The sequence below is a fragment of the Ambystoma mexicanum genome, chromosome 8 (assembly GCF_040938575.1).
Source record: "Ambystoma mexicanum isolate Mex_15411 chromosome 8, UKY_AmexF1_1, whole genome shotgun sequence".
Taxonomy (NCBI): domain Eukaryota; kingdom Metazoa; phylum Chordata; class Amphibia; order Caudata; family Ambystomatidae; genus Ambystoma; species Ambystoma mexicanum.
The window spans coordinates 903,171,822-903,316,000 of NC_090929.1; the positions used below are offsets into that span (position 1 = coordinate 903,171,822).

The following is a 144,179-nucleotide window of genomic DNA, read 5'->3' on the forward strand; positions in this document are numbered from 1 at the left end:
AAGAATAGCCTCAATAAAAATGGTAGTTCTCCACAAGTTATTAAATCTCTTTAAAGCGCTGCCTGTCAAGATCCCACATACATTCTTTAAGGCCCTGATTAGAATGATTTCAAAGTACATATGGCAGAGGAAAGCCCCGAGAATGTCAATGGCCACCTTGAGGGCGCCTAGAAGGAAAGGGGGGTTTGACTTACCGAACTTCGAAAACTACTATGCAGCGGCCCAGTTGAGGATCTTAAGGGAATGGTTCACGAAGGAGGACATCAAGCCATGGGTTAGAATGGACCAGGTGTTAGCAGGGATACCTCTAGATGGGCTGTTGTGGTTGGACAAGGCAGATAGGCCTTAAAACGTGGGTTTGAGAAGTATATTGATGGTAGTGTGTGACATCTGGGATAAGATGATTAAGAAAGGGCACCTCTGTACGACTCCATCACTGTTCACCCCTTTATTCAATAACCCACAATTATCTCCGGGAATGAACAACTCCTTCACAACCTGGAAAGTGGCAGGATGTGAAAAAGTGGGAGATATGATGCTACAAGGGGAAATCAGATCTTTCGAGGAATGTAAAAAACAACTGGGGGTTTCAGAGAAAGAAAAAATGGAGTACTACCAATTAAGACATTGGCTAAAACACCCTACCATGAGGCAGACAACACAAAGGGAGCTCACAAAGTTTGAGAAGTTTATAACGCACACAGGGGATAAACACCTAGTGTCAAATGTATGCACAATTATACAAGGGGAAAGTCTAGATTAGATCTGGCCTACATGGTGAAATGGCAGACCACCCTAGGCGAAGACATACCACTACAGTATTGGGAATGTCTGTGGGAACAGATCCGAAATGTACCAGCTCCATACAGGTCCGGAAAGCATGGTACAACCAGAAAGTCTCTATGTCATGTATGCAGGTGTGTCTCAGGAGTGCTGAAGGGGGTGCTCAGGGAAGGGGGATTGGAGACATGTATGGTATGCTATGATAAGGCATTCATAACGCGCCTATACACAAGTGTTTCAAGGCGCAACTCGGCAAGGGAGGGGGAACAAAGGGAAGACAAAGACAACAATCCTACTAGGCCAGGTGTGATTCAGCTCATGCAAGTGCATGGCAAGGGGGAAGGGCAACATGCAGGGTGGAAGAGGGAGGGGCAGTTCAGTACAAGGGATAATAGAATAAATAACAATAAGTAAAAGTACAGCCCACTGGTGGCAAGTGCAAGGGTAAGTGCATCGGGTGTCAAGTGCTGGTAGTGGGACTGAAGGGATACAGAAGACCCCAGGTGCGGGGGTTGCCCGGAAGGCAGTGCAGGTGTGTGACTGGCGAGGGAAGGGACGTGGGAACAAGATCAGAGGGTGGCCAGGTAACCAGTGCAGTTTCAGTTGCAGCCAGGAATTCAGCAGGGAAGAGGAGGAGAAAAAGCAGAAGCAAAGAAAAAGGTTTTGAGGTGCTTTCAGGGAGGACAGGAGGCTGTTCCAGAGGGAGGCCCCACCCGAAGAAAGAGATCTACCAGCAACTAATTGCTTGGAGAAGCGACTGACCCTGAGGGAGTTGGCAGCGGATAACGAAGAGATTGAGATGGAAGATATTTAGGAAGAATGAGTTGAAGGTATTAAGGCCCCAGACCCCAGAAGGCCTTGTGGACAATGCAGAGAGTTTTGAATTTAATCCTTGCAGCCACTGGGAGCCAGTGCAGAGATTTCAGAGATTTCAGTCCTGGAGAGATACGATCCCTGGGCATGAGCCAAGGACAAGTCTTGCAGTCCTGTCCTGGATGAGTTGCAGAGGGCGGAGAGTAGAAGCAGGCAGATTTAGAAAGAGGCTGTTGCAATAGTCCAGCCTAGAGAGAACCAGAGCTTTGGAGGCAGTGAGCTTCTGGTGGAAGGAGAGGAAAGGAAGAATACCTCTGAGGAGGTGCAGCTGGTAGTGTGACTTCTTAGAGACATCGGAGATGTGAGGAGAGAAGGAGAGTGTGGAGTCGAAGATGACCCAGAGGTTTTTAGGTGGGACCAGGAAGAGGACCAAGAGAGGCCGGCCAGAGAGTAACAGGAAAGGAGGGAGCGGGTGTGCCGATGAGGAGAATCTCAGTCTTGCTGGCATTAATTGACTTGAACGGTACCCTTGGCTGAGTTCCCCCTGTACACACGCTCTCCTCACCTGAGCTTTCCGAGTCGATGGTATCTTGCATGCCTCGACGTGCCAGGTAGTCTCTCTCCTTCTTCTGGTGCGTGGGCTTGTCACGGAGAGAAGCCACTGTGGCCGCTGGGTGAGAACAGCGGCTCAGTGACCTCCTTTCCTGAACCAAGCCAGAAAATACAGGGAAAAACCCGCAAGGGGAAAAAACCCTGATAAGAGGTGTCAAGTCTTGTCTCAGAAGGCCAGTTGTTAACAGACGAAAGAAGGAAGCGAAGGATCTCCAACAATGAGGGTGTGGCCACAAAACGACCAAGTCCAACGGCAGCAGTAGGCCTGACGAGCAGGCGGAGAAGGCAGCAGCTGAAATGGCTGAGGTGGAGGTAGAAATCTTCCAAGAAAGCACTGCGGAGGAGCACGGGAGAAAACCCCACGCTGACTGGACTAAAAGAGCAAGAGAAGAAGAACGGGTGAGAGAAAGAGAGAGAAAGAGAGAGAGAGAGAGAGAGAGAGAGAGAGAGAGAGAGAGAGAGAGAGAGAGACCGCCGGAGAAAAAGGCACAGCTAGCACCGCCCAGGGAAGGCGGTGGAGAAGAGTAACCACGGGGGAAAATAAAAACCCCTGAGTAGTTCCAAAGCGAAGTGCAGAGGAAGAGCGAAGGACCCAGAGTCGAAAGGTAAACAACAGAGGGGGTTGCAACGCAACAACCTGCCGGGAGGCGGGGATTTAAATACTCCCGGAAGCGTTGCGTCCCGGGTTTGGAGCTGCGGCTGCGAACACAGAAAAAGGACTAAAGTAACCTTCCTCTGCGTCCTCTCAAACTCCAACGCGGAAGACATCGCCAGTCACGGCGACGGCCGCGACTGCGAGAGACAGTATGCCCCCCCCAGAGTGCAACCACCCAGGCTTACCCGGGTGCAAGCGATGAAACCTGGCCAACAGCTGAGGGGTATGTATTTGGGAAGCTGGCTCCCAGGAATCCTCCGATACCGGGTAGCCCTTCCAGGACAGGAGGTATTCCAACCGACCACGAAGGAATCTAGAATCACGAATGGCAGAAACTTCGTATTCATCCTGATCGGCAGCAGTGACAGGAAGATTCCGGTTGAGAGGCCGGCGATGTGGATCTGAATAGTAGGGTTTAAGAAGAGAGGTGTGAAAGACAGGGTGTATGCGTTTGAGATATGGAGAGAGTTATAGACGATAGGCAACAGGATTGACCTTGGAGAGAATGGGGAAAGGTCCCAAGAAACGTGGAGACAGTTTAGAAGGTTTTGTCCATCTGGGAAGGAATCTGGTGGACAACCACACCTTGTCCCCAGGTTTCCATGAAGGTGCTTCCCTGCGATGTTTGTCGGCTTCAACCTTATTCCGCTGTCTACAATCCCCCAAACTTAGCAATGCACTGTCCCTGGCCTCCTTGATATTTCTTAGCACCTCTTCCGCAGTTGGAGAGTTGGAGAAACTGGGCACCTCGGGCATTAAATAACGCGGGTGAACCCCGTAGGTACAAAAAAAAGGGGATACGCCTGTGGCAGTGTGCCTGAAGTTGTTGTAAGCAAATTCCGCAGTAGGGAGTAGAGAAACCCAATTATCTTGATGCTGGGAAATAAAGCATCGCAAGTACTGCTCCAAGGTTGCGTTGAGTCGCTCCGTTTGGCCGTTCGTCTGTGGGTGAAACCCAGGGGAAAGGGCCCTTTCCACTCCCAATCGAGTACATAAAGCCGTCCAGAATTTGGAAATGTACTGGCTTCCTCGATCGGATATTATCTTGTCGGGGAGGCCATGAATCTTGAAGATATCTCGGGCAAATGTTTCTGCCATCTTGGTGGCAGAAGGGAGTCCTGGAAGAGGAGAGAAATGTGCTAGCTTGCTTAGAGAGTCCACCGTAACCATGATACATGTGCATGACTCGGAAGCCGTAAGTTCCACTCTGAAGTCCATGGAGATGATTCCCCACGGGCGAGTCGGCATCTCCACTTGGGTGAGAAGTCCTAGGGGCTTCCCCGAGGCATATTTGACTCTGGCACAGGTTGGGCAGGTCTTTACGTAGTTGAACACGTCTCTCCTGATGTTGGGCCAAAGAAACGACCTCGAGATAAGTTCCAACGTACCATTTCCACTTCTGTGTCCGCCTAGACGTGTGTCGTGACACCATTTAAGAACTTTCCGGCGCAGCGACCCTTCAGGGATATACCACCTCTTCTTGTAGAAGACCCAACCGTCCTTGATTTGGAAAGGGGAATCAGCGGAAAAAGAGATATGAGGAGCCTCTTGTGCAACCGCAGCCTTGACCTCCTGAAGGAAAGAACTCACCGTGGCTAGGATCCGATTTCTGTGGAACAATGGCTCAGACCTGACAGCTACCGTTTCCAAGTGGGAATCCTTGCGAGACAAAGCGTCAGCCAGACGATTGAGAGACCCAGGGATGCACGTGATCTGGAAGTCGTACTGCGAAAACAGGTAGGCCCATCTAGCCTGCCTGGAGTTCGAACATTCCATGTCCTGTAAAGCCTTTAGGTTCTTATGGTCGGTGCGAATGAGGAACCGATGACGGGCACCCATGAGAAGGTGCCTCCATTCCTCACAAGCCAATTTCATCGCCAACAATTCCTTCTCAAGAACTGAGTAGTTGAGTTGGCTGGGAGAAAGAGTCTTAGAGAGATAGGCGACAGGATGCTCCACCATGTTGAAGGACTGAAGCAACACCGCCCCGACAGCTATAGCGGAGGCGTCCGTCTCCAGAATAAATGGAAGGGTTTGGTTGGGATGCTGCAGAATCGGGGCAGAGCAGAAGAGGGTTTTCAGATGACAGAAACTTCTTTCCGCCTCAGTAGACCAGGAAAAAGGATAGGCCGTCTTCTTGAGAAGGCGGGTGATGGGAAATACCACCTCCGAAAAGTTTGGAATAAATCTCCTGTAGTAATTGGAAAGACCCAAGAACCTCTGGACCTCTCGGACGGAGGTCGGGGCCGGCCAGTCAAGAATAACGTGCACCTTGTCAGGATCCATGGCGATCTCTCCTTCTGATAGAACATATCCCAGATAATGTACCGAAGGTACAGCGAATCAGCACTTCTCCTCCTTGACCAGCAGATTGTTCCCCTTAAGACGCTCCAAAACTCGTCGTACTTGTGCTATGTGATCCCTCATGTTAGGGGAAAAAACCAAGATATCATCTAAATAGATGATGACCGAGATGGAAAGCATGTCAGAGAACATTCGGTCCATGAACCTCTGGAATACCGCTGGGGCGTTCACCAAACCGAACGGCATAACCTTATACTCAAATAAGCCCAGAGGAGTACGAAACGCGGTTTTCCATTCGTCACCCTTGGCAATCCGCAACAGATGGTATGCGTTGCGAAGATCCAGTTTGGTAAAGACTCGAGCACCTTGCACCGCCTCAATAATGTCCGTGATTAGGGGCATAGGATACCGGTCACGGACTGTCACTGTATTTAGGCCCCTGTAGTCGATGCAGGGTCTAAGGTCGGCGGAATCTCTTTTCTTAATGAAAAACAAAGGAGCTCCTGCTGGAGACTTTGAAGGTTGGATAAGACCATTTTCCATGTTGGTATCCAAGTATCTCCGAAGAACTTGTCTCTCGGTTTGGGTGAGAGCAAACATCCATCCGAATGGAACCAAGGCATTGGGCTCCAGATCGATAGTGCAGTCTTCTGGCCGATGGGGTGGAAGTCTGGCATGGAGGCACTCCTGAAAAACCTCTGAAAACCCAGAGCAGAAATTGGGTAAAGCATGGATACCCACATGGTTGTTGGGAAACACCTTGACTGGCTGAAGATCAGCTCGACCTTCCAGTGAAAAACAGTTGGTTGCGCAATACGGGGAACTGAAACTTATCTGATTCTCGGTCCAGTTAATCAGAGGATTATGTCGACGGAGCCAGGTAATGCCCAAGATGATGGGGAAATGGGCAGCCCTGATAATATCAAAACTCAAAACTTCCTTATGTTGGTTGATCGCAAGGAGAGATCTTCAGTGGTATGGGTGATGGGACCTGAGCACAAAGGCGAACCATCCACACCTTCCACCTTCTGACCTTCTGCCCGGGGGATCCGACGGAGACCCACCTTGTCTACCCACAGGGTGTCGACGAAGTTCCCAGCCGCGCCACAGTCCAATAGAGCCAATGTTTCCACCTGATGGTGTCCGAGGTTGAGTTGTACTGGAATGACCATCAGCCTGGAGTCTTCCTTAGATTCGGAGGAGGTCACTGACAGAGAGACATAGGGACGATGAAGATTGCTCGAAGACCCTCGGTCGCTTGTCCCTACTGACGCCGAGGGTAGTCGTTTCCCGACCTCTTGCTTGACAGTTCTGTACAGTCTCTGAGAAGATGTTGCTCTGATCCGCAGTAGGCACACAGTCCTTTCTCTCTTCTGCAATGTCTTTCAGCTGCGGACAAGGGCACCCTGGTGGCACCAATCTGCATGGGTTCTTCGGTAACAATGTTAGTAGAGCGACCAGGGAGAAAGGTTACAGAGGGGTCTGAGGTATGGCCAGGAGTTCTTTGTTCAACTCGTCTCTCTTGAAGGCGATACTCTATATGAAGGGCAGCAGAAAGCAGATCTGAAAAAGTAGGAGAACGAGGAGATCTGGCTAGCTCATCTTTAATCTCCTCCTTCAGTCCTCTTCTGAAAATGGCATACTGTGCTGTCTCGGGCCATCCTGCTCCGGCTGCTAATGTTTTGAAAGAGGAGATGTATGACAAAACGTCTAGCGAGCCTTGCCTGACATCCAACAGGTCTTCGCAGGCTGTAAAGGAGAGCTCGGGTCGTTCGAAGGTCTGCTTGAGAAGATTCTGAAACCCCGAATAGTCCTGCAGAATGGCGTTTCCACTAGTTACCAATGGGGTGGCCCAGGACAGAGCGTTTCCAGTCATGTTGGATATTAGGAAACCCACCCGGGCCTGATCTGTAGCAAAGGTATGGTGTCTGAATGTGAAATGAACCAGGCATGCTTCAAGAAACTCCTTCACCTTCTTGGGGGAGCCATCAAATTTCCCAGAGGACAGCGCCATGGGTGGCAATTCCGAGGGAGTCGGTTCCCTAGCCGCTACCATTTGTTTAAGCAAAGCGTTCTCAGTCTTGACCCCTTGTAGCTCTTGGGACATGGCCTGGAAAGCCTTCCACAGCTCTTGGACCTGTTCCTCAGCTGACATCGTGATACTCTTTGGCGTTGCAATCTGTGACTTGAACGGTACCCTTGGCTGAGTTCCCCCTGTACACACGCTCTCCTCACCTGAGCTTTCCGAGTCGATGGTATCTTGCATGCCTCGACGTGCCAGGTAGTCTCTCTCCTTCTTCTGGTGCGTGGGCTTGTCACGGAGAGAAGCCACTGTGGCCGCTGGGTGAGAACAGCGGCTCAGTGACCTCCTTTCCGGAACCAAGCCAGAAAATACAGGGAAAAACCCGCAAGGGGAAAAAACCCTGATAAGAGGTGTCAAGTCTTGTCTCAGAAGACCAGTTGTTAACAGATGAAAGAAGGAAGCGAAGGATCTCCAACAATGAGGGTGTGGCCACAAAACGACCAAGTCCAACGGCAGCAGTAGGCCTGACGAGCAGGCGGAGAAGGCAGCAGCTGAAATGGCTGAGGTGGAGGTAGAAATCTTCCAAGAAAGCACTGCGGAGGAGCACGGGAGAAAACCCCACGCTGACTGGACTAAAAGAGCAAGAGAAGAAGAACGGGTGAGAGAAAGAGAGAGAAAGAGAGAGAGAGAGAGAGAGAGAGAGAGAGAGAGAGAGAGAGAAAGAAAGAGAGAGAGAGAGAAAAAGGCACAGGTAGCGCCGCCCAGGGAAGGCGGTGGAGAAGAGTAACCACGGGGGAAAATAAAAACCGCGAAGGACCCAGAGTCGAAAAGTAAACAACAGAGGGGGTTGCAACGCAACGACCTGCCGGGAGGCGGGGATTTAAATACTCCCGGCAGCGTTGCGTCCCGCGTTTGGAGCTGCGGCTGCGAACACAGAAAAAGGACTAAAGTAACCTTCCTCTGCGTCCTCTCAAACTCCAACGTGGAAGACATCGCCAGTCACGGCGACGGCCGCGACTGCGAGCGACACATTATGGCAGAGATCATTGGCGGTGCACCACTCCTGGATTGCGGACAGGCAGTCAGAGATGAGAGAGGGAGAAGAGGTGGCTGAAGGTAGCCTGAAAATGAGATGAGTGTCATCCACACATCACTGAAAGTTGGGGCATAGCGCAGCAATGCGGTGGGCAAGCAGTGCCAGGTATTGGTTGAACAGCCAGGGAGAGAAGTTAGACCCCTGGGGAACACCACAGGTAGAGATGGAGATAGAGGAGAGGAAGGACCCAAGATGAACCTGGGAGGGTCGATCAGAGAGGAAAGAAGTCAGCCATGCCAGGGCCTGACCGGTGATACCCAGGTTATCACGGAGCCGGTTGAGCAGGATGGCATGGTTGACCTTATCAAAAGCAGAAGAGAGGTCAAGTAAGACGAGGACGCAGGGGGTGTTGGAATCAAGGTTGGAGAGCAGGTCTTCACTGATGTTCAGGAGAGCAATTTCTGTGCTTCTGGCAGCTCTGAAGCCAGACTGATGATCATGGAGACAATCAACAGATTCAGTGTGAAGATTGAGCTGGGAGATGGCCAGTTTTTCCAGGAGTTTTCCCATGAAAGGGGTGATGGAAATTGGATGATAGCCGGGCAGGAAGGGTCGGCAGAGGGTTTCTTAAGAAGAGGGTGCACAAGGGAGTGCTTCAGAGGGAAAGGGAAGACTCCAGTGGCGAAGGAGTGGTTGCAGAAGTCGGCCAGAGAAGGGGCCAGGGAGTCAATGTGGTCCTTGATGGTTTTGGAGGAGCAGGGATGAAGCTGTTTTGATGAGACTTTCATAGATCGGACTTGTTTAGAAACCTTGTCTGGGGAGAACAGGGGAAAGGCAGAAAAGGAGGGAGGAGAGGTGGCCGAAGAAGGGCCATAAGAATAGCAGGAAGTAGAGGGAGGATGGGGAGAGGAGGAGAGAGAGGACAGGATGTCCTGAGTTTTGGAGATTAAATGAGAAGCCAGTGCCATGCAGAGGGCCTGGGAAAGGACAGGACAGGAGAGGTAGAGACTGCAGCAGGATTGGCCAGTTCCTTGTAGATTTAAAAGAGTTCAGCCGAGTTGTTAGATGCCGCAGAGACGCAGGTTTGGCTGTGAGCTCTCTTCTTGGTGAGTACAGAGAGCCAGTACTGCCTTTGAAGCAGGCGGCAGGCCAGTTTGTCAGAGGATGTACAAGAAGCACGCCATTTCCTCTCAGCCACCCTGCACTCGCATTTGAGGGTGGCAAGGTCTGAGTTGTACCAGGAGTTGCACTTGGCTTTGGGCTTCAGGCAGATTCTCATGACAGGGGCAAGAATATCAAGAGTATCAGATATAGCAGAGTGGAGCATGGAAAGGGCTGTGTCAGGGTGACAGTCAGCCAAAGGGGGGGAAGTGGCGGCGAAAACCTCAACTGACATGCGCTTCATGGGTCGGATGACCTAGAAGGTGGGTGGCAATGATGGAAGTGGCTTGGCCTGGGGGGTGGAGAGAGTGAGATGGGAGGAAAGGAGAAAGTGATCACTGCAGGAGAGAGGAGTGGTGAGAGGGACAGAAAGGGGAAGGTCTGAGGAGATCAGAACATCCAGGATATGAGAGAGAGAGAGAGAGAGAGAGAGAGAGAGAGAGAGAGAGAGAGAGAGAGAGAAAGAGAGAAGAGTCCAGAGGCAGGACATGAGGCATCCAGGCGGATGTTGAAGTCTCCAAGAAGGAGGAGTTGAGTGGTCGAGACCAGTATGGAAGAGGAGAGGTGCGCCCACTCAGAGAGGAAGGAGAACATCTCACCAGGTGGCTGATAGATAGTAGATAGAGCGATTGCCCGATAGTACAGAAGTTTTGGGGAGGAGGTCAAATCACAAATACAAGATATGGTGCAAGGTTCTCCATCATAGTCTGTGCGGGAATGGACGTCCGGCCTATTTGATCCAGAGTTCCAGAACCCACTAAAAACCCAACGTAAAGCATTTGCTATACTATCGATAGCTGCATGGCTGGTGTTAGCAAGGAAATGGAAACAGAAAACACCTCCCACTAATGTTGAATGGGTAAGCAAGGTTTGGGATATACCTGCCATGGAATGGATTACGTCTAAAATACAAGGCCATAGGGACAAATTCCGCCAAGAGTGGGGGTTAATACTGGACTATCTGAAGGGGGACTGTTGCCCACCACTTAAGGGTTAAAGAGCGCAGACCCCCACCGTTGTGGGGGCGGAGCTATAGTACGGCGGGAGGGACAGGGGATTATGGGAAAGGCGCGCTGTGGCGCCAGTTCGGGTTAGAAGGAAAAAGAATAAAGGTGTTGTCCGCAAGCCTCCGTGTGTGCGCGTCCTCCCTAACACTGGCGACGAGGATGTCTCCATAGGCGCACACGGAGTCCTTCACGGCAATCCGCCGTTCCTCCTTTGACTCTTCGTCAGTCCTCCACTGCGGCCTGCCGCTCCTCCTGATCTCCGCCAATCTTCATCGCGCTGTGAGCGCGTACGTCCGCTTTTGGCTGTCCGCCAAATTTTCGCGTCCTGGCTGCCCCAGGCCTCTTCGAGCGCACGCTCCACGCCCACACTGGCAGCCCGCCAACTCTACGCGCTCTGAAGGCCCCGGGCCTCCTCCTCCTCCATTTTCACGTCCTGGCTGCCCCAGGCCTCCTCGAGCGCACGCTCCACGCCCACACTGGCAGCCCGCCAATTCTACGCGCTCTGAAGGCCCGGGCCTCCTCCTCCTCCACTTTCATCCTGGTGTCCCACTCTTCCTCCTCACAGTACCTACAGCATCACACCTTAAAGGCTCCCAAGTCCTCCTCCTCCCCCATCTGGACATATTTCCACTCCACACCGCTGGAAAGCCATTGAAGGAACAAAGGACCCTGAGGGCCCAGCACTCGCCCCTGGCACAGCAGCACCCCGCACGTGGGCGAACAGCTCCTGAGACACCCCAACACGTCGGAAGCTGGTGAGCTTGGCCTACCCACACAAGGATTTCAGGTGCACATTGCGTCCCGCACCATGAGCGCGCCAGCCTCCCCGTCAGGGTCCAACCCGGGGTCACCTACGCCGGCTCATGTGGTGCAGCCGATTCAACTGCGATTACCGCCCCCTTTCGCCATGACCCCACAAGCAACGAAAGGTCCCAGATGGACCGACTGGATGGAAGATTTCCAGCACTACGTCAGGGGATCTGGGGATGGAAATTCTCCCAACATCAGAGACATCTTCCTTAACCTGGTGGGGGGCGAAATAAAGACTGTGGTCAAAACTATTCCTCCAGCTGAACAGAACACTTTCAAGGATCTAATAAAGGCCCTCGACAAACTCCTCATCATCGAAGTCAATCGCGACTATGAACGTTACCTCTTCAACAAGTGCACCCAAATGCCACAGGAAACAGTTGACGAATTCATAACCCGCCTGAGAGTAAAAGGTGCAAATTGTCAATTCGACGCATTTTCTCTGGAAGAAGCCATAAGGTTAAGAGTAATTGAAGGCTGTTTGTCCCCTGCCCTCAAGAAACAGCTCCTAAAAAAGCCCCTCTCCATCCAGGAAGTGAGTGAGCTCGCTCGCATACATGAGAGGGTCGATGCCCAGGCCACATCCATGGCCAGCCCAAGCAACCCCAAACATGACGCTGCAGAACTCATCGCAACCATACAACCATCTCGTCCAGGCGACAGGGTGCCTCAGACACATAGAACCCAAAACTTCCAAACACCCCGATTTCAGAGACAATGCTATCGCTGCGGAATGTCTTTTCCACACGCGGGATCCTGTCCCGCCCTGTCGCAACGATGCACAAACTGCGGAAGAGAGGGGCATTTCCACTCAGTGTGCAGGGAAGGCATACCATTTCCTCCCGTCAGACCCCAACCGCCGGCGAGGACTCTCGTCCGTCCGCCACCTCCTAGACATTTTCAACCCCGATCATACCAACAGAGCCAAGGACTGAGACGATACGTCAGAGCCATCGACGAATACCACATGCCGGGATACCTGCCACAGCCTGAGCACACGGATCGGACCAGATACGTCACCGATGAATATGACCACCCACCTGAAGAATATGGGCCTGAAACGTTCTACCAAGAGATGCAGGGAGCTGCATATGACATACCATATGACTCATATGACCATGATGAGTTTGTTAATCTCATTCTTGACACCGAAGAAGCCAGTGAAGCGCCAAAAATCCCCATCAAAATGGGAAATAGACAGTTTCAGTTCATGATTGACTCAGGCGCCACCGTTAACATCATGGGCGAACAGGACTATGCCATGTTACCGAACCCACCTGAACTCCAATCGTCCCGCTCAAGAATATTTCAGTGGGGCGCCACCACCCCCCTACCGACAGTAGGATGCTTCACGCAATGCCTCCTCCTAAATGGCCGGAAAGTAGTCACCACAATACACATCATCCGATCACTCGCCAGAAGCCGATGCCTGCTCAGCTATCACACAGCGTCCCGTCTGGGTCTAATTGAAATACATGTGAAGGCAGGAGACTCCATCACGGCAACCTCTGAAAATATGCACACAGGAGATGCCGTCAACACCGTCGCTTGCCATCAAATACGGAACCTGTTGACGCAAGCCGACATCACCAGAGACTTCCCCAAACTCTGCAGGGGGCTGGGCAAACTCAAGGCCCCTCCCATCCGACTACACATCGACACGTCGGTGCGGCCGGTACCGCAACACCCCCGGAGAGTAGGTTTTCACCTACAAACGGCAGTATCAGATGCACTACAACAACTACTATCTGATGGCATTATTGAACCAGCCACAGGTCCGACACCGTGCGTTTCCCCACTCGTGATAGTACCAAAGGAAGGAGGAAAGATCCGTCTGTGCGTGGACATGAGGGTGGCAAATACGGCCATTCAGCGCGAGAGGCACCCGGGCCCTTGCATCGAGGACATGATCGTGCAACTGAACAACGCCCAGATGTTCTCCAAACTCGACCTCAACCAAGGTTACCATCAGCTCGAGCTACACCCGGAATCCAGACCCATCACGACATTCGCGACCCATGACGGCCTATACAGATATAGACGCCTGAACTTCGGCATCTCATCAGCCGCAGAAATATTTCAAGAAGCAATCCGACAGGTGATCAGACCCATCAAAGGTACACTGAACTACAGTGACGACATCCTCGTTTTTGGATCATCACAGGAGACTCACGACAAGGCTCTGATCGCCACATGTGCAGCACTCCAAGATGCGGGCCTCACCCTCAACATTGCAAAATGCCGGTTCAGCAAGACCAAGCTGAAATTTTTCGGACACATTTTCTCCAGCGAGGGAATGCTGCCAGATCCGGATAAAGTTGACACCATCACCAACCTGGAAGAACCGCGACAAGTTGCTGACGTCCGTTCATTCCTCGGCATGGCTGGATACTGCGCGCGATATATACCGCACTACGCATCCCTCACCGACCCCCTAAGGAAACTTCTCCAGAAGGACACGCAATTTGAGTGGACCCCCGCATGCCTCCAGGCTTTCTCCGACATCAAGCGTGCTCTGATGGAAGCACATCGCCTGGCATACTTCAATCCCGCCTGGCACACTGAAATAGTGGTGGATGCGAGCCCGGTGGGCCTTGGAGCCATCTTAGCCCAAACCAGCGGGGCGGATGTCCACCCGAGGCACGTTGTCGCATACGCAAGCAGGGCCCTCTCCACCCCAGAACTAGCCTACTCTCAGGCAGAAAAAGAGAGCTTAGCGGCTGTCTGGGCGTGTGAACATTTCCACGACTTCATCATTGGGAAGAAGTTTACCCTAATAACTGACCACCAAGCTTTGCTCTCGTTGTTTGGCAACCCACACACCAAGATGCCTCCAAGAATCGAGCGGTGGGGAATCCGCTTACAGGAATACGACATCGTGCATCGCCCCGGGGGTGACCTTAACCCCGCTGACTACCTGTCACGCCACCCAGTGGGGGCCCCACTGACCCGAGAGGGAGATATTGCCTATGTACAGTACATAGCATCAAACTCACTACCTCCGGCGCTGTCCTTGGAGAGAGTGGCTGCTGCATCCGCTGCTGACCCCACCATGGCACTTGCAATCAGCCTCACATTATCCAGCAAATGGAGAGACCACCATAGAGCGACGCTGGCACACCCAGGAGCGTGCAAACAAGAAATTGAAAGACTGGCCAGGGTACACAGCGAACTGGCCGTCAAGGACAACGACATCCTCCTCAGAGGGTGCAAAATAGTCATCCCCGCCACACTCAGGAACGAAGTGGTAAGCACAGCCCATGAGGGCCATAGAGGCGCAGAAAACACTAAGAGACAGCTGAGGCGCCACGTCTGGTTCCCGTTCCTGGACGCGGCAGTAGACGAATGGGTAAAACACTGCCACGCCTGTCAGTGCACAGCTCCCGCAGACCATCCACCCCCGCTTCAACACACACAGATACCCGAACGGCCATGGGAACGGGTAGCCATGGATTTCTACGGACCCACGGACGAGGGGGACTACCTCTTGCTCATAATTGACGAACACTCACGTTTCCCGATAGTCAAAACGGTCAACACCACCGCATTCCCCCAAGTGGCGGCGGTAATAGAAGAAGTATTCAGCGAGTGGGGGATCCCCAAGATAGTCAAATCGGACAACGGGCCCCCATTCAGTGGCCATGAATTCAGAACACTGGCAGAGCACCTAGGATTTGGACATACAAAAATAACTCCTCGTCACCCTCAAGCAAATGGAATGGCTGAACGATTCATGGCATCAATCAAAAAAACGAGACAGAGAGCAAGAGTGGAAGCGGTCGACCCACACCAGGCGCTGTGCCGACTCCTACGGGACTATAGAAACACCCCTCACGAAGCCACCAATAAGACACCTGCTGAACTCATATTTCGCTATAAAGTACGAACACGCATACCGTACAACCCGTCTGACGAGGAGCCGATTGACATGGATGTGCTCCGAAAGGACGCAGAGGTCAAGGAGAAAGCGAGACGAGAGACAGATGCCCGCCGTCACGCAGTGACGCAAGACTTCCACCTTGGAGACGAAGTACTCGTCCAACAACCAACGCCCAAAAAGACAGATCCGCGGTTTGCTCCAAGCCCCATGAGAGTAACCGCAGTGAAAGGCACTATGGTGACAGCCGAGGATCATAACAGAACTGTCACCAGGAACTGTCAACAATTCAGACACTACTCCAGACGAGAAGGAACGGAACCGCCGTGTCGACTGGCCTCTCCAGAGCCGCGAGAACCATGGGATGACCTATGGCTTCCACCAGGAGGAGACCCAGGAGGGACAAGCAGAGAAGAGAGAATCTTGGACCCACAAGATGCAGGTGACCAAGAGGAGAGGCCACGGAGAACTGTAAGGAAACCTGTGAGACTTGTTGAAGAATGTTAATCGTTGATATTTGGACATATTGTTCGGGGGTGATGTTGCCCACCACTTAAGGGTTAAAGAGCGCAGACCCCCACCGTTGTGGGGGCGGAGCTATAGTACGGCGGGAGGGACAGGGGATTATGGGAAAGGCGCGCTGTGGCGCCAGTTCGGGTTAGAAGGAAAAAGAATAAAGGTGTTGTCCGCAAGCCTCCGTGTGTGCGCGTCCTCCCTAACAGGGACTATATGTTAGAATGGTGCCCCCATAATTTGAAAATACTGGACCTAATGTAATGCTAGAAGAACACGCGAGAGGAGAGTGCCAAAGAAACTGGCCTCAAGGAGAAGCAGATAATGAAGCAAATGGGGGAGTAGGGGGGAAGTTGGGGGGTTCTAAAATTGGGAGAAAATCTTTACTTACACTGCATTGGTAGCATAGCTCTCAACCATTTGTGTCACAAAGGCTGGTGAAATCACCCGATTTTGTTTTTGGCGGGTGAGACGCCCATTGGAATGAATGGGCGTGCAGGAGGCTTGGCGGGTGAGTCCGCCCTTTACAAGGCGGGTGACACCCGCCAAAAGCGTGTGAGTTGAGCTATGGGTATGTTATGACGATATTGAAATGTCAATAAAAAAGACGTTTAAAAAAAAAACAAGCATTGACAAAGCCCACAATTTCAGTTTGTTTATAGGTATAAGGTAGGTATTTGCCAGACACCGCTATTATATGTCCAGATATATGCAACATTTTTAAGCGGATGCCATTAATGGACAGTTAGTGGCAAGTGCAATTACAATAGTGCATGGTAAATGCCGTTCGCATGTACACACAAGGCAAAACTGTTAGCCTTAGCATTACCAATGCTTGTTTTATTTGATGGCTGCCAAAACGTGACTCGTTGTGGATGGCCACTGTAACTTATCCCATGCGCCTGCTGCAACGGTAATTATTTCAGCTATTGAAGTTGCCCTAACTAAGAGACCAATGGGATAGCTTCCGTCAAGCTATTTTTATGATTGAGGTGAAATAAGTAGCCTACACTGTAGGCAAATTAAAGGCACTGTGGCGTTATATCTCGGCAGACGCACCCATTGCTTTTTAGGAGACTAATCGTCTGCCAACGAAGCCACTCGGTTTTGTTTTTCACTCTTCTCTGTTGTCGCCGGACGTGCTTTATAGTAGGTAGCCTTGTAGTCCCTTTGCTATGTTTATGCCCTTTTGTGGACGTGCTTCTGAATGTTATACTAATGTCTGCCCTGCAGACGTCAGATGGTGCGCGTTGAATGACGTTGGTCCGTACGCGGTAACGCGCGCCGGTGCCCGCCCCAGCTCCCTAGCTCCGGCATAGAGGCTCGCGCACAACAATTTTGTCTTGCCTCTGCATGATATAGCCGTGCCTGAGAGCGGAACCCAGGTAAGGACATGTAGGGGGAAGGTGAAGGCAGTTGCGGGTGTCACAGAAGTAATAATGGTACTGCGGATGTCGTGTCCGTTTATGTTACTTATTAGTTAGCCGCAGAACGGGGCCTGCGTTAATTTCGGATCCCAGCTGACCATGTTTTTAAAGGTGCTGTTTGTGTAGAAAACGGGCAGAAAGAATGTGAGGGGGTGGGTCACGTGACTACGTGCCCTTGCCACCTTGCGATTCTCGCAGCTACCCACAACAACGCGAACAGCGCACAGCTTTTGTTAGAAGTGAGGAGCGGCGGTGCAAGTTTGCACTGTGCACAACACGCCGCTAGTGGGCTCAGACACACGCATGAACTGACATAAAGCCTCCCACCTGACCGTGCAGACTAGGGATTACTGCGATCCGGTTCCTGCACCGCCCTCTGTCAGTTTACCAAGAAACATTCGTTGCTTGCATTGTTTAGTTTTAATGCTGCTGTTCGTTCATTGAATTTTTTTCAGACCTTTTGGGACAATGTTTTTGTGATCACCACTGAAAATGCTATGCAGGACTTGATAATGTAGTGTGCAGTACGCGCGCCTGATTTTGGGAAGGGCACACAAAAGCGAATGTACTGGCTGCATATGCCTACTAGTCACTCAACCGCTACTGAATCTTATGGGGTACCTGGCATTGCCCGTATACTGGCCGAGTGGTGTCTCATGTGCCCTGGAGGACGTTGCTCTTGTCAGCAAGGCTTGCGTCAGTTTGCTCTGGTGTCTCATATTCCCTGGATGATGTTGCTCTTGTCGGAAAGTCTTGCTTCAGTTTGCTCTGGCATCTCATTTGCTCTGGAGAAAGTTGCTCTTGTCCCCTGGTTGGCAAGTCGTGCTGCTGTTTTTTGTTTCAGAAGCTCTTTATATTGATTTTCGCATTGCACAGATGGAGCTTTTCCAAGTGATGATTGTTTATTTTTTATGTGGCATGTTTCAGTCACTAAATGGCTTTGGCACATTTGAGAAAATGTCCAAGAAAAATTGTTTGTGCTCTCTTCTTGTGAATGAACTTAGGAAAACTGTTACCTTGCCATTCCCCATATTTGGAGTGGTGTGATTTTAAAAAATAAAACTTTAGTTTTTTAAAATTGCCTTTTGAAAGTGCTTCAATAAACACTTTTGAACTGTATACAGTAGTAATAAAGTTCAAAGGAATAACCAACCAACACATGGAACATTTTGTTTCAGACACTTGTCCAAATTGCGCCTCCTTCTAGTACCTACGGTAGTGAATCGGGGTGAGCATCAATAAATGAGGGTGTCTACGGAGGGAATTTTTTGCATCCAAACATAGAAAAGAGAGGAATCCATGCACAATGGTGGTAGACGTGGGTTCAACAGTGTGGATCTTTTATAGCTAGACACACATACGTACTTTCAGCTTTATATATAGAGACTTTGCAGGTTATGTAGTCCTAACCTTCAGCTGCTGTATCGTACCTACGTTAAGTAGCTTTTAGCGAACGTTTGCATTTGGCCAGGCCAAGAGGTCGTATATAATCCATTTTCTCCCTGGTAAAGACCAGCAAAAATGTGCCAGTGTTTGCTGCCTTTCTTGTATAAGTCATAACACGCACACAAAGTGGAAATGAAACCACTGGTGTTGTGCAGGGTTTGAAATTGAGGGGAGCTGGGATCCATTTAGCTCTTGGTTCTAGCCTAGGAGAGCCTGGTTTACTTGAAACCAAGAGCTACTTTTGGCACCTCAGGCAATTGGTGCCTTACATATATGCGTACGTGACATTAACTTTGAGTTTTTGAGAATGCTAATAAAGAATTAGGAGACCTCTAGTGCACATTTAAACATAATCCTAAGAAGTTAATGTGCATCTCGTCTGGTTAGATTTGCAATGTGCTTGGAACTTGCTTCTGATTCCCCAGCAGTAGCTCCTGCATACTGTGATGCCTGACACCCAGGAGTTGGTTTTAGCTTCTGCTCATTGACTCTTAATTTCGAACCCTGTTGTGCCACATGCATATTGTTATGCTGTTGTATTGACTTTAATGCTCTCATTTTGGTAATTAACTTGTAAACTCGATCAATTATTACTTACAATCACCTGACATTTCTGACTTGTATTTTGATTTCAACTTGATTAACTAGCTGTATTTTAGCTTTACAAGTGTGTGCTCCAGTGTACAATTGCTTAGTGATTTATTTATTCACATTTGTAGAGCACACAACAGCCCGGAGGCATCATGGCGCTTGTTACAGAAGGTGATCATAGTTTAGTTACACAGAAAAACAACCTAGCTTAGTTACATAAAAATGCACAACACAGAGGGTCATAAGTACAAAGGTAGAGTGCAGCTAGGAGGCATAAGGAAGGGGGCAGGAAAGGGTGGTGGTGTTAGTTGAAGAGTGGTTTTGAGGTTTTTACGGAAGGCATGTAGAGACGTTCAGCTATGAGTGTGATGGGGAGCGCATTCCAGATCTTAAGAGCAAGATAAGGGAAGCCTAACCCTCCAGCCTTAGCCCTGTTAATGCGTGGTACAACAAGTTGGTTAGAGTAATGAGATCTGATGGCCCTTGTAGCTTACTTCTGTTTGTAAAAAAGCAGTTATGTACATGAACATTAAAGGCCAGCGTGTGCTCATGCTCAGAGATGAGAATGGCATATCATTTATTCAGTGCCTTTATCCAAATTGTAAAGTAGACAATAGTTTGTTTATTTATTTATATAGCGTAGCCTGGCCCTAAGGCACCTGGGCGCATTACTTGTTTACATAGGCATAGTATTGATGATACATACAGAAGTAGGTTGCAGGGACACTATAATTTAAAGAAATGCAGTAGAATATGATGATAAAAGTTACGTCATGATCAATTGCAGTAGAAAAGATAAGACGTTAAATCTACTGTGAGTAGTTAAAGTCAGCATAATTTATGTATGACGATATGTTGGCAATACAATAGGTTATTTGTGTAGCTTGCAGTTAGGTTAGGTGGCTGGAGGATGCGTCGTAGGGGAGCAAGTTATACAGTGCTAAGTGTGTAGGGGAATGATAGGCAGTGCGTGTCTTAAGCCTCTTTTGAGAGTATCCACGTTTTGGCATTTTTTCTGAAGCGGTGGAAGACCGGTTCTGTTTGCGTGTCATTGAGTTTTGAGGCAAGCACAGGGAAGCTGGTGCCTCCGGCTTTTTGGAGCATGAACCTGGGGACTTTCAGACAATGAGCTTGTGCCGATCTGCTAGGGTGTGAGGTGGTGTTGCGGGTGAATTTGTCTGCTAGGTATCTTGGTGCTTGATTGGCCAAACACTTATGAGTAAGAGAGTGTTTTATACTCTATCCTTTGGGACACGGATAACCAGTGGGTATTTCGTCTCAGGTCCGAGATATGAGATCTTGGGATTTTCAAGGCAGCTCTCAAGGCGTTATTTCGAATCACTTGCAACTTGTTGATGTTGCGTTGACTAGTACCCAAATGGAGTGTGTTGCAGCAGTGAATTTTAGAGAATACTAACGCTTTGGCTATGTTTGTGCAGTTGGCGGAGAGAAATGGTCTGCAAGCATTGATAAGCTTCCAGGTATAAGCAGTGGAAGATGAGAGCGTTGATTTGTCTAGTCAGGGTAAGTGAAGAGCCTAGGTAAATGCCTAGGTTTTGACGTCATTGGATACTGTGATGTTGTTGCCGTCAATGTTGAACGATTTGTAATGTTTGTCAAGATTGAGTCTGGATTGGGAGCCTGGTAGAAGTAGTTCAGTCTTGTCATTGTTGAGGCAGAGTCCATGTTTGGCCATCCAGTCTTGGATGATCGAGTAAATGTCATTTAGAGTCTATGGAGTAGTCACCTGTTAGTGGCACAAGTATTTGGGTGTCATCTGCGTAGTTCGTGTAGATGGCCTATATATTATCCTATAGAAACTGGCACTCGCTTTATTGACCTGAAAGGCTTGAGTCGACCGTGCCAGGATTTGAACATGCAACCTGCAGATCACACACACTTCTCAGCAGCGAGCGTTTAATCCACTTATTTAATTTACTGTCTAGATGGCAGTTGCCATATAGATGTTTAATTATTCCAGCCCTGTGACAATGTGAGTGATTGTGCAAGTAGACTCAGCAGAGACTAAAAGGATGTTGTGGTGAAGGGCAGATCTGTGCACCGCAATGGCTCGTAAATAAAGTATGGAAAAGCGACTTTGCAGCAGCTATTCAGGTCTAGAAAATGTAAAGGGTGGGAAAAAACAGATATAGTCAGCCCTACAGGTAAGGTGTGTCTGCTACTTTTATTCCTTACAAATGGGCAAATACGCCCACAAAATAAAAATGGAGAGTAAAATGACCCAAACAAGAAATGGCAAACAGGTGCCTTTAACCTTGCTTTCGCACCCAGCTCTGTGGATATGTTTGGACCAGGAGCACGGGTTGTGCCATAGGAAGAAACTATTATTACCAGCAGATCTAAAGAGATACAAATGTATCTTTTAATGAGCATGAATAACTACTTATTGGAAAAACATTTGTTTTACAGTTGCCATAACTTTTATAACACCCTTTCTTTTTTTACTCCCAGTTCAAAATCTTATCTGGAGCACTGGGTGTAGGCAAACGGTTTATTTCATTTATAAAGCGTACAAACAGCCCGACACTGCTCACGCTATTACTATGAAAATGCTGGTTTTACTGACCCAACCCCTTCTTGTAGTCATGCAAGAATTACTCCTGCTACAAGTAATGTTGGTACTACTGGTTAAATTATTCAAGCCGTCACTGCTTGAAGTACTTTTCACTCCATGGTTTGATGTTGATTTGGTATTCCTGTAATGTGTATATCCTGAAGGGTGCTCTTTTCATGCTGGCAAACGATAGAAGGGAACACATGTAGATGAAATCTGTGATTTTAGTTTTTTATTAAATCTAATCGAGAATCCAGCTGACGCAATTGAAGGGGAAGATGGTTCTGACGTCTATAGCTCACAGTAGAAGAAAGTTTTGCAACGTGAACAAAGAATAACCAGCAGTTGTTAATTCAGAGAACGAAAGGCTTGAGGTCAGTAGTCTTCAAATTGTGGGACTAGCCCCCTCCCTTCCCAGGACATGCACGTGAGTTCCATCCCCTTCAAAAATTGAGTATGACGACTGCTTTAATAGAAAATGTAAGCAGATATGTGTGGTTTCTCGGAGGGGCTTTGCAACAATATGTTTACTCAAGAGGGTGGAGGGGGGGAGGCTCAGCATAACGTTTGAATACCACTGCCCAAAGTGGATGCTGGAGCTGAATCCAGAATCTTAACGCTGCGGTAGCAAGGAACCAGACTGTATATGCTTTAAGGTTAGAATATTGATGCCTATTGGCTTCAATACGCTGGCATACTGGGAACCAATTAAGGTATGATAAACTTGGATTAGACAAACTCTCGTGTCATTTGAATATAGGACTAGTTGCTGCATTCTGAACTGACTGAAGATTTACCTGCCTAGAATTAATGGGGGCACCCGCAACTTGGTGGTCTCTTTGCGAGTCTTGCTAGGATAACACACAAACGCTGCTCTGACCACTTAATTCGTCTTAAGAATAAGGGATAAATCTGGTTCCCAAACAACTCCCAAATTCTTCACTTGACTGGTAAAGAATGTGGACAACGAGCAGAGCCTTGGGGGTCGGGGAGATCATATAGAGTTCATTAACCGATGGGAAGGTCCCATCCGCATTAGTTCGGCCTGTGAAGGATTGAGTGGATTGTAATCCATTGATCATCAATTGACACATCTAGGTTAGATCCTCATCTACCTAACCTAGATTTTTAACATACGACTGCAGTCGGCATAATAATGATAATGCAGATATAATGTATGAAAAATATTCGGAGGTAGCCTCCGAGGCACTCCACGTGTCACTGGGGTGGACTTAGGCAAAACAATCTAGCTTGTCCAGTTGGTGCTTTCTCAGGTGGAAACTGCAAAACCAAGATAGTTTGGTCAGGCATCCCCACGACTTATTTTTTAGCCAAGAAAGAATACCATGGTTTACAGTGTCGAAGGCTGTCAATAGTTCTAACATAGCAGAGACAGGTAGGCGGCAGCAGCAGCCTGGAGATCTATGGTTACGTTAAAAGATGTCATTGATCCAGATGAGATGGCCATGTCAAGGAACATAACCAGGCTTGTTAAAGGCATTAAGCCAGTTGGATTTTCAAACTTTGTGGCTTTACACATCTTTAACTATCTGGATGTCTGTGAACTATCCCGGTGCTAGACATCTGGCAATGGTCACCTTGCAACCTATTTGGTTTGTCTTTTGCATTTGTGTTCATGTACAGTTTGGCTCCCGAAAGCTTGACTAGAACTAGCGTACAGAGTGGACCTGTACAGTTTTGTGTCTTTATTGGCAATCTTGTCTCTGGCTTAGTAAGCGTGTGTTTGACAGAAGTAGTGTTTGCAGCATTGCAGTGAATAAGGACCTGGGATCCTCACAACGTTCTTTACCAGGACAAAGAAGTTTATGCCTAATCGTTTAAAAAAAAATATATATATATATGATGGTGTTAACAGAGCTGCTGAAGGAGGCTTTAGTGCTAGAGAACTGAGTTGTAATGTTGCTCCGTGAGAATGATGTTTGTAGACATTGTTGCGTTGTGCACAGATTGGTTGTTTGAATAGTGTGAGGTAGAGCGATAGATGAGGTTCGTTTGGAGGTGGAGACTGAGGTGTGGGGTGGGGTCATTTTCACTCTTAGGTTTGGTGGCGTTTTTAAGTGCGTCATTATCATATCATTTGATGGTTTCCTGTTGGTCTGGCATTGTTTAAAAGACGAGTCTGACCTGAAACAATCTGGTCTCCGGTACTCCTAGCTAGTCTCCGTATACTGGACGCTGTATATTTGTAAGAAAGTCTGATTCTATGAAGAGGCTTCAGTACAGGATTTTGTGCTGGTCTTAGTTGACTAGCCATGTCCTTGGAAATATTCTGACAGTTGAACGGTTTTCCTCTGGAATTCAATGCCCAAACATCTACGTGCACAGTTTGCTTTAGCGGATGGAGAAGGAAGATCCTCTGGCGTTTCCCGTTAAAGGTTGGTATTGTTACTAGGGCAGCAATCGCTTGATGGTTTGCAGTGAATGAATTTCCTTGTGGATTCTGTGCGCCTCCCATGGAAGGGACCGTGGATAAGGCACAGAAAGTTTAATTGACTCCTTTGTTTGAACGGGAGCCGGTGGAGTGTTCCCGAATGCTCAGGTGTGATGCATTTGTGTCTTTATAGTTGCAGAAGAAGTCTAGCTGCTACATTCTGTACTCTTTGTAGCCCGTTCAGTAGGCATCTGAGTCCCAGGCACAGTCTCATTTTGGGAGCACTAGAGCAGTCCCTTCATGGGGTCTGTGCCTAAAGGTCTGGTAAAACGTGATGCTCGACACTGTGGATAAACTACTATAGAGAAAGCAGTGGAAGATATGCTAAGGCAATTATTTGGTTGGCATGGCAACGCTTGTCGCATGCACTGGCTGCAGTACAGATTGTTTGTTTGGATTTATGCGTTTTGTCCCAAAAAAACAAATTGACCCACATTTGACCAATGTTAATCCACAGTACCCCATTTTTCCCGTTGGGTCCAATAGCATGCAACTTTCCCTGCTGCCAGCGTGTGAGGCTTGCATGCACTGTCGTAGCAGCATGTTGCCTGACGGCCCCGGATCTACATACAGCACGTGGCAATGTATGTTCTCTCTGGACAACATTATCGATTGTGTAACAGCTAGTTTAGTAAAAAAAACACTAGGTTCAATGTGCTAATTTACTAAACAGTTTCCACTGTAAACGTGTGTTCCTCGCACGTTCTCTCTCATCTGTGTTTAAAGATCCACGTGTGCCACAAACATTTAGATCCATTTATATTGTCAGTCCTGCAATACTCCAAATTGAAGGCTGGAACCAAACACCCCATTTTTTAAACGCTGCAAAAGAAAGGACTTTTACACAGGTGTCTATCAATTTCAGTGTGGTATTTTTTCCGGACTACTCTTTTTCATGTTTACAGTTCCAACCTTTGTAAATTGTATCACAGGCTGCCCCCTCCTGTGGGTTTTCGGAGCTGAAGGCATCAAAGTTCACTTCTTTCTGATCAACAAGCGCATAGAACACAAGTTAATAGATAGCCGGGCTGTGTGGGCAATGGTCAAACACGACAGCGTATGGGTGCGCTTGCTTCCTCAGAACCCTCCACTGAACCCCACACTTCACCACTGCAAAGTTTCCACATTTTTTGCAGCCAATTAACCACTGAGGCTATGGTCATTATCACTTCCAACATGTAAGACCATGCTGACGCTTGATAACCAGTAAATGCTGCTAGTTGCAAGCTACTAGTCAGGCATAAAATGTCACACGCCCACTCAATTATCTGCATGCTTACAGCACACCATTTCTTACTCGCCATGAGTCCATTATCAGTAGCCAACGGCCCGTGGCAAGTGAAGTTTTGAGGCCTGACCTTAACATGACCTCGCATTGCAAACTTTTAAAGAAACGATGGGGAAAATAACACTACAATAAAGCAATTATATCGTAGTAAAACCTACTTTAATATAACCTACCATAATAGAGAATAGTGAAAAATGTAAGTGAACATAACAAATCGCATACCATAGCACAAATAAATGTAAGAGCACAGCCTAAAGAAATATAACCGAATTCAATACTGTTTTGGTGTTACTTATATAGTGCAGTCTGAATTGACACGTTATAATGTATTCGCTAACAAAGAAGTGCCTAGGATGGTCTGAAAGCTAGTGTGTGTAGTGCTCCCGGCCAGGGTCCCCAGGCCATAGTATGTGGAGCAGAGAAAATCTGCGTGGAAGTGGGTGCCACAAATGGATAGAAGGTGGGGTGGGGAGGGATGTTTTGTGATGGCATAGGTGTATGTCTTGTTAGGTGAACGGCAGGGAATCAATTGGTATAATATGCATTTGGCAATACATTTAAAATGCCATACCACCAAAGGAAAACTAAACCGCCAACAAAATAACCCTATCCGCAAAATACCTCAGGAAAATTCCACTAGGGACTTTGCATTTTCACCTTGGCAGTACAAACCAACCCACTGACGGCTACCTAATGCATCAGAACCCTGGCACTCTTCCTAAAAGGGACATGCCAATACACGAGGAGGGCAAGGACAACGATCTAGGTATTAGTGAAGAGCAGGAAAGTAAGGGTTGGTCTTTGAGCGATGCCCACAGGATGGGGGGTCAGGTAGGTGGTGTTGGGAGCTCAATGCAATGGAGCATAGGGCACCGCTCAGCTGACTGCTGTAGCCTTGAAGCCAAAGGGGGATGGTCCACAGTGTTGATTTCTGGTGGGAGACAAGTGAGAGAGCAGTCTTGTTAGTGTTTGGACTGGAATCAAGATTGAAGGGCTCAGTCACACGTGTGTATATCCAAAAATATTTGACTCTGCTTTTAATTTCTTTTTTTTAAGTACCAAGAGCTGTTGAATGGTGAATTGGAATCGGCAGTAGCCAATTAAACATGACTTACCAATGAATCTCATCATGCAATATCCTTGGCAGTCTAGTATGATATCCTTTCTTTGCCTGCTTAATGGACCATGCATAATATACAACCTACCCTCTGTCTGGGCTGACCACGGACCTCTCTGCTCAAAATAAGCTCACCTCCCAAAAGAAGTGAGTGCACGTTGGTCAGCAAAGCGAGCTTATTTTTAGAGACTGAACTAACCCGATTCTCCTCGAACCACACATAACCCACTAGCAAGACATAAAATGAGCAGTGTCGCATGGCAATTTGCTATGCAATTCTGTCAGTTTGCTAATTAAACTGACATTTGTGTAGCAAAGATAGCTATTTAAGTTGCCCACTTCAATGAAAGCACAGCTCGCCTTGCATTCCTCTCTTGCCCTCTGTGCTCTCTTCCCCCCCCACTTTTCTCTGTTCACTTCAAGTCCTAATGGAGAGAAAGTGCAGCAATAATCATCTCCTCCACTCTAGCGCCAAAGGCATGTGTGGAAGTGCTAGGCAAGAATTTTTTTCTTTTTCAAATAATTGCAAGCCCAAAATAATCGTGAGGCTAATTAACCTTTCTGGCAAACGCCAGTACGTGTCAACTTTACATTTTTATTTAAAAGACAACCATGCAATTCCATTCCTAAAATGTAGGTTGTTACATAATGCATAATTAGAGTTTGCTACTGTAAAACACTGCATCATCTCCATGCTTTAAAGTTTTGGTTAGTGTATCTTAATTTCATTGTCAACTAAATTTCATTTTGTTGGAAGATGCATCATATTGACGAGTCAACACTTTTGAAAATGTACATTGATCAAATGCTTTTGATGGCAAACCTAGTTCTGCAACCTGCAGGTCGCATACATATTGCAACTGGTGCTCAACCAATGAGCGAGCCCATATTCCTTGACATTCTAAATTTTCACCCAGTTGCTTTATACCAGGTACACTGAAATTGATTTGACCACAAACTAAAATATTTCATCTAGTTTGCCCAGTTCTCTGCCTGCTAAGCAATCCACTCTGCCTAGTCTCTTTCTTTCCTCTTACATAATGAATACACAAAGTGAACTAGATGCTTAGGCAAAGTAGTGATCAATAGTTCCATCTAATCTGTACATCTACAGGTCTATTGCAATACCAATCACTGTAGTTAGCCTCCAGAGCTTGCTTTGCTTTATGATCATGATTGCATAATAAATTGCCACCTGCAGGAGACAGCTCACAACTGTTTTCAGAGCCTTTTTTATCATATCTATTTGTGTCCGTTCATGCAGCTAACCTTTTACATTTTAGACACTCGGCTGTGGCGTGCAGTCTTTTCGCCCACTCGCATAGTCGAGTACATTTTATGAAGGGCGGGTAGCATTTGCAAGAAATGTTTAAAACTTGTATGTAACATTTACTTTGCAGTAAAAAAGTTTCACTGTGCATGGCTGGCCTCTGGGAGGCAGCAGTGTGCCAAACAAAGCGGGTTTGTAGTGACATGCACCATTGTACGCAAATCGCATTTTACATTTTTTGTAGTCCATTGCTATGGGTTGAGTGCATTTCTCTTGGGTTGAATAGGGAAACTAAGTTACCCGACCTGCAGATCTAGCTGAATTTTAAAGAATGTGCAAATCCGGACTCATCCAAATAATGTCTTATTTCAGTGGTACGCAAAATTGCTGTATTGTTGCTCATTTCTTGGGTACAAATAACTTCTGGTGACATTAACAAGATTAGTCCAAAATTGCTAATCAAAACATGTTTAATTAGCAAACTCTGCTAATCAAGTTTTGTAAACGAATTTATGCCTTGCACTAGCCTCAATGGCCACCACATTGAAGACCCCAGCCAGGCAGCTCAAGTAATTCATCTAGTCGTAGACCACGGATGAACAAAGAACATGAGCTAGAGAGGGCATAAACACTGCCCAATCGGAAACCCAGCAACAATATCTACAGTCATTTTTTCAAACCAGGAGAAAAAGGACCAGGAGCGGGAAGAGGAAACCCAGAGGGGAAGCAAGAGTAATGAGACAGCAAAATAGGGATAACCTATCTAAAAGACAACTCAATACAGCAGAGATTGACGTGCTTCAAAAAGATTTCAACTTTGTGACAACATACACACTACCTTGTTCAACACTAAAATCGAACTGTTTCGGTTCATCAGAAAATACAAAATTGAAGGTGATCTTCAACGAATTGGAGAACGAGTATGAACGGAGGACAATGGAACAGGCAGAAGACTTAAGAGCTAATTTATGCCTCCTGTACCTTCCACTAACAGGCCCTCAAGGACCTCAAATCTCCTATGAAGGCCCAAAACCATCTGAGCTTACATTACTTAAACATCTATATGGCGAAAAATAAATTGTGATCTATCCAGTGGATAAAGGAGGAGCCCTAGTTATGAGAACAGCACAGACTATGATCTTGTATGTAAGACAACTTAATTATCTCACCATATATGTTAAACTAGAGAATGACCCTACGGTGGGAATCGTGTCTAACCTGGTAGACATTCTTAATAAAGCAGAAGATCTCGAGTGGATCAACCAACACACTAAGACATTTCTCTTAAAGAGTCACCTGAGGATACCCAACTTCTATGTATCACCAAATATTCATAAACATCCCACCAACCATCCAGGGAGACATATTGTGGCTGGAATGGACAACATACTCCAGCCTTTAGGCAAATACATTGATTTATTCCTACAACCACTTGTACAAAAGACCGACACATACATTAAGGATACTTGCTATTTTTTTACAGCATCTTAAAAATGCATAAATCAAGGACTCCCATGTTCACCATAGATGTAAAAAGCGCTGTACATGTCGATTCCACACGATCCAGGCACGGAAGCCGTTGAATGGATGCTTCTCAATGAAGAAATGTAGAGCTTCCAAAGAATTAATTCTTACATTGCTGCAATTTATTTGTGAAAATTCCTACTTTAAGTAGATCCATTTTTTTTCTACAATTGTCTGGCACATCCATGGGAGCAATGACGGCCCCCATCTATGCAATATTTATACTCAAATTTGAAAAATTATTTTTTTGAACATGGAGTGTGGCGTAATTGCTTATCCCTATGGGTAAGTTGCATTGACTACATTTTTTTGTCATATGGAAGGGAACACAAGATAATCTTGAAGGACTTTTCACTTACATGAACACCATTGATTGTAGGATTGAGTTCACTAGCGAATCACCTGAGAAGCAAATACACTTCCTGGATATGGCAATCGAGATCCGTGAAGACAAATATATTACAAACCTCTATCGGAAAGAGACAGATCCCAACAATTTACTTCACAGATTTAGCTTTCATCAACCTAATCTTATTAAGAACTTACCTTTTAGTCAGATGCTAAGGGTCAGGAGGATTGTCAGTGATCCTAAAGAAATTAACAAAATGGAAGGAGAAGTTCCTGGCCCATGGCTACAAGCAAGAAAACCTTAAAATAGGTACTTATTGTCTGATCAACACGCAACAAAATGAACTCCTAACTGAGAGCAGGAAGGAGAAAGCCACTCCCCAGTGGTATGTTGTTTCTAAATACTCTGTACAGAGCATTCGTATAAAGTCAGTGATTTAAAAGAAACTGGAGAACCGTGACTAGTGATCCCAGGGTAGAACACTTATTTCAAAACTTTCTACATTCGCATACCAGCGCAGCACGAATTTTAGAGATCATCTTGTTAAAACTAGGCCAGAAATCTAACAACAATGAGGAATTTTCCATGCTTGCATTATAGCAACTCCGGCTTTGTAACAAACAGAAATACCATAAACCACCCTAGGACAAGAGAGCAGGTTAAGTTCAACTGCTATGCAACATGTGACACGTCAAACATTATCTATACGATCAAGTGCCCATGCAGTAATGTTGGACAGTCGAAACGCCAGGCTAAACCTAGGTTGAACCAACACAGATCATGCATTAGAAACAGCAACATGAATTCAGCAGTGGCCCGCCCCTGGGCAGAGAAACACCATATTAGCCAGATCCGACATAGTCGAGACTATCATCAAACCTAATGCACGTGAAAATCTGGCCAAAAGATTAGACCAGAGAGAAACCTACTGGATAGAGCGACTAGATGCCATAACCCCCGGAGGTATAAACAACTAAATCAATTGTTATCTTTGAAGCCCTACTGTCTTCTGGACTTGATGTATGTCAAAGCCACCATCTACAGTTTCAAGATATTTTCCTACGATCTGTTAAGGAATGTTTTTGTATCCAATCTATCCGATTCTTTCCTCTGCAACCATGAGATGCAGCTGTACGAATTGACTAACAGCAACTCGGTACTCCCATTGTATATAATCTATTTCTGTATCAGCCACCACTGGTTACAATATAACTAACACTGCTGCTCAGTAAGGGACATGCACATATGAATCCTTGTGCTTGTAGCGTGTTGCTTTTCATCCGCAATCATGAGAGAAAACCACACTTATGACTTACTGTTAAGTGTAACCCCCATTGAAGATGATCCATCTGGGAATTGGCTGACAACTATAAGTAATTGACATTGAACCCCACTCCCCCAACCGCCCCCGTTTCACACCCATCACAAATTCAGTTCACCACACTCAGTTGGCACCCCTTCAGTCAACCTTATCTATTTGCATTATCCGTAGTAAACCACAATATGGCTACTCAGAGTACGTCTTACCTAATGGGGATGACCTGGCAATAACAATATGGTCGCCATCCTGTGCGCCCTGTCTACAGGGTGCGTGGGGTGTATGTGATGTCGGCACGTACCCCTATGCGTGACATTGCGTCGCCTAGTAATAGTGCCCGTAGTATCAACATACTTGAAGGCCTTGCTTGATACGCAAGGTTTTTTGCTAACTGCAGGCAACAGTGCTACAGCCTTCATGGCGACAGAGATTGCCGTAGAATACACATGGATTACCACCCGATCATTGTGTTTCTCTAAAGAAGGATATTTACCTTTTCAAAAATATTTATTTTTGGTTACAGGTAAAATCTGCCTTGATAAGTCATACAGACTACTATAAATTCCCAGGTAATGAGTAACCCATGCAGAATATTTTCTACTCTCTCAATACTTACCTGAATCTCATCTCAGATGTTTCATAAAATTGTCTTTTTTCTTGTGTGCAACTCTCTTGATTTTGTTATAGATGTAAAAGGCTTTACACACAGCCAGGTAATTAATTTGATTACATTGTGCTTAAACTGGAAGAAGCTATAGAGCTTCAAAACATGAAGTCGATTGAAAAATATATTTTCACTTTGGTTTCTCTTCTTTCCTTTCCATGTTATGAACTACACACAATGGGGTATGTATTTCCTTTTCGATTTGATATGATTATTTGTCATTCTGATGCAACACAATATGCATAGTGTCCAGCCCTGAACACTGAACATGTTCCGAAATGCATTGGCAAACACTGTTCAGACACATACCTGTGGGTGCATACTGCCTTTCATATTTGGGACATTTTTTACGAGTCGTGTACCCTCATTTTTAATCAGCAAACAGCTGCAACTTGTTTCAAGAGCATAGCGTGAGCGTACCATGAACTATAGATTTTTTCTAGTTCCTTTTTTTTTTAGTTTTTTTTTTGTTGAACATTTAACACACTCCCACATATTTGGTCATCCTCCCCCTCCAATATGATTGGCTAACGCTATACAAGGAAATCTAATTTCCCCCCACCCCCAAGTTCCCACACTCTTGTTGGGCACATTCACCTAAACACCATCCCCTTCAACATACATTTATTTTAGCTTGTATTTACAAGTACAACCTCTTTTGGGCTGTTTGTTTCCATAGTTGATCACGACATCAGTACATATTTACATATTCACCTACAACAATCCTAATTTATTACAAGTTCCATCTGGCTGGGGGATCTCTAACCCGGTATGTAATGCACATGGCTTTTACAAGAAAGCGTTATCAATATGAGGGAGAGAAATCTAGTTCCTTTGAACCGGAAATAGATATCTACCCACACCTGGGGCGTCCCTGGTATTTCTCTTTTCATGCTAATCTATTTACTGCCATTTCAGCCCACGTGGCTTCTGGTCATCTTCCTGAGAACCTAATTGAAACCCATAAACCACTTGCCACCTCTGCCCTGGTTTAATAACTGCCCCAAGTCGACCATGTCCGTGAATAACAAGCTCTCGTGTTCTCAGAAGGATTATATCCCTTATCCACAACAGCACCAAGTCATAAAACTGTGACCCACTAGCACTTCAATTTGTCCTGACTTTGCATTGCCATTTGATGCTATCACAGCTGGTCAAATGCAGTTAGCATCCCCCCCCCTTCTTTTGACCCCAGTTAACCAACTCTTCAGGTCACACAAAGTTCATCTCACCAACCCAGTGTAGAGGAGGTCCCAAATAAAGCCTGCACTCCAGTCGCCCATTTTGAAGTACCAGGAACATTCACACCGAGATATTTGACGTATGATGAGCAAATAAACCAGCAGAGAGCCGCAGTAGGGCTCTGCCCAGTACCTATCAGAAGAACAATACCTGTTGAAGTACCAATAACCAGACAACCATGGACAATAAGGTACCCATTGAGAAAACCCTACCAGCAAATGAAACTAAATGAAGGTTGCTTAAACATTGTCCCGGAAGAAACTCAAAAGGCCTTAATTGAAGACGAATGGTGACGTCACAAAGACCCGGACAGACTTGCAGATAGAAGATAAGACGACCCAGAGATGACGCACAGAGACGAAACACCATGAATAAGGATACTGCGAACCTAGGAGAGACGATGTTGAAATATAAAACGTTAGCTGTAAAGCAGGATGAAGTCCTTCAAATCAGCTAAACGCCTGTACATATGTGTAATGTACACATCCTTTCATCACGAAGCACTGCGCGAGCTCCCCTTGTGATGAAAGGATGAATAGAATGCGGTGACGGAGAACGCAGAGAATGCTATATTCAAATGCGTGTTTACAGTTGCTGCCCACGGTCGGTGGGGCCTGTTCGCATTTACTTAACTTGCAAATAAATGATCCTTAAATCATACAAGCCTCCTTGCCTTACCTCAACCACTTAAGTGGCGACGAGGATTAATTTCAGGCACCACCGCCCCTCTTTCCTGTGAGCGTCGAAGCCAGCCTGCATAATCCCTTTTGGCCGCTCCGCTCCAACAACGACCGTCTGTGCTTTCATGAGCGTGTAGCAGGCCGTGCAGCTGTATCAGAAGCTGTGGCCGCTCCGCTCCAACTGTTTCCAGCTCCACATCCATAAGCGCCGGAGCGTTTAAACCCAAGTGAGTGCCTGCGCGGCCCCCGTCTGCGCCCCCTTCTCTGTGCGTGTTTCTTTCCGGTCGTAAATCATCCGGACACGCCTTTTTCCCTGTATTCAGCTTTGTACCGTATTACACGGTGTATGAGAGCAACTACATTGCTAATACAATTACATGGATATAAGGTGCAAGCAGAAATCAGATTAGTTGTAATTTTAGTACTGCATCAAGTGATATTGAGCAATACGTCTTGCATAGGCTGTGCTAGACATGTTTTTGGACACTTTGTGATGCATGGACTACTAAACTGTGTCTACATTTGAAGGCGAAGGTCTACAACCACACAATTTTTATCATCCCAGCGCACCTGCGTAGCATATATCTACATACACCATGTCTTTCAATAGTGTGCCACCACCCATGTTCTTCCTGTCGGATGTTGGTGACCCGGCAATTCCATGGAAAAGATGGATTAAATCATTTGAACGTTACGCTGGCATTGTATGTGGTCAAAACTGCAGCGTGGAGAAGAGGAAGTCTCTTTTAATGCATTGTTTAGGCCCAGCAGGGCAGGAGAAGTTTGAAGACCTGCCAGATCTACTTCTTGATGAGGATACTGACCTAAATGAGTATGAACGATCAGTGAAGAAAATGGGCAAGCATTATGAAAAAAAATTGAGTACGATTCTAGAACGTTATAAGTTTGGGAGAAGGACTCAAGGAGAGGGTGAGAGTGTAGCGCAATACATTACAAATTTGAGGAAATTAGCTAAAACATGCAATTTCAATGCCCAACTGGATGAGAGATTGAGGGATCAGTTCATGTTGGAGTGTAGGAGTAATAAAGTGAGAGAAAGGCTATGGGCTGAAGATGGTCCCACTCTGGACACAGTTTTACGTGTGGCCAAGGAGGTAGAGCACACCGAAAAATGTGTCAAAGAATTGGAGAGCAGATTACAGACCACTGATATTAAACATGAGACCTCCAAAGATAAGACCACTATACCCACTGCGACCAAGAATGAGTCCATAGCTCAAGTAACTGAGTTCCAGTAGAAGATACAAGTCAGAAAGGAGTGGCAGATTACCTTGGAATTATGATAAAAGAAAGAAACTAAGCCTTAGAGTCAATAATGGTGATGGGAGGAAGAAGAGTCCACGCAGACGGGGAGATGACTCTAGAAGGAAGAATACAGGGAGATGTTTCAGATGTGATGGCATGGATCATTGGGCGGATAACCCAGAATGCCCTGCTCTGAAAATTATATCCTGGAAATGCAAAGGTAAGGGACATTACGCCCGATGTTGCAGAATGCAGAACACTTCCACTAATTGGATAGGGAATGATGAGTGTAGTGATGAAGATGGAGAAGAATGCGTGTTTGTCGTAACTGATGAAGCAAATGGGCAGGAAATGGAAAGTCCCAGTGTGTGTTGATGGAACTGACATGCACATAATGATTGATTCAGGAGCCAAATATACTCTGGTACCACAGAATCTCTGGGACAGGAAGAAACATGAGTATTTACATGAGCCAGACATAAGACCCAGAGCATATGGAGAAGTTAAGATGGATGTCATTGGATGGTTCTGGGGGGCACTCAAGTTCAAGGAGAGGAAAGCCAATGGGAAAATATACATAACCAAAGGGGGAAGAACACCTTTGTTGAGTTGGACTCACCAGAGCAAACTCAAAGTAAAATTAGATGCTGCATCTGACGAGTCAGTATATTCAGTTGAAAGTGGTACTGGGAGAATCCAAGAAACTAAATAGACCACTGGTAATGTTGACATGATAAAGGACATTTTCAGGAAGGAAATTGGATGCCTGCGTGGATTTGTTCATGAGATCAAAATGAAGCCAGGCCATATTCCTGTAGCGCAGAAGTTGCGCAACATTCCAATCTCTGAGAGAAGAGGTAAGGAAGGAGATCAAATTATTGGAAGATCAGAGGATTATTGAAAGAATAGATGCCAGCGAATGGGTTTCACCATTGGTAGTGCTGAGGAAAAAATCTGGCAAACTGAGAATATGTGTGGACATGAGAGAATTAAAGAAGAGTGTGATCCCAGACAGACATCCACTCCCTAATATACAAGAGATTGTGTCCACCATTGGGCCCTCGAAATACTTCTCTACTCTTGATCTAACATTAGCATACCACCAAGTTAAACTACATAAAGACTCTAAGAAAATGACAGCATTTATTACACCAGATGGATTGTACCAATACAGAAGACTACCTTTTGGGCTGGTATCGGCTGCCTCGGTATTTCAAAGAATCATGCACAAGCTGTTTGAAGGTGATGAAGGAATTATTTGCTTTCAAGATGACATTTTAGTGCATGCCATTGATCAAAAAGTGCATAATGAAAGGTTACACCATGTTTATAAGAAAATATATGAAGCAGGAATGACTCTCAGTAGAGACAAATGTAACATCAATCGCAGTGAAATTGAATATCTAGGGCATACCATTACATACAGTTCCATTCCATGAACTTTAAAAAAATATATATATATTTGAATGGAACATGGAGTGTGAGGAAGAATTTGAAAATATCAAGTCAGAATTGAATAGAGCACCATCGTTAAAGAATTTCAAGAGTGGAAGGAAGACCATAATTACGACAGATGCCAGCAACTTAGGGTTAGGGGCTGTTGTCACCCAGGAAGTTGATGGTAAAGAAGTTTTAATTGCTTTTGCATCAAGATTGTTAAAAGGTGCAGAAAGATTGTACGCTGCAATAGAGAAAGAAATATTGGCCATCAAGTGGGCAACAGAGAAATTCAGAAATTTCATCTGGGGAGTGGAGGTGGAGATCCGCACTGACCACAAACCGTTGATACATGTCATTATGAATAAAGGTTTGGATAATGTATCCAACAGGATCAAAAGATGGGTCGTTCTTTTGCAAGAATACAACTGTACAGTACGATATGTACCAGGGGTGAAAAATCGTGGAGCTGACTGTCTGTCACGACTGACTAATACTTCTGAGGCAGACGATGGAAGTGAAACAAATTCCGAAGTTGTCTTAAATATAGAAGCGCTATCCATATCCAAAGCTGAATGGGAAGAAGCAGAGAGACAAGATGATGATATGGGTCGGTTGAAGCAAATTATACAAAGCAGTGGAAGTCTGAAGAAAAATAAATTTGAGGAATGTGATCTCATGGAATACTGGAGAGTTGCAGATGAACTCAATATAGCAAATGACAGTCATGAGAGGAGATCGAATAATTCCGCCTGCGACAAAGGATCATTGAATTGGGTCATGAAGGCCATCAAGGAATAGTGTAGACTAAACAGAGAATACGTGATTGACTTCTGGTGGTCAGAGAATGTATCCTTTGTAATGAGAGTGATAGAGCATGTGTGAATGTGAAGTACCCAATGGTAATAACGAATATTCCAGGAAAAGTCTGGGATGAAATAGGCATAGATATACTAGGACCTATTCATTGTGACGGTAAGCAACAATTTTGCTTGGTAGTCATTGATCTTCTGACCAGATGGGTAGAAGTCTTAATTAAACCTAATATGAATGCAAAGATGATTATAGAATTCATGTCAGAAATGTGTGCCAGGGAAGGTTTCCCAAGAAGCATATTTACGGACAATGGTGTCCAATTCAGGTCGAAAGAAATGGAGAGGTTCTGTACCAAATTCTATTGTGCACAAAAGGAGTGCAATATACCATCCACAAACGAATGGAGTAGTTGAGATTCAACAAAATACTCAAGGACGCCATTCGTTGGGCCTGGGCTAATGGACTTAGCTGGGAAGAAGCAGTAAAAAAAAAATAATTGCTCACCGTTTCACACCACATAGTAGAACAGGTTTATCGCCTTTCGAATTAAGTAGAGGACGCAGAGCAAACACCAAGTTGACCCCATCGTGGTTGGGGAGGGAGACTGTTGTGAGGAAAGATTTAGGAGAAGCAGTAGAGAACATTGGGCTTAAGAACAAAATAGCTCATGACGGTCATATAAGGAAAGGAAAGAGAGTGAAGTTCCAAGAGTGGGGGGGTCTAGTAAGAATTAAACTACCCCCAGTACTAAGAGATGGACCCTGCAAATGGTCCAAGCCAGTGGGTGTGATCGAGGTTTTTAAACATGCGGTGAGAGTGCAAGATGGCAGAGTTTGGAATATGGAGAGGGTGTGTGTGATGAAGTCATGCAAAGGTGTGATAACTAGTGAACCAATGTACAGAGAACAACCAAGTGGGAGTGGTGGTGAAAACATGGAGGAGAATAGTGGGTGCGTGAAACCAATGTTGAATAGAAATGCAATGTCACAAATTTCCTTGCCAAAAACAAAATCAGATCTTTCACGTGTGTCAAGAACAGGAAGGATAATCCGCAAGCCAGATCACATGAAAGACTTTGTCTAAGGACACAGAGGATATAGAAGAAATCTTATCAGACTGTTTAGCAGGAGACTAAGGAGGGGAGATGTGTAATGTACACATCATCCTTTCATCATGAAGCTCTGCGCGAGCTCCCCTCGTGATGAAAGGATGAATAGGATGCGGTGACGGAGAACGCAGAGAATGCTATATTCAAATGCGTGTTTACAGTTGCTGCCCACGGTCGGTGGGGCCTGTTCGCATTTACTTAACTTGCAAATAAATGATCCTTAAATCATACAAGCCTCCTTGCCTTACCTCAACCACTTCAATATGCTTGTAACCGCAAGAAAGCTAAGAAAACAGTGCAGCTTGCTATGCCAAGTAGAAGAATAGAGCGGCAAGCGCCATTATACACAATCTACCTCAAAACGAAGCATGTTATATAAAAGCATGTTATGTAAGTGCAAGTCCACTTTACACAAAAGCAGAATTAACTCTGGTTACTAGAGGTCAAACAAGACAGGATTCGTATTCCACAAGAAGAGATGGCTGAATCCAAACTCAGCAGAGGCAATGTGCACCAGGAAGAGCCAAGGTCAGACCAATAGAGGGAGCGAACAGTAGCTTCGCGGAATCGAAACTTAAGAGCAGAACAGCCTATCTCAGGAAGGCCGAGATAAGGAGGCTCGGGCAGGTGGCAAGCTGAAGAAGAATTAAATGCACAAATTGAAGGAAACTAGGCAGATCCACGGTGTGAGCAGCACGTGACCATCCGAGCACGAAAAGGCACGTGTTCACACCTATGCCTGGCTGTCGCCCAGACAGAGATATCATAACTTTTTCTGACAAGAAGGTACAGTTTCGAGGCTGACCACAGCCAACTAATTGACACATAGCCAATAAAGTAATGATGGATTGAGGAAAGGCAGGGTGAATCTTAGGGCACTCTGCACCTGGCTGACCATTCTGCGTGCTGCTAAGTAAAGTGGAGATTTAAGCATGGGGTTGAAGCCAACCCAATCACAATGGACCAAATAATGTAAGGTCCTATAGATAATTGAACCAATGGGACGTTGTACTTTTAGTGACGTCTACAAGAGTAATGTTAGAAGAATGGGCTTAGACGCCCACCTGATAGTGTTTATCCAATCCCCTCACTCAGTTACCATATACAGATATATTACCTATAGTAAAGTTACCTTTTCCCAACCAATAGAATTGCATTTTTGAGTGTTACACGTCAGTGATGATGAGTTTTGGGTATAAATGTTACTGTTTGTATGAAGTTCTTGGGAGTTGAAGCGAGACGGACTCTCGCATCACTGTTGATTTCCATGTCTCCCTGTTTTTTGTACTTGTCATTAAACAGACTCTCCTTTGCCAAACCATTGAGTTGTTCTTATTGATTGGTGTTGGAGTAAGAAAACCTGCATCCCCATCCATCTCAAAGTGCAACTATCTTGTCTTAAAGTACTCTGGAGCAAACCTCGACTATACGGGCCGGCCGGGGGTCTCCCCAGTAGACCAAGCTTCTGCGGCCTACACAAACCCCAGTGGTATACAACCATCCCATGTATTCACCTTACACCTTGCTCCCAAATGTCCCAAACATATTTCCCTTGAAAACCTGTGTGTTCAGGACTACGGCATCCCCTTAAAGTGGCTCCTCCATCCACAATTTCTCTTCTCGCGTGTGCATATAAACCTCCTAGCCTTTAGGTGCTGCGTGCACATCATACAACTACATTGTATTCAGACCGTATCTGCATGGGTGTTATTATGTTGCTATGTGTATGCAAATCTAAAATGTATCTAACTAGACACAACACTAAAAGCAGTCCAGCCTTTTATATCTGTCCTCACTTCTTCTGTTGCTCCACTTGATGCCTTTTTGGTTTTGCTGCCTTTTGGTGGAGTAACTACCAAAACATTGCTACTGTAAAAGATTTTGGGAGCAGTGTATGGAGTTGGCATGGCAACTTGCCAACGCTTGGCCATGAAATGGCCAAAGCACCAGCCGGGCCTTCACCCTGTCGCTCACGTCTGCATGCCTTCTGCTTTTGCCTGAGAGCTGTGTGGCGCTCCGAAGTTGGAGCAAAATAAATGCACAAAACTAGAGGGCAATAGTTTCATTTGTATGCACCAATACTTTTTTGTCAATTAACCTTCTGTAGACTGTTCGTCTGCTGCGGAGTGTGACCCAAGCGAGGCAGCTGAGGGAGGGCTGCTGGGAGTAGTGGTGTCACTAGGAGGGTGCGGTCATACCGGGTGACATCAGGGTGTGGGGCCGGTGACACCAACATTGGGCCAGAAAATAGTGATGCAGTGGGCAAGAGAAGGGGTGCCAGGTAGTGGCTGAAAAGCCTGGGAGAGAGGTTAGAACCCTGGGAAACACTGCAAGTAGAGGGAGAAATAGAAGAAAGACCCCAGTTGGACCTGAGAGGGTCGGTCGGTGAGAAAGAGGTCAACCAGGCCAGGGCCTGATCGGTGATACCCAGGTTGAGGTTGTCACAGGAGATTGATCAGGATTGCATGGTTGACCGTGTCAAAAGCAGAGGAAAGATCGAGGGGAATGAGGACAGAAGGTAGTTTAGGTGAAGTGCATTCCCTGAGTTCTCCCAATTCTTCTGGCTGCTTTCAGAATTACCCTATGTTCTCCATACAGATCTTTTGGGTTCTGCATGTCTGGGGGTGGGGAGGGGCAAGGAGTGTCTTCTGTGGATGTCGGTCTGAATCTGGGTGCTTGTGTGGGCCTGGTTCTTCTGCTTTATGGTCTTCTTCAGCCCTACTTAAATGGGGCTCTTCGGCTGCAGGGCAGGACTGCTTGTTGGCACAGGCCTCTGGGTAGGTTGTCTTGCAGCCCCCTCGAACTGGGGCTTGCTCTCACCAGTGGCCATTGTTCCCTTTGTGGGGTCTGGGTCTTGGAAGCCTAACCTCATTTTTCAGCCTGAGTGGTGATTGTCCTGCTGCTTTGTCAACATCCTGGGGCCACTGCAGCCTTTTTGAAGCCCTATGGGGTGATCTCCTTGAAGAGGTTTTTCTTGAGGGCTTACAAACACAATTTTCTTGATGTATCAACGGCTTACAAATGCCAAATAAATTCCTAATCTGGCTCTGGGAATAGAGTGGTGGTTGCGGCCCTTTCATGCTGACTGGAGTGCTGGGCCGCTGTCCTGGCGGTTTGTTCATAGAAGTCCGCCATTCCTTTTTGGTCCCGTCCGCTGTTGGAGCTTTTGTATACTATAGTGAGTAAGTACTGTGAGGAAGAGGGACGTGGCTGTAATGCTCCGATTTAGTTACTGGTGATCCCAATTACTCAAAGTACTACTTTTCTGCGTTGCAATACTGACTCCACCTCTCTCCAGTGGTAAGATCTTTTCAGTTCCTTTGGTGTAGACATGAGGGTTATGGGGCAGTGTGTGTTTTTCCACAGACACTGTGGGGATAACCACGGTTAAAAAAATAAAAAAAAGTTAATTTTGGGAAGGTGTTCTGTCTGAAGGTAGATTGCCTTCAATGAGTGAGTACTGTGCCGAAGCAGTAATCAAAATCTGGGCATTTCCTTGATTTTTTTTCAACTGGAGCTGGGCGAGCCCGACTAGGCTCGGGTCTGTCTGGGTCAAAGCTTGGGCTCTGGCCTGACCTTCCTCTGGTCAGTGCCTTCCCAAAGCAGGGGCCTGCCACAAGCCCTGCTCGCTGCCCTGACCCTGAGAAAAGTGTTTAAAGAAGCGGGGGGGGGGGGGGGGTTCTGACATCCAGCCTACCTGAATTCCAGTCCCACTTGACTTCCTGTCCCACCCCAGCCGCTCATTGATTGGTTGGGAACAGGACAGGAGTGCTTCCTAACGCGACCAGTGCAACGATTTCAAAGGTAAGTGATTCTTGAGCACAACGTTTTTAGTCAGTGCCTACTTACTCTTTGTACTCTTCTGGCGCTCGCTCCCCTTCGCAAGCGCTTCCACACCTTCCCAAAATGCCTCTATCGCCATTTCCTGCTCTAGCACCCTCCCCAAAACCTGTGTTGTCCCTACACCGCAGTCACGAGCCCCTTTTCTATCCCAAGTCTACTTGCCCCAGCCACTTTTTGTTGCACCCAGTCCCTTCTTTTTTATCCCTTTTTCTTGCCCTTTTTTTGCCCTTTATCACCTGCTGTTGCACCCTGCCCCTTTTCTTGCTTCAGACCCTCTTAGTCCCTTTGTCCTGCCTCCTTTAGCCCCTTTTATTTTATTTAGCCCTATTTTTTATTTTTATTTTTATTTTAAAAGCTTTTTTTTCTTGCTCCTGGCACAAATCCTTCATCCGTTTTGCGTGAACTTTTCCCCATGCTCTACTCGTGTTTGGCCATAAGAGCCAGGCCAGGGCCCAACGTCAGAATTACCTGGCTCTCCCACATCCACCTGCAACACTTTGTCCACTGCTCCTACGTGCCGCATATAGCACATTAAAGGCCTCTTCTGCACATTTTATTTTGCTACACAGAAAAAAAACTGCACGGTGGCCACATGCATTGCTTTCTGTGGATTGTTTACATAATCCACGTCATGAACGCAACCCGGGGCCTTAAACGTTTTGCGAGAGCAATCGGTTGTCTACAACGCGTTAAACATTAGCAAATGCAGCAAAAAGGGTGTACAGTCTATTGTCCCCTGTCACCACGTATATATTTGCAAACATTACAAATGAAACCGAGGCATGTGTAGTGAAGAGTAAATCATGGCATTTGAGTTACCACCTGATTGTACTAGACCAGTTTAAACGACCATGCAGGTATCCAAAACGGCGTCTGACATTCAAAAGCTCACTAGAAAACCACCTTACCCTGAGGTTGAAAATGTGCCACCTGTCTTGAGTTCCCTTATGTGGAATGCATACTGTTTACAGCACTGTACTCCAAACAGGGACGTCATTTGGGGTTCCTAGGGGGTTGCAACTGCAATCCCTGAAGTCTCCCTTGCTATCCCTGAGGTCTCCCTTGTTACCCCTAAAGCAAGCTCCTGTGCTGTGGCCAGCACCATGTGGCTCTTTGTTTCTGGAGTGGCTGGCTTTCTTGATCAGTCCTATTTTTAAAACATATATTTAAAAAAAAAAAAAACCACAGGGAGTTCCACAAGTGTAACAATTTGAGCAGTGACCCTAAACAAGAAACAGTGGGAATAGTCTTTCTGGAATACCATACAATAATTGCTAGGCTCATTAAAGGTTCATTTTGGGCACAATTCTGACTCACTGATGTCTGATTTTGTCTGTTCTTAAACACCTCAAATTCACAATGCAGCCAAAAACTACACGCATTTTGCTTTTCGCAAGTTGCAGTTATAGCATGTTTATTTTTTTTCTGCCGTTGTCTGTTACGATCATCACAAGACATTCCATCTCGGTGTCCTCAGTGACTTGACAAAATCCTTGTGCTTAAAAGCTTGTATACAGTGTAGAAATGTTTGGCCATAGCATATCAAGGGGCCCTTGATTTCATTGTGCGACAATTAATGTTTTTTTGTAATGTGTCTATCATTCCTATCTCCCTGGCATGCTGTTCAGGATGTTTGTTTGCATGTATGAGGCAACAAGTGCCCAGAGTACGGAATGCCGTGTGAGTGCGCTGCTTTTTTCTTTAATTCACAGTTATGAACCCTCCCAATGGTATGTATTTTGCCAACCTCTGAAGCCTGAAAAGTAGATCCATGCAGGCTTGACATGTGGCCAACTTTGCACCAGACCTGCAGAGGAACTCGCCTGCTGTTAAATCTCAGTTACCATTTTATTGGTATCCACTACAGAGTGTAATTTACTTTGACTTTGAGAACATTTACACATGTTATTGCTCATTTTACTATCGCCGGTAAGGTAGCTACAGCTGGTAAGATAGCTCAGTGGGTTGAGCGCTTGCTGCAGGTGTGTGTGTGTTGTGTGTGTGTGTTGTGTGTGCGTTGTGTGTGTGTTTGATCTGCAGGTTCGAATCCCGGCAAAGCCAACTCAGCCTTTCATCCTTCTGAGGTCTTTAAATGAGTACCAACACAGGTTGGATAATATTGTATGTGTATTTGGTATATTTAAAGCCCTTCAGCAAGTGCTATATAATAACCCATAATTATCATTTGACCTTGGACATCTGCTTGCTTTCTAATTTGGTAATATGGGCCTATACACACTGATATTAATGATACATATGGTGATTCTTTTATGAAATCTATATCGCATTTAGTGATATAACCATATTTATTGTACTTGGGAACAATGCAATGTGATGTCACTTCCTGTTTTGTCAAGGGGTGTAAGATTGTGTTCCATCGCTTCCCGTGATGCCCGCATTACTTGTATATTACGTCTGCAAGATGTCTGTATTATTTGTATATACCTCCTCATACCCTATTCCTGTAAATAGACACAATTTGTACATATCGTCCTGTAACTGACTTGTATGTAAATTCTATACCTCCTGTGTTGTAACTGCTGCGCCCTGTCATCACTTCCGGTCAAGGGTCATGTGATGTCAGTTCCGCTACCCCTGCCATTTTGGTGAAATTACGTCCCTGACTCCAACCCCCAAAGCCTTCTACCCCTCGGTGCATGCAGTCACATAAACCTCCAATGTAGTTGCAAAGTAAAAGTAATGCTTAACGAACACTTTCATAACACTGCGTCTTTACGGTATTCTAAAACGGTATCTGCATGCAGGGAACGATATTGGCATGCATAAAACGCACATAACAAATGCAGACATGGCAAGAGGGAAATCATGCAGTGTCTTCAATTCCAACATGCCAGACTCACTTCGTTTCAAAGTGTGGTTTGATCTGCAGCTAGCTTCACCCGTCGTGGGTGGGCATGCCAAACACTGTTGCTTGTGAACACTTTTCTTATTCGATGGATACAAACGGTCTATGGTATTCACCCCCGTATAACCAGCCTATTAAATATCGGTAATCTGTTGCTAGCAATCGACGGTGACCGAAGAAGAGTGACACTGAAACCCCAATAACTGGTTTCCCCCCGTCCATTTAAAATATATATATATATATATATAACACATTAAGGCTGCCCTCTGCTAGATTGTTTTTCCCTCAGAAACTCGCTGCAACTGAATATTTTTGAGAAGCAGGACTATAACAAAATCTTGATTCCATGCCTGTTAAAGGGCATGGCAAGGCATCCCCCATGGGAAGCTAAAGGCGCCCACATCATCCGAAAAAAGCACCAGTTCTTCTAAACGCATGCCGGTTACATCTCGTCTCTGCCTCCGAATGCCCCCTCTCCAAACAACTATTCATCCACTCTACATTTTTCAACCTCTTACCTCCAATAGGGTACCGCTACCAAATGTTCTATTTTGTGCCCGTGTAGCCTGCGTAGAATTAATCTACAAAATGATTGATCCCTCCATCTTTTGCTACCTCTCCCTATACATACGTTCTTATCCCTTTCCGCCACGCCCCCTGATTGTATTCTCTCCTGCTTTTTCTTATCGCTAGTCTCCTGAAACCAGGGGTACGAAATGGTCGGGTTGCAAGTTTCTAGTCCAGCATAAAGTCACTTGCCCCATCAATTCTGCATATGTCACCTTATTTCTTATCCGTTATCAATCGCCAATGGATAGTGGCAAGTGCACATTTTGATGCCTGCTGTAATCCTTGCCCTGCTCCTCCCTTGCGTTCCTGTGTACTCTGTTCACTCTTACTTCACTTACTCTTTCCTTTGTTGTGCATTTTCTTCCTCTGCGAATCTGCTACTACATGTTTCCCTCTTCCTGGTTTTGTTACGTTATTAGTTATTTGGTATATTTCCAGGAAGAAATGTGTTACCAGTCAGCTGTTTATATTCGTATTGCTTTTTAAATTTGCATTTGGGTATCGCTGAGGCGCTACTTATAAGCTGAAAGCGTGGCATTGGGAAGTGAAGGCAGGGGAGAGAGATGAAATGTGAGGGAGACTCTCCGCAAGTCAGTTTGGTTGTTTACCCACCCATTTGACGCTCACGGCCATGCTAGTCCTGTGCTTTTTGCCACCCACTACCTACCCAAAGCAAATCCCTCTGTGATCTGTGTCTAGGTCTGTGCGTTTTGAGCGGCTTCCTGAAAGATAAGTGTTTAATTGCAACTAGAAAACCAGCTTCTGGTGTAATCAGAGTCTTAGTGTGACTTCAACTAGATCTATAAGCAATATGCGTTTACTTGCACCGAATCCCTTTTTTTTAAAACGAGCACTGGCAAGTCTTAACAGGTTTTGCTTTTGTCTACGCATTTGCCATCCAATGACCTAATGCTGCTACCTGGTCATAGATGGTAACCGCTGCAAAATGGTCATTAACTGCTCTGAACACTACAAGCATTTCAAAAGATTTCCCCTTCCAATCAACTTGTTTTTATATTTTCATTCCTTATACACTTGCGTACATGAAACGTTTTTCTGTCCCAGTGAACTACCGTCCGCCTTAATCAATAAACAAGTAACTACCTCTCGCTCACGCCCCAAACATGGCTGGCGCCTTCACCAGCCTTTTATCCTAAGCCGCGTTCTATTCCTAAGGCTTCAGCATTCACAGCGGCTGATCGCGTGCCTGCTCTTTGTGTGTCCAGCCTTATGGACCCGCCGCCAGCCCCCATTCCAATTGCTACCCTAGCACACCAGTTCACTTAAGATGGTTCCCTTATAAATACACAAACGATAATGGCTATAAGCACCTTCGCAGAGATCATTGCCATCTGGTGATGTTGCTGAGGCCATAACTTTGCTCGCGCCTTAAACTTATCGGGTTATGTTATTGTGATTTATACTGGCAACGCTGCCATTTTCATGGTCCCCAGGCGCTCTGGCGGATCTGAAAAGAAAGGGTGTGGAGAGGGAGAAACTTAAGAGCTTTGATGTGCTGTTGGCAGCTAAAGTTCGAGAGATACTGGTCACTACGTGCTGGATTGTTTTTAGTTGGTCGACGTTATGTGGTGTTGGTGCATGAGCGTGTATGGGATGATTTGTGTGTGTTTAGTTTCCTGTTGTGTGCTGTAGTGTCTGTAGTTTGTGTGGTGTATTTTTTTCTTCTTTTCGGCAGAGGTATGTGTCTGACCTGTTCAGTGTTAGAGGGTGAATGTGCAAAGTACTTATTTTTAGTAGGGTTTCTGGGCAGACTGGGTACTTTTCTGGATGTTATGTTGATTCTGCAAGTTAGTACTAAACTATGGTGATTTGCGGTAGGATGCTTTATTTCTTTGGGTGGCCCACTTTCGGGCAGTCAGGTTTTCGGTTTTTTTTTGTGCTGTGTTGGTGGTTTCCCCTTCTGTTGTTTCCTATTTAGCTTGGTGAGTACATTCTTTTTTCCTGTTATTAGAACTTGCCTTTGTCACAGCTGGTGTTGCCAGAGAATATAATTGAGGCTTTCCAACCACAATCTGCTTGATTGCATGAGTGTGCCTTCGGCCCTTTTATTTCACTAAAGCATGGTTTTCATGGGTGTTGTCTTGGAATGGTTGGATGCAACTAATAATGCAATATCTTACTTTGGGTGTCGGCTCCACGATCTTTCTATTTAGTGCACGTTTTCCTTGTGTAGTAACTTTGAGCTATGGCATGTAATGTAAATATACATTAGTTAATTTCTTTGCATGCTAGTATGGCGCACCATTTTAGTGTACAAATCCCCGTTTTGGCAATGGGTGATTGGTTAAGTTTTACGAAACCAATTGGGAGAAAGGAGGCTGTGTGCGCGCTATTTCTGGGAAAGCAGATTGCTGCTTCACCCCCGCCCACCCCCCCTAGAAATGTCAGTGTCTGTGAACTATCTGAAGCCTGCACCTAAGTAAGGCATTAAATATAGCTGCCATACAAACTGATCTTCGGAATATAGCAGACATTATGAAGTCTAAGCTTTGAGAAGTCTTTTCAGGGGCAAATGTAAAATAACTATTGGCAAAGCCAAGAGTTACGGCTTTACAAATGCAACAGGGAGCGAGGGTTTCAAAATAAACTATACCCTCTACATTTACAAAACCAGACCTATTGGTTTTGCAAGTGCTTATTTTGTAGTTGAGCAAAGGGAAGGATTGAAATGCACTAATGTGAATTGTGACTGCATAACTGATACTCTTGCCACTTAAGGATGTCTGTAGTTTGTTTTTCAGGGTTCATAATAAAGCCATAAAGAGCACTAAAAAAGGGCCGTCACTGGAAGGACATGGCAGCAAGTCGGTAATGTTTTTACTTAAAAAAAAATAAAATAAAAATAAATAAAAACATTGACCCACTTATTTGCCCCCAGCGGCCGCTAACTGGCTTGATGGTTGGTCGGAGTGAGGAGCCAGGGTTACCGGCTGCAGCAGTGAGGGCTTTCTGGCTGCTCGGAGCGTGGGGGTTATTGGCCAGTCAAAGCCTGCATTCCGAGCAGCCTGTTTGGGCTCGCACCAAGCTAATGCATTGTGTTCCTCAGTGCAGCAATGCCAAAAGTTTAAACCAAACACCGGAGCTAATGTTAGAAATTATTTTTAATATTCACTGGCAAAAATAATGCTGAAAAAGTGGGGTGACAACTTAAGTCATGTAAAAACAGCTGCTGGCAACCACTACATTATCAGTTTTTCACACGGATAAACTATCATTTTACATGCGGTTAACTTTTGCATTTTAGCGTCTTTGCTAATGGTTATTTAATGAGTTCTACATTGCGACTTTTTGTTTAAAAGTCGAGGTTTATTGCTACTTCTTGAATTGATAACTGTTTCTTGTTTTAGAATTGCTGACGAAAATGAACACTTCAGAGGACCCAAGCGGAGAAACTTCCAATAGAGACCCCCTCTTCAAATGCCTCCAAGCTAGAAAAGACCTGGAGGGAGCAATTTCTGGAATATTTAAAGCAGAACAGCAGATTAAAGACAATGGGAGAGAGGTAATAGACGATATATATATATATATTTGGGTTTCACCTGCTTGGCTTAATTTCAACACACAACCAGCTTAATTACTTGAATGTAATCGCCCTGGTAGCAAACCTTTTTTAGAACCCGTCAAAGTAAAAGCTACATGCATTTTACCAGATTTGTTGAACGAACATGTCCATTTTTTTGTTTTTGTTTGGGGTTTAGCTGTATTACCTCTGCAATGGTAACTTGATGCTATATTTGTTTCCAGTTTCATATTAGAAAGACTTGTTTCTATAAATGTCCGTCTCCTACATCTATTTATGATAGGTGCACCATTGCAAATGTTTATGCATGGGCTATAGAAAATGTCATGCAAGCACTGCCACATCATGATTGAGATATTTGCCAAAACAAGACGGAAGACTGTAAAGTCCTGTCATCTGAAGTTGGGCTGCTACACGCACTGTTATGTCAGAGGCAGTAATATATATTGGATGGACGATGTACCAATCTAGGTGCTGGGAGGTGGGGGGGGGGCATCCGTTTGGGATCACCGCACTGACTGAGCCCCTACCTGCCTCACCCAAATCCAACTCGTTTGAGCCTGAGCAAGGTTCTGCTTTAGGTGCAGCCTGAACAATCCGCTGTGCCTGCTCATTCGCTCCTAAAGCATCGAAATGCCATTAATAGGAGGGCCTAAACTATGGGGGAGATGGGCTGGTAGGGAGTGGTTCACTCCTCTTCTCTGGGGATACGCCTCAAACCCCCAATGTATGTGATAACCAGACATGGGTTGTTAAACCTTGGTGCCTGTTGTTCGTTGCTTGTATATTGCCCCCCCCCACACCACTGTCTGCCCAAAGCGCTGACAGGAGAGTGGTAAGGAGGAAGGATTTCTTTGCTAGGGAGAAGGTGGGTTGTATAGAGTTGGGGCGCAAAAGGAATAGAAGCGGGCACATTATTGTTGTTGGTTCCTTGTACTTTGCACCACAGCCGGCCGTCCCAAAGTGCTGAGGATGAATTTAAGGGTTGTTGGTAGTAGCAGGTAATGCAATACAGAAAAGTAAGCAGGAGTGTGTTCAGGGTCTGCCTTGGACCCCAAATGCCTGTGAAAACCTAATTCTATAGGAGAGCTAGCTGGGTGACCCGAAGGATCATCTCATGTGAAGGTGGTGCTTCAAAAAATATTTAGGATCTGGCTGAGAATAATGATATCTCATGACGTTTATCTCTGCAGTCATTGGGCCATGGCAATACATCATAGCACTTCTAGTTTGTTACCGTCATTGTATTCCTCATGTCCTACTTTTGAACGTCCGGTGGAATGTAAAGAGGAACATGAAAACATACAAAACCAACATATGCTCCTTTCCATAAAGAGATTATGGCCGTTTCTAAATGCATTTTGGATGCTGGCTGTTTGAAACCTTGCGTCCCACGGGATTGTCGTTTTTTGGGCATTATTATTCGTTTCTATTGGACCCGAATGCAGTCTGTTCTGTAGATAATAGGAAATGTGAGAAATTAATTTGTGCTATACAGCAGTCTGTGTTAACAAAAAAAATGTTCTCCAAATGTGCAGCTGCATGTCAAGGAGCAATTCTTGTGCACCTTCAGTACTTTGCGCCATATCGCAAAGAGCAGTTCAGTTGGATATTTGTACATACTGGTACAACGTCATCTGTGATGTGTTTATTTCTGCCAGATCTAGATCGGTATTCTGAATGAAATTCCTCCAAAAGCCTGATTTAGTATTGATGTGAAGTACGTTGGGGCACTCATTTCTGGCTCAAAGATCTCCTTCCGGAGTGGTGTGGAGTCATAACTGACAATCTGCTTTCCTTCTAACCAGCTTTTGTACTGTAAATATTTTATATATTTTGGACATTTTCTACATGTCTGATGTGGCTGCTGGTTTTCTCGTTGCTATTTTTTTTTTCTCCTCTCCTAGTTTAGCCTTGTGCCTACTTCCGGTGTGATTCATAGGTTTATGGGGTCTTACTTTGTCCAGGTTGTTAAACTGATGATTGGCATGTAGTGACACGCAGGTTTATGAAATAATCGTGTGGTTTTCGGGAGCTGTAGCTTGTGGAGACAGACCAGAAGCTTAGCGCGCTGTGACCGAACTCTTGGGCTCATCCCTCTAATCTTCCCGAGGGCTATGCTGTACTTCCCTTGATCCCTAAAATCTTTAGCTTCAAAATATTTGTCCGTTTTCTAGGCAGTGTCAACAGTTTGTCTCTAAATTTGCATGTGACGTGCTTGGCAGTCCCACATGCTTGCTTGAATAGGTTGTTGTATAAATACTTGCCTTGATAACGTCTGGTCATATGAGGCTGCAGTACTGGAACTGCAATTCATTCCAAAAGCCTTTTCTATTCAGAGGAAGCAGACTGCTTTTGACTGTTTAGGTGTGTAACATCGCATTGGACATTGTGCCGGCACGTCGAATTTCATGACTTCAGTCACAATTGTATTTGTTACTTCAAATTTGAACACCATGTTAAAAGTAAGGCTGAACAGTATTCGTTCAGAGACCAAGATCGTTGATTTTCTGTGTCACCCTGTTGAGTATGCGTTCTGTTTGGCAGGTAAAAGCCCAAATCCACAGCTGCATGAGCCGGCACCTGGAATGCCTGCGTAGTCGGGAAGTGTGGCTGCTTGAGCAGGTAGACCTTATTCAGCAACTAAAGGAAGAAGCATTGCAACAACAAGCACAACAACTCTACTGGGTAAGAATGGTAGTTTAATAATAATAATCTTCGCTTTGTAGGTGTACTCTGAAACCGTACAAGGGTTAACATGTTGGTTGAACAGTGTGTGTAAACCAGTAATTTTCAGTTTTTTTTCTTTTTTCTTTCATTATGCAGCTTTTGGGACAGTTCAATTGTCTTATTCATCAGCTGGAAACCCCACACAGCAACGATCTTGCTAATCAGATCTCTGCTTGCTTAGAAAGGTACCAACCTGTCTATTGTGTGCCATTTCTAATTATGTACATGTTTCATGATTGATTTTTGGCAGCAATGTCCACCAGGAGGGTAAATATTTAGTGATCTGTAATTCGTTTGAAAAATGTGGGTGTGACCGTAGGAAATGAGCATTATATTGGCAAATGGTTTATTTAAGGAAGTTATTGTTGAACATGTTTCTCTATTTTAGAAACGTGCCCCAACCTGAATCTGACGGTCTTGTTATTGAATTGATAAGAGAATTTTCCTTTATTGAATTTTAGTCCCTCGTGTGCACATATTCAGTGGATGTTTACAGCTAATTAACATCCATGATTGTATGTCCCTTCCGCCAGCACTGTGCACTCTTCGACGTAAACATTTGTTTACAAAACCAGTGCTATGGCAAGTCGTTGCTGGTGCCAGTTCTACTCTTGGGAATATGCATCTGCTTTTCAAAAGTATTAAAGAGGTTTCCAATTCAGATTTGTAACACAACCTGGCTAAATTGTTTTGAACTAGTTTCACATTGCCTTTGCTTGACTCGTTTTCTTTTTCTAATGTTGACATCTCCACGTTTTTGTTTTAAAAAAAGGCGTTTAGGCATGTGCAGTTTGAAATATTTTGCATTTTACATGGAACTCCAGCCACTGGTATTACATGATCTTGCCAATTCAAGCTCTTAAAGGCTCTTAAAGCAGAAACGGTAATATGGCAAAGTGCACATTATGAAGTCATCAATTGTTAGTTAAGCAGCTCCACTATTTGTCACTGCAGTCCTGGTTCAGCTATATGTCAAGGCCATTTAAATGATTAACCTTTCTATAGCATGATGTTAAAGCTTCCCTAGTTTGGCTCTGAATTTTCTTTTCTGTGTGTATATTACGACAATTCATGGTGGGAAATAATCAGTTCTTTTATACTAAAAACACATTTTACTAGCAGACCTTACAGAATGACTGCCATGTTCTTTGATTTTAACGTTTTCTTTTCTACTTTCTTGTGTTAAAAAATTGGTGTACCAATGCCAAAAAGTCTTTTTCAGAGGTAGTGTCTCTTTGACTGTAGAAAATTCACTGAGAATACCAGTGTGTGTGGGTTTTATGGTGTGAAAACGAGACTAAACTGATTTAATTGTGTAGGTTGGGCAGCCTTACCCTTAAACCAGAAGAGTCCTCCGCTCTGAATTTTGAGGCAGATGTTCCTTTCTTGCGTCAAGCTATCACTACCTTTGGCTCTGTGAAATCTGCGGTACGTATGAAGGCTCCCTTGCAAATGGAATATGTATGATTAAATGTGATGTTTTGGACTTGCCACCCCGCCCATGTCCTACTAGATTCTTCGTGGAGTAATAGTCTTTCTGTAAAAATATAATGCTACAGGATTCTTTTCTTTGTGTTGCTCGTAAATACTCTGCTCCAGGGTCAAGACCAAAATAAACCTCAACGCATTGGCCACATGGCTGCTTTTTCCAGAGCAGAACACCAGACTCCAGTTTTTTTTCTGACTCTTTAAATTAAGCACAAATTTGTACATGCAGGAACCGTATGTAGTCAATTGGTATGAAATGTAACCATGGCCCTGCGTAGAATTTATCACCCTGATCTTCAGATGGATAAGAGGGACCTTGTGCTGCAGTTTCTCAAGGAATGGTATTACTAGGTATACAAACAAAACAAATTGCTGTGGCTAGAAAGAAAATGTAACCGGAAAAAAAACACTCCAGTGTCTGTGCAAACGGAAGCACTCCAGCCAAATAAAGGTTTTGCTTTTCGCCAGGTTAGAACCTGTGTTCTGCGTTGTCTTGCTTGCAAGACAGTTTGCCCCTGAGCTATCCTCCTGGTGTACAGTGACATTTTCAAATTTTACGTTGAGCTGAAGTAGGAAATGTCCCACACAATGTAATAAAAAAAACAAATGAGTGCATTTCCCCCCTCCCCCCCACAGATTTTAGAACAAGAAGGCTCTTCCGCGCATAGTAACTGTGTATTCCCAAATCCGTGGCTGATGCAGACCTGTTTCATGCCAGCAGTCGAACAGGTAAATCCTACCTTTTCTTTAAACTAGCCTTCACCATGCATGTTGAATTTTCTATGGTTCCTCGTGCCACAGATTGTCTTGGCTGCCTGAAGAATTTGTATGCAGATTTTATTACCATTCAGCACTGTAATTGTGGACTATTGGAGCGTTTTTTTCTCCCGTTTTTTTTATATAACTGGTTACAAGGAGTAGCTATTCCCACAGGGGGAAAGTCACAAGATGTGAAGTGGGAACTTGGCAAAGTTAAATGGAATTGCTGTGGGTTCAGACCAATGTAGCTACAGGACTACTGTGCTATCTGGCTGTGTAGAGGGCCTAAATGATTTCTGCTATTCCTGGCACTTGGAGTTTGGAGCAGCAGTATATCTATCAATGAAGGAACTAGACCAGAGCAATTGAGTCAGGCGGAGTTTGGAGCAGCAGTATATTTATCAATCATAACTATCGTCTAACTCAATTGCTCTAGTCTAGTTCCTTCATTGATAAATATACTGCTGCTCCAAACTCAGTCTGACTCAATTACTGTAGTCTAGTTCCTACTTTGGATTTGCCCAGAGAAAAAACTTTGGAACGCAGGAAAAGAGGTGCCTTGAGCATGCAATTTGTCAAGGTTTATTGAGGTACAGTGAGAGGAGAGAAGGAGGGGGGGGAATATTTCTCATCACTAATTCAAAAAATAATTTAATTTACAGAAGCAGACTCCAGGACCACTGAACAGTCAGTTTGCGGATTGGTTACTTAAAAGCAAACCTTTCACGGCTCCTTCTTTGCAGATTCCTACCTCCAACCCAGACGATTGGCTTTTGAAAAAACCCACCCCCACTTCTAACCAGGTAAAATCGCCCTGCAGCTTAATATCCTAAGAATGCATTTTATTGAAACTTTAATACAGCTGTGGCCCTAAGAAATGAGGAGGGGATACAAGAATTTACAAAGTTTCCCATTGAGATAGACTAAGGATAGCAAAGGAGGTGGTCTGTTTGTATTAGGTTCTGGGAAAGAGGAACGTTTTAATGATTTAGCTGCAGGTGATGATGGAAGGTGCAGTGTGGTGGTAGGACGTTACAGACTCCGGATGCCAATTATGTCAAGGATTTGGTGTACAGGTTAGTTTGCCGGATGAAATGTATGGAATATTTTGGGTAGCGTGTATGGAGTTTGTGATTAGATTCAGTTTGATTATTATGGTAGTATGGGGATTTGAAGTGGATAACTTTATATACAATGCAGAGTCCGTCCAAATCAGTCCTCTGGGGGCATTGGGAGCCAGTTAAGAGGGACATCTGAGGCGATGTACAAGTGTTTTGGTGGGTCCTGAATCAGTCTATCACTGCATTCTCTATAGCTTGGAGGTGGCAAGAGTTTCCAGTGGGGATACATTGGAGAGAGCAAGTTCCTAGACTGCAGCACATAAGTCGGGGATGTCTTAACTTGGTGTTGCTGTGGGCTGCATGTAGCTATGTGGCGTGTGAAGGATAGGTGTGAGTTGATAGTGAAGCCTAGGAACTTGGCTGGTGTGGAAAGGGGTGTGTGGGTGTTGGCTTTGGTGGTTCTTTGATCTACGAGGTGGTGTTGTGCCTGGGGCTTTTGAGAAGGTATTCCATTATGGATCGGATACGTTTTAGGAAGTGGGTTGCGATCCAGGTTGTGCTGGTGGATGTCTGGAGGGGATGATTTTGAAGCATATTTGCAGGGGCCAAATTTTCAATTTGCAAGCTACTAGCCAGCCTTAAAAATGCACTCGCCACCTCCATTCTACACATTTCCTCCTGGCCAAGGGTCCTTTATCACTAGCCAATGGCTAGTGCACATTTTGCAACATGATTGTCTGGGTATTTCTGAAGTGCAAGTTGTTTGCCGTGTCTGTCCGAGGGATTCAATGTATAGGTTGAACAAGAGGGGAGATGCAGAGTGCCACAAGGATCCTCACTATTTGACCATGGTGGGGATTTTATTCATACACGTGGGGCATTGGGGTAAATGTGTGCCCTATCGGCAAGGAAGAATTCAAACATTTTATTTCACAAAAAAAGCTTGTTAAGACTTGAGGGCATGGTGTTGTCGATGGTATTGAAAGGTGCAGGGTGGGCCACGATGACTGGACAGGCTAATTCATTTCAGTGATATTCTTTGTCAGGAATGCCTGAACATAAAGGGGTTTAAGGGGTTTGGGGGAGGGTCAAGGGGAGGGGGCGAGAGCAGGATGGTACAGGTGTTTGACAAGAGAAATGCAGACGTTGCTGCGTGTAAAGATACCAAAATATTGTGCGGACCGTTGACTACACAACCAACTTTTGTTTTTTGTGTTTAGGAATTGAACTCTGCCGAAATCCACTTATTTAGCATGGATCAAATCTTGGGACACCAAAAGGATCTGGATAACTGGCTTCTTCAGAATCCACCAAAGGAAGATGACCCTGAAAGAGCATGTTTTAGAATGCGCAACTTCTCGATTGCCAGCTCTTCCTTTTCCATTGAAAAGATTGATGATTTAGAATTGCTTGAGCAGGAAGATATGGATATTTCTGATTGGCTGGTTACTCCTTCTGAAGTAGAAGGCAAAAGTGCTTTCATAGATGAAAAGTGGAGATGTGTACTGAAGCCCTTTAAGGAGGAGTATAACCCAAATGATTGGCTCCCAAAAGCAGAATCTTGCAGTAATTGCTGTGGTGCTCTGAGCTCTACCATCGAGATTGAAAATCTTGGAAGCCTGAAGTGCCTGAGTGAGAATTTAGGACTTAAGCGATCTCCTTCAGCAACCAGCAATGATGCTTGGCTGCTCCAGCACCATCAGCCAAACTTCAAAGTAGAAGAGTTGTGCAGGGCTAATGAGCCATGTGCTAACTTTTCAGAGTGTGTCTGTGATGAAACCTGTGACAAGGAGGCTCTTCGAAAGTGGCTTCTGGGTAAAGAAGGAAAGGATAAAAATGGGGTGCCAGTGAATATCCCCCCGAAACAGCGAATGGAAGCGGAGAAGACCAAGCCTGCAGTGAACATCTGGCTTCATCCCTGCAGTCGATCCCCTGATGAGCAAAGTAGTCCTAAGCATCCCCAAGGGTCCTCACTGGGCCATTTTAGAGCCATTCTTGACACTCCTCTGTCAGAGTGGGTTTCCAATTCAAAAAGTTCATCCGAGAGCTTGCCTGAGAAGATCGGCCGTGAGGTCCAAGAGAGTTGCACCAAGAAGCCCCGGCTAGACGTCTTTGCTCCATTTCACCTCCCCCTCCATGTGGACAGTTGGGCACTGTCTTCAAAGAAAACTGATAACTTAGAAAGTGCGGACCGCACCCAACTAGAAGATAAGTGGCTCCTACGCAAACGAGCACATGTAAGTATGCAGAGAAAAGCTTGTGACCAGTCTAGATTGCATTGCTACTTTGTAGTTTTACAATGATCTAGCTAAGTGCTTGCTAGTTAACTCTTAACCGTTCCGTACATTCATTTTTATTGTATGTTTCCCCTTTCATTGTCTTACAAAATATTGTTAATGGCACTACAATAGGACTGTGCTAATTAGGCAACTGTTTTGTTATGGCACAATTTGATGCCCATCCTTCTACCAGAGTAAAAATGGAGACGAGCAACTCTGCAAGAAGTTGGGATTTCAATACTAGGATTACTCTAATTATTTGAATGATGCTCTTTTCCAAGCATATTACACTTGGAAACAGTCTTAAGGTGCTTCTTTGGGCCAAATTCCTATCTCATTTATAATGGCACAAATGATCGCTCTGTGTCTGTGTTGCTGTAACAGATGGGTTTCTTGGTGTACTTCATATTTACTTCGAGCCTGAGCAACCTAATATTTTTTGGGTGCTATGGCTGATATGGTGAAATTGACTTAAGAATAAGTGCTTCTAGATGATCAAAATAGTTGTAATACATTTAAAGCTGCCTTTTATACACTCCATTTGAAGCTAAAAGCATTAGAGTACTGACGGCCTACATTCAAGGACCCGATCCCTGTAATTAGTGTTGAGTGGTAGGGATGCTATGCAGTGACATTGTAACCAGTCTTCATTTCATAATCCAAGAGTAAGGGTGCCAATTAGGTTATACATTTTTATTTAATTTGTTTTTTTAAATTTTCTTTTATGGGTAAATATTGACCAAAATAAATTGATTTCGGTCTTTAGAGTTTTTTTCAAATAAATAAGGTTAGCCACTTGTATGCCATTCTCTGTGCAGGCTTGCAGCACAAAGTGTGGGTGGTGGTGAGTGGGTTCCATTGTGAAAGCGGTTGACATTTTAGTGCTGATTGGGCTCATATCGGCTATAGTACCATTAGTAGCCATTTGCTTTTAAGGTGAAATCGTTTTATTGAATGCACCATGGGCAGAATGCATACATTGCACCAACTCTTAGCAAACTTCCTTCCATATCCTATACCTGGCTCTGCAACATGCTGCTCTCCAGATATTTTGTACTACGACCCCCCCCCCACTCCCCATGTTTTTCTTATGCTAACTAGTATCAATGGGATTTGTAGTCCAAAACATCTGGAGAGCCTAAGTTTAACCAATCTTTGTATTGACTTCCTCTCATTACTACACTCCTCATTAAAAGTGAAAATGACCTTGTTTAGCTGCAAAAGCTCAGGTCCAGTATGTGTGTCCTATTCTGGTTATCAAAGCTCTAGTGTAAATTTTTCAACCCCACAGACTACAAATCCCTTCTGGTAAAACTCGAATTCTCACCGTCCGACTCTCTCAGTTTCCTGACACCCCTGGCTACAACAAAAACTTTGCAAACACTCTACGATGCTCTGACAACCAACCTCAACCCTCATCCTGCACTTAGCATCCTAGGGGATTTCAACATCTGGTTTGACTTGTCCTTAAGCCCTATGATCCAATCTCTCTCAGAAGCATTAAACTTGACACAGTGCATCTCCACACCCACCCACACTGGAAGTCACACCCTCCGTCGATTTTTCAGCACCACAAACATATCCACACTGCCCCCTATTGTGGTCAGATCACTCAGCAATCCTCTCCGTACCACTAATCACCACAGCCCACCCCAAGGCCCACCTGACCATCACCAATCCCCATACAGCTATGGAATAAAGTTCACCCCAGATCTAGCCTAATCCCTCCTCACCTCTCTCTCCCTCCAGCAAGGGCCACCTGGCCATCAAACTCCTCGCCCTCTGGTTCATGAGCGCCCTTACACCCCTTACCCCAACAAAAAAGACCTGAGATCAGGACCCACACCCAGGTGATTACACCGCCAACCTCAAATCACTAAAAACCCTCAAGCACCGACTGGAACGGACCCGGAGAACCATCCCTACAGCCCAGAACAAACCCCTTCACCCCCTAAACCCCCACACCTCCCTGCAAGACTAACCAAAGCATACAGATTGGAAAACCAAGAAAGCATTCTGTGGGAACAGGATCGTAAACTCGCAACCTGGGCAAGGAACTGCATGGAATCATTTCAGAATTTAACTCCCCGGCCTGCTCTAAACCCCGCACCACCCATCTCCCAATCCCTATGTGACCCCTTATCAGAACAACTCCACAATGTCGCTACCAACAGACACTCCGCCATCATCTCGAAATTGGGACTTATGCCCCCTACCCGCCCACACACCCACCCCTGTTGAAATCCCCCCTTCGACACAAACCTTCACCTTTTCTCTCCAATCGCACACCAGGAGTTCGTCTTGCTCCTAGCACAAAGCCGCCCATTGGGCTCCCCTGAGGACCTCAGCCCGCCCACCCTCCTCAAACATTCTAGCCTCAGCCCATGCAGGCAGTATCACACGCTCAATCCTCAACCACCCCCTACCATCGAGAACCTTTCCGGAAGCCCTAAAAACTTTAAAACCCTACTCGACCCACTCCTCCCCCAGAACTACCGGACAATATCCAACACAAGCTTCAAACCAAACTCATGGACCACACAGCATACAAGCAGCTTGGCCTTTTTACTGAAGCCAACAACCTGTGCAATCTGGCTTCTGAACGCTCTGAAGAACTGAATCCTCCCTAGTGTCCGTCTGGGACGAGCTAAAAGAACGGCTGATGAAGGCTGCGCTGTACTCCTCCTTCTTGACATTTCTGCTGCCTTCGATACCATCTATCACACCATCCTCCTAGACATGCTACCCTCATTAGGAATCAAAGACACTTCCCTCTCTTGGATCTCCTCTTTCATCTCTAATTGCGCACAAATCGCACTCCTCCACCCGTTCACCTCACGACCAGTAACAAAGGGGTCAGCACAAGGAGTATCCCTATCTCCCCTGCTCTTCATCATCTATCTAAACCCTCTGCCTGCACTCATCCGCTCCCACAATATTACCTACTACAGCTACGCAGAAGACACCCAGATCATCCTTAAAATCGCCAGGCTCCAACCGTCCACATCTGTCATCATGCCTCTCGGATATTGACTACTGGATGACGAACAACCCCCCCCTCTTGCCCCTCCCACACCCCCCACCCCCCGCCACCCCTTCTACCACCCCCCCCCCCTAATCCTGGGAAAACTGAAATCCTAGCCTGTGGGAAAACTCCACCAACCTGTTCTCTGACCGCAATCCCTAGGGCTCCCATCCCCTCCCTGCCCCCAACACCCCCCCCCCAACCACACCTCTCCCCCGCAACCTCCATCTCGGATGCACACAGATGTATCCCTCTCCCAACACTGTATCCAGAACCTGTTTCTTCCATCTATGCATCCTCGGACGCATCTTCCCTTACCTATCCTCACTGTTTCTCCGCCATCATCTCCCACTTAGAATACGCAAACTGCCTTTACCTTGGCGCACAAGCGTTTCAGCTAAAGTAACTGCAAAGAATCCAAAACGCTGCAGCCCACCTGCTCATTAACCTATCTTCCAGAGAACACATAAGCCCTACACTAATCCGCCATTGGCTCCCTACTGGTAACGCACTACATGTGCATCACCCACTGGGCCATCCACAAAACCGGCCCGGAATTCCTTCCAAGACCAGTCACTCGCTACCACCCCTCAAGGACTCTCGGATCTCGCTCAGCATGTCTCCTAGTTGTTCCACATTACAACTCCTCCAGGCTGGCCTGTTAGGAAAGATTTCTTAATTGTGGGTAATTTTCCTTCCATGTGGCAACCCCTAAAGATTTTGCTGCTGTTTTCACTGTGATCTAGACTTTGCCAGCGAAGTGCAGCCTTCTGCCGCACTCCTCTGGGCTTTCGCTCCATTCTTACGGGGAAACTGACATGCCCTTAAGACAGTCAGTACCGGGAAACGTTGTTTTCCGTAGTTCTTTTATCATGTTGCAGCTTTAGCGCAACATGACACAAGAGGGCACTGTAAGCGAAGTTACTGCTCTCTTGGGTCTCTAGTCTTCTACAGGCCCTAGACATTCTTTGGATTGTTAACGAACGGTGCAAGTGAATCACAGACAGGACTGGTGGCAGCTATCGTTTCTTTGTGTTTTGAGCTCCTTTTGGCTGTTTAAGCGCACTTCTCGCGCTTAGCCCAAAATGGTGGCCTGGTTTCCAAAATGGCCAGACCACGAGGCCCTTTGTCCTGCCTGCTGACCGTCTTGCCCCCTTCATCTTCCCCCAGGTCGAGCCGACCCGGGGCCTTCCTTATTTGGGCATCTACTTTCCCACGAAACACAGATGCTTTCGTGGGCTTCTACAGGCCTTGTGTGTGCCTCCAGGATGTGGGCTGGGATGTCTGCTCCCAATACACATCCTGGGTGCCAGAGAGTCTAGTGTGTCGTGAATGCCTGGGACCACCGTGGTCCGTGATAGGTCCACGTATGGTGTGAGTGTTTTGTGAGCAGATCTCCCATTGGGTCCCCTTTGTTTTGGCGCGAAGGGAACACTGGATAAGAGGAGGCTGGAAACGCCACTTCCATGTTGATCTCCTGAGTTCTCACAAACAAAGGGATACAGGAGCCAAGTATCCTGCAACTACGAGACTGAACCGAGGAATCGCTGGTGACCCGCTGAAGGACTGCTCCTCTGCACTGCTGTTGCTTTGTGAAACCCTTTCTACCTCTGATCGAACGAGAAGGCCTGTACTGGTACTTCGACCCTTTGGAATAGTGGGAACAACTATTCTCGGCATCTTCACCAAGTCCTGCACGTAAGCCTTCGGAAGTGTCTCTGGGCCATCCAGTGGACTGACCAGCCTACCCAGGAGTCTTGCTCTGTAACCGCCATCAGGTTGCTGCTGTATTCCGAGTCCTTGACACTCTCACACGATTCGTACACTTGGCATTCCCAGGTCTGACGTAGTGTACATTGGGCTGAAATACACACGGCCGCTTCGTGGCCCTGCTGTGGTAACGATCTGTGCGGGTTCACTGCGTTTGGGACATCCTCAACTCTAACTTCTGCTGCCGCGGAATCTACACGACGCCGACACGTCCCCTGCTCCTATCTGAATCTGCCAGCACTGAAACTGACGCGGAGAAGCCTGGGTCTGCCTGCATCGGGGACCGGTGAGTAGCGACGCTAGGAACTGGTCGCCCTCCTGCAGTAGCCCGTAGCTTTTCCTCGCTGTGTTAAACAGCACACCTTTTCGCACTCTGCTTCTGCCCGCAAGTGGAGGCCGGGCTTGAGTAGCGGAGATCTGTTCGCCCTCCTTTGTTCACCGCTCTGAACGGCCTGACTTCCTTGAAGAGACTCCCTTTGGCCCACTGGCACCAGCGTGTGCTGGTACTTTTGAGCACAAAGCTCCACTCTTCATGGGGCTCGGACTTCCTTCTAGTTTGGTGGCCTCTGAAGGCGAACTGGGTCTAAACGATTACTTGCACTGCCTGTTTTCCTCCCCATCTAGGTGGTCTGCATATTTCGTGCTTCAAACTCGTTAGACCCTTCGGTCATTGTATATATATTGTATTTGATTGTGATGTGTTGGTTTACTTGAGTTTTATCGTGATTCTTTGCTATGGTCTATATTACAAAGTCCTTGTAATAAATGTGTCTATAGTTTTAATATAACACCTGCTTGGAGTAATTAGTAAGTGTCCTTGCTTTGTGTGCTCATTGCGGGCTTTCTGTCACCATCACCCCTCTTGAGACCTAGACTTGACTGCCGCGATCGCTACCTTGATTGGTCTGGCTTGTCCAGAGGTTACCCTGTTCCAAGAAACTAGGCTGGCCTTCTGAACCTATGCCCCTCCAGGACAGAGTTAAGAAATCCATCTGAACATGGCCGGATCCTCTTTCTCCGTCCAAGCCCCGGTCATCAGGAACACCCTACCCCTGCACATTTGCAATATTGACAATCACCTGGCATTCAGAAAGGCCCTCAAAACCTGCCCCCTCTCCCCCAATCTCTTGAAACCCACTTGCACTCTACACTCTCGATGGGTGCACAGAAACACTTACCCAAACACAACACTCCTAACCATCAATACCCCACAGATGCCGGCAGCGGCACACCATGACAGACTATCGTTCATCCCCGCTCCCTACGGGCCCTTCTCCCACTACTCAGACCTTCCTTCCAGGGAGACAACGAATAGCGAGATCAGTCTATCTCATTGGACTGAACCAGAAAAAGAATAACTGTCTCCATTCTAGCTTACGGTACGTATACTTGCACTGCATCTGTGGACACAGACACAGCCACCCATCCATGCACCTATGGCTATGCTATGCCGGTCGGTCTAGCAGCACACACAGCCGTCCATACTGAAACCCCTGACGCACCCCAACACCTCTGCCATTCGCAACAACCAACGAAAAAAGCATAGTTATAGCTGGGCGTACATCGAATCTTCAGCACTAGCACTCGATCCTAAACCACCAAACGGCACCCACCCACGTGCCTGACCTCTGGGCTGCTTAACTGAGCCTAGGCAGCAGTCCTAACCCGGCAAAAATGCACACAGGCATCTTTTAATTTAAAATCTTAGAACCTCCCACACATGGACTGCATTCACTGAGGGCATTCCAACCACAAAGCCATACAAATGGGGAAAGGGCGCTATATAATTTCAAAATACAATACAACATCCACGCACCATGAAGTGAACACACAACTGAGGAGTGTGCTGGGGGGGACGGGGTGGGAGGGTAGTAGGCTGGACTGGACGGGAGGGCAGGGGAGAAGAGGGGCATCTTAATGGGATGGGTAGTTTTGAGACCAGCGGTTGCCCATCCTGACAAAGGACCAAGGGAGAAACGGGGAGGGAGATGGATCCGACTTAATTGGATCACTGATGTAGGGCCTAAAATGGAAACGGGAGAGAGAGGTGTTCCGCTCTTGCACGGATGGACCGCAGGGAACACATCATCCCTAGAGGAGCCTGTGGGGGTGATAATTGCTGCACACCAGAACGTCCTAAAGGGGAAGGGATATGGGCAGCATTTAGTCAGAACAGCGGGGTAGAGAAGGTACTGCCACTAACTCGACTCAAACTCATTCTTTATTTTATTTATAGATTTATAACACGCCGGCGCCCGCAGGCATCGGGGCGCACAAGTACGCAATGGACAACAGTAACATGGGACATGAGCAGGGTATCAAGCAGGGGATGGTAAGGGATCACTCATTGAAGGCTCTGAAATTGTTTTCAAGCAGTATAGGGACTGGAAAAATATTCCAGAGTTTTGCTGAAATTACGGCAAGATTTGCCCAGGCCTTTGGTCCACTTGAACTTTGGGCAAGCAACCTGCATCAGATTAGATGAGTGTAGTGATCTATTTGGTTTGTAGTGTGTCACTAAAGATTTCACGTAAGCTAGAGTTTTTCCATAGATATTTGTTCACCCAGGTGGCTACCTTGAACTGTACCCACCAGTGCAGTGCCTGTCTGTGGAAAGAAGTGATTTCTTCTTGGTACTTTTTTTAAAAATAATACGTACTGCATCATTTTGGACAATCTGTAAGCTTTGTTTGTGAGCTCCAACGAGGAACACATTGCAATAGTCGATTCTACATAGTATAACCGATCGTGCTAAAGTAGAGCAGTTTTTGGTGAGGAAGGGCAGATTAATTCTTAGGTAGTGGGTGCAATTATTTGCAAAGTTTGGTATGGGCTTCTGCACTTGGGGTGGAGTGAGAAGAATACCAAGCGTTTTTTACCTCACCTATTACCGAGATTTTTGTCCTGGATGGCGAAGGATTGATAGATGGGCTTTAGTTTAGCTCTTACCGGAGAAGATCTGAAGGCTAGGAGCTCTGTTTTTTCCTTTGAGGAACATCCAGTTTTCTCTCATCCAAGATTCAAGATTCAAAAGTACAAGACTCCATTTAGTAGAATGATGTACCACGTTAGTATATGGTAGCGTAGACAGAGCAACCAGGCTTATTTTAGGAGGAGAGAGGGCTGTAGAATCAGTACAAAGAAATTGTAATACACATATGGTCCAAAGAAACGCTATAGTTTATTTAAATACAAGTAGACCCAGATAAATCTTGCGGGAGAGAAGTACTATCACAGATCATAGCGACACATTATAAAAACAATAACGTTATGCTTTAAAGTACAGTTCTCGAAGGTCTATGCTTTGGTCTCACAGTCATCTAGGTAAGTCCAACACATTCAGTATAGGCCACACCTATTCTTGGGGAGTAAAACCAATTACCTTTAGATCACTTTCAGTAATACAAGGATAGTATACTCTAGCAGTTGTACTGTGACGCTCAGCAAAGAAACCACATAGTAAACCATCTAGAGAATACTTTCTGAATAGTGGAACACTTGTGTAAAGTAAAAATCTATAACTCTGATTCAGGATCAGTTATTCTAGGGAGTTGGACCTTGTGGTGCAATATACTATTACACTTACCTTTCATCTCGGTGGAACAGAGTCTAAGATGAGTAAGAACTTTTTAAACTAATTGAGGATTGCACCATGCATACCAAGGTCAACTACCCCTAAAGAACACTTAAGAATGGCACACAGCTATTCAAGGCAAGTAACACCTATATACTTTTTTTTTAAAGGAGCTGTCAACAATTTAAGGATCAATATAACCTAAGGAAGAGTTATTCTGTACAGGTTAACAGTCGGGGGGGGGGGGCGCAACACCCAAGTGGGGACACACATTTATATCCTAACCAGAATAGTACAGTGGAACCAACAGCATTACTTTTGGGATGAGGGGGACCCAATTCACAGGTGAGTAAATTAACCTTTCTTTAACTTTCTTCTAGAATGGAGCAACAGTTTCGAAGGAAAGTAAGACTGAGTACACTTATTCAGAATGGCAGAACATATCTAAGGTAAGTAAGAACTTTACATATACTTTTACAAATGACAGAACACTTTCAATTAAGTAAGAACATTTGTAAAAGTTTAGTTACCAACTAACTCTTTTACAAGTAAACTATTTGACACTGGTTTTACTTTTCAAGGCAGGCCCCTTGAAGTATCCAACCCTCCCCAATCCCTCTCTGAGGTAGTAGAAGGACCCTAGTGGTCTAGGAGCCAGGTGCAGGCAGGGTGAGATGGGGCTCAGTTGCAGGCAAAGTCGGAGTTCCTTAGGAAGACTGTTCAAAAAGTAAGTATCTCGCTTTCAAAATTAGTAGAGAGTCAAGGGACTTCAGAAAACACCCTAGGGGTAATTCCAGCAGGGGCCTGGGTGAACTGGATGAGAGCACGCCAATCCACAGTAAACTACCTAAATCGACACAGGAATCACAAGAGAATTATGGTAAGTTTTAATTTGCTCTCTTGCTTTAGAGACTTTAGTTTCGAAGGCCAGTTGCTCCTCCGTGCAATCCAGATTAGAGGGAGCAAATATCACTTTAGTGTTTTAAGCTCTTGGAAGAACAATTTGTTGTGCCCTATTTTGTCACAAACTGTTTTGGTTTTAAGCGGGCCAATTTATCTACTAGGCATCTAAGCAAAGTTGCTCCAGGGTCAGCTGTAGATGTAATGGTCATAAGTTTAGAGATGCATCTGAAGATCCAGAGCGTCTACTTTTTGTTCTGAGGTCTAACTTTTTTAGGTGGATTGTTTACCTTGGTGATCGGTGCATGGAGGTGGATGAGGAAGTCTATCATGTAATGGTCAGACCATATACATTGTGGTTTTAACCTGGATTGTGAGGTTCCTAGCCACAATCCAGTCTAGGATATTGCCTTTGGCTGTTGTAGGGTCTTTGTTAGTTACAAGGTACATGATATTATTGATGGCGTCTCAAGGGCAATCGCTTCTTTGTTGATGGCAGAGTACCCTCGCCAGCAGTTTTGATCACCTAGGAAAAGTGAGGCAATATTGGGCCTGTTGTGATCTTCCAGGAGCTGTAAGATTTCTTCATCGAAGGAGGCCCTTTCCACAGGGGGTCGATAGATCAGGATAAACTTCTGCATACAGCTCTCAAACTCTGAACTAAACGCAACCATACCTCTGCAGCACAACAAACCGCACACTTCACAACACCACCACAACGATACAAACCACACAGCCTCGCCCAACACACACCACATGGCGGCTAACAGCCAAAAAATACACCTACGCTCCATGAACGGTGTTACCGAACTGAAGCTGCCAACAGCACATAAGCTCTCTTGCACTTTTTTTAAAATTATTTTTTTTTTTTTTCTCCTGCTCAGTCCTACTACCTTGGCAGCCTCTCCCTCCTGGCCTGACAGATTCGCCATAGTGCCTGGAAACCACACAGGTGGCAACGGTGCGCGGTATAAGAACCTATAACATTTAATTGTGGGAAAATACTTGTTCGTATCCTTTTTTTACAGTGCAAACAAATTTGGATAAATTCTATTCAAAGGGCCCAATAATAGATCAATTCAGAGAAAATAACAAAATGGTATAAAACTAGAATACCATGACCAAGTTAAATGGTATCCGTCACCGTAATATGTGCATGGCATGTGGTTTGGGCTTTTTCACTGGTGGTTTTGATACACTTGTTTGTTGATACTAGTGAGAATTCCATATCTCACTGTGCGCTATGTCGGAAGGGGCGATACGTTTATCCCAAGTCCCACTATAATTGAAAGACTAAGTCCTGCTGAACTCTTTCTTTTATTTGTTGATGTATGAGCTGGACATTTTTTGTGGGAGCCTTGACTTCCCTTTCTCTACAGTTAGAGTTGTGGATCCAACGCCTGTTGAGGAGGGAAAGGTCAACTGGAATGTATTTTTTTGTCTAGTAGTGTGTACTTCTGTTATTTTTCTTCACACCCATCTTCTGTATGGAATTTCAAGCATTGCCAGGCAGGAAATAGTGGTCACAGATCACAATAACGGTGTGACAGGCGATATATTTCAAGAACATATGTGAGGGTCATCGAAGTCTTCATTGTGTAGAGTAAGCTGTGTGCTGGAACCAGTTGGCCCTCAAGTGCCGACCATCCCTGCCCACCTAACACCACCAGTGCAAGTTGGTCTCCGAGCAATACCCTAATCTAAACCCAGCCTTCCAAGACTGTGCAGCTAGATGAAAATCGGAAGTGTCCTGCTCTCAAACAACTCTTCTTACTGGATGCATTGATCTTTGGGAGTCGAGGAGAAGGTGGCACCATAACACTCAAGGTAAGAGCCTAGTCACCACTTGCGTGGCGGAGCCCATCCAGAGTCTTGAAGACACAGAAACAGCATAAAGTATTTATTTCCCCCCTGCTCTTCCCCCCTGCTCTTCCAAGTTGGAGGCGATCAAGCTGTATAGCAGAGGGCCCGGCGCTTGCCACTATTGCTCCTGCTGCGGATCTGCAGCAGAGCACCATAAAGCCTATGTTGCACTCCTTTAGGATATATGGTTTCACCCAGGCAGTTGCCACCTTGAATGCACGCGTGGGGGGGTGGAGGAATCCCCCATTGTTGAAGCTAAGATCATTACGAAACCTGCTTTGGCATGTTATGAGATGGTGTCGGTCTCCTTATCCATGGCTTGAGGCGTGTAAGGCAGATCTAACGGACAGGTGAGTTTCACCTGTTGGTCTAATGGGACTCCGCAACACGGCCCTGCCGACCTGGAGGACGACCCGCTACATGCAAGAACGGGAGACACAATCCGATTAGGAGACATGCTGATCGGTTCTCTGTAACCCTCCGGGGTGACAGAACAGTGATTGCACACTCAGGTTCAAGAAGTCGCGCTGAACAATCTGAGCCATTAAGATCTACCTAGGAGATGTTCACTGCCAATTCTGTTTAAAACTGCAACAATATACAAGTAGTGGAGAGAACACATTGATGCCACAGCTTCAGCTGTGTGTTGCAAGCCATGAAAGGGAACTCCCCCGCCCACCTCCTCCCTATAAGTTGGTGTCGGTGTTTCTTTGGCTACGTGTATACAAGTTATGTACTACCTACAGCCCTTTCTCCCTCCTAAGATAAGCCTGGCTGCTCAGCCATTGCTACCAACAAAACGTGTGGTTCAGGCCTATACTAAGAGTTGGAGCCCTGTGTCCCAAGTGTGAGTCTTCACAAGCGCCACAATTGATGGACTTTGGTAAAAGAAAATCCCTAACTTGGTGGCAGGCAGCTTATATAACCACCATGAGTCTCACGTTCACCAACATCCTAAAATGCTATCTGATGTCTGAGGGTTCTGATCTTGCTTAGAAGGCTCTGCAAAAACCGAAGTCTTCCTCTGTCTGCAAGTAGGCAGAAAAAGTGTCGGCACTTCATCAGCCATTTGTCAGCCCATCCCACTTTAGAGTCTGATGAGCCAGTTGAGATTCCTGTTGGCTCGGGAGCCTGGAAAAGCATGTTTACACTGGTCATCGGGTGACAAATGCTTTTAGATAGGCTTGTTTTGACCATGGCCAATGCGCAATGCACAGCTTACCTAAACATTCTATTTTGGGATGCAGTTCGTGAGGCAACTCTTTACTGCATGAGCCGATCAGTGGGCACCAATAATTACATTGGATGGTATTTATAGATATCTGGAAGGGAAACCAACTTCGTTGTATTGATTTTATTAGGGTATTTAAGCACGGACCTAGCTTCGGGAAGCAGCTAAATGCTTTACAATCAGGGAGTAGAACACAGTGAGGGAAGCAGAGAAAAAAGGACCGGGGAGCAAACTGGAGGGGGAGGTTGGGCAATTGGCAGTAAGATCTATAAGCAACCATGGGACGAGACAGTGGTGAGCAGGGTCTCTGGCAAGGTGGTGAGTGCAGGGCATGTGGACCTAGGTCTTGGGAAGGAGCCCTTCTTTGAAAAGTAAGGTCTTGATCTCTTTCCTGAACTGTAGATGCGATGGGGCAAGTCTGATGTTGACGCAAACAAGGTTCCAGAGTCTCGGAGTGTAGACGGGTTGGTCTGTTTTTTTTCCCTTCCTGCACCGCCTGAGTTCAAGTCTGAACATTTCCTTACTTATGGTGGATCATGGGCCTCCAGAGATGCTGAGTTTCCAGTGAGGTAGCTTGGGGACTTAAGTGTGACTGCCTTCATTTGCAGGCAGAGAAGTAATTGGAGAAATTAACCAAATCTCCAAGGACATTGCAAGTCAAGGTTTTTTTGGTCTTTAATCCTGCTTCCCTAATCTGGGTGGGATATTTTGCAACCCCAGGCTGTCATGGAAAGCACTTCTAAAGTTTTGCTGTTCATTTGAACTTTTTGGGGGTATGCTTTTATGCAGTATGACCATCCAAGTGGATTGCATTCTGCATTTCTTTTTCCCTTTTGGCCATTTTTAATTTGTATTTTTTTTTTTATACGTTGCCTCGGTTGCAGTATACGACTGGGCTTCAGCTGCATTGGTTGTGGTAATATTTCTCACCAGCTGACTTGCACAGTCGGACTTTCCACAAGAGCTACTGTTTGGTAAGTACCTACCCTTTTTTCTGTGGTATAGTGCCAAGGTCTCGGGGCACAACTCCAGCTGGTGTTATGGACCAGTATTGCAGGCAATGGACACTTTTGAGCCGGATTGCAAGTTGCCTGAGCTGTGTCTTGGATGGGTGTGTGGCCATTTGGGAGCCATACCAATGAAACTGGCTGCTTTTGGTGTTAGTTGCCAAACCATGGTCCAGGGCCTTCAACTGCCCAATTGGAGGAAAGTAATGACTTGTGGACCACCTATCCTCTAGTGTCAGATGACCTATTAAAACGTTCTGCGGCCTTTAAATCTGGTAAACCTTCTGTGCTTGCCATGCCTGGTTTAATGAAGGTCAAGTGGACTCCTCCATTGACTAAGGCCAGATTCTACAACCATGCCTCAACATTTCTCCTTCAATTTCATCATCTCAATCAGGCTAGACCATTTTTCATATCCAACTCTGCCTTTTATGTATATAGAAGCCTCCACCTCTGACCCCAAAACTCGCAAGTAGCGAGAGAGGATGAATGGCTGTAGACCATACTATCATGCACTTTTTGGGGCTCTTATCCAGGTTAAGGATTTTTACAGACCAAGACTTGCAGAAATGCAATACAGCGGGGGTAGTGACTGCTCTCATGCTTTACTTATCCCCCTTCTTATATGCTTTACTTTTTTACATGTATTGGTTAGACTTGCATAAAGACGTTTTAACCATTTACATTGAAACACATCAATTGTCTTCACAACTCGAATGTTGACACGCATCCCTACTGGCCATTCCTTTAAAACAATGTAGCAAAACCTAGAAGTTTTATGTTGTTCATTTGTTCTCTAAGCTTTGCAATGCATTAAAATCTTAAGAATATTCTTAGAATTGATGTACACAGTCGCTGGCTTCTCTGGTCTTTAAAGCCAGGTAGATGGTCCAATCAAACTCTAGTGGCAACAGGCCAAAGAAAAGCCGGTTAAGTCATTGTCTCTTCTACACTGAGAAGAGAATGTTAATTCCTTTTAATCAAGAAGAGCGTTTATGCGCTTGTAATTAACAGAGTGAAACTGCCACTTAAAACAGTGGGCACAAAATAAAGGGACCTCTGGGGGTGGAATTACGGTCATCGGTCAAAGTTGAATTCAAATTTCTCAAGAAGGTTCTTTCAGTTGTGGTGCCACATCCTTCAGGTGGAGTGTAAATCTTTACCCCTACCTGGACGACTGGTCAATTTACGCCTCAGTACCGATATCCATTACAGATGAGAGCCTGCATTTCGCAAGCCACACTTGCCACAACACTTGATCTCTGCCTTATGGCCTCCTACATTCACACCCCCACCTCCATCTGGCAAAACAGAAGGTTCTAAGTTATGCATTTGCATCTGGTCAAAAACCGGGTCTAGTCTGTGGAGTCAGTTCAAGAAGATCCAAATTCCTTGCTCGTTGGTACGTTCTCTATAGTTATTTCTCTACCCTCCCCACCATTAGCTTATGGACATTAACACTGGGCCTTGGAACGTTCAAGGTGAGCTACATCACAGTTGTTGGAGCGTAACCAAACTGTGCCACTGAAGCCCGTCCCACGGGCCACCTGACTGCCATGTTCGATTTGCACAAACAAGTGGGTACTCATTTCCTTACTTTGAGGATTTTGGGCACTTCAGCATCACCTGACATGCTTTTTTGGTAGATTGCTCACAGGTTAAGTACTCGCTTCCTAGCAAGGGTCAAGTATTCACTTCTCCAGTTTGAATCCTGGCAGGGCTGACTCTGCCCTTCATCCTTAAGAGGTCAACCGATTGAGTGCCATTAAATTGGATTCTAGTAGCAGCTTAAACAGGAAGAATCTGGCATGAAACTATGAATACCTGGTAAATTAATCTGCCACTATAGTTGGAAGGGAACGGCTAATGTCTGTGTAGATGCTTGGGGCAGATTAGGGCACCGCATGAGTTAACTCTCAAGCCTACAGGAGTTCAAGGATTTTCCCATTTGGGATGGCGCACACACTTCCCTCACCCTGATGTGACTTAAATAACTGTCGACATTAATACATCACTGGTACATTTAGAGCAACACTGAGTTTGGTGTCAAAAGGAAAAGGTTTAGGAAATGCAATGGTTAACAAATGTTCTCAAGCAGGTAAATACTTTTGAGCCCCCCCCCACCCCCGCCCAGGCAAAGTAAGTTTGGCCCTTCACATCTACACAAGTTATAGAATGTGTGACTTTTTGGAGGGATGGCTAAAGCACAAACTCAGATGTTAGTCTTTCAGGGAGCCAGGACAGGCAATATCAATTGAGCAAAAACTCTAGGGGCGCTAAAGCACTTCCTGAAGGTAAGTAAAAAGCCCTTGCACAATGTTTTAGGAATCTTTATAGAAAATGAAATTGCTGTTGGGGCAAAGCTGCAAGCAACTCTGCACAAGGGCAACCAAGAAAAGTCTCAACTGAGAGCTAGCCAGGCTACACGACGAGTTGTACCCCTTAGTTTACAGTACCTTAGGTCTGAAGAAATTGGTTCCAGCTGGCTTCTGTTTCCGTTGTAGGTCTGCAGACCCTGTTGGTCCTGTGCCTCAGTCGTGGGGACAAGAGGCAGGACGTCTGGGGACTCCTGCACTCTGGTTTGAAGGCCAGCGGCAGCACGTGAATAGCACCACCGTGGTTCTCGGATACCTTATGGGCTTTCCTTGCATCTGGGGTCCCACACTCTGAGGTGGTTCAGGCCCGTCACTCCTGCTTCATGGGAGTCCAGAGGATCTTCCTGGAGCTTGGGTCTGACTTAAAGACGACCCACTGGATTCTGGTGTTCCGCTCCCTGGCAATCGGTTCCTGCAGCAGCAATGGAAGTACAGCCAGCTCTGAGAGGATATCCAGATCGGTTTGTCTTGGGGTCAGTTGGTACCACCAACCCAAGGGGGAGAAATAGTCCTTTAGAGGGCTTCTATAGTCGAGGCAAATTCAGAGCTTCAGCACTGCAGCAGGCCTTCACTGGGCAAACCAGCAGTCCAGGAGTTGCAGCAAGCGTCTCTTACAAGTTCTTCGGATTCCTTCATCCAGTGGTCGACTCTGCCTTCCAAGCAAAAGACCTCGCCTTTTATGCAGGTTTCTTAGCAGGGTGGCTGTCCTCTGAGGACAGCCAGCCAATCACCTTTGGGTGCATTCCTGTAACCAAGGAGACTAAGCAACAGTAGTTTCGGGCACCTCCCTCGCTTCCTGCCCTGCCAGACACTCTGGAGCCAGAGGCAGGTTTCAGCACTGAAGCCTGCCAAAGACAAACCGAACAAAGGGACCAAACCTGGTTTGGCATGCAGAGAAAATCTCAAGGACCTTTCCAACAAATGGTGAAAAAAGACGACCAGGGCCATTTTGACAAAATGGGCACCCATCGGTGCTTTACTGCAACTGCAGCCCGCAACGGCAGTAAAAAGTAAACCACTGGCACCAGCCATTAATTGTAGAAAGGGTAACATAAAAATGTTAAATGAGAAACTCGACAAAGGGGATACTAAGTAACCCCTCCAGGACCCTATTGTAAGATTGTGTGTGCTGTGTCTAGAATGTTAGAAATGTAAGTAAAGTCAATTTCACTTCACTGCTCTTGGAAACAGTAGTTATCCAAGATAAGGTTTCTAAACTTTGGGGAAATCTGGAAGAATTCCTGCGTCAGTGCACTGAAGGTGCTGTGCGTGACACAATGTAAAAAGATGATGCCTAATGGAGTTTGTCAGACTCCAAAACCAAAAGAACCAGAGTTCAAATCACAGAAAATTACGAGTGTGTGAAATGGGTTCTCTCAGGATAAAAATGTTAAGTCCTGAAGTCCAACAAAAGAGCTGGGGGTCTCTTAGGGTAGAAGGGAATTAGTTAGCACATTTCTGAAAATTCTCCCGAACACCCTTTTGGGACGAGGTTAGTCTGTTACGCTTACACCTTAGGGCACCGGGAAAGCAGGATCTCTAAGGGGGCAGGGGGATTGGGTCTCTTCGATTCCCCTACCCAAGACACTTGCCACCTTTTTTAAGGGTTATATAGGGGTTAACCTGTATGAAAAGCCTTAGTCCCTTCAACCATGGCTGACTCTGCTTCTTACCCAACCTGGTCCCAACCCACAAGGAAGACCCAGGGAGAATAAACTGACCAAATCACAGGAAGGGCTTGCTTGAGAAAATCACCAATCACTTGTGCCACACCTGTGTGGCTGCAGACAGTGTCCAACATGGTGTCCTAGCAGGCACCATGCACCAGTAGAGTGCAACAAACCTATGCGGATGGGTTACGTGGCCCATCCGGCGTAACTGCCAGAATTAGTACAGTGTGTTTTGGAAGGCTGAGGCAGGGCGGCAAGGAGGCCTTTGGAGCCGTCCGTGGATTACTGTGCCGAGAGAGTTAAGAAGTGCTGTCTGCCAGCGCGGAGACCAGTTGTGGATCCTGAAGAACAAGAGGCAGGTGGCAAGGCGATTGAAAAGAGACAAACCATACAGTGGAGGAGGGAGAACCAAACCCCTGTGTGGGGACAGAAACAAAGGGGCACAGAGTGGGGGAAGCAAGGGAATAAAGCTATGGTGTGGGAGAAAAGCAAAGGGCAAACCCGGGTGTGGGGGAGATAAACGAAGGGCCCCAGAGTGGGGAATGAGGGAGTGGGCGGGAAGGAACTGAGGGGCCCCCGGAGTGGGTGAGTGTGAAGCAGAGATAAAAGAGAAGAGACTGGAAGGAAGACTGCCTGACTCTGAAGCACTATGAGAAATGTGGCTGGAGACCTGGGACCGTACCCCCCCCCCCCCCTTCACGCCACCAATATATACCTGAAAGTGTACACCTAGACCAGGGTCTACAGTGAAAAAACAGAGGGGCGGGGGACCTTAGAAGCCAGCAGCCATTTTAATATATTGGGCGAAATCGCCAAAAGCATGTGTTTTTTTTGTTTTTGTAGGTTTCTGTGGAACTAGGTTAGAGCAGGTTTCTGGACAGAGGACATTTTTGTTTAAAGGCTTTTCTGATAAGCACCCTTTGAAGCTTATAGACTATGGCTTAGAATCACAAGTTTTGGGGCAGGTTAGGGTGTTCTTTTAAGTCCCAACATTTTATTTTTAAATCTTGCTTTTTTCAGTATGCTGATTCTGACCTCCCCAAGTGGTGTCAGAAGTGGGATTCGTACAAACTGATACAGGGTTGACCCACATGTTGGTGAAGAGATTAGGTAAGAGCCAAACTCCCTCGGATAGCAACCCGCCACTCCATTGGCTTTGACCGCTTTAGTCTGGAAGAGGTGGAAATTCCCCTTCCAGAAAGCAGGTTAATGCCCTCAGGCCTAGCTATATTTCCTTCAAATGGAAACTGTTAATTTGGCAGCTGAGTCTGGGTTGGCACGTAAAGATTTCTTGGATGTAGCTGCCGCCGTCATTGCCGCAGACTATAGGGGAGAAGTAAAGGTAGTGTTTCACGATACAGGGGCTAAAGAAATCAATTTGGGTGAGCCTGGAAAGGGCCATATACCCTCACTTAAAATAGGCTCGGTGGACAAGCGTGAAGTCCAGTTGGGGAGTCGCTAAGTGGCTCTGCGCACAGAGGGAGGTTAGGTGGACCACCACACACCACTCCAGGAAGCACTGATGGACACAAACTGGTACGCAGTGGTTCCTGAAGTACAAGAGACGGGTGGCAAGGCAAAGAAAAGATAATGAACCCCGAAAGCAGGAGAGCCAAGCCCCTCTGTGGGGAGAAAAGTAAAGGGCAAAGCCTGCAGTGGTGAGAAAAGCAAGGGCTACAGAGTGGGGAAGTGAAAAAGCTTGAAGCACAGATTTGGAGAATGAAACATTCCCAAGGCCGGAGAATCTTTCTGTTGAAGAAACTAGGTTAGAATAGTTTTCTGGACGGATGACTTCTGTTTCATTTAAAGCCATTTTAACGAGCATCATTTGATTCTTCTTTTGTATAGAGTAGGGCTTTTGTTTTCTTTTCATTGAACACAGAATAAGTAAGTTTGAAAAATCATGCCTCCTTGTCTGACTCCTCATTCTGAACTGCCACAGATGATGCTTACAAAAAAGTGTGGGGGGGGGGGGGGGGGGGAGTAATGCAAGGGTAACGGAACATATTGTGGAGGGACAAGATTGCTTCTATTTTCAAAGCTCCATAAGTCCAGCAGTGACATGATGGCGGTAGACACTTGCAAGTGGGGTTTCAACCCACTTCCCTTATGAGTGCTGCAATTCTGGTCATGATGGCTGTTGGGACAGTTTTTTTCTGAATACTCCTACGTCCAGTCCCCTTTCCTCCATACTTATGGGACATTCCTCCGTCCTGTGGGACGGGACCGGAGCACTTTGTAAAAAGCATCCAAAATTTCAATTATTTTTTATTTTTGTCCTTCCTCTTTCTGCGCGGGGCCCAGCACGCGGCCGTAACCCCGCCCATCTCGGCTCAGCCCCACGCATCGCCCATCATTCCTTTTCTCCGCTTGTTCGGGACTGGACGCACTTGTATCCGTGGAAAATTTTCTTCCCTTTTTTCCTCTCTGGCTCTCGCTAGCGATCGTGTACTAGTCTGTCTGTCGTTCAAACTAGACTTTCCAGATTGTTCATCGTGTCCCTGATGCTTCGCGAGGGCGGACCCCCCCCCCCCCCCCCCCCCCCCCCCCATCCTCTTTGTCTCGAGTGTTGGGGTCCAGACCACCGTTGGGACTCCTGTTTTTACTGTCATTCCCTTTCGGTCTTGGCACTTCAACGTCGGTTGGAGTGCTGGGAGGAGGTGTTTCAACGTGCCCCTCCCTTGCATTTTCAAGCTTTTATCGACGAAAAGAAGAAACATCTGGTAAGTTCTTTACTTTATAGAGCACCCCGGCCGGGAGATACCATTCCGGGCTCTTCCAGAGCCGGGAGGAGCGTTGGTTGCTCTGTCCCAGGGATTGCCCTAAGGTGCCTTCTGGGCCTAAAAATTGTACCAGATTTTTCTCCTAGGGTCTCCAATCGGGGCCTGTGGATACCGGAGTACACTCCGAGGCCCCTCCTGTCGGGGCTGCTTGCAGATCCAGTTCTACTGAGTCGTGGGGTACCGGAGCTAGCTCTGAGGCCCCTTTATCGGCTTCCCTCAAAAATAAAACCGGGGTGCGCCCCAAGGCCTTGGTTGGGCTTGGTGTTACTAAACGGATGTTCGAGGCCCGTGCTTGTAAGGTTGTTACCGGACCTGGGTCCGAGGTCCCTCGTACCGAGGCTAAAGTTCCCAACCTTTCTGAGAGGCCTGGCAAGGCCTTATCGGTGAAAGTTGTTTCTCACCGTTCCCGCTCTTGTGGCGACACCAGAACTGTTGAGGGGGCAAAGAAGGATAGGTCTTCCTTTACCGGCAGCGCCGAGGTCCTTCCTGAAGAGGCTAATTTGGCTATTGGTATGTTGCAGAAACATTCAAGGCCTCGGCCGAGGTTCCTTTCGTAAAGGCTAAAGTTAAGACCCCCTGATCCATCGACGGGGACCCCTGCCTCACTTCCTCATTTGCCGCAGTTCCCCTCAGGTGATGGCAAAATGGCGGCCGTTCCCGCCACGACCACGGCGGCCATTTTGGGTGCTTTCCCCTAAAACTACGCCATCGGCCTCAGGTGTAGGGCTTGGTTCTGTGGGTGAACATAAAATTCCTTGTGCGCATCCTTTTCGCCCAGTTTACGACTGGAACGCTAAGATGCCCCTTCCACACAATGTTGCGTTGCCTGTGGGTCGGCACCTTTTGATTTTTGTGGACACTTCGGGGATGGGCCTTTGTGGCAACCCTCCCCGTTGTCCCTGGAATTATCCTCCTCATGAGAGGCCTCCTCTGGTAGCTCAAACAGTCCCCGGAGGACACTTTTTTTTGGGCAAATTTCAGACGCTCATGAGTACCGACCCCATGAGGGAATATTTCAAGAGGCTTTTTAGGGAGATATGCCCACCCGTTCTGGCTCCACCCGCTCCTCCGGTGGCTCCGCCGGCGCCACCCTTGCCTATGATGCCTCCCCCGACCCTTCCGCCATTGCCCCCTGTGGACAAGGCAGCATCTGACATGGTTCAGCAGGATCCTGACCTGTCGGATGAGGCGCAGGGCGGTCAGGACAAGGACCTACCCCGCTCTATTAGAGCTTTTCATGACCGGGTACTGGACATGATGTGTTTTTTGGATGTTCCGGTGCCCCATGCACCCGCTCCGCAGGAGGGTGTGCTTTCTGTGGCGTTCACCCTGTCTCCTTTGGAGCATACCAGCCTGTTCTTGCAGAAGGACGTTTTGGCCGAGGTCTGTAGGGCCTGGGAAAAGCCACACTCTGGACTTTTCGTCAATAAGAAAATTGACGCGCGATACAGGCTGCATTCTTCGGAAGAGGTGGCCGTGTCGTCTTGTCCGCCCACCTCCTCCACAGTGGTGGCTGCGGCCACTTTACAGTCCAGGCCTGCAGCATCCTCTTCTACGACGGCTACTCAGGTTCTGGGGAAGGTGGACAAGCTCCTCGACTCCCTTGGGAGGAAGATTTTCGCTAACTCGGCCTTGCAGCTCCGGCAGGCCAATGCAGAGCTAGTGTTAGCGGGGGCGAATATGAGTATGTGGAAAGGTCCGTCGGAGTTCATTCCGGTCGAGAAGCTGGAAGACTTAAAGGCGGGTTTGTCCGATGCCAGGGTCTTCGCCCAGGATCTGTTGGATGCCGCGGCTCACCACGTAGACACTTGCTGGGAGTTGATACCTTCCGACAGGCGTGGTTACATGCCACCAAATTCTCAAAGGAGGTGTAGGACAAGGTGTTGGACCTTCCGTTTGACGGTAAGGAGCTTTTCCATTCTACAACGGATGTGGAGCTGACCAAAACGAAGGACAGCACTCAGACAGCTAAGTCCTTGTCCGTCCTTGTCAGTCCTGGTTAAAAGAGACCGTTATCTCAAAGCCGGCCCTCTTCTGGTTTCAGAGGTTTTCTAGACCGGAAATCTTGTAGAGTGGATACCGCTTCGGGTAATAACCGCCAGAGGCATCAACGAACTCGGTTTTTGCTCCCGCTCCTCAGCCTCCTCCTCAGGTTCGGGTGGTAACACCACTGAAAAACCTGCAAAATGAGGGTTCTCCGCGCTCACATGAGACCCCGGTGGGAGGACGCATTGCGTCTCATTGGGAGGCATGGCAGACCATCACCGAAGACGGGTGGGTCTTATCAGTTGCTCGGGCGGGCTTCCGCTTACCCTTACCCCCTACTCCGCCCTTTAACCCTCCTTTCCAGCAGTCGGGTCGTCCTCCCTAAAAGCCGAAATTCAAAAACTTCTGGATCTCAGAGCTGTGGAACCTGTTCCCCTTGGGGAACAAGGGGCTCCCGGCTGTTTACGGTGCCCAAACCCAACCAGGCTGGCCTGCGTACCATCCTAGACCTTTCCCAGTTCAATCTTTTCCTACCCCAAGAGAAATTCAAGATGATCACGCCCGGCTAGATACGGTCCTCCTTGCAGATGGGCGATTGGCTCAGCGTGGTGGACCTTCAGGATGCATACATAAATATTCTGATTTGGAATCCACACAGGAGATATCTCTGCTTCTCTGTGGGAGAGGAGCACTTCCAATTTCGAGTGCTTCCTTTTGGCTTCAGCTCGGCACCGCGTGTCTTCATAAAGATGAGGTGGGTGATCGCGGCCTATCTTCGTCTGCAGGGTATCCATGTGTATCCGTATTTGGACGACTGGCTCTTGCCCAGCCCGTGCCCTTTGAAAGCCGCCTGCAATCTTCAGTCTCTCCTCCAGCTCCTGTTCCACCTTGGGCTGGCGGAAATCTTCCATGGCGGTCTCTCGGGACATGATTTTCCTGGGTTTTCGCTGGAACACGATCGACTGCCGAGTGTACCTAACCGGGGACAGGATGGCGGATCTGTTGGCCACGTGTCAGATATTTGCGCAGTCGGAGAGCATGTCAGCCTGGTGGTTCCAGAGCCTTCTGGGCCTCATGACCTCGTGTGTGTTGGCTCTTCCTCTTGCCCGTCTCAAAATGAGGCGGACACAGATGGCTCTTCGGAGTTCTTGGCTTCAGGCTGTGGATCCGGACTCCAAGTTGATGACGATTCCGGCTTTCATGAGAGCAGACCTGGATGGTGGTCGTCGCTCAGCAACCTGTCGGTAGTGGCGGGGTTTCAGGACCCAGCCCCGATCGTAACTGTCACGACAGACTCCTCCCTTCTGGGGTGGGGTGCGACGTTGGACCTTCTTCAGCTCTCGGATCTTTGGTCGCCTCAGGACAAGCTCCTTCACATAAATCTGGAGCTTCTGGTGATTTTCCTAGCGCTCAAGGCTTCAGACCGATCATTGTCCCTGCGGATACGTTCCATTTTGTCCCCCCTGCCCCCTCTTCTCGTGGACCTGTCATCCAGATTTGGGAGTGGGCGGTTCTTCATGGTGTCTGGCTACTTCAGTACACATCCCGGGCCAGCTGAATGTCATGGCAGATGCCCTCAGCTGGCGGACGATGGTCAGCTACGAGTGGGAGTTGAAGGCGGAGGGCCTCTCATGGATTTTCCTGCGTTGGGGCACACCGGAAGTGGACCTCTTCGCTATGATGGCAAACAAGAAGCTTCCTCTGTATGCTTCCAGAAGCGGTCTGGGAGCCTCCACTCTGGGGGATGCTCTCGAGATTCCATGGCACAACATGAGGGCTTATGCTTTCCCGCCTCTGCCTCTAGTTCACCGAACGATTTGCAAATTGAAGAACTCGGTGAACTGTTCTCTTCTACTCATAGCCCCGTGGTGGCCGGCCAGGTTTTGTTTCTCAGAACTCCAAAACCTGTCGGTATATCCGCCGATCAGGTTACCAGTGACCCCCGATCTTCACCACCAGGGGGAACAGCAGCTGTGGCACCCTTCCCCACAATCGCTCAGCTTGGTGGCATGGTGCCTGAGTTCAAGTCTTTAGAGTATCTTGGCCTGTCTGCGGATAACATGCGTATTATCCAGGCAGCCAGAAAACCCTCGACTAGGTCCCAGTACAGAAGCAAATGGCTCAGCTTCTGTCATTGGTGTTTAACAAGCAGTTGGACCCAAAGGGGGGCTACAATTGACACAGTACTGTCCTTTGTATCCTACTTAGCAGAGTCGGGCGTTCACGTTCTGTCATGCAGAACTTATCTTTAGGCGGTTTCCTCTGTCTAACCCACTGGTTAAGAGGCATTTTGCAGGCTTGACCCGCCTTTATCCTCAGATTCGTAGTCCGCACCCGATGTGGGATCTAAATGTGGTCCTGACGGCGTTGTGCCATAAACCTTTCGAACCAATGGCCACGGTGGACCTCAAGCACCTGTCGTGGAAGGTGTCCTTTTTGGTCGCCGTTACTTCAGCAAGGCGTGTGAGTGAGCTCCATGCTTTGTCGGTGGAGCATCCCTTCTTGGTCTTTAACAAGGATAAGGTGGTCCTATGGACAAATCCTACTTTCCTGCCGAAGGTGGTATCTGAATTCCATCTGAACCAGTCCATCTTCCTGCCGGTCTTTTTTCCAAACCCTGCCTCCGAGGCGGAAAGGGTTCTGCATTGCCTCGAGGTTAGAAGGGCTCTTAAGTTCTATCTGGACAGAACATCCGAGCTTGGGAGTTCTTCTCAACTGTTTGTGACCTTTGGTAATCCACAAGGTAAGCAGGCCTTTAAGGCGACTATTTCTCGATGGATCGCTGCCTGCATTACGGAGTCTTACATCGTCCAAGGGCTGAAGCCTCCTAAAGGTATTCATGCACACCTGGTGCGGGGCAAGGCAGCCGCGGTTGCCTTTCAGAAATGTCCCCTGGGAGACCATCGCAAAAGCAGCTACTTGGGCCTCCCCATCGGCTTTTTGTAAGCATTACTGTATAGACATAAGATCTGATGCTCAGTTTGGTCAGGCTGTGCAGAAGAGCCTTTTTCAGTAAGGGATTTTTTCCATCCACCCATAGTTCCTGTAAGGAGTGCTTGGGGAATCTCCCATAAGTATGGAGGTAAGGGGATGGGACGTAGGAGTATAACCAGGTTACTCACCGTAGTGACCACCTTACTCCTATTCCATAGTCCCCTTTCCTCCATATGCCCGCCCGCCTGCCGTCCCCTCTAATAAGGTTCCTCTGTTATTGCTAAGAGGTCTTGGACCTGGCGATAGAAAAGGACTGATGGGCGATGCGCGGGGCAGAGCTGAGATGGGTGGGGTTATGGCTGCGTGCCGGGCCCCGCGCAGAAAGAGAGGCAGGTCTAAAACAAGTTTTAAATATTTTTGGATGCTTAGTGCTCCGGTCCCGTCCCAGAGGACGGAGGAATGTCCCATAAGTATGGAGGAAAGGGGACTATGGACTAGGAGTAAGGTGGTCACTACAGTGAGTAACCTGGTTAGTCCTAAAGGCTTTGTAAAACCATACAACTGAGACAGTACAAGACTCCACTCTTAATATAAGGTTGTACCACCAGAGTTATATGGTAGCGTAGCCTGAGCTGCCGTGCTGATCTTAGCAGAGAGAGAGAGGGCTGTAGAATCAGTACAAAGAAATTGTAGTGCACATATGGTCCAAAGAAACACTAAAAACTATGCGTTGTAAACATAAATGGTTTATTTAAATACAAGTAGGCCAGGGTAAATCTTGGTTAAATGGGTACTATCACAGATCATATGAACACATTATAAATATATAACACTATGCTTTAAGGTACACATATAAATGCGTAGACCTTGTTCAGAAAACCTAACAGTATTTCTAGGGAAGTCAGACCTTATCATACACATTTAGTATAGGCCACACTTATTCATGGGGAGTAAAAACCATTAGTTACTTTTAGATTACTTGCTGTAATACAGGGCAGTAGACCCTGTCAGTTATGCAGTGATACTCGGCAAAGAAATCACACGATCAACCAACCCTGTTACCAGGATACTTTTCTGAATAGTGAAACAGATTGAAGGAACAATCTATACCTAGAACTAAATTTATGATAAAACGCAGTTATACTAGGTTAGTAACACCTCTTTTAAAATACATAATTACAGTTGCTTTTCGGTCGAGTACAGTCTAAGATAAGCAAGAACTCTTTACACTAATTTAGGATGCACCAGGTAGACCAAGGTCCTCTACACCTATAGAACACTTCAAGAATGGCACACAGCTATTCTAGGCAGGTAAAACCTAATGTTGTAAAATACTATTACACTTGCTTTTCAGATCAGTGGAACTAAGGTGAGCAATATCTTTAACTTATATTAGGATGGCACACAGCTAACTCAAGGTAAGTAAAACCTATATACTTTTAAAAGGAGCTATATGCATAGAACCACAGATCCTACTGGACATGGAGCAAATGGAGCAAAGACAAATGCCAAGAACCCAGACTGGTTAGGGTAGATATTCTTGATTTGATCCTCTCGATACAGGCAGGAAACCTAATTCCATATTTGCAGAGGGAAAATCTGCTAGAATATCCAAACCTTTCAAAATCTGTGGGTGATTTTGAAAAAATATACGCAGATTGTCAACATTCTCGGCAGAAGAGATCTGAATTTTCTGCAGAAACCTTTGACATGTCTCTATGGCCAACGCAAACAAAGTCCAAATTAACTCCAAGAATTATTTTCATAAACTGATTTTCTATACCGCTAAATGCACTGTGATGCATAGTTCAGAGTTGTGACAGGGTTGTGTTGTTAGAGTTGGCCTCCGCCCCACCTTTCCTTCTCTGGCAATGCATCCACCATTCCTTCCTCCAATAGCAACTCGACTGGGAAAGTCTGGAGTTTCTTCAGCTACTTGGTTGCTTTTAAAAGATGTACTTTTTTCAGTATGTGCCTGAAGACCATAATCCCTTCAAGTAAGGGAAGAAAAGCAGGTTAAATGTCCCCACACAACAATGTGCTGCTTGTCTGAGTCTAGGGCAGTGCCACCGAAACCTGGCACAGTATGGCATGTCTAAGGTGTTTTGTGGTCGTCTGTGTTGAATGCTGCTGATGCGAGAAACAAGCTGAGGGTGGCAACACTTGTGTCGTTCTGAGGCCTAGTGGAGGTAATCTAGGAAAGGCAACAGAAAAGATTCCAATACTCAAATTGGTGCTGAAAGGAAGTAACTCTAGCGTTACAATGCGAAAGAACGGCTTCCACAAAGAAACAAGTGCATTTTATCAGGCAAGCAAGTTTATTGCATGGTAACGACCAGGAGGGGCTAGGCTGTTCCTTGGAGCTGAAAACTAACCCAATTCTTTCTGAATTACAAGTTACAGTTTATATACCCAGTTAGACAAGTTACATAATAACTATTTTGTTTTGTTACATCATCCCCAACCCTCCATTGGCTAACTCTAATACAAAGTAATTTATTCCCCCTAGCTCTAAAACCTCATTGGATACATTCCCAAAGTACAACCTTTTTGACATGCGAGCTACTTCCCTAGTCAGTCATGATGTACTCTACATAATACATTATTCATTTATGACTGACTAAGTTTATTATTCAGACCATGTGACGGAAACCAATGATTGTGAACAGCTTTCTGTAAACACAAGGCATGGGGAGGGGGGTAAAATAAATAAGCATGCCTTTGAAGCAGCAGTAGAAATCCTTATCCTCCCAGATGCTCCAGGCAATAATCCAATTTTTCCTGCATTCTAGCACTATTTGCTTTTACCATTACTAGCCTTCGGGATACATTGTACTTGTTTCCCTGCAAACCCATCGGCTCTCAAACAAGTCTTCGGGCTCCCAGGTAAATTACACTTTGCATCTACAAACCAACAAATGACTTTCTATTCAGTTCTCGCCTTCAGATCACAACTGCCCATATGCGGTTCACTTTCTACGTCCTTCCGTGACCTATGCCACCTAGCTCTCCAAACCAGGCAAAACCCCCATTCCTGGGAATCCAAGAACTGTGGCCTATTAAAACTCCAAAATGGGTGAAACCTGCATTCTGCGATGTCCATGTATCCACAATAAATCCCATATTTCCCAATGCCCTAAATGTGTCTGCAATTTAAACCATTGTTGAATTCCCACACATTAGTTTCCCCTTCAATTAACTCTCCTCTCAAATGCAAAAAGCTCTCCACTATATACGTCTGTGCTACAAATTGTACATTGTATCCATACCACTGCTACTCATGTTGCTGCCTACTGTGACTCTTAAGAATGAATCCAACTAAATTACAAAATAACACTCATCTAACTACATTGAATACACACTTGCAACATTGCATCTAACCCAGCCACACCATGGCCTAGTACAAATTGTGTAGTGTGTACCTGTGTTCCATGTTCAGGCCTAAAAATATCTACTTCCCAACAGTTCAAAGCTCGCTAGGTAGAGATCCAAGAAGTTCTTTAGGTATTCTTAAAAAGAAATGGCACTGAAGGCATTAATAATCTGTCTTGGCTTTGTGCATCTGCAAATGAAAGCAAGCACAGATGCCTTTGAAATGTTCACGTTGTTGGAGAGTTTGCGTCCTACGGAGGAGGACCATTAGGCTTGCTGCGTACCCTTGTCTATGCCTGATGAAAGGAAAAGACCTGTAGCAGAGAGAATATCATTCAGTCTGTGATGGCTCACCAGAGTTAGTTAGAAACAAATGTATGTGTTGATCTGTCGAACCCTTGGCTTTGGCCTTTGGCTGGGCAGGTTGCTTCATTTAAGCATCTTGTATTGACCTTGTGCCAACTACAGCCAATGTCCACCTTGTGAATGGTGTCCTGGTAGAAGTCTGTCCTCTGTTGATAACTGCTATGATTGTTTTTGGGCAACAGGTTATTTCATCTGTCATTTGACCAGTGGAATACTCTCCAATTGGATCTCAGGCTTTCCTGGTGTGGAGTTGTTCCAGTCTGCTGTAAGCTGAAAACCATGTTTCAGATCTGCCTGCTTCCAAAGGGCATACAACATTTGCTATGCCAGGCTTAAAGAGGCAACGTGGCACCTCTAACTTCACCTTTCATTGCCATGAGCCTCATGCTGGCTCTGTCCGGACATGGGTTGGGCTGGGCTGGGCTGGGCCGGACCGGACCGGAGTTTGGAATTCTCCAGCAAAGCAAATAAAAAAAATGCTCTCCTATTCATCACCTCTGTCTTTAGTGTCCAGGTTTTAAGGCAAGGATGCTGGGTGGGACTATTGACACTTGCAATTGAGGGTGGCTCGTGCGACCTGTACATTTTTGAGCCATTTTCTAGGAGCTTTATGGGGATGGCTGGGATGGTGTGCAGACTGGATTCATCTTTGGCTCATGCTAGCTGCTTCTAGTAATGTGCATAATCCAAATTGTCCCCCTCTTACTTGGGCTGTAGCTTGCTTCTGAGAGGGCAGTAGAGTAAGCGTTTGCTAAAATTATTTTTGCGAATGCTGGGTATTCTTTTGGTTGGTTGCAGATGCCGATGTGAATTTGTTTAGGACAGTTTTTTCTGAAGTCCAACTCATTTGAGTCAGTCTAAAACTCCATCCTTAGTATAAGGTTGTACCACCTAAGTACATTAGTGTAGATGGAGCACAGGCTTATCTCAGCTAATCCAGAATAGAGCAGCACGATTTATCCTTGGCCTTAAACCCAGGGACCGCATCGTTCCTGCCCTAAAAAGCCACCACTGGCTACCAGTTGCTGCACAGATCAAATTATAATCCCTCTGCATCATCCACAAGGCCATCAGGGTCCAGTCACCACTCTATCTGCAACTCTATTAACAAATGCTCTCCTCCTAGAATCTACGCTCCTCTGGCACCAACTGTGTGTGTAAAGTGTTTCGCTAAACAGAGTAGAATCCCTCCTCTGGAACAGCCTCCCTCTGAGCAGGACCTTCTGAAGTTCCGAAACCTCAAGACTCCTTTTTTTTTTCCTTCCTCCTTCCCCTGCTAATTCTGCAGTTGCTGTGATTGGTATCTTGGACCCTTTTGCATCCTGTGGGCACCTGATCATTCACACCCAAGCTCCCCAACACCTGTCTTCCTTCAGCACTTGCCTCGGCACACCCTCCGCACAAGAGATAATGCACTTTCCACCCAACGCGGCTCTTGGTCGCAAAGCACTTACCTTACCCTGCACTTCATCTGTGGCTCACCTGCAAGCATGGACACCTAGGCCCCTACCCCACTGCCCTCTTCCTTACTGCACTTGCACGTTCTGAATACTCGCAAGGCATAGTAGGTTTGGCTGTCTCGTTCCGACCCCCCCACCCACCCCCTTGTATTTTTGGTATTTAATTGTACTGCTACCTCATGTCCCCTCCCTGCTGCCCGGTGGGCGCTTTGAAACAGAATGTATTTCCTGTATAAGCGGCTAATGAGCAAACCAAACCCAGTTACCAGGATACCTTTCTGAATAGTGGAACACAGATTCAAGGAACTGTATACCTATAACTAATTTGAGGATAATGGTTGTACTAGGTGAGTACGACCTTTTTAGTGTAATTTACAGTTGCTTTTCAGCTCAGTAGAACAGATTGAGGTAAGCAATAACTCTAACTTATTTTTGGATGGCACCCAGCTATTCAAGGTAAGTAAAACATATATACTTTTTTAAAGGGGCTACCAGCAACTTAAAGGTAGGTATAAACCGAAGACTATTTTAGCATCTGTATAGAGCAGGCCAGGGAAAGCAAAACGAAATGTTGCACTATGACTCCATGTTATTCTACATAGGTAAAACCTAAGGCAGACTTTCTAAACGGGCTATACAGTAAGTTAGGGGAAGCAAGACCCAGTTTGGGAACTTGTACACCTTTATCTGAAAGACATAGTTGGTGAAGCTAACAGCATTACTTTTGGGAAAGGGGCGCAACCAATTCACAGGTGAGTAAATTAACCTTTATATTTACTTTTCAGAATGGCACAACACACATTCAAGGTAAGAACCTTTGTAACTGCTCACTCTGAGTTAGTTACCAACTAACTCTTTCACAATTCTTTTACAAGTAAATACTTTTCAAACAGTTCTTTTCAAGACAGAACCCTTTACTGTAGGCTGTAGGCAGGGTGAGATAGGGTTTAGTTGCAGAAACCGTTCCGCAGGAACAGTCAGAGTTCCTGTGGAAAACTGTTCAAACAAGTAAGTATTTTACTTTCGAGTTAGTTCTGGTTCTGTTAGGGTGATTTTGTCATTTGTATGCTTCATCCCCTCTCCTAGTGAGACCCCCAGCCCTTTTTGCTGGACTCTGGAAAATGCTGAGAGATTTCAGAGGACTGTGCTGGAACTGTATAAAAGGTGAGGCTTCTGGAGTGGTAAGCAAATCGTCCACAGGAAACGGAAATAACTGAAGAAGACAACCAGACGCCTGCAAACACTTTGCAAGACCGTGAAGCGACCACGGCTGTCCGGACACAGTTTTCTATGCGATAAAGGAGCTCCAAAGAGGACTCCTTCCCTTTTGGCTGTGGGAACAATCAGTCCCAAGACTAACTGAAACTAGCCATCTCCTGAGGCGCTAGGAGCTTCCAAAGTTGCAGAACACCAATACCAGGAGACCTGCTGCCCGGAGCGCATTGTCGTGGAAAGGTCAAATCCGTCCAAATCTTTGCTGAAACCATAAGGGCACTACAGAGATCGATCCAACTTGCCCCGACCCCCTCACCAGAGTGTGGGATTGCAGGAAGCGAAGAAGATTGACCAGGCGATCAGTGTCGTTTGTTGGTGCTGCTGAAAAGGCGTTAAAATTGCAGAGTGAGGCAATACGTTGCTGAGTTGTGCTAAAGGTCCTCCCTCGAGACTACTGCTGAACGACACCGTCCATTGTCCAGCTTTTTCTGTCACCAGACCAAGGAATCCGGAGTTCTGATCCAGAGATGCAACATCGCGGAGAAACCAGCATAAACACTTTCTTCAAACCGAAGGTACTCTAGTGGGGGACAATGTATTGCTTACCTGATTTCAAGAAGTCACGCCAGAGCGTTGGGAGTGCACATGGAGGCGTCCAGGGCAACCTTTCATCTGACACAAGCCGCTGCTTGTGTCCCCTTCTCGAGTGAGTTTTAAGGTCTCCTTTGTTAGTTTCTAATTGGCTGCTTCAATAACTTTATAACTTTAGACACTGGAAGAAATCCTCACCAACTCTTAGTATTTTACCTTTTGTCATGACTTCGAGCCTTCTCCAAACTGCCTTTAGCTAGAGTTGTATTTGTGGACTTGGCAGGGGAAGACTTGTCTCTAGAACGTTGAACTAAGCTCATGTTGCACTAACCACTTATTTTCCTCCCTTTAAGTGACTTTTCTATGTGTTTGCAGAGTAAATGCATTACCGTATAACCTGTTGAAAACAGCATGAGTGGGCAATTACGGATAATACAATAACATTGTCTTGCCCCTTTCTAACATTGCTACAAATGGTTTATAGTCATAATGTCGACAAACAAAAATGTCAAACAATAATGTCGACATCCTATACATATAATGTAAAGTCATTTTTTAGAATGTCGACAAAAAAATGTCAATTAGAACTATCAACACCTCACCCAACACCCCCCCCCCCCCCCCCCACACCCCCCACCACCCTCTCACCCCTCACACTCAACACATTCTAATTATATATTTATTTATTCAATAAATAAACAAAAAGTATCATTTACTATGGGGGGGGGTCCCCCCAACCCCCCCCCCCCCCCCACCCAACGGAGTTACAGCAGGAAGACTTCAGGATCTGCAGCCAAAAACCCTGTTGCTGAATTCCTTGTCATGAAGACTGGACACTGGAAGGATTTCTGAAGCAGGTAAGGCTCCAGGCAAGAATTTCTATGTGGCTGGATGCTGCTCGGCAGGTTTGGCACCCTTTTCAGGAGCCAGAAGAAGACTGAATATCGCCGATTGGATTTTTGTCGATTGTAAGGTCCAGCACTCTGGTGAGGGGACTTTTCGGACTTGATTGGCGTCTCCGGCGGTCCAGCAAGATGCCAGCAAATGTTTCAGCTCTAGTCAGGATTCAGACCATGCACCACAAATGCAGGTCTTCCTGAATCTAGTAGTTCCCACTAGGGCCTGGGTTGTCCTTTTCGGGATCCCCTGGTCGATTGGCAGGAAGGGTCACAGCTGGCTCTGGTTACACAGCAGGCTCTCCGGTTGGTGGAAATCGCTACGGCTGTCGTTTAATCTTCCTCTTTGGTTTCGGCTCCAGTGGTCGACTTGTCAGCGGCTTCCAGGTTGGAAGTAGTTAACAGGAACTACCGCACAACTTGTGCATTCTCTTTGCAATTTACGGCAAGGGGAGGTCTGGCTGTCCAGTCGGGACAGCCAGCCCCCCCACTTTCAGGAAAGGTGAAAGACTAAGGGCTGCAGAGTTTTGGACTCCTCCCTCACTTCTACCTTGCCCGATACTCAATCATGGACAGGGTCCTGCCGAAGACAAACGGCCACTGAAGTTGTTCTGCCTAGAACGGCAGGGGGGAAGACCTCAAACAGCAAGCACACACGAAATGGCTGCCCTGCTATGCATTACTGAGGCTGAATTAACCTCAGAATAATTAAGACTAAAGTTCTCCAGCATAGGGTCTGGCATGGATTCGCATGCTCATGAATATTCCCCGTCGTCAGGCTGGGAATCCTCGGTAAAGAAAATATCAGTATCAGTTTCGTTTCTGATCTGTCTTTCGTAGTAGTAACCAATCACTGATCTCTGCGTCATACTGACCACAGCCAATGACTGCCCTCTACCCAAGCCCCGCCTCTGGCAGCCATCTTCAGATTTTTACCGCACGTTCAAGTGTTGGGAGTCCTCGTGCTTAGCTCTCGAGCTTTTACTGCGTGTTTCACGCTTTTTTTAGGTGAATTTTCACATTTTTCCGTTAATCGAGCCTCAAGCTCCACCGTTTCTACTCCCGTTAACGGCTACCTGTTGCAGGATTTTTCTACGCCCCTCAAGGGTGAAGATTTCGTCGAATCAACTTCTTGGAGGATTCCAGAAGATTCGGGGCCTACTTCGAGATGGCCCAGGATGCGAGTTTGTCGCCCGGACCTAAGCTGTTTCGCAGCTGCCCTGGATGCGGGCTGCAGAATGTGTTTAAGGAAGACGAACATTCGCGATGCCTCTACTGTCCTCATGGGGACAAGACTCATGTAGAGAAGGACTGCCAGTTCTGCAAGAACTTGTCGGAGCGGACCATGAGGGACCGTCGATCCCGTCTCGCAAGCTGGTTGGAGAAGGGCTCGACGGTTGAGAAGAAGAAGAAAGGGTCCGAGCGGGCTTCTAAGTCCTGTGCGGACGCCCCGGCGGCGGGGGCCCAACACCAGGCCAAGCGCCGCAAGTCCGCTGGCTCCGGGAGCGCTGAAAGGTCGGGCTCTTCGGTCACCAGGCAGGGCGCACCTTCCCCCGGCACCGTCAACCACGAGCCAACGCTCCGGTTTGGGGAAGAGAAAGTCCGAGACCCCGGTTAAGCTTCGGGAGAAGCCCCGTCCGATCTCGGAAGAGGGGGGAGCGAAGCGTCGCCCCTTCCCCGAAGGAGAAACCCCGGGACGCACCTAAGGTGGGGAAGGCCCCTACCCAGCAGGTGAAGGCCTCTATCGAGGCTATCGCGGCGACTCTGGCCAAGCCGGCTGAGACAACGCCAGCGGAGACTGCCTCCGGGACTAGAGTTTCCCTGCCGCCAAGGAGGGAATCCTCTTTTCAGCCCATCGTTGTGGCCGCCATGATGGAAGAAGTGAGGGGGGGGCACGGTGCCCTCCTCGAGCTCGGAGGAGGAACTGACCGAGGCCGTGAGGAACCTCGAAGTCCAATTCGAGAAGGTTCGATCCCGTCAGGAAGATCCTCTGGAGATATAACCGAGGAAGACGACGATGGTGAGGAAGAGCAGCCTTCCCTTCCGGCACAGCCGGATCCTAGGCCTCAGGATGGCTCGGCGGCCATTTTGTCTGCCATCCAGTCCTTATGCTCTGAGATAAGGACGAGATTCCCACGGCCCAGGCCGGAGGACCCGCAACCTGGCCCGTCGGGAAGTCCTCAGAACAAACGACAGAGGACCCAACCCTCTCCTCCGCTCGCCCCCGTAAGGCCTACAGTTCCCTCCTCATCCTCCCACGAGTCGGGAGATGACGGTGCGTTGGGGATCGACGACGGGTTCTGAGGGAGACGACGACGGAACGGGTTTCCCGTCTCACGTCGCACGGTCCTCGTCGCCCGACGAGATTGGCTCATTCCACGCCATGATCGCCAGGGCGTCCGAATTGTTTCAGCTCTGCCCGGAGGAGCAGAAAAAGGAAGGTTTCCTCTATCAGCGCCGGGAGGCCAAGAGGAAGACGGTCATCGCAGTGCCCCTAATCGATGACATCTGGGAAGAGGGCCTGTCGGTTCTCAAAAACCCCTCCACGGCACCAGCCAAACGGGACCGGTACGAGAAGAAGTACCGGGTCCCCGAAACCGCTCCCCTGTGCCTCAGGGCCCAGCCAACGCCAGACTCGGTCGTCTCGGCGGTGGCGAAGAAGAAAGCGGCGGGGTCAGGAGCCTCGACGTCGAATTCCCCGCCGGACGGCGAGAGAAAGAAGTTGGACGCCATGGGGCGGCGGGTCATTTCGTCGGCGACGACGATCAAAGCAGCCAACGCCCTGGCGATCGTGGCCCGTTACGACAGGGAGCTCAGGTTTAAGCTGGCCCCCATATTGGACTTCCTGCCGGACGACAAGAGGTCCGAGGCCCTGGAAATACTGCAAGAGGGCGAGGTGGCGTCGGACCACGCCATAACGGTGGCAACCGATATTGCCGATACCGGGTTCCGCCAGCTAGGCAACGGTGTTTGCCTACGACGACGGGGTTGGCTCCGGGCGACCGACTTCCGTCAGGACGTCCAGACCAGGGTGTTGGACATGCCGTTCAACGGCAGCAATTTGTTCGGAAAGGCGGTGGACGAATCCCTCCAAGCCATAAAAACGAAGACGGCCCGCGCCCTAGGAGCCCTTCAGCAACGACGGCCCTTTTCGGAGCTCCGGAGGCAGACAGGGTGCCTCCAAGGGATCCAGCGGTGGCTCGTCCTACCGCCAGGCGGCACGCTCCTCGTCTCAGGAGGCCTACAGGGGTCGCGGCAAGCAGGGAGCGTCTCGCCGCCGTTGGCAAGGTGGCCAGGGCGGCAAGGCCACCACCTCCAAACAGGACTGAACCGGCCGTGGTCTCTGGCCCCCACCGAAGCACCCCGGTGGGAGGCCGGCTGACTAATTTCGTCGGCGTGTGGAAGTCCATCTCCACCGACCGTTGGGTGCTGGATACCCTGGCAAGAGGACACTCTATCGAATTCCTGAAGAAGTGCCCTCACGTTCCACCTGTGGCCAGGAAGGAAAATCACGTCCCGCAACTGCTGTTGGAAGTACGAGCGATGCTCAGGAAAGGCGCCATCGAGCTTGTCCCGAAGAGGCTCCGGGGTATACTCCAGGTACTTCCTCGTCAGGAAGAAGACGGGCGGCTGGCGCCTCATCCTGGACCTTCGTCGTTTGAACAAATACATCAGATCACAAAAGTTCAGGATGGTCACCCTCCAGCACGCACTGGGACAGCTGGAGGAGGGCTACTTTCTATCGTCGTTGGACCTGGAGGATGCATACTTCCACGTTCCCATCCTCAAAAGTCACTGAAAGTTCCTCAGGTTCGTCGTCCAGGGACGCTACTACGATTGAAGTCGGCCACCAGGGTCTTTACCAAGTGCCTAGCACCAGTGGCGGCGCGGCTGCGCCTGCAGGGTATTCACGTCTACCCCTACCTGGACGACTGGCTCATCCGCTCAAGGACGAGGGAACTCGCCGTCGAACACACTGCGAGGACCGTCCAGCTACTCACAGATCTGGGATTCGCCATAAACTACCCAAAGTCCCACCTGGTGCCGTCGCAGGTGGCCCTGTTTCTGGGAGCAAAGCTCGATACAGTGAGGCGCCAGGCGGCCCCGTCGGAAGAACGGACGAAGACCATTCTAGGCAAAGTGCAGCGCCTGCTAGCCACGGACGTGGCCAGGGTGAGGTCCATCAAGTCCCTCCTGGGGATGATGTCCTCTTGCATCTACCTGGTGCGCCTCTGCAGACTACGGATGCGCCCTCTTCAAGAATTTCTCGACGCCTGTTGGATGCAGGCGACGAGCACCTTCGAAGACAGGGTCCCCCTCAACGAGGTGTTCCGGCGGGCGATTCAGTGGTGGGGCGTTCGAGCGCACCTCACGGCGGGCAAGGACTTTCAGACGCCAGCGTACCAGGAGACGGTGACGACGGACGCCTCCCTGGAAGGTTGGGGCGCCCACACTGGAGATCTCCACGCAAGAGGCCTCTGGCTCCCGGAGGAGAGGCTCCTGCACATCAACGTCCTGGAACTCCGAGCCGTGTTCTGGGCTCTCAAATCGTTCCTCCCGTCGCTCAAGGGCAAGGTGGTGCGGATCTTCAGACAACACCACGACAATGTTTTACATACGGAAGCAGGGAGGCACCAGATCCCCAGACGTTTCCAAGGAGGCACAGGATCTGTGGCACTGGGCGGTCGCCCAGGGGATGTTCCTGGTTCCCTTCCACCTGGCAGGAGAAAGAAACACCATCGCCGACTCGCTCAGCAGGGAGCTGCGCGCGTGTCACGAGTGGGAACTGCGCCAGGATCAGGTGGACCAACTCTTCCGACTATGGGGCAAACCCCAAATCGACCTGTTCGCAACAGCGACAAACTCGAAGTGCAAGAGGTTCACCAGCAGGTTTCCCCAGCCGAGCAGCATGGGCGATGTGTTCTCGTTCCCCTGGGACGGCCTATACCTGTATGCGTTCCCTCCGTTGCCGTTGCTGCTTCGACTCATCAGCCAGCTCAAGAGGTCCCGGTGCAGGATGATCCTCGTCGCACCGGCGTGGCCGAGGCAGATCTGGTTCCCGGACCTTCTGGACTTGTCAACGTCCCCTCCCATCAAGCTGTCGGCGGACGCGGACCTTCTCTCCAGAGAAGGAGGCGCCATCTCCACCACGACCCGGCTTGGCTCCTGCAGCTCTAGAGTTTGGAGGCTACGATATACCGGCCGATTGCAGAGAGGTTCTTGCAAAGGCCAGGGCGTCCTCGACTCTCAAATGCTACGGTCATAAGTGGAAGAGGTTCTCTATCTGGTGCCGAGCACAGAAGATCAACCCCCTCAAGTGCTGCCGTACCTGCTATCGCTGGCAAAGGCTGGGCTAGCCCATGCCTCCATTAAGATTCATCTGGCGGCGATCTCCAGATATACCAGAACCACAGGACGGACGTCCCTGTGGTCCCATCGACTGGTAAGAGTTTATGAAAGGACTGTTCCGGTCGTTCCCGCCGGTGAAGGCCCCGGCCCCGGCGTGGGAACTTAACGTGGTGCTGACCAGGCTCATGGGGCCCCCATTCGAGCCGATGCACTCCGCACCGATGAAGTTTGTGTCGTGGAAGACTGCGTTTCTGGTGGCCATTACCTCCGCACGACGAGTGGGAGAGATCCAGGCCCTATCCTGCAAAGCACCGTACTTGACTTTCCATGCCTCAAGGGTGGTGCTTAGGACGCACCCCTCCTTTATGCCCAAGGTGCCGTGGGACTTCCATCTTAACGAGCCCTTGGTGTTACCTGTTTTCTTCCCGTCTCCTTCGTCGCCGGCCGAGAGGACTTTGCACTCGCTGGATGTGGCTAGAGCGCTGAAGTTCTACGTGGACCGCACGAAGAGTTTCCGGAGGACATCACAGCTGTTCGTGAACTTTGGACCTGTGAATCAAGGGAAGGCTCTCTCGAAGTCTTCTATTTCCAGATGGCTCTCCGGCTGCATCATGCACTGTCACCGGTTGGCTAACCGACCTCTGCCAGGCCGTCCGAGAGCCCATTTGACCAGAGCGATCGCTGCTACTACGGCGTTCTTATCTGGTGTGCCCCTGCTGGACATCTGCAGGGCTGCTACGTGGAGGTCGACGCACACCTTCACGAGATTCTACTGCGTCGATCGGGATTCCAGGGAGGAGTCCAGGGTCGGCCAAGCAGTGCTGCGCAACCTGTTCGCTTAAGGTGAGCCTGGTGAGGATGTAAGAGATGCTTAATGTTGAGTTTTTTGTATTGCTTAATGTTGAGCCTTTTGCCACCCCCCGTGGTTGTGCATGTGTGTGCTATCTATTCTTATATTCATGAGCATGTGAATCCATGCCAGACCCCATGCTGGAGAAGGAACAAGTTACTTACCTGTAACTGTTGTTCTCCAGCATGGGTCTGGCATGGATTCACATGCGAACCCTCCCGCCGACTCCTCTGCGGCTCTTTCTTCACTTGGTCATACTGCCACTTCACGTGCTACCAAATCTGAAGATGGCTGCCAGAGGTGGGGCTTGGGTAGAGGGCAGTCATTGGCTGTGGTCAGTATGACGCAGAGATCAGTGATTGGTTACTACTACGAAAGACAGATCAGAAACGAAACTGATACTGATTTTTTTTTTTTTTTACCGAGGATTCCCAGCCTGACGACGGGGAATATTCATGAGCATGTGAATCCATGCCAGACCCATGCTGGAGAACAACAGTTACAGGTAAGTAACTTGTTCCTTCTGATGCCTGTGAATCTGCTTAGGATCACATGCTGTGCATATAGTCCGACATCTAGCGGTAATCGCAGAGTATTGCATCTTGTCTTTTGAGGATCGAAAGGGGACGTTGACATGGGCATGCTTGTAACACTATCCGTGACATGTAGTGTACCCAAAATCACTCATGTGTCGAGGTCCCTCCGATTGTTTTTTACCGCCCAGCTTGTTGGTCGCCTTATGCGGAGCTCGTAAAATTGCAAACTAATTTCTTTGTCCACGACCTCTGGTCGTTTTATATATTCGTCCCCGTTGACTACTACCGGACTACCACCGCCGAAGACCGGGGAAGAGGACTCCTGACTTCGACGGCTGGTGCTCCGGTCGACGCTGTCGACCATGTGACCTTGGCCCTCCGGCCAGGCCTACACCGTAAGGGAGAGTGGGGTCCGGGGCTCTATTTCTCTTCAAGAATGTATTAACTTCTTCCCTCTCTTACCCTCTTTTTTCCCCTATGGTTTTGCTGTTGCTATAGACCTGAGCTATGGACAGGGCACCTTTTTACATTTTGCCCTTCTTGTAAAGGCAAGTGCCCCTGGAAGGAAGGGCACGCACCGGAGGTGCAATAAGTGTCTCCCTCGAGATGCCCACGAGGCGCCCTGTCGGTCTTGCCAGCTTCTACGTCCTAAGCCGATAAAAGAACAGCTAGTTTAACGGCGATGCAGGCCGAGGGTAGCTCCCCCGCAGGTGCCGAGAGTGACGAGGAACTTGGCGACGGCCGTGGCTCCGACACTGATGCCTTTGACCTATCTTAGGAGTGGGCATGTTCAGACGTCCGTCACCGCAGACTGGGAAGTGTACATCCCGGCGACAGGGACAAGCACACACTACTCACAAAGGTAGAAGCACAACATCCCGAACCGCCACGACTGACTTGTTGAGACGGTCAAATACGGCAATGGGTAAGCCAATTTATTTGACTGAACCCGCCGGTCCACAGGGTCGGCAGCCATCCCTGCAACCGCGTAAGCGGCATGCTTTCGGACATTCCACTGACAAGGGCATCGGAACCAAAATTCATAAGGCTGGTGAGACGCCTCAGTGTGACGACGCAGAAAGTTCTGGGAACGTTGAAAGCCACGCTGAGCCTTGCGAAGATTGTTTCGGCGGCTAGTAGGCCCAAGGACAGGTCACGTCCACATGCCAAGAAAGGCAGGAAGACTACTCTGAAGGTCCCCAGCCCCTGGCTAAGACCCTCTCCGATACATTCTGATGGTCTAAACACTCAGATCCCAAGAGGAGCTGCCCTGCCCCCACAAACCCCCCTGTCTCCAGACCCCTCTGGCTCATCCTTATGGACCAGAGAGAGGTTTGGTGCATGTATGAATAGACTTTCAAAATTCGTGGACTTCTCAAAGGTTTACCACGCTTAAAAGGCACAGTGAGGAAGACTTATACCCTACTGTGTCCCTACTTTTCAGAGGACCTCCTGCCCACTTCATGAGGAGGCGTTTGACCTGACGGAACCAGAAGAGGTTCCTCAGGCCCCTTATTTACAGACAGATTATCCCTTTTGAGGACCCTATTGACCAGGCCCAGATTGGGGGGGGGTGTGAACAGCCAGTGGATAATCCACCATCGCTGTCGCCAACTAATACCCCTGATCCAGACAAACTATGCATGGATCCTCACGCATCTCCTCCCATGGATGACCAGATGGCATTTAATGCCATTCTCAAGAAGGCTGCAGAACATTTTCAGATTGCCACCCAAGAAACAGTGCAAGACATTGACTTCGTGGAGGATATTCTGAAGGAGTAGCCACCTGCAAGCTAGGCTATGCTTCTATTGTACTCCATTAAACGGCATATCGCCCCTTCTTTGCTGATGCCATCGCAAACAAGGGCTGTGAACCCATGTCACTCAAGATTTCCTAGTGGTGACTATAACTAGGAAAAGAGCACGTGTACCCTTGTCCATGGTTGAGGCACCACCGGACAAGGACTGCAAGAAATTGTATGCCTTGGGGAAACGTGTCACTACTGCGGGAGCCTTTTCTACCAGAATTGACAATAATACAACGGCGTTGGCCATCTACAGCAACGTTCAGTGTAATCTGCTTCAGGAAGGCCTGCACGAGGTCCCTGAACCGACACGGTCATTCCTGCTGGCAGTTGTGGCAGAGGGGAAGCAAGTGAATCATAATATTCTAGATGCTGCAGAGACGGCAGGGAGAGCTCTGTCCCAAGGTACCCTTTTGAAGAGGCACACATGGTTGAAAAATATGGGGTTCAAACCAGATATTCGGGCGTCCCTCATCAAAAAACCGGTGGAGGAATCCAACCTGTTTGGGGCACTAGAGACTGCAAAGAAAGAACATGAGACTTTGAAATCTTTGAACCAGGTAACTCTAAGGCCTTTTCAGCAGCAAGGTGGCAGCTCTCGCCGCTCCTTTCGCAGACAATCTTCGGGTAACACATGGTCCTCAGGACGGGTCAGTTGCCTCTAACCAGTATCCACATAGAGGACGGCGCTGTGGCAAGGGAAGTGGTAGAAGCACCACCCCTAGAGGCTCCCTGGATCCTACTGTAATAGGTTGAGATCCTGCAGGAAAAGGGCGCAATAGAAGTCTTCCCCAGATAAACAAGGGTATTTTATTCAGTGTACCATGCGCCCTGTGCTAGACTTGCGAACAAATTTGTCAAACCTCAAAAGTTTCGAATGATAACATTGCAAGAGGTAATCCCTCTACTGACACAGGGGGACTACTACATGGCAACATTGGACATGAAAGATGCATACTTTCATATTTCAATGTTGCCAGCGCACAGAAAATAGAACAAGCAATATTGGTTCAAGGTCCTGCCCTTCCGCATTGCCTCAGCCCCAAGGGTATTTACAAAAGTGCTGGCAGTAGCGGCAGCTCACCTGCGCAGGCAGTCCAGCCCAGTTGATCCTTACTATCACAACTCCAGTTCCAGTAAGGGCACAAGGCATGGGTGGTAGGACCAGGAGTACATCTCCCCATGACAATGTAAGGCAGGAGGTGGACTTGTATAGTGGCTGGCTGGCATAGGCGCTTGATGAGGAGGGCATTAACTCACACCAACATGGCTGCCAAGAAAGAACACACTATGGAACCTAAGCTGGCCCCTGGCAGATACAAAGATCTGACCTCCCTGGTGGTCTAGTGTTAACAGGGCGCGGCCAGAGGCTATAAAACCATGCCCCCGGCCACACCCTGTGCTCAGTGTTTCGTCTGCTACCTGCAAGAGCAGTGTAATGTTTCCCGCTCCTGTTCATCCACGTGCAGTAAATGCCCAGACTTGTTTGGAGTATACTCACCTGAAGACCGAAGGCATCATCGCAAGGATTCCACTGCACGCTCCTGTCCTGAGACTTGCCTGGATCGTCGTCTACCTGTTGCTGCACAATCCGGTAACTTTCATTCACCGCAAGAGTTCATTTTATGTTCTCCGCTTGAAGTCCACAGCACCCGCAGCTCCTGAAAAAATAAGAAAGCCGAGAAAGACAACAGTAAGAGACTGCAATTGCTAGTTAATTCCTGCCCAAGTTCCCCTTTTTGCACAAACTTACCTGCACCAGAGTTCAACCGCATCGCTTTTCTTGCGCACCACTGCAATTCCTGCAGAGACATACTTTTCATTCCGCACCAGGGAAGAAAGAGCAAAAGGGACTAAAGAGCATTGCATCATTTGGAAAGAGAAAAGCGCACAAACTAAGCCGCGCTTTGCACCTAAAGCTGCTAAAGCTCCAGCAGAGCAGCATTCTGCAAAGACTCACCTTCATACTTCTAGCAACCAGTGCTTCGCAGCCGGCCTGGACCACTACCTTCAGTGAAGTAGCTTGAGTCTGATGCTTACCTGATCGCTCCGGCCTGCCTTCTTCATTTTAATACGGTGAGCATCAGCTCGCCAGCCAGCCTACATAGAGGGGCAAAGGTGAGGTGGGGGTGAAGGCAAAAAGGTACAAATACTGAATACCTGACCTTTAGGTCTTCATCCAGACCCCCGAACACAACTTACCAGAGGCTCCAAGTTTATCCGGGTCCCTCCCAACCTCGCTGTCCCCTAGAGCTTGATTCACCAGCGAACCAGTGGGGAAGGGAGTGGCTGGGATATTCATCTTAATACTTATTCCGTGGGGGCAACGCTTCGGAACAGTCTGGACCAGGCACTCCTGCAGGGCATCAGAGGTAAGCGTTACTTACCTAGACGACTGGCTCATAACTTGGGATTCTTACGGAACATGCCTCTCAAAACACCCAGAAGACGATAGATCTACTCTTCTCAATAAACAAGAAGAAATCCAGCCTAGACCTCAGCCAAGTCAAACAATTTCTGGGGGGCCCAGATTCGGACAGAAGATGGCCTTGTCTTCCCCTCCGAGAGGGTTCAAAACATGCTGTTTCAGATCCCTCAATATGTAACCATCGAGAGGTGATGGCACGCAAAGCCATGCGACTGTTAGGAATGATGGCCTCCTGCATTTATTTAGTCCCACACGCACGTTTGCGCATGTGCCCCATGCAAGAGTGGCTCAACAGCCAATGGTGTCAGGCCAGCGGACAATGGGGCAATTTAGTGGTTGTCTCAGCAGCCTTTGTTCTCTCTTTGCAGTGGTGGTCAAGGGAAAACCTCTTGAAGAGTAAGACCTTCACCACCCCCACATTGGAGGCCACTCACTACAGACGCATCTCTCACAGGGTGGGGGGGGGCTCAGCTCCTTCAGCAGACGGCCCCCAGCAGTAGCATCCAACCGCATAAACCTTTTGGAGCTGTTAGCAGTGTTCAAAGCCCTGAAGGCCTTTCGGACACAGTTACAGCGGAAGACGGCACTAGTCCTCGCAGACAGTACCACAGCCATGTATTACCTGAACAAGCAAGGGGGCACTCACTCTCCAGGGTTATCCAAACTCTCCCAGAACATATGGAAGTGGGCTCTCTGACTCGAGATTCCTGTCTCGACATGTTCCAGGGGAACACAATCTTCTGGTGGACGTGCTCGGCAGAGATTTCCTGCTACCCACAGAGTACGACTGGTGATTACACAAAGACAACGTCTCCAATGTTTTCGCAGAATGGGGCTTCCCAGAGATCGACTTGTTCGCAACTCTGGAGAACTCACAATGCCCAGATTACACCTCCAGGTACCCTCAGACCCGATCCAAGGGGAACACTCTATGGATAACATGGTCGGGGTAATTTGTTTACGCAGAGCAGTCATGTACTATCTGGAAAGGACTAAGCCACTAAGGAAAACAAACTAGGTTTTTGTTTCAGTGGCGGCTGGTAGAGAAGGGGACCATGTCTCTAAATCCGCCATCTGAAGGTGGATTAACAATTGCATCACACTCTGCTACACTCTTGCCAAGAGAGATCAGCACTTCAAGCCTAGAGCGCACACTAGTCGGGGCACTTGGCTTCCATAGATTTCACTGCAAATGTTCCCCTCTACTCCATTTGCAAGGTGGCAACCTGGAGTTCTGTACACACCTTTACAAAACACTTTTGCCTAGACACTTGCTCAAGTTCTGATTCTCAGGTGGGACAAGCAGTACTAAGACATCTTTTCACTACTGTTCCTTCTCACATCCCACCACCAACTCCGGGTACTGCTCGCTAGTCTATGCACAGCATGTGATTCTAAGATTCGCAAGCATCAGAAGACATACATTACTTACCGTAATAGCATTTCTGATTATTGGATCTGCTTAGATTCACATGCGCCCACTCTTCCTCCCGGCTCGGATGGAAGGAACATAGACATCTTACTACTTCTTCTCTCTGTACTCGCTCACGATAGTCGTAAGGCTCCCTCACGGGAGAAAAAAATACAATTGGAGGCACCTCGACGCTGAGGGATTTTAGGGTCACGTTAGTGATAGTGTTACAGGCACGCCCATGTCGATGTCCCCTTTAGATTCTCGAAAGACGAGATGCAATACTCTGCGATTATCACTAGTTGTCGGGCTATATGCACAGCATGTGAATCTAAGCAGATACAATCATCAGAAATGCTATTACGGTAAGTAATGCATGTCTTACACTGCCACCAGCCGTTCAAGGGAACTTGCAATTATAGCAAAGATGTTACCAGATAAGTAAAAAGGGGGATACTTTGAAGTCTCCAGCACTCCACATAAAAATCCCTCTTTACTACTTAGGAACTGTAGTTCACCCAAGTACATGATGGAGAAATGAACAGGGGAGCCCATAGGGGCAACCCAGCTGAAGCCCAAAAGTTGTAGGAAACTAACTTCAACCATACACTATGGAGAGACATAAAAAGGTCACCAATAAAGAGCAAAAGGCTATGTGAGAGGGTAAAAAGATTCCCCCTCACCTGAAGACAAGGTTAAATAGTTACCTAGTCAAAGCAGAGTTCTGGGGTTGACATGGGTCAGGAAGATTTATCATTGATATGAACATCTTGCCTAACAGAATTCATGAAGGCATTTAAAGGGATGCATTATTTATGCACACGTATTTTGATTAAGAGCTGTAAGTAGGACATTGTGCTAACTTGCATTTGGACGGACATGAAAAACCTGCCGTTTTTCCTAGGAGGCCTCAGTCTAAATAAATGCATTTTCAACCCTTTTAGACCCCCTGCTGAAGGTGCAAGAAACCTTTGCAATAGTAAAAACATTTCCAAAAAACTAATGCATACATCATTTTGCTTGAAGACTTTGGGACAGAAATGTGAAAATACATTTTTGAAAGGATGCCTGATTTTGGATTGGTGCTGTGCCACGTGCCTAGGCGATCTGAAATGGTGCCAGTTGAGAGGTTTACTCCTACCTGCTATGCTTTATGCGAGACACTATCTACAGGATTGGTTGGAAGTACTTTACGTGAATCTGGTAATCTGTAGTAAAGCTTATCAAAGTGCTGTGCCGAAAGTGGTGGTGGCTTCCACTCAAAGGTCGTTGTTTTGGAAAAGCACACGTTTCATTTCAGTACACCTCTTGCATTTATGCTCATGTGGACTCCTATTGCCATGGGATAGAGCACAGTAAATATTGAATGCATGCCTAATAAAGATCGTTTTAATTGAATTAGCTTTGCATATAGCAGGAGTGGTAGAGGGCTGGGGGGTGCAGGGGGGAGTGTTCATGCAGAATGTAGGGCTTTATTTTGTTGGTGCTTTATAGGATTTTGAAAAAAAATTTAATGTTTCACCTGTTTTATGTCATTTAAACATGAGAAACATATCTAGCATTAGTTTCAAAATGGAATCTTTTTTGGGGGGGTTGAGGGGGGTACATGGTCGATCTGCCTACTTATGTCGCGAAATGGCTGACTTTTTTTTATCTTTATAGTCTGAATTGTCTTTCGACCTAAAGTTTTTTTTCTTTTTTTTAGCAGGAATGTTACAGCCTGCCTAGCGTATGTGAACTCTTTACCTGTCTGAAGCTAGCAACAGATAAAGATCAATGGCTATACCGAACCCCTATACAGGTAAATAAATTTGTATTTTTAAGTACATACATATGTTTATTTCTTTTGTTCCCTTAAACCCTCAGCTTTGTGGCTATCTGATGCTGAAAGTCAATTTTGTTCTATGTCTGGATTTTAGCTATAAGAGAACAGAAATGATTATTTTTCGGTTATATTCATTTTTAAAATCAAGTTTTCCAAATTAGAAAGCGAAACATGCCAAATGTTCAGAAAAGTGCCTCGTCCTTTTGCTTCTAGCACAACTTCTCTCTGTACTTTTAAACTCTAATTAGGCCAAAGTGGGTTTAACAAGTGCCTGTCTACCTAGGTGTCTTTTGGGGCATTAAAGCGGAGGAGAGTATGTTTTGGGCTTGGAAATGCTAAATTTATGAACAAAATTAAATGATCTTCGGGCTTTTTGGTTACCCACGTAGGAAGAAGGATACTAAGAATATTTGAGATGAGATGCTGTTTGAATACCTACTCCAATTATTTTAATTTGTTTTTCTTTATTTGGTTATATCCATACGAAGTGAACTTTAAATGTACTGGCATGCTCCTTGCCAATGAAGGCAATCTGATCTTGCATACACATTTTGTTTCGGCAGTAGTTTAAATGAATTGTCTCAAACATCAAATGGTAATCGCAGTCCCTCTATAAACACGATCCCATTACCTTTTAAACTCGCCATGAAGACCGAATGCTTGCTTTACATTTCATTCGGGATCTTGCTTGCTGACATTCAATTTAAACCTATGTGTATGTTCCACATGCAGACACCTAGTTTGCCACACATGCATGCGCTCAGGTAGACCACAACAGGGTTTGAAACTGCTGGTGTAACCTGGCATTTTTTTAGCGCCTGGTTCAATGCAAACTTTCCAAGGTATCATTAGCCGTATGCTTGGCAATATTTATGAAGGATCATAAGGACACAACTAGAAGAGTTGTAGAATAATGGGTCCGGTACAATAGATAGAAACATGTATTAAAGCTCCTGTGAAACTTACAAGCTCTGCAGGTAACTACTGCTTACTGGATGATGCCCGATTCCCAGAAACTGCTTTTAGATCCTACTCATCAACTCCTATCCCTGCTGCTAATTTTAGAAAAGTCACCCACTCTTCATTTATTTACTGCCTCTAGTATTAAAGGTTCCTCATAAGAACTTGGGTATTCTTAGAGTTCTGTTTTCACTTATCCCCGCTTTGTTCAGTTCTTTCCAGCAACTTCGACCTATTGCACTTTGGAATTCTATTGGCTTGTCATTTTGAAAGGTTTTGGTCATGTTTTACAAATTATTTTGGCAAACCGTGCTTATTCTGCTCCTATCACATTTGTGCCCCGTTTCTTCCCACACAACTTTTACTCAATATATCTGTTTGTTTTTAACTCAAGGAATTTTCTTTTTTCTTTTTTAGATGTGAAGTGCCATATTATTAACAAGCCTTTTATACTGGAAATCGCACATGGTGGATCTATTTTGAACTATTGTACCAGAAACACACACTTCCAGTATTGTTGTTCCCACTCAATCCGTTGAACAATTAAGGACACCTTATTGTAGATCGGCGATGCAACCTTAACCTTTCTCATCGGTTTCATCCTTAAACACGCGAACATGTAGAAGGTATAAAGCAAATTGAAAATCTACAACACGCTGTCTCTGGGGAACTGTTATTCCTTGTCAGAACTAATTGATTGACACTGCACTTTCATACCATAGTCGGTGGGAGCCCAAAGGATTTAAGTGCAATTTTACTATAGTTTTAAACGCAATCTTCTCAAATGGGAACCCATTTGACTTCCCAGACAACTTTATTTATAAAACTGTTTTAATGTGTAGTTATTTCAACTTTTCAATATTTAGAAAATCTAGCCTGGTTTATAAGAAGACATTTTACTGTGGCACCAGAAACATCTAATTCAAAAACCGGAATTACCACATCTAGCACACCGAATTTGTTTAAACTCTGTAAAATCATTTTGAGATATATGTATGCTCTCTTGATTTCTTCTCTTACAAGTTCTTGATTAATATTATGTTGGATTCTTAGTATTCTACCCGTTTTTTTGAACGAGTATCTACCAGGCCCTCAACCTGAGCCATGCAAGCAATATGCTCCAGTTAAGTTTCCTCCAGGCATTTGCCATACCCAACACATTATTCTTTTTTTTTTTTGTCAATTTGATTTTAGTTTTAAGATTTTTCTTTTTTTGTGTGGATGACATGCAACTGGGTATACAATCTTGTACACTAGAAAGTGTATGGCAGATCACTGATAAAACGAATTTGTCTTTAAACTGTGGCCACATGTGTTAGATTCCTTTGTTTCCCACTGAACTGCACCAGCTATCATACGCAGTAAAATATTTGCACATAAAAGGAAGCATATTTTACGACTACAAAACTGAATTTGTTAGACTGGCCTACGTAAATGGCACTGTACTTCCAAATATATATATTTTTGATTGCATTCGAGTAAATTATGTTTGCAAGTTGTCCTGTTATTGATTGGAAGCATTTTTGCTCATTAAACATGTATTCGTTATTGACCCAGTTTGAATTATTTTACCAATGCTATGGCTTTAATAACTAAGCCCCTGTTTAAATTAAAAGCACGATCAACTAGTATAATCTTTATTCAAAAGTAGGACAAATTAAATGCAATATTTAGAGGCCCTACCATAGTGATATGATGCATCCCATTCTATATAGTTGTGAAAGTTCATATACCTTGTGCAATAACCTTACTAGTGGACAAATTTACAGCAGACACTTTTTGTATGTGCCATCATTTTCCATTAAAGTGTTACCTCCACATTAGTCTTGTCTTATTTTTATACATCAATCTAGATGACCTTGCAGAGTAAAGGGCTTTTATTTGTAACTCTCCATCCCAGGGATCTACGTATATTTGGTGGCTTCTTTTTTTGTCAAACTATTCTGCAGAGACTGCACACTGCACTTCCAATGGTTTTACCAGCCTAGTTGCTGAGCGCTATTTAAAGCTTCTTGACGGGGTACCAGCCATTTCTCCGATTGGGACCGGGGGTGTTGGGGTAAGAGACGTTGCGTTGGATAGAGAGGGGTTGGGTGCTTGGGAGCATGAACCTGATTAACAACAAATGTGGCTAGTAATTCGTCATTCTGTGTATTTGCTTGGCTAGAGTAGCTGGCAGTATCTCGCAAAATGGAGTGTGACTGAGAAGTGTAATGTACATAACCAAACCAAAAGAAATGCCAGCTGTATTTGGGAATCTGCTTCAACACTAATCTATATTGCAGTGTTTAAGAACCTATGCACTGATCTTTGATCTCACTGCTACAAGATTGTTTACCACTTTAGTTTTTGCTTTGCCTCTAATGGCATGAAGTTGTAACGTGAATCATAGTTTGCTCTTTTATGACCAACTGCATTTAAGAAGCTGCCCAACTGGGTATGGTTGGTTTCGTGACCTGACCACCTGTGCATGCAACTGCATTAGAGACAACAAACACTGTTTTGAATGCCATACCTCTGTAGTTTTGTCAATTTGGTGTCCCAAATCCCACTATATCCAGCATATGACATGCATTTGAAGATCTCAACAGGCACAGAAGTGGGATTCCAAAACCTGTTACTTCAAAAACGAAATCTGCCAATTATAAATAAGCCACTCCTTTAAATACTTTTGAAACATTTTATTTTATAAAAAAAGGCTGTGGAATACATGGAATAAAAAAAATGATGGTGTTCTAACCATGCTGATGGCTGTACGGGTGAGGCGAGCTTTGCAGAGCCCCTCAAATACAGTGCAATGTCATTTAGCCCTGGGTTCATTTCATGCTGCTCAGTGAGAGCATCTCTGGGGACACTAGTGTTTTCTATTTTTGATGACAGTACACCTTCTTTTAAAATGTTTTTAAGATTGCTTATTTCCTTCTGGCTCAGACTGGCATGTTCAGCTTGATGGATGCCAAAACGGTGGTCCTATGATATGGCATTTATATCGTGCCTATACACAAGTGTTTCAAGGCGCGACTAGGCAAGGGAGGGGGAACAGAGGGAAGACAGGCAACGATCTTAGTAGGCCAGGTGACCTTGAGATCGTGCATGGGAAGGGGAAAAGTGCGGGGGGCAGGGGACAGTGCAGTACATGATCAACCGTAAAAAAAAGAAATAGAATAAATAATCAGTAAGTAAAAAGTGCAGCAGCAGGTGGCAAGTCAAGGGTAGTGCAGACATCCGGTGTCGGGTGCTAGTAGGGAACAGTAGGCATACAGAAAACGGTCCCCAAGTGCATGGGTTGCCAGGGAGGCAGTTTAGGTGTGCAACTGGTGGGGGAGGGGACCTGGGCCCGAGATCGGAAGGTGACCAGTGCAGTTTCAGTTTCGACCAGGGGTTCAGCAGGGGAGAGAAGGCAGAAGCAAAGAGGACGGTTTTGAGGTGCTTCTTCAGGGAGGATGTTCCAGAGGGAGGCCCCAGCCGAGGAAAGGGATCTACCACCAACTTGTTGCTTGGAAACTCGACTGACCCTGAGGGAGTTGGCGGCGGATGAGCGAAGAGCTTGAGAAGGAAGATATTTATGAAGAAAGAGTTGAAGGTATTGAGGCCCCAGAAGGCCTTGTGGACAATGCAGAGGGTTTTGAATTTAATCCACGCAGCCACTGGGAGCCAATGCAGATATTTCAGTCCGGGTGCGATACGATCCCTGGGCTTGAGGCCAATGACAAGTCTCGCAGTCCTGTTCTGGATGAGCTGCAAAGGGCGGAGAGTAGATGCAGCTCTGGAGACAGTTAGCTTCTGAGGGAAGGAGAGGAAAGGAAGAATACCTTCTGAGGAGGTGCAACTGGAAGTGTGACTTCTTCGAGACGTCTGAGATGTGAGGAGAGGAGGTGAGTGTGGAGTCGAAGATGAGGATTTTAGCCACGCAGGTGGGAGTAGGAAGAGGGCCATGAGAGGCTGACCAGAGTGACAGGAAAGGGAGGAGCGAGTGTGCCGATGAGGAGAATCTGTCTTACTGGCATTAAGGCAGGGATCATTGGCGGCACACCACTGCTGGATAGCAGACAGGCAGTCGGAGATGAGCGAAGAGGTGGCTGAAGGGAGCCTGACAATGAGCTGAGTGTCGTCCGCATAGCACTGAAAGTTGGGGCAGAGCGGCAGTGCGGTGGGCAAGAAGTGGCAGGTATTGGTTGAACAGCCAGGGAGCTAGGTTGGACCCCCTGGGGAACACCACAGGTAGAGATGGTGGAGAGGAAGGACCCAAGTTGGTCCTGGGAGGGTTGATCGGAGAGGCAAGAAGTCAGCCAAGCCAGGACCGGACCGGTGATACCCAGGTTATCACGCAGATGGTTGAGCAGGATGGCATGGTTGACGATGACAAAGGCAGAAGAGAGATCAAGTAAGATGAGGACACAGGGTGTTGGAATCAAGGTTGGAGAGCAGGTCTTCACAGATGCCAGACTGATGGTCATGAAGACAACCAATAGATTCAGTGTTTAAATTAAGCTGGGAGGTGGCTAGCTTTTCCAGGAGTTGCCCAGGAAAGGAGTGATGGAGGATGGGTGATAGTTAGCCAGGCATGACCGGTCGGCAGAGCGTTACTTAAGAAGAGGGTGCACAAGGGAGTGCTTCAAGGGGGTGAGCGGGGAGACTCCAGTGGTGAAGGAGTGCTTGCAGAAGTCTGCCAGAGCAGGAGACCGGGTGTTAATGTGGTCCTTGATGGTTTTGGAGGAACAGGGATGAACCTGTTTTGATGAGATTTTCATAGATCTGACTTGTTTAGAAACCTTGTCTGCGGAGAACGGGGGAAAGGCAGAGAAGAAAGGAGGAGAAGTGGCTGAAGGAGGGAGGAGAGGTGGCTGAAGGACCAGAGGAAGAGCAGGTGGTAGAGGGAGGATGGGGGGGGAGAGGAAAAGGAAGAGTGGACGGGATGTCATGAGTTTTAGAGGTTAAACGAGATGCCACAGCTGTGCAGAGGGTCTGGGAGGTGACAGGAGAGGTAGAGGCTTCAGCAGGATTGGCCAGTTCCTTGCAGAAGAGTTTGGCCGAGTTGTTAGATGCTGCAGAGACGCCGGCTTGGATGTGAGCTCTCGTCTTGGTGTGGACAGAGCGGGTATTGCCGTTGGAGCAGGCGGCAGGCCAGTTTGTCAGAGGATGTACCAGAAGCACACCATTTCCTCTCAGCCATCCTGCACTTGCGTTTGAGGGTGACTAGGTCTGAGTCGTACCAGGAGTTGCACTTGGCTTTGGGCTTCAAGTGGATCCTCATGACTGGGGCAAGAACATCCAGAGTATCAGATATAGCAGAGTGGAGCATGGAAAGGGCCTGTGGCGGCGAAAGCCTCAACTGACACACGCTTCATGGGTCAGATAACCGAGAAGGTGGGTGGGAGTGCTGGAGGTGGCCTGAGGGGTAGAGGGTGAGCTGGAAGGAAAGGCAAAAGTGGTCACTCCAGGAGAAAGGAATGGTGAGAGGGATAGAAACAGGAAGGTCTGAAGAGATCGAGTGTGCCCTGCAGAGTGTCGGGCCAGAGGGGAGAATAGAGGGGGAGAGAGAGTCGCAGGGGTCGCCAATGTCCAGAGGAAGGACAGGAAGCATCCAGGTGGATGTTGAAGTCTCCAAGAAGGATTGAGTGGTTGAGACCAGGAGGGAAGAGGAGAGGTCCGCCCACTCAGAGGAAGGAGATCTGACCAGGTGGCCGTTAGATGGTAGCCACAGTAAGGGAATGGCTAGGAAAGGAAAGAGCCTGCAAACGAGGCATTAGTAAGAGGAGTAGGCCTGCACTGCTGATGGTGGTGCAGGGCATACGCACTACTTTCGTGAAGACCACCATACGCATATGTAACAGCTACACTATTTCATAGGCTGGTGGAGAGAAAAAGGGGCGTAAGTAGATTGTAGGTGAGGATGGGCATGTTGGGGGGGGCATCGTCTCACGATTCTCCAAGGCCTGCCAAGAGGTGAGGTGTGGAGACACTCCTCTTGCTAGCCGGGATGATACCACCCATGGTCTCTCAGGTGGCTCGGAGAACCCCCACAGGCTTGCACGATCGCCAAGCCTATCCTGCGACCTGCCTCATCAACTGCAGTGTTGTTCTGTGGAGCCTTCCTACATGGCGTACCACACATCAAAGCATTCCTTGTTGATGCTTTCAATTTCCTTATCGGCATCCCAAACGCTTTCAGAAGCTGGTTCTCGCATGGATTGGCACACTGAGCCAAACCACCTCTGTTAGACCCCCCGCACCCCCCACCGCATCCCTCTCAACCGCTCCCTTCCCAGACCCAATGGGGGGAACTGCGACATTTCCTTAAGACTCCCAAGGTCTGCGGGAAAAGGCATAGATTGGACAAGGGCTGTTTATTTCTTAGCATGGCACTCTGCCGAAACCAGTGACTTTTGTAAATCCTACCCGCTTCACAAGGAGTTACTAATACTGCAAGGGCGACAACAATGTCAGACTGGTCGATGTATTCACATTTATGTTGCCTGTCAATTTGAGCCATTGCACCAGTCTTTGACTTCAGGCCTTTAGTACTGGGAATCTTAAAGATGGTGCGAAAATCTCCTCCCAACTATGGCTTCTCTAACAATTGAGGCAGCAGGTAAAACGGACCAGTGCTTCAAAAAGACATTTTTTCATTTTAATTCAGTGGTTCTGTTGGTAGCAGGAAAGTGCTCTTCACCACCTGACCAAGAGAACTTACCTTGTCGATGCAATTGAGCCTTCTTTGTAGCAGCTCGATTTGGTCATTGCATAGCGTTTGGCACAGTTCATGCCAGCTAGTGAGATGAACACCCAGAAGTCATGAGTGCAAGACCTGATTAAATGAGTCATATGCACCTCCATCTACTTAACCGCATTGAAATGCCAATGGCTAGCAAACGTTTTAAAACTTGCCTTTTTCCTAAACCATTTGTAGTTGCTCACGAAGGTCCATAAGCTAAAGACTGAGGAGTACCACATTTAACCTCGGAGGCATATGAAAAGGGCCATACTGCCCAAAGTAGTCCTGTCATTGTATGTGGGTAAACAGACTGAACACACCTTTTGATTTAACTTAATGAGCTCCATGCTGTGCCATTAACACAATATTACCCACCCCAGTATGAGGCTGGCAATTTATTCGCAGTAGAGCCCAGCCTCAGTCCAACTTAAGACAGCCCAGTCTAGGTTGAGTGCCCATAGTTTCTCCCAGCTTTTCTGTCTGTAGAATGTGGGCGTACGGTGCTAGAGGGACCAAGTAGAAGGGAATTTGCTTGCCTGTTTCGTTTTACAACTGCTTATGCAACATTGCTAGCATGGGTGTGCTGGAACAATGTACAAATCTTCAGAGACTGTATCTCGAGCCAAAGACACTTGCGTAACTAAAACATTTCACACTTCAGGGTTCCAGGCTTTATCATGCACATTCCTTTTGTCTGTATACACATTTAGTTTTGTCTTTTCGTGTCTTGGCCACTAGACTTGAGAATTCTGGAGTTGTTTTGAGGGAGAAATTCAAACTCCGTCTGTGCAATAAAACCAGAAGGAATTGCTGTGTCCTCTTGACTACTTGTTGAGCCCATCACACAACCAAACACTGCATTTAATATTGATTTTGATCTCTGAAATCTCAGCTGCAGTACAGCACACATGGGTGACCATTTTGTCAAAATGTCTCCCCCTCACTCCCCCCTTCCCACCCGACTTTTTGCCAGAGTTGAGCCCTTTGTCTGTTTTGCCTTTGGCGTGCTTCAGCCCTGAAGCCCGCCTCTGGCTTCAGTGTGTCTGGAAGGGCAGGATATGATGGAGGTTCCCGAAACTCCTGTCCTTTTGTCTCTAGAAATGTCTGAATGCAACCAGTCCGGATTGGCTGGCTGCACTTTCAGGACAGCCACCCTGCTGTGTGATTGACAGCCTAGGCTGTGCATGAATGGCACAAACCTGCTTAAAAAGGCGAGGGTTTTGGGACTAGAAGCAGTCGACCACTGGGAAGAAGAACCCGAAGAAACTGAACAAAGGATGCTGCATCCTCCTGGACCTTTGAATTGCCTGTTGAAGCCCTGCTGTTGTGCTGAAATACGACAGATAAGCTCCGGAAGGGACTTCTTCCCTTGGGTTAGTGGGACCAGCTAACCCCGAGACGAACTTCACTGGACCATCTTCCTCAACTGGCTGTACTTCTTTGCTGCTTCCAGAACCAAGTGCCAGTGGTCGGGAAATAGTCGAGTGCAATGTCTTGAATCTGGCTAGAAGCTCCATGAGGCTCCAGAAGCAGGACGACCAGAGCTGGAGACCCAAGGAGTGAAGGAAGCCCAACCAGTATCCGAGATCAGCAATGGTGCCGTTTCTAAGCGCTGAAACCGCAAAGTGCTGCTGAACCGAAAAGAGCCCGTAGTTGCAGACAACTTCCAAGTGCCGCCGCAGGAGCCCTCCAGACTTCCTCCCACTTGTCCCCACGACTGAGGCTCAGGAACCCGGGGTCTGCATTACTGCAACAGGACAGAATCCAGCTGTACCACTTCTTCAAACCAGATGTACTGTTTAGACTTGGGGTACTTACCTGATTGTCTTTTAGCTGTGCTTTTCTCAGTTGGGAATTGCAATGGCTTAGCCTGTGAAAAGCGAGTTGGAATCCACTCTAACAGCTTCTGTCCCTACAATTGATTTTTCTACAAACTTTGTGCAAGACTATCTAAGAAGTGCCTCAGCTGCATAGACTATCAAATTGACTTTGGCTCTCCTGGCTCCCTGCGGACTCTTCTAGCCCATTGACTGATATTGTTTGTCACTCATAGGTGGTAAGTCGGTTTATACTGTTACTGCTCGGAAAGGCTTGTCTAGATTTAATTGGAAGATTTAGTTGTCCTCACATGTACTGAGAACCTGTACCCCTTTTTTCCTTCCTTAAACCTTTCCTTTCTGCAACCTCGGAATCTGCAAAGTATAACTAGTGCGATCTATAAATACCATTACTGTCCTTGTGATTGAAGTCACCTCAGGGTGTAGGGATTCTGTAAGAAGCATATCCATAGATTATCCACTAACGTGTTTGGATTCTGAAAAGTGATTTTAAAGTATATTTGCATTGTTACACAAATTGGCTTTTTAAAGAATCCTTTTTTTTTAAAACAGATATTAAATATTTTTTGAGTGCAAGTTACTTGGTTACTTGTATTTATGAATTATGAATTTCATTGATGCAGCTCTACAGCTCACATTTGCCCCCCTTGAGGCTGCTCAGTCACACTGCAGTACAGACCTATACAAAAAGGAGGGTTACCGAATACCAAGCCGTGAAGTGTTGTGTAGTCTCACAGTCTGCATCAATTCTTACCTAAAATATGTGATGCAATGCACTATGGGAGAGGAGGAGGAGGAGCCTATGCAATTCATCCTCCGGGTGCAAGACCTGTGGAGAAGTGAAACAGGTACGCCGTGGGACCAATCTACCGCCTTGTTCTACTTTATAATAAAAAAAAAGGGCTCCCGAAGGAGGTACAGAAGGCCTTGGATAAAATAGGCCTCCTCCGGCCGCCCTCCATTAGGAAAGTCTTTGTTGTCTTCTGGGCCGGACAAAACACTGGCCCTCATTGCCTCAGCACACACACCACGTCGCTCCTATGAGCCACGTAATGCGTGTGTGCTGCACCAATGGAGGGCCAGCACTACGGCTGGCGTGGTCCATAAGGCTTGATGCCGGAAGGCATTTCAGCCTTGGACCACGCCAGCCATAGTACGATTCCAGCGTTCCAGCTTACCTGCCTACCTGCCTTCCAGCACGTCTCCGGTAAGTGGTCTGTTTGTGTTTGTGTGTCGGGTCTGTTTTGCTTTGTTTGTGTGTGTATGTTGTGGGGGGAGGGGGGGTGTCGGATGTGTATGAATGTTTGGATTTGAATGTATTTTGTGTGTATGTTGAGATGCAGGGGTGGGGGGGTGTTGGATGTGTATGAATGTTTGGATTTGAATGTATTTTGTGTGTATGTTGAGATGCGGGGGTGGGGGGGCGTCGGATGTGTATGAATGTTTGGATTCGAATGTATTTTGTGTGTATGTTGAGATGCGGGGGTGGTGGTGGGGGGGCGTCGGATGTGTATGAATGTTTGGATTTGAATGTATTTTGCGTGTATGTTGAGATGCAGGGTGGGGGGGGTGTCGGATGTGTATGAATGTTTTGATTTGAATGTTATTTGTGTGCTGATTTGCGGGGTGGGGGGGTTTGGGTCTGTATGGGTGCATGTGTGTGTGCTGAGTTGGGGGTTCGGGTCTGTGTGTGTGCTGATTTGGGGGGGTGGGGGTTCGGGTCTGTATGGGTGCATGCTTGAGAGTGTATGTGCTGAGTTGGGGGGTGGGGGGGTTCGGGTCTGTATGGGTGCATGTTTGTGTGTGCTGATTTGGGGGTGGAGGGTTCTGGTCCGTATGGGTGCATGTTTGTGTGTGTGCTGAGTTGGGGGGTGGGGGTTCGGGTCTGTATGGGTGCTGGTTTGTGTGTGTGATGATTTGGGGGGTGGGGGTTTAGAGTTGGGGAGGTGGGGGGGTTCGGGTCTGTATGGGTGCATGTTTGTGTGTGCTGATTTGGGGGGTGGGGGGGAGTTGGAGTTGGGTGTGAGGGGGCCATGGGGCATAGTGTTTGGTTGGGGGTAAAGGGGCCCTGGGGCATAGTGTTTGGTTGGGGGTGAGGGACATGGGGCATAATGTTTGGTTGGGGGTGAGGGGGCCATGGGGCATAGTGTTTGGTTGGGGGTGAGGGTGCCATGGGGCATAGTGTTTGGTTGGGGGTGAGGGGGCCATGGGGCATAGTGTTTGGTTGGGGGTGAGGGGGCCGTGGGGCATAGTGTTTGGTTGGGGGTAAGGGGTCCCTGGGGCATAGTGTTTGGGGGTGAAGGGTCCCTGGGGCATAGTGTTTGGTTGGGGGTGAGGGGGCCATGGGGCATAGTGTTTGGTTGGGGGTGAGGGGGCCCTGGGGCATAGTGCTTGGTTGGGGGTGAGGGGGCCATGGGGCATAGTGTTTTGCTTGGGGATGAGGGGGCCATGGGGCATAGTGTTGCACTCCAAGAGTGAACCCAATAATAAAGCTAAAACAGGCACAGTTAGATGTTCATCTTTGGCTTTTTGAGGAAACCTGACTCAACAAAGGCCATACTCCTCTTGGGCAACCCAAATAGCAAACTGTAGCAGTCTAAAATAACGGCATGTCCAATCTAGGGTCAATAAAATATATATAAGTTGATTAAACAGGCGAGATACAATAACTAAATAGAAATAAATTATAACAATGGAAAATGTGTAGAACAAAATGTAAGTTTGAAATGCAGATAAAAATCGTTGCCCCTCAAAAACATTATTTTTCCATGTGTTTAGTAAAAATTGGGGGTTTAAAAAGCCTCCTGCCACGCCCCGCCTACCTCCCCGCCCACATTTACTTTTCGGCCCACTATAGCCCTCATGTAAGGTACTTTCGGCCCTCTGTCAAAATCATTTCTGCACCCCTGCCCTAGAGTAAAACAATACCCACTGTCAAGGGAGGCAGAGGAAGGAATACGAGAAACTATAAATGCACTTCTAGAACAGGGGATAATAGTGCCATCTAATTCACCATGTAATAGTGATTTTTCTGATCAAAAAAGCGAAGGGCAGGGCTTGGAGGATGATCCAAGACCTACGCCCACTTAATGACGTAATCCAGAAAGAGTTCCCATTAGTGCCCAATCCAGAATCAATATTGTGTAGCATACCAAAAGATGCTACGTGTTTCATAGCAGTGGATTTGAAGAACGCTTTCTTCTCAATACCACTTGACCCATGCTCCCGGTACTTCGTATCTGTTTCCCCCCAGCGTAAACACTGTGAACTTTGTGGGTTACCTCAAGGATATTGTTAGAGCCCCAGCATTTTCAATAGAATTTTGCATGAAGATCTTGGCAACATTGATGTAAAATGCGCGATCATACTGTACGTAGATGATTTGCTCGTCTGCAGTGAAAGTGAAGAAAAGTGCAGGGCCGATTCGAAAACACTGCTAAATGTACTGGCCACAAAAGGATACAAGGTGGACAAAGGCAAGCTGCAATGTTGCTTAGCAGAAGTGCTCTATTTAGGACAGTTGATTTCAAAAGATGGAAGAAGAATTTTACCTGACAGGGCGGCTGCAATATGCTACATGATCATACCAAAAACAGTAAAGGACATGAAAATGTTCTTGGCATATGTAATTACTGCCGTGCATGGATACTGGACTACGCAGCCTACGCGCGCCCATTGTTACAGGCCCTGAATGAAGCACAAAAGAAAAATGTCCAATTAAAATGGTCGAATAAAATGATGACAGTTTTTTAAACTACAAGACCTTACCACACGCACCAGTTTTAGCAAACCCTGATTATGACTGGGAATTTTATCTCTTTTTCACAAAACAATGCTATTTTAATGACTGCAGTGCTGACACAAAAAACATCACTAGGCCACAAGCCATTAGCTTATTATAGCAGCGCACTAGATTCAGTGATGCAGGTTCACTTCGCATGCGAACAAGCTCTCGCTGCAGCGGCCTTCGCAATAGAAAAAAGCACCACGATTGTCATGGGATGCTCCGTAACACTGTACGCTGAACATTCACTCTTTGCCATTCTAGAAAGATCAAAATCTACATTAGCAACACAGAGATCAACAGCATATGAAATAATCATATTGAGCCCCAATGTCCATGTCGTCGGGTGCAAAACAGGGAACCCAGCTACATTCATCACAGAACCTTGCACATTAAAAGATATCAAAACACACGATTGCGCCACTTACGAAGCAGAAGAGGATGACATCCCTAAAGCAAGTGAGAATGCACTACAGGAGGGAGAAATATACTTTGTTGACGGATAGGCATCAATAGACAGTGAGACAGGAGAAAAACATGTGGGGGCGGCAGTTGTAAGAATGGAAGAGGAAGAATATGAGATCATTGTACAGAAGTGCCTACCCTCTCATTACTCAGCTCAAGCAGCCGAATTGACAGTGCTAATTGAAGCGCTGCACACTGCTAAAGGATGTGCAGTCACAATATATTCTGACTCCGCATATGCTACAACAACAGTACACTCGGGTCTGTCACGATGGAGACGTAGGGGGTTTCGAAGGGCAGATGGCTCGCCAGTACAACATGCCGCCTTATTGAATGAACTGATAGAAGCATTAGCAGGACCATCAGTAGTAGCTTTGGTAAAATGCCAAGCCAACACGGATTTCATCTCATTGGAAAACACGGCAGCAGATGCAGCAGCGACTATGCCACAAGCAATAGAATGCATTGTTAAAACGCCAGCAACACACTAGGAGAAGGATACAACAATACACCAATTTCCAAGGTAAAAGAGCTGTGGGCCAAGAGAGGGTGCAAACAGTCAGCAACAGATCTGATATGGAGACAAGAGCTAACGGGGAAGGTAGTGATGCCAGTAGAGCTACTGGAAATTCCATTTCAGCAACTACATTTCCCAATCCATGTAACAAAACAACACATTGCAGGAGACGTACAGGAACATTGGTTTATCCCAAACATGCAGGAGCAGTTGTCTAGATGACATGCCAGACATATAGCTCAGGAATGACACTGAGGACATTGAGAAGAACACTGCCACGCCCAGTATGTCCATTCAGAGAGCTCCACATAGACTATGCGGACATGGGGGAAAGGTGTAATGGAGCAAGATACTCAATTGTGATTATGTGCCCATTTTCAAAGTGGGTGGAAGCTGGACCGTGCCCACACCCCGATGCGAAATGTGCGCCCAAGGTTTTGGTGCGGCAGGTTTTCTCAAGGTGGGGCATTTGCGATATAATAAGATCAGACAATGGCACACAATTCGTGAATGACCTCTTCAAGGAAGTGATGACGTTACTGGGGGTCAAGCACAAATTGTGTTCCATTTATCACCCGATGGCTGAGTGGTGGAAAAGATAAACGGCCTGCTCAAAAGCAAATTATCAAAATTGTGTAACACACTGAAGAAAAACTGGGTGTATTGCTTGCCGCTAGCACTGTTCCAACTCAGAACGCAACCGAGCAAGGACCATCATTTAAGCCCGCATGAAATAGTGACGGGCAGGCGCATTCACACGCCACTCTTCCCAGTGAGAGGAGCTTCAGATGCTCACCGAGCTGCCACAGTTCTGGGGGATGAATTAAAGGAACACCTCACCAACTTAACTTCTGCGGTGCGTAGCATAGCAAGACAAATTGCGCCACAATTTACAGAGAATGCAGCGACAGATACTGCAATGCCAACACATGACAGCCCAAAGGGTCAATTAATGCCAGGTGAACATGTTTATGTGCAGAGTTTTGTGCAAAGATGGAATTCTCTGAGGTTTCATGGCTCTTATGAGGTCATTTACTGCACACCCAAAGCAGTGAAAGTGAAGGGATTGAAATATTGGGTGCATTTGTCAGATGTGAGAAAGGCACGTAATAGTACAATCCCTCAAAATGAACATGGTAACAGCAACAAGGTTACAAGTGGGTAAAAGTAAAGTTACGCACGAAGGAAGAGATGAGTACAAAATTAAATGTACTGACAATTATGTTGATGTGTCTCTATCTCTCTCGCTTATCTGTCTCTCCGTCTACTGATCTGATTTAATTGACCATTGTAATTGATGATTGTAAAGTAGAAAGTAAAAAAAATAGCAAATGTGTTCTGTTAAAGTTCAAAAAAGGTATGAAAATAATAGTGAGATGTGCACATCTATAAGAATAATAGAGTAACAAAGTAGTGGAAAATATAACTGTAAAATGATAATGTATGTATGCATATTACTTAACAAATTCATATTGCCCCTTCAGGTGGTACAATGGCAGAAAGGACTACACTCACCAACGACGACGCAATTTTAGTTAGTGATAGGGTAGTTAATAGAACTAACAAGTATTACAATTACGAGTGCGGAATAAAATACTCATATTGTTTTCTGTGATTCTATTTTTTTATGGCCTGGTACTATACTGTGTCTTTTATTGTAAAGGATAAAAAAGTGGGTTGTGGGGTAAACCTAATACGAGAAGGCACAACACATATATGGGCCGGGGTAAAACAATGTGGAAACGCAATCCCTCTGCCCATGCAAATTTCACCACGTTGCATAAGAACCGTACAGAACCAGTGCCCCTTTTTCCACTGCTTACTATAAAGCCAATTAATGTTAACGAGACCAATCAGTATGATGGGAATTATTTTTGGGAAAGCGAACCTGATCTAATGAATACTGATGCACAAGCAACCGCAGGACCTACCTCGCAAAGCACTATAATGCACTTTAATATTGCTGACACTAATGAACTAGAAACACCAGACCCACAGGCCTGGCAAGCTGCTAATGAATGCAATGAGACGACATGGGCCGGGGTATTTCCCATACACTATCGAAGAGTAAAAATGACCAATACCAGGGAAGCGGGGAGGAGAAAACGGAAAAGGGGGGCGGGAGGGAAAAGATATATTTACCATGGTTTGGGATTAGATGAAATAGAAGACCCCCGCCACCCAGATCAGTCCAACAAATGGTATTCAGACAGGAGTGCAACCGCAAAACAAGCCACCAATGAGAGCTGCTATGTTTGCGCTCTCATACTGCACGCATCAGGCACACCTAAAATACTTATACCTCAAGAAGTGTCCTTGCCAGACGCCCAATGTTTAATTCATCTCGTATTATGTAGAATTCAGAGCACCTTCCAGGCACACACAGTCACACTAGAAATGCTGCAGAACAAGAAAACGTGCACAAGCAAGCGCCAAGGAGTGATTTGCATCAAAGCACCATTTTTCGTCATAAAAGGAACAAGATTTACAGACAATAAGTGGCACGACGAGACAATCAAGTGCAAAGCTGAAGCACAGAGGACTAACTGAAGAAAACTTCCAATGGGTCAAAGAAACATGTGCTCCTGTTTGGTCCCAGCACATTGCAAAACTCACATGGGTTACTGCTCTCAAAACCCAAAAAGAAATTTCACATGAACTTTGGTTCCACGGAGAAGAGAAGGTGCCAATGGGTGCCAACAAGCAATGCAAAAAAAACCATCATTATCCCAGACATGAAAAAAGGTACAGCCGCACTCATGGAAATGTATTGGGTGTGTGGCAAACAAGCCTACCTGCATCTACCGGTATCATGGAGAGGTACCTGCGCCCTGGCCACTCTGCATTCCGCACTGATGGTGACCCCAGAAAGCAATATCCAAGGGGGGAGAGGTTCGGCTGGCATATCGGCAGCGCCCCAACCAGCACCTATAGAGTCTTACTCATACGATATTCTATCTGAAACTGACCTAAAAGACAGACTGTCCCGCAAAAGGTGGTCATCAAACTACATCTCTGCAGGAATCTCAGCAAGGAGGTTGGACTATTCGGTAAAGTATAAGCTCTTTAACTCAGCAGAGACATTTTTTGTGTCCCTCCTAACGCCAGGACTTCAGGCACGAACAAACGCCAAATGGTTACAGATTGTCCACTGGGAACTGATCCAATTGGCCATTGACAATGAAGGATTCAACGTTATCAAGGTGGAACTTCGTGCCTTGCGGCTAATGACCATGCAGAACCGGTATGTCCTAGACCTTCTCATAGCAATGGACGGCAGTGTTTGCCGAAAAATTGGGAGCGCATGCTGTACATTCGTACCTTCTGAAGATGCAGATAATGAGACCCTCTCCCACGTCATCTCAGCAGTACACAGTCTGGGGGAGAGAATACGGGAAGGACGACGAATAGAGTCAAGCAGCTGGTTTGACATGTTCAATTGGATACCATCCTGGTTCAGCATCATGATGAAAAATGTTGTTCCAGTCATTGTTTTTATTTTACTATTTTTCTGTGTGTGCCAGCTAGCTATCCGATGTTGCGCAAAATCTATAAATCTATGCCTAATTCAGCAATGATGATGGTAACGATGGGGCGACGGACAAAGGTAACGACCATGATAGATGCACAGATACAAACTGGAGAGCCAAACCCCCCAAAATACTGCATGACTGCTGTCTACCGCCAACATGGGGATAGGGTAGATAACTCGTATCACACCAGGATCAAAGAACCAAGGGAGCTGCAGTGGTACAGGGAAGTATGGGTGGACCTGGATGGGGATGGAGTAATATATTGTTACGCTCGCCTGGGTTCCACAGGGGCGCCGAACGAAGCTGGACTGCAGCGGTCTCCACCAATGTGACTCGTAGTGTGATGAGCGACTGCACTGGCCCACTCAGTTTCGTCTGTCTGGCACGTAGGAGGATTTTCCTAAAGTAGTAAAATGGTAATTAACTGAGTGAGGAACTTCTTGAGTGGGGATCTCATAAGGTGTACTCTCGCGACCCGTATGTTAGTACTATTAAGGTTGGCAATGGTTTTCTTATTTTATTATTTTATTCTTGTGTCGCAAGGATATAGGTCAACACGGAGACAGTCCCTCAGCTCCGTTTGTAAAGTAAGCAGTAGTTTGTTTGTGCCTACACCTCTTTGCGCCAAATTTCTGATGTAAATGAATAAAAGTGCGTAGTCAAGTTTCTTCAAGTATATTTTCTTAATTTATTTGATATATGTTCTGCCCATATGGATGACACGTGTTTCGGCGTTTCATTGGCGCCTTTTTCAAATCCGGGCTGAATGCAAGCGTAACATGTAATAAAACAAAACACAAAATATAACATATGAAATAGCATTTTAGCATATTTTGTAACACATTTAGTAGTTAGAATAGTGACTTAGGCTGTGTAGTATATCCTTTTAGCATTCTCAAATTGCATGAATACCTAAAAGTGCAGCACCTCTTAGTTACCTCAAATGATTAAAAATAAATCCATTACAGTGACTATGTTAGTTTTTAAAAATTAAATTTGTGCAATCCGAAAAAGAAGTAAGTATGGGATGGCATGGACCTAACAATTTTTGGCTGTCAGAAAAGCATGTAAATTTGTACTCTTACCCTTATTGAATGTAATGCGAATCTCCCTTTCCTTATTTCCGGGAATTAGTTTTTAGTTGAAGTGTAGCACGGTAGTTCCAGGGTTAAATCCCACCTAGAACAAATTTGGTTGTTCAGGCGTCTGAGCCGTCTGGATTTTCTGGGTCCTCCTGATCCTCTCTTACCTCTTCTCCGACTCGTTTCTGTGAGGTGTCTGGTGCTTTGCTTATCTGAAAACGGACTTGTTTCATCTGAATGTTTCTGTTTCCTTGTTTGTATCTTTTAATTTGATTTAGAAATCCTTGTCCCTTCGGTTTTGCAGTTCATAATACTGTTTCCACGTCATTCTCATTTTCGGGTTCATCCTCTGCCTCTGAACTGGACAGTGAAGTGTTGGGAGTAGTCTCTCTTGATGTTGGTTTGATTTTATTATATTTCTCTTGGAAAGTGTATACTCTATCCTCTTGGTAATCTCTGTCATCACGATAGAATTTTCTCAATTTTATCTCGTCTTGATATTCTTTGAGAATTTCATGCATTTTCAAAAAGTTATTTTCTTTAGTCGCTTCTAAGGCTTTTGCCTCTTTAATTTCCTTTTTTATATTTTCAATTTGATCAGTTATTCGTCTGTGTTCTCTCTGTGCATGCTCAATTAGCATTTCTAACATGTGTTTTGAACATTGATTGAGGTTTGTTTCCCAATTGTTAGCCAAATCTTTACCATCGTCTTTACTGAAATCTGGAAAGATCAAAATGCGAAGTCCTCTTGGGATCTGGTCCTTTGATACATAGTTTTTCAGAGAGATTATTTCCCAATACTTATCAATTTCTTGCGAGAGGCCCTCTCTAGTTTTACAAATTTATATCTGAGGTCCTCTCTTTTCGGAAAACTTGAAGTGAAAGCATGGGTGTTATTCCCTTTGGCAGAGAAAAGTTTGTTTGCTTCTTCTTCTCTATTCTCCATGTATTCTGCCATTTTTTGAATTCGTTTTCCCAAACGAATAACTGATCAAATTGAAAATATAAAAAAGGAAATTAAAGAGGCAAAAGCTTTAGAAGCGACTAAAGAAAAGAACTTTTTGAAAATGCATGAAATTCTCAAAGAATATCAAGACGAGATAAAATTGAGAAAATTGAGAAAATTCTATCGTGATGACAGAGATTACCAAGAGGATAGAGTATACACTTTCCAAGAGAAATATAATAAAATCAAACCAACATCAAGAGAGACTACTCCCAACACTTCACTGTCCAGTTCAGAGGCAGAGGATGAACCCGAAAATGAGAATGACATGGAAACAGTATTCGGAACTGCAAAACCGAAGGGACAAGGATTTCTAAATCAAATTAAAAGATACAAACAAGGAAACAGAAACATTCAGACGAAACAAGTCCGTTTTCAGATAAGCAAAGCACCAGACACCTCACAGAAACGAGTCGGAGAAGAGGTAAGAGAGGATCAGGAGGACCCAGACAATCCAGACGGCTCAGCCGCCTGAACAACCAAATTTGTTCTAGGTGGGATTTAACCCTGGAACTACCGTGAAACATTTCAACTAAAAACTAATTCCCGGAAATAAGGAAAGGGAGATTCGCATTACATTCAATAAGGGTAAGAAAACAAATTTACATGCTTTTCTGACAGCCAAAAATTGTTAGGTCCATGCCATCCCATACTTACTTCTTTTTCGGATTGCACAAATTTAATTTTAAAAAACGAACATAGTCACTGTAATGGATTTATTTTTAATCATTTGAGGTAACTAAGAGGTGCTGCACTTTTAGGTGTTCATGCAATTTGAGAATGCTAAAAGGATATACTACACAGCCTAAGTCACTATTCTAACTACTAAATGTGTTACAAAATATGCTAAAATGCTATTTCATATGTCATATTTTGTGTTTTGTTTTATTACATGTTACGCTTGCATTCAGCCCGGATTTGAAAAAGGTGCCAATGAAACGCCGAAACACGTGCCATCCATATGGGCAGAACATATATCAAATAAATTAAGAAAATATACTTGAAGAAAATTGACTACGCACTTTTATTCATTTACATCAGAAATTTGGCGCAAAGAGGTGTAGGCACAAACAAACTACTGTGTAAAATGGTAATTAGCTGACCGTGCTAAAAGGGGTTAACTATGTCTTTTCCGAAACCACCTTGTGTTCCCCTTATCATGTCTCCCCTTATTATTAGGAAGGATGGGCTCTCCATCCTGCGTCGGCATGCAGGGGTGCGTAGAAACCAGTTAACTTCACTGATCCGTAAGCTTATGGCAGAGTTTTCAGACAACGATGTTACGAACAATCATAGTATTTTTGGCAGATGGTCATTCTGGCGCCGTTGGCGGCGTATCTCGAATATCCAAACTCCCCAATCCAAGATGGCCGGGGTTTTACCGGTGGACAGTGCAGTGTTTCGGGAGACCACAGCCAAAGCTCCTCCCATTCATCACAGGAACGTATTTCCGGTCCTGGATCCATCGCAGCATTGAGTTGCTACTGTACACAGAAGCCACGCTTCGAACCCTCACGTTCAACCCCCAGAACTCCTGAGCCAGCCCTCTCATAGCTCGGCACGGAAACCTCTGGGACCCTTCCACTTTAACTCAACCCACATCTTGCACGCACACGGACCACACCTCCCGACTGCCACTGCGGTTGGAATCCAAATCATTGCCCTCAGATACTAGTTCCAACACCCAGTCGGGATTACGATATTTACCTTCGTCCTGCACGTGGGATCCAATCTCTCCACATCTCCGTACAGTCTGATTCCTAGGCCGACACGGACAGCTGAGGGAAGGAGACATTGAATTCAACACAAAGGAATAAAACGCCAAACCTACTCTACGGAAACACGCATCTGTATCCTGTCCCGTCCAGCTCCTCCTCCGTTGGACTCCCATCAGCAAGGGTTTTTTCCCCCTTGAGGGTTTCCCTGGCGTCCTCACTCTGCACCGACTGGTCAGCGCCGAGAGAGGGTGTCAGGTGAATCACTCCCTTCCTTCGAATACCCTCCGAAGACCAGGTAGGAGACGCCTTGTTCATATACTCGTGTGATTTTGGAAAGGTGATTGTCGGCGCATCCCTAAACTTAAGGGACGCCATTTAAATAGGCTGATTCCCGATTAAGAGCCATAACAGCTAGCAACACCTAAAAGGAGTATTCTACTCGATCACCTTTCACACAGGTAACTGGACAGGAAATCTCTTATAACCATGGATCAACAGATCCAACAACTAGCGGCAGCCATGCAGGCCCTATCCACAGAGATACAGAATCTCAAACAGGAAAATGCCTCTTTAAGGAGTCAAGTGGGTAGATCGGCTCAAAGCTCAGAGGTACCGCCAGGTCCACTTTCCTCCGGCAGGTTCGATGGAAACCCTCATCTTGTGAAAGAGTTCCTAGAATCATGCACTGTCCAATTTGCGTTCAAGGCAGCCTTTTTCCCAACAGACCGTGATAAGGTAGGACATATGATTTCTCAAATGACCGGAGCAGCCTTAGCCTGGGCCACTCCGTTAGTGACCAATAACAATCCTATTTTGGATTCTTACACTGCCTTTTGCAATAGCGTGAAGAACATGTTTGGCAGACAGGAAGTGACTATAGCTTCTCAAGAACGTCTTTTGGACCCAAAACAAGGCTCACAAGATATTCTGACGTATATCACCCGTTTCAAGCAGATGGCTGCGGATACGGCCTGGGCAGATGATGCCCTAATAACATTATTTCGTAGAGGTCTGTCAGAAGAATTAAAAGATGAGGTCTCAAGGGTGCCTCGACCCTACAATATGAGTGAATTCATAGCCCTGGTAATGCAGTTGGACTATAGACTCCAAGAGAGAAACAGAGAGAAAAGAAAGGGAAGAAGCAGTAGACCTCAGGAGGGAAGCGCTATGCCAAACAAATCTGTTTCCACAGAAGAACCCATGCAGTTGGGTGCCTCACGTGGACCACTTACCCCTGAAGAACGATTTAGAAGAAAGTCTCTTGGGCTATGCATGTATTGCGGGGCAAACACTCATACAGTCAAAGAATGCCTCCTAATCCCCACCAAAAAGACGGGAAACGCCAGTGCCCGGCCGTAAGGGGAACGACGGTACAGGGCCCATTCCCTTCAAATAGTTCCCTCTTTAGTGCTTTTTCTGATCCCCAGATCCCGAAAACGGTATGGTGGTTTTAGGAGTATCCATCGCCTGGGAAAACATCCGACTGGAAAACGTTCTTGCTCTGGTAGATAGTGGAGCCGCGGGTAATTTTATAGATGATTCCTGGGCTCAAAGGCATAACATTCCAAGAACCGCAAAAACCATATCCATCCCTGTAGAGAGTGTAGACGGTAGTCCCCTCATTTCTGGCCCCATTAAAGATCATACGGGTTCCCTGGTCTTGACAATTGCGACACACCAAGAACCAATTGTGTTAGACATACGGACAGCTCACTATCCCATCATATTGGGAATTCCGTGGTTAAAAAGACATAACCCGTACATTAATTGGGCAGCAGGAACTTTATTCTTGGGCTCCGAGATGTGTGTTCAGCACTGCCTAACGGGAAGGAAGACCCATTCTGGAACTTGTGAGGCAGGAAACTTGAATCCTCCTGGAACACTCCTAAACCAAATCTCCACTATACCTCCAGTATACCAGCAATTCCAACCTGTCTTTACCCACTCTGAATACACTGAATTACCTCCTCACGGAAGAGATGACTGTGCCATAGATTTGGTACCCAACAGTCCTCTCCCATTCGGACGCATGTATATACTCTCAGCCAAAGAGAAGGAGGTGCTGAAGGAGTATTTACGAACCCATATCCAAAATGGTCTAATCATGGAATCAACTTCCCCGACGGCAGCTTCCCTCTTTTTTATACCAAAAAAGAACACCTCAGAGCTCTGCCCTTGCATTGACTATCGCGGCTTAAATAAGATCACGGTGCCAGACAAGTATCCAATGCCACTCATCCCAGACATATTGGAGGCCGTAAGGGGTGCACGCATTTACACCAAACTCGATCTGCGGGGGGCTTATCACCTTATCCGGATTAAGCCAGGGGACAAATGGAAAACAGCCTTCTGCACTCCATTTGGCCATTACCAATACAGGGTTATGCCCTTTGGTTTATCCAACGCCCCAGCCCTATTTCAGCGGTTTATGGATCACTATTTCGCAGATATTTCCTTACACTATGTAATAATCTATCTAGACGACATCCTGGTCTTTTCCTCCTCATTATCTGAACATATCCACCACGTACAGGAAGTTCTCTCCCGCTTACAACAAAACCACCTTTTCTGTAAAATAGAGAAGTGTGAGTTCCATAAACCCTCTGTTGCCTATCTAGGATACATACTTTTAGAGGAAGGCATTGCGATGGACCCTTAAAAAATCTCAGCAGTCACAGAATAGCCAATTCCGAAATCGGTCAAAGACATCCAAAGATTCCTGGGATTCGCCAATTTTTATAGGCATTTCATTCCCCACTTTTCCTCTGTTACACAGCCTTTGACACATCTCCTAAAGAAAGGGGTGCCCTTCCATTGGTCATCAGAAGTACAACTCTCATTCAGGGAACTGAAGGAACTTTTTACCAAAGCACCAATATTATCCATGCCTGACCAACAGAAGAGGTTTATTGTGGAATCGGATGCATCACACCAGGCTCTGGGAGCAGTCCTCCTCCAACCAGGGACTAATAACGTGGAACAGCCCATAGCCTATTTGTCGAAGACTCTTTCTCCAGCTGAACTTAATTATACCGTCCTGGAAAAAGAATTACTGGCCATTAAACATGCCTTTGAGGAATGGCGACATCTGTTGTTGGGAGCCCGATTCCCAGTTGAGGTGAGAACGGATCACCACAATCTCCGCATATTACAGTATGCCCAAACTTGTAACAGTCGCCAAGCTCGGTGGGCACATTTTTTTTCTCCCTTCCGCATCGTTTACTTTTATCCCAGGTTCAACAAATCTGAAGGCAGATGCATTGTCTCGGAGAAACCCGGTGGAGGAGACTCCATTCAGATCCGAACCTATGTTCCCCAAACCCATGAGGGTAACAATGGTCCGAGACTTCCTTCAAAAGATCAAAGATGTGTCAAGAGAATGGGAAGCCTCACAGCTAGACTTAATTGGGAGATACCACTTGATTCCCAGCCAAGGACTGTTCCTCAAAAATCAAAGAATCTTCATCCCTCGCAGAGACTTGCATCTAGAAGTATTACGTCTCTGTCATGATTCTAACTCGGCAGGTCATCGAGGCTGTGCAGGCACGTTAGATCTTATACACAGACAGTTCTGGTGGCCAAAAGTGAAAGAGGACGTCCGAGAATACATAGCATCATTCCCCATCTGTCTCCAAACCAAAAGCCCTAGACGACCTCCCTTGGGAGAACAGGTCAAAATGCAGATACCTACCAAACCTTGGCAGATCATATCCACTGATTTTATAGTGGACCTCCCGATCTCGGAAGGATGTAATACCATCATGGTGACAGTAGACTCCCTTACAAAGATGGCTCATTTTATTCCACTTCAAAATATTCCATCCGCTGCTGTGATGGCTAGGGTATTCTTGGATCGTATATTTTCTCTGCATGGACTTCCAGAAGTCATCATATCCGATCGAGGCTCTCAGTACACATCCAAATACTGGAAACAGATATGTCATATCCTCGGAATCTCCAGAGCTCTAAGTTCTGGGTACCATCCCCAGACAGAAAGACTCAGCCAAACCCTGGAAGCCTATCTCAGATGTTACATTTCAGCCGCACAGGATAATTGGAAGAGTCTGTTACCCCTGGCCGAATTCGCGTATAACAATGCCCCACATTCAGCAATACGCCTCAGCCCGTTTTTTTGTACCTACGGATTTCACCCTTCGGTATTCACACCGCTTTCCTGTTCTCCGTCATCCTTTCCAGACATCAACGGGATGATAGAAATCATTCAGAAAGGACAGAAAGAGGCAAGGGAAGCCTTGATAGAGGCACAACTCAAAAGCAAGATACAAGTGGATAAGCATCGAACTCCAGCCCCCCCAATACAAGTGGGAGACAAAGTGTGGCTATTGAATAAATTCCTCCCTAAGAGACTGGTCACCTCTAAGTTATCCCCCAAGTATTTCGGCCCTTTTAGAGTTGTCAAACAAAAAGGTCAGGCAGCCTTTCAATTGAAACTTCCATACTCCTGGAAACGCATACATCCCACATTTCATGTTTCTCAGTTGAAACCAGACATACGGAATGAATTCCATTTACAAACCACTAAAAATCCTCTTCCAGTGCTTACGGACACCGGCCCTGAATATGAGGTGTCCGGAATCTGCGATTCCCGCTACAGTAGAGGGAGGTTACAGTTTTTAGTGGACTGGAAGCGTTATTCCCTAGCCGAACGATCTTGGGAACCGGCTTCTGCAGTTCACGCCCCTCTCTGGTGCGATCATTTTATCGCTTCCATCCTAGTAAACCCGGCTTTGTCGCGTATAAGAGGGGGCATACTGTTACGAACAATCATAGTATTTTCGGCAGATGGTCATTCTGGCGCTGTTGGCGGCGTATCTCGAATATCCAAACTCCCCAATCCAAGATGGCCAGGGTTTTACCGGTGGACAGTGCAGTGTTTCGTGAGACCGCAGACCAAGCTCCTCCCATTCATCACAGGAACGTATTTCCGGTCCTAGATCCATCACAGCATCGCGTTGCTACTGTACACAGAAGCCACGCTTCGAACCCTCATGTTCAACCCCCAGAACTCCTGAGCCAGCCCTCTCATAGCTCAACACGACACGGAAACCTCCGGGACCCTTCCACTTTAACTCAACCCACATCTTGCACGCACACGAACCACACCTCCCGACTGCCACTGCGGTTGGAATCCAAATCATTGCCCTCAGATACTAGTTCCAACACTCAGTCGGGATTACGATATTTACCTTCGTCCTGCACGTGGGATCCAATCTCTCCACATCTCCGTACAGTATGATTCCTAGGCCGACACGGACAGCTGAGGGAAGGAGATGTTGAATTCAACACAAAGGAATAAAACGCCAAACCTACTCTACGGAAACACGCATCTGTATCCTGTCCCGTCCAGCTTCTCCTCCGTTGGACTCCATCAGCGAGGGATTTTTTCCCCCTTGAGGGTTTCCCTGGCGTCTTCACTCTGCGCCGACTGGTCAGCGCCGAGAGAGGGTGTCAGGTGAATCACTCCCTTCCTCCGAATACCAGGTAGGAGACACCTTGTTCATATACTCGTGTGATTTTGGGAAGGTGATTGTCGGCGCATCCCTAAACTTAAGGGACGCCATTTAAATAGGCTGGTTCCCCATTAACAGCCATAACAAACTATGACACCGAGGTAAGTTTTATGCCAATCCAAAGTAAAATGCAAAGTTTTAGAGTTAGATTGTCTTCTAGTTCACTCTTGCTCCTTTTATATATTTCTCCCCTTGCAGTATGGCCCAAGGTGAATGTTCTGTCGCGGAAGGATTGAGGTAGCGCCAAGATAAGAGTCAGTTTTGCACCAAGCACTAATCTTAGCAAGCGATATTGTTCATTATGAGATTAACCAATTGTCCTCTCTATATTTTGCAGGTGCGGCGCTTCTCCGAAATGATGGACGTAGGATGAGGACTAGCGACACCTCGAACGGTATTGTACCAAGTAAGTATCTTGCGGTATGAATTTGAATGTCTTTTGCAGAGCGCAGCTCACCTGTTGTCTTAATTTCTTTTGCAGATGCAGATGCTCTGAGCGGCGATTTCAACAGAGTGCCTCGCGGGATTGTGTGGATGAAAGGAGCATTGGTGAGTATGCCGCGGCGCTGCTGCTGACAGTGCAGCGCGGTAACAGATGTTTTCTCTTCCTCACAGGTGCAGCGACTCCTAAATGACAGCGACGACTAATGGTGTGCTTCCTCTTCTAATCTGCTTTTCCTCTTCTCTTTTACAGGTTCGGTTCACGGAGAACAAGACGGATGTAGCTGTAGACTGGATGCTGAGCTGCAGGCACGGTGAGCGTTACGCTGCAGAGATGCAGAATAACACAAAGCGTGTGCTGCTCGCCGGGTGTGGTTTAAATAGCCACCATAAAGTAGTTCCCAGGGAAAATAGTTCCAGTACCACACCCAAGAAAAATAGTCCCTGGAAGAAAGTAATCCCTTCAAGGCCTCACGGTGGCCTGTACATGATTTCTCTACCGGATGACCTGCTCAGTTTAAAAAAAGGCAATATGAGCCTGGCGCCAACGGCGCGAGGACTCAGTCCATAAAGTCCCTAGGCGATGCCTTGAGCCTCCCTGAGTTCTCTTGGGTGCCTGTACTCTGCGCAGATGGGTCTGCTCCTCATGTCTGGGGGCAGGCATCGTGACATATATATATATATATATATATAGACGTGCACACCTGATGAGTACGCCAGGAATGGGCGTAGCTTGGGAAGTGTATGTAGGGCATGGATGCCAACAAAGGGTACATCTGCATGGGATGAAGTTCTAGCAGAAGAAGAGTATTATCCAATGAGAATAACAATAAAAAGTAGTTTGTTACTTTAGATGTAACGAAAGGGAGATCGGAGTGATGGGCCGTTTGGGTCCCCCTCACGCATTCAGCTCAAGATGCATCACTTGCTCGGCGAACAGTGGAGGACGCTTCCATGGCCCTTATGCTCATAACAGCCCTCGTGCTGACAATGACATAGGTGGGACTGTTGTAGAGACACTTGTCATCCATTTTGTGTACCCTCGACTCCATCTTTGGACTAGGCCTCACTGTGATAATACGAAAAGGCTTCTCTCCCCTCTGCAGCGCCGCACACACCGCACTCATGGCCCCCACCTTTTCCCTCTGTGTCTGAAGGCTTTGCAGCTCCATTCTCACACCAGAGCCGGAGGTAATTGCAGCAAAACAAATGTAACGCCTCGCCCTTCCTCTGAGATTACTGTCCTATGCGTGAACCGGCTCAAACCATGCCTTGCAACTCATCCATCTCCACAACCCTGCCTGTGCCTTTTTACCCCGCTGTTGGAAAATTACTGCCAGTATAACCCCACGACCTTGCTAGGTATTCTCTTGATCTACCAGACATGTAACCTTGGTGTGATGCCCACCCCAGTGTGCCCCCAACTAAGAACCAACCTCTGTCACAGTATATTGCACCCTAGAACTAACAAATATCAGCATGCCCCCTAGTCCCTTTGATGCGCCCAGACCCACCCCACGACCAATCACCTAGTCCAAGACCCCCCGAGTTCTAATAAGCCATATAGGTCCCAGTGAATAATGGTGTTACCACAAGTGTAACATTTATAGGGTATGATGATTTGCTCAAAGGAGTTTTAGTGACTGATATTTAGCGCATGTTTAAAAACGGTATATTATGTTAGATTAGTTAGTGCCTGCCCAGCTTCATCGCGACCTGACCCTCACCCCGCCTGGACACAGGCAGATGGACCTTGTGACGCTCACCCTCCCGCCAACCGAACAGCCAATCCTTAAGAAGCAACACCTACAGCTACACATGTTGCTGAATGTTTTACCCAATCCTGTGTCCATGTAGTCCCCTATGTGATGACATCATCAATGATGATTTTTGCCTTGATAAACTCATGCAATTGTAATGTTTGCCAGAGCGCTCTCGGGCAGCAGAGTTCTCTGGATACCAATTTTACATAAAGACAACTAACTCTTGCAGCCTGTCCTCTTAGTCTCATTCCCCGTTGGGGTGTGTCTTTTTTTTCTTTGTACTGAACGTGTAAGACTGAGGTCATTCTCATACCTGCCTTACCTCTCAATGTAATTGTCTCTGTCCCACTATTAGCTGTTACACAGCTAGCCTCATTGTACTAATTCAGAATGTTATCCACCCACTGCTTACCTGTGACCTGATCTTAGTGCCACTAGCTGAATATTTTTGGTCCTGTTTGCTCGCAGTGTTGCTACCTAGCATGTGCGCTCTGCGCTGCACTTTATGCCTCTGCTTATCTGTAACGTGATATTAGTGCCACTGGTTGAATATTTCTGGTCCTGTTTGCTCGCTGTGTCGCTACCTAGCCTGTGTGCTCTGCGCTGCACTTTATGCTTTGGCGACCTTGCCTTGAAAGCAGACTCCTGAACCTTTGCAAATTTCGTGTGGCGCAGCATACTGTGTACTTGTTGTAGTGCCTCACTGCATGGCATTATCCTGGAAAAACTGATCCAAGTGGTCTGTCCTGCCTACAGTGTCTTAGCGACCATATTCTCATGAACACGGCATACCCACTACTGTTTAACCTGCACTGTATATCATGTATGAATAGTTCTGTGACACTCACTGCATACCACCATTAGATGCACACCCCACTGAGCTCCTGCACCACGACCCATGGCCAATCGGCTCTGCTTACACTCTGTATTTAATCCATCCGCTTCCTCTCTGATCCGGTCTTCAGCCAAATTCAAACTGTGCAGCCAATTGACTCATTGGGCAGCCAACTAACAACTCGCTCCCACTTGCTGACCGTTGCTGACCATCTCCGCCCATAGCATTTTGACCCCGTGCAACGTGTGTTCACTCTCGACTCCTACGCACGCTCCTCAGTAGCCCCAGCCTCGTTAGACACCTGTCGCACAGCGCCCATTCCTAGGACTACCCCCCAGACCTCCTTTCCCAGCCTCATCACTGACCATTGCCTAAACCTCTAGCCACCAGGACTTTATACACCTATCTGTGCCAAACTCCTACCACCTCCCTGCACCACTAGCATTCAATCATCATCAACCAACCCTACTCAGAGCCTGTGGTTACCAGCCTCCCTCCTACCTCAATGGCATCTTTCCACAGAGTTACACTCGCCATGGCCTCCCTCCTATCTTTATTCCATACCATCTCACCAACCATTTTTCTACAACCCCTTCTTACAAACAATTCAAGCGCACCTACTGCGGATCCCACTAAGACCACTATAGTCGGTCACACAATCGGCCCTCTTGAATGGATACAGCGATTTGCAACACCGCCCACTCCACTCATCCCAAGCCCAGTCCACATCAGAAATATAAGACTTGGCTCTCGGTTTTCTAACCACAAAATCACTCCCAGGCCGAACAGTCAATCAACCATGCCCCCACTCACAAAACGCAACCAAGCAAACTGCCAAATAGCTGCGCCTAAGCCTCCACAACCTACCAACCCTTCGACCTTTACGTCAATCCCTCCACCTTACCTCCTCCCCCAACCAACCTGAACACAAAAGTTCCTACACATACTTCCCAGCCCCTGGCCATCAGAGGAGCACTCATCAATGTTCGGTCACTAGTAGCACATGCCACCGAGATTGCAGACCTCATCTTAACCAACCGCTTGGACTTCCTGCCCATCACAGAAACCTTGCTCCACCAGGCAGCAGGGTCAGCACTCTCACTAGCCCTGCCTGATGGCTACACCATCATCAGAGCCGACAGAAACTCCGGCATAGGAGGCAGAGTAGCATTTATCTCTAAAGCACACCTCGGCTTCAGAGCCATCGTCTCTACCAGCCTCCCTTCTGCAGCACTCCTGTCAGTCAAACTCGCACGCTTACCCACCCAAACCATTCTGCTGCACCTAATCTACCGTCCATCTGGCCCTAAACCTGCACAAAAGGTAGTAAAAAGTAAGCACTGTCACCAGCCATTTAAGTTAGTCAGTGTAACAAAAAAGTTACATGAGGAGTGGGAGGAGTTGTTACAATGTAACACTCCAGCACCCCACATAAGGTGGTGTGTGCTGGAGCCACAAAAGAAAAGGTAAGTAAGATAATCTTATTATTCTTGGGCACTGTAGTTCTCACAAGAAAATGCATCTAAACATAAAGAGCAGTCCAAGGGACTCCTCGGTGACACTGCACAGAGGGTGCTGGGTGTCACCAAGCAAAAAGCAGATGCGTGTATTCAACATATGGAGTTTACCAGATTCCATAAAGCAGTAGAAATAAAAATCCCAGTCAAAGAAAAAGAATGAGTGAGTGGTGAAAAAGTTCCAATCGGGAGATTAAAAAGTCCAGTCCAGAGTCAAGCAGAAGTGCTGGGGGTCTCTCAGGTTAAAGGGAATTAACACAAAAACTGAAAATCCTCCCTAACAAGTGCTATAGCATAGCCTAATCATTTATGGATGCAAGGGGGGGCTGTTGTAGTAACGGAAGTGTGTTGCAGAAGAATCTACCAAGGCGAGACCTTCATACAAGGAGAAACAGCAAATTGTTCTAATACAGATCCAGAAGCCTTCATTCTGGCAGTGGCAAAAAAAAGCATAGGAGACATGGTATAAAAGGACCACTGGAAGGAGGCAGACTTCTTGTCAAGTGTGGCACTTATCACCTACCCTTACCCTCCTACCGAAGGGTACCCCAGTAAGATGCAGCATGTGCGAGAACACCAATGTTGTGGACAAACATCACAAACTTTGTTTGGGTGCAAAACAATGCCAAACAGGCATATATTGTAACTTAAAGCTACTCCACTGAAAACTCATACCAAGCTAGTTCCATTTCCATCTCAATAGACAAGGCTGCATCACGAGACCAGTCCCCTTTGAAAAGAGAGCCCTAATAGCAGTGCTGCAGAAAGCCAGACAAGGGCATGTATTCAATGTTTTTCTTAGCAGGAGTGTAATTTCGGTGGGGTTAGGGTGAGTGGCTGTACACCATCGCTGCCCTGTTTTTTGTGATACTGCAAAAAGTTCAAATGTCTACATTTGCACCTTTCAAAGGCACTTGTGAGTCCCCCAGCCAACCGGCAGTATGGTCGCTGCAGGAGAGGCACAGGTGAAAGCGGTCACATTCCGACCACTGGCTAGGAGAGGATTGCATTTTTTCTTCTTCAGTATAGTATAGTAGAGGAGCACCCATGAAAGGTTTAAACTAGGAGATTTAAATGAATAGACTGCTGGGAAGAAACGGTAATTGCTGTCATCTCTTACCAGAGGATCTGCGAAGATGGAAAGTTACTAATTTAATGTTCTACTTACACCACGGAAAAAGACTCCTCTGACATTAAAGTACCAAACATGCTTCGAATGGCTGTAGCAGACTGCCTCTAGGCTCCAAGGCCTGCCCCTGCTTAACGACTCAGAGCAGCAAGTGCATCCTCCAACCTAGGGTTTAAGGTGTCACTGGGTTGTCCACTGTTCAACATCCTCGCCTACAGAAAATGGCCAAGCCTGTGGCACCTGATATTCTCTAAAGCAGCCACAGTGTGACAAGGAACAGTCTCCCACCAGTTACTGTGAGTTGTGCCTGCATAATGAAGCAGTGTGTCCAGGCAGTGGCCTGCGGTGGCATGTGCTATCCTGTAATCTGACCGGCCACACCATTATTCTAAACTATTATCATGTGTGCGTGCTCGTACTTCATGCCACTAATGCATAAATCAGTGCCCCCCTTGTGCCACCCAAGTTAAAATAATCTGGACACGCCACTGGCATACAGCACCACACCATGGCAGTCTGGCAACTGCCAGGAGGAGCCTGGTATTGTGTTAACATTCACAATCAAATGATGACAGTCTGGGCCCTAGGCATCAAAGTAAGAAAACTTGTAAACAATCATGTGCACTTGCCTGGGCGTATATATGGTGATCAAATGTGGCAAAGTATGCCAATTGGAGCATAGAAGAAAATGTGCAAATTGTTCTGTTCTATTTGTTAGAAGTCTGTGTGGTACCTGATGTAATGCAAGTGGTCTTGTTTAGTGGCTTTCTGCTACTTTTAGTGGCAACACTGCACATGGCCCTAACAAAAAGGGGTCTGACAGGAGTAGTGGAAGAGGCAGATGCAAAACCTGTGGTGTTGATGGGTACAGGTGAGAAGCGTCCGGTTCCTTTGAGCTGATCTGCTTTCTATGGGTTTGGCAGAGACACATGGAAGTATGTTATCCATAGAGATGAGCCCAAGATCTTATGGATCGCTTTGGGTCTGTTTAGCTACTGATATGGGAGGCTGTGATGTAGCTAACGAGGAAAGCTTAGTCATGTCTCGACTACCATTGGTGGATTTTTGTAGTGTAAGGTAGTGTTCTCAGAGAGGAGGCAATGATTTAGGGTATGAGGGGGTTTAGGCCTCGCGAGGAACAACAGTCTGCAGCCCTGCACTCCTACCACTGCAGACTGATCCCATTTCCTTCTCTCACATTGTCACTATCAATCTTGCTTAAATAGATGCACTGTACCCCCCACACGCATGTTTGCAAGCAGTGACATCTGGTGGAAGTCCTGGAGTCTCTACGCTATATACATTAATACAGACACACACTCCATCTTTGAATGACAGTAAGGCTAAATGGGACAGGGGCATGGAGGTGACAATCACAGAGGAGAAATGGTCTAAATATTGTCAACTCACCAAAGCTGTATCGCTGAATGCAGGCCTCTGCCTGCTCTATGGGATTTATTGACCCACTACGCTATGCGGCATCAACCTGCCAGTTATGGGGAAATAAACAGCAAAAATGGCAGCAAAACCCTTGTGCGTGCCAAAAACCTACCAAAACCGTGTGCTTCAGCACACAAAAAGAGAGATGCACAACCTGCCACCCATGGTGCATGTGCAGTGGAATAGAGCACACCCTGCAGAAATGTGCCAGTGGGTCCCATGACCAGCAAACAGAGTGCAGAGAGAGGCAGCACTTTGCAAATGAAACCCAAAAATGTGCCTACAAATGACATTTGTTTTGTTGCCAAAAACTCCAAAATGCCTATAACACAACACTTACAACATTCACAATCTGGCCTGCGGCTAAAGTTCATGTATCAAATGAAACATTGTGTAACATACAAAGTCTGAAAACTGACAGCCTCTATGCCAAAATCTGGGTGCAGTACCCGGGCGGCCTGAATGACAGCTGTCAGAGGAGGACTGAGAAAGCTTTAAAATGACCTAAAACTAAAAAGTCTGTTGAATTAGCAAACGTAAACAGGATTGTTGCCAAAAAGGAATACCGAGTTTTGTTGTGTTTTTGATTCCACAGATTTTAAGGCCAAGAAGAAATTTATTTGTATGTGATGCAACAGATGTGGTTTTTGCTAAGTTTAAAAGTTAATTAGCTTGGCTGAAGCTGCAAAGAACTGGAAAAGCAGGTTTTTCTCCCAGAGGGAGGGCCTTCCTCTCAGCAGAAACTCACGGGGAGGTGTTAATTGCAGGTTAGAGCAGACTCTTGTCTACAGAAGGCAAAGGAACAATGACCAAGCTGCATCCCAGGAAATTGGAAGTGTGAAAGGGGTTGTAAATGGCCTCTGGAAGGAACAAGCAAGGAGGGGGATGCCCTGGACTGCAGGGAGACAAAAAAAGGCGGAGCCAAGCGACCATCTGTTGCTAAACCTGAACAAAGAACACATTTTAAAAGACTTATAACTTGCTATTCAAAATGGTGAAAAATATAAAAATGACGCAGTTGTTAATTTAATTTCTGGTTGTACGTGTGAAGAGGCGGCAGAACTGTGTGACATGTTCTGGACAGGAATGGCAAGATATGTGATTTTATGCAAAACGTGTTACTGTTAGAATTGTGACATTTTACACGCATATCCCTATGTTAAGCACGCACATTTGTGGACATGTACAGAAAAATTGGAAATTGTGTTCATAGCGAAAAGGGCAAAATTCTGTAGAAAGGGGAGACAAGATCCCACCACTGTAGGGTTTTGAGGAATAGCTGCTATGTAAAATATGGCATCTTTATGTGTGATTTGTATAAAGGTGACCAATCTAGAAATGTACATTTAATATAAAATCAGATTTAGAGACCAGTGGCTAAAGGGAGGTCTCAGAGGACTGTAAAGCAAATCATAAAATGTGACATCACCCAGCCTTGATCCAATCACTCAAATTGCAAGGCGGAGATGAAGTGTGGTCCTATCCCAGCTCACAGGGGCAAGCCTAGCTAAGCCGGCACACACCCCCCTTTGTGATGTCATTTTTAGGCATAAATAGAGACAGCTGACAACACATAGGGACTCTCAGATCCATCCACTTTCCCGATTCCGGCGAAGCACTCTGATCCAGCTTTAAATCTTCATCCAGATCCAGATGCCAAATCTCTTGCCAGCAATAGAGACTATTGATTTCCAGCAAAGCCCCAATCCTCAAATTTATTCTCCCCACCCAATAAAGCGCTGTGTGGTGTGAGAAGGCCTTTTGAACCAGTATCCAGAATTATCTGGCTTGCTACCACTGGGCTTGCCTGAGGAACTCACCATCCAGCTGCTCCAAACACCCACAGACTCGGAGAGCAGATCCTGTGCCAATCCGGTGACCGGTCTAGAGGATTCAGTCCTGTGCCTGATGTGCTGTCTTTCCTAGACCAGACCCAATCCAGGACCAGAACTGACAGTCTCATTTAAAAGCTTATCCTGTCAGTATAAATGGGAAGAACTGTGTCCCATAGCATATGTCCCTTGCGTAGTCTTATCCCTAGCTCAAACCCATCCTATCTTTCCTTCAGAACCAGTATTGTTAGAACTATCTTTGCGCTGACCCTTTTCTCATCTGAAGAAGTCGAGTTCCCTTATCAGGTGGGTCACCCTGATCCAGTGACTGTAATATTCCTGTGTGGTATTCGCTTCTTCATAGTCATCCTCTAGTGTAAGCAAACCCATTTGTCATTTTAAAGGTGCATTCCTGTTTTCCATTCTCGCGCCTATTTTACAAAAACGACCTTTACTAAAACCTCTATAACTCCCTCAGTTTTTGTGATAGAAACGAAATTTCAACTCCTACTTGTACCCAACATCCATAGTTATCCATAGAACCCTTGTCGCGATTATCGCGCAATGAAAAGTTTGCCACGATTTTAAACGTGTAAAATAGCTCTAAATTTCTTCCGACTTGGACCTTAAGATTTCAATTGTTTCCTGCTGACCAAATCATTGCTTGTGCTTGTGTGCAACTATTCAAAGCAGCTCCCATAGGAATTTATAACAATTTCAGTATTTTTGACCATATTTGGTGTTTTTGCCCAGTCCATTCTAAAGACAATCTTGAAAGCCAGTCTGACAGCTGAAAGTCAATTCCGTTTTTCTCTTGTGTTTGCTGGGGGAAAGTGGGACTGATATTCTGTTTGATTTGTGCTATTCCTTATTACCTGCTCTCTCCTCCTATCTCCTTAAATTGCCTTTTGTGGGGTTGAGGGGTGTTGCAGGGGGAACTGCTAACCACAGTGCTATCTGATCTGAACCAACACAAAAGTATTATTTTCTATGCTGCATTTGTTTTGCTCATTACTTCCTCCTTGTGTATTAAAGCTATTATTCAGTGTTCTATCACCCCATTGGTGATTGTTGTTTATCTATTAAAACGTATTGTGATACATAATAAATATTTACCTTGGCAAGCCAGCCTGATTCCTGGTTCAGTGTGACTGGGGGTGGGGGGGTTCCAGGAGAAGGGTGTGATATGAGTGGTATATCGTTCAGAATATTGAACTTTTAGACAAAAATAAATAAGGATTTCAGTTGTGCATTACATGCTGGGCTTTGACTTGGGTGTGTGCCGGATTGAAATTACTTACAGATCCAATTCAAGGTTCTTAACAGATTACATTTATACATCGGCCAGAATGGCCAAATTCACTGCAAACTGCACAGGGGAATGTCCAAAATGTGGGGTGCCACAGGCGGGATAATTTCATATGTACTGGGCTTGCCCTGCGGTGGCTGGATTTTGGGGGGAAGTAGCGGATATTATTGAGGAGATAACACAAATACCAGCCTCTCTCACCCCGCAGAAATATTTGTTTGGAGATATTGGAAAAGTGACAGAAACCACTAGAAGACTTTTTTAATGTATATTGCAAAGCTGGAAAAGCCCCTCTGCACCGCAAATAGAACATTTCCTTCGGGAATTGACATTCGTTAATGAATGCGCAGAACAATATGTGCTGACACTGCCAAGGACCAGTCGCCCCAAGGACATGTGGGCTCTGTTCAGGATGTACCTGTGTGATATGGTATCAGACGATGAAGTCTCTCCCAGGCCTATACCATGTGTGTGAAATTTAATTATGTTATCAGAAATGCATCTTATAATATATTGTAATGGAGTGCTCAATTTGTATCTGTCTAGACCATCAATAAATACAAATCAAAACAAAATAGATGCACTGTACCCCATGTACAACATAACAAGGCGCTGCAAATGAAGGAGAGGGGCACAGTCTGGAAACTTGTCTTGGTACTATAAACCAATGCTGAGATTTATGGGTGGCAAGATCTTTTGTTTCAAGGATAGGTCTGCTTGAAATTTGAGGACCTTTAATGCCAATCTCACCTTACGCAGTATGTTGGTTTGTATGCTGAGCAACCCATCAACCCTCAATTTAACATGCTCGGTGCTGTGCTTTTTGGCCTCTGGGGCTTATGAGTGACTGGGCAAATGCGCAAGGTGTTTTTCAGCAAGTTGGGGACAGAGGCCAGAATCCCTGCTTGTTTCTCACAGAAGTCCACCCTGCCGCCTCCCATGTGCCTTAAACTCCTCTCGCACAGTGAAGACAGCCAATATCCACTCCCCTGGAATCCTTACCCAAAGCATTTTCATGAGGAGTTCCAGGATTTCAATATTGGGGGCCTGCAGCAACAGTGTCAACGTTGAACTGTATCTGTAATGTGAACCACTTCTGTAGAATAGTTACTAGATAGCCAACCAGAGCTAGATGTCCCAAACTGCCTACTGTTTAAGCTCTGAAAGGAACAGACACATCTTGCTGCCTTTCGTAAACTGTATGGGGGAGGAGGTTCCACAGAATGGGCCCTTGGCTGCTGAAACCCCCTATATCTAAGAGTAAGGTGTTTATATGAAGGAGCAACCAGTAGATTATCCTATGAGGCGTGCAAGGGACAGCACCTTCTGCGACGGCCATAGTAATTATCTTAGTGGTGAAATATGTCATGCAGCGAGGGCGGAAAGGTTAAACCTACAGCAGTCTCCTCCAGCATAAAAAATATAAGCATTAACAAATTATTTTTGAAATTCGACCAAAAATGTTTTTTGTTTTAGTCCTCGCTTTTTTTTTCTTCCAGCATTTAATTGAAGAACCACATAATTGGAATGTCTAAGTCCGACCAGCAACTCTAGTTATTAACTTTTAACATCAGGCTTGTAGGGGTTTCTAGTGAATTACGATCTTGCGCTGGGCAGACAGTTATAGCCCCCCCCCCGAAGCGAAAATGTTGGGTACTAATTGGATCGTTCTACAATTCCCAGAGTTTACTTGCAGCAAGACTATATCATTTGGAAACTTGCGGTGAATGCGACAAGTAAGAGGGCATTATGGAAAAAGCAAAGCATGCTAACTGCAGAAATAGGACTCAGTAAATGGAAAAGTGGCAGCATATGAATTGTATTTTGTGGTCAGCGTAGCATTATGGAAATTGGAGTAATACAATCTAGAACACTGCAAAGGATGTAGTGCACAACTGGCATCACACCAAAAGGTGTCCCAGATCCTATCCAATATTCTTAAGTGTTCCCTTATTTGATCTTCCATTGTTAGAAACATTTGCACCTACTGCTGGTGTCTGTAACGTTTTGATTTCGGGATATTTAGCACTACAGCCTCCATAAGCCCTAGTTGGCATATTCCGTGGTGGGGGATCCTACAATCTCTTACATGGCTGCATCAAGGCTACAGCACCATGACCAAACCACCTCAGTAGCTCTCGCATACAACACACAAAATGGGCCACAACCAAAATCTAGTGAACCTTCACACCATGAATCCAGGCCCTGGCCTACAATCCTCCATAACGGCAAACGGTGC

The 144,179-nt window shown here is 46.6% G+C and overlaps 1 protein-coding gene across 5 annotated transcripts; it reads left to right on the forward strand.

Moving 5' to 3' along the window:
• The first annotated feature begins 16,769 nt into the window (after positions 1-16,769).
• NCOA4 (nuclear receptor coactivator 4) lies at positions 16,770-107,305 on the forward strand. 5 transcript variants are annotated; one of them, XM_069610792.1, is made up of 10 exons: positions 16,770-16,979; positions 48,812-48,966; positions 51,532-51,672; positions 51,811-51,899; positions 53,034-53,142; positions 53,839-53,931; positions 54,624-54,764; positions 56,243-57,259; positions 104,406-104,501; positions 105,903-107,305. In XM_069610792.1, the coding sequence occupies exons 2-10, from the start codon at positions 48,826-48,828 to the stop codon at positions 105,906-105,908; spliced, it is 1,833 nt and encodes a 610-aa protein (XP_069466893.1). In that variant the 5' UTR covers positions 16,770-16,979; positions 48,812-48,825; the 3' UTR covers positions 105,909-107,305. The 5 variants fall into 5 exon arrangements, with proteins under 5 accessions (XP_069466893.1, XP_069466894.1, XP_069466896.1 ...); XM_069610793.1 differs by having other exon boundaries at positions 16,833-16,979; positions 104,409-104,501; positions 105,903-107,037; XM_069610795.1 differs by lacking the exon at positions 53,839-53,931 and having other exon boundaries at positions 16,841-16,979; positions 104,409-104,501.
• Positions 107,306-144,179: the final 36,874 nt, after the last annotated feature.

Excerpts from the sequence above, each read along its gene's own strand:
- NCOA4 (XM_069610792.1), top strand. The coding sequence starts at position 48,826 with ATGAACACTTCAGAGGACCCAAGCGGAGAAACTTCCAATAGAGACCCC. Across the intron at positions 51,900-53,033 it reads ATCTCTGCTTGCTTAGAAAG|GTTGGGCAGCCTTACCCTTA; the intron begins GTACCAACCTGT and ends TTAATTGTGTAG. Across the intron at positions 57,260-104,405 it reads TCCTACGCAAACGAGCACAT|CAGGAATGTTACAGCCTGCC; the intron begins GTAAGTATGCAG and ends TCTTTTTTTTAG.